The sequence below is a fragment of the Capra hircus genome, chromosome 28, assembly GCF_001704415.2.
Source record: "Capra hircus breed San Clemente chromosome 28, ASM170441v1, whole genome shotgun sequence".
Taxonomy (NCBI): domain Eukaryota; kingdom Metazoa; phylum Chordata; class Mammalia; order Artiodactyla; family Bovidae; genus Capra; species Capra hircus.
Window position 1 is genome coordinate 4333065 of NC_030835.1, and position 119222 is coordinate 4452286.

The 119222-nt window shown below is 51.1% G+C and overlaps 2 protein-coding genes across 12 annotated transcripts; both read right to left on the reverse strand.

The window, feature by feature from the left end:
- Positions 3645-64067, reverse strand: LDB3 (LIM domain binding 3). Of its 9 annotated transcripts, none has more exons than XM_018042187.1 (16): positions 63971-64067; positions 63748-63863; positions 53687-53838; positions 53134-53209; positions 46490-46512; positions 45247-45450; positions 43115-43129; positions 40387-40556; positions 39720-39756; positions 27113-27295; positions 23848-23990; positions 18455-18896; positions 16842-17022; positions 16129-16249; positions 11103-11218; positions 3645-6448 (listed from the first exon to the last, which is right to left on the reverse strand). In XM_018042187.1, exons 2-16 carry the CDS (start codon positions 63838-63840, stop codon positions 6359-6361), a joined length of 2046 nt encoding a protein of 681 aa, XP_017897676.1. In that variant the 5' UTR covers positions 63841-63863; positions 63971-64067; the 3' UTR covers positions 3645-6358. The 9 variants fall into 9 exon arrangements, with proteins under 9 accessions (XP_017897676.1, XP_017897678.1, XP_017897680.1 ...); XM_018042189.1 differs by having other exon boundaries at positions 63960-64061; XM_018042191.1 differs by lacking the exon at positions 27113-27295 and having other exon boundaries at positions 63971-64066.
- Positions 66165-76934, reverse strand: OPN4 (opsin 4). 3 transcript variants are annotated; one of them, XM_018042646.1, is made up of 10 exons: positions 76546-76934; positions 75165-75295; positions 74006-74139; positions 73479-73682; positions 72641-72812; positions 72052-72216; positions 71066-71173; positions 70046-70226; positions 68791-68934; positions 66165-66873 (listed from the first exon to the last, which is right to left on the reverse strand). In XM_018042646.1, the coding sequence occupies exons 2-10, from the start codon at positions 75200-75202 to the stop codon at positions 66835-66837; spliced, it is 1185 nt and encodes a 394-aa protein (XP_017898135.1). In that variant the 5' UTR covers positions 75203-75295; positions 76546-76934; the 3' UTR covers positions 66165-66834. The 3 variants fall into 3 exon arrangements, with proteins under 3 accessions (XP_017898135.1, XP_017898136.1, XP_017898137.1); XM_018042647.1 differs by lacking the exons at positions 75165-75295; positions 76546-76934 and adding an exon at positions 74400-74593; XM_018042648.1 differs by lacking the exons at positions 71066-71173; positions 75165-75295; positions 76546-76934 and adding an exon at positions 74400-74593.

The following is a 119222-nucleotide window of genomic DNA, read 5'->3' on the forward strand; positions in this document are numbered from 1 at the left end:
ACTATTTGAAATTGTACTGATTATATTCTACTTGTTTACTGTTGGTCTCTTCCCTTTAGTGGGTAAGTTTTATGAAAGCAGGAATCTTGCCTGTACTGTCATCTTCCATCCCTACAATAGAGCCTAGCAGTTCAGTGAGTGTTCGTGGAATTAAAAGTAATAATTCTGAAATATTATTCAATGTTAAAAAGCAATGAGATATCAAGCCATGGAAAAATATGGAGGAAAATGAAATGTATATTGCTAAGTCAAAGAAGCCAGTCTGAAAAGGCTACATACTATGTGATTCCTACCATATGACATTTTGGAAAGGGAAAAACTATAGAGACAATAAAAAGACGGGTGGTTGTCAAGAGTTAAGGGGGATGGAGGGATGAGTGAGTGGAGCACAGTGAATTCTTAGGCAACTATATATGATAGTATAATGGTGGATACATGTCATAATATTTGTTCAAACCATATGATGTGCAATACCAAGCGTGAACCCTAATTAAACTACTGACTCTGGGTGATATGGAGGTGTCCATGTAGCTTCACTGATTATGACAAATGTAGCTTCTGGTAGGGGATGCTGAAAATGGGGGAGGGCTTCCCTGGTAAAGCACCTGCCTACAACGTGGGAGACCTGGGTTCGATCCCTGGATTGGGAAGAACCCTTGGAGAAGGAAATGGCAACCCACTCCAGTATTCATGCCTGGAAAATCCTATGGACCAAGGAGCCTGGTGGGCTACAGTCCATGGGGTCTCAAAGAGTCGAACACAACTGAACGACTTCACTACACTTCACTACTATGCCTGGGTGGGGGCAGGGAGCATTTGGGAAATCTGTATACCTTCTGCTCAATTTTGCTATGAACCTAAAACTGCTCAGGGGCTTCCCTGATAGCTCAGCTGGTAAAGAATCCACCTGCAATGCAGGAGACTCTGCTTTGGTTCCTGGATTGGGAAGATCCACTGGAGAAGGGATAGGCTACCCACTCCAGTATTCTTGGGCTTCCCTTGCGGCTTAGCTGGTAAAGAATTGCCTGCAATGTGTAAGACTTGGGTTAGGAAGATCCCCTGGAGAAGGGAAAGGCTTCCAATTCTGGTATTCCGGCCTAGAGAATTCCATGGACTATATAGCTCATGGGTTGCAAAGAGTCAGACACGACTGAGCAACTTTCACTTTCACTTAAAACTGCTCTAAAAATAAAGACTATTTAAAAAGATATACTGTCCCAAGTTGTCGATAGTTTTAAGTGTGTAAGTGATCACTGAGTCACGTTGCTGTACATCAGAAACTAACACAACATTGTAAATCAACTATGCTGCTGCTGCTGCTGCTGCTAAGTTGCTTCAGTTGTGTCCGATTCTGTGCGACCCCATAGACGGCAGCCCACCAGGCTCCCCCATCCCTGGGATTCTGCAGGCAAGAACACTGGAGTGGGTTGCCATTTCCTTCTCCAATGCATGAAAGTGGAAAGTGAAAGTGAAGCCACTCAGTCGTGTCCGACTCTTCGCAACCCCAATGACTGCAGCCTAGCAGTCTCCTCCGTCCTTGGGATTTTCCAGGCAAGAGTACTGGAGTGGGGTGCCATAAGCTTCAGTAATGAAAACAAAAAACAATGCTGCTCTGAATGTAGGAGTGCATGTATCTTTCAAATTAGGGTTTCTGTGTTCTTTGGATACATACTCAGGATAGCTGGCTCATATGGTGGTTTTATTTTTAATTTTTGGAGGAATACTGTTCTCCACAGTGGCTGTATCAATTTATAGTCCCACCAGCAGTGTATATTTGTTTCCTTTTCTCCACATCCTCACCAGCATTTATTATTTCTTGTCTTTTCCATAATAGCCCTTCTCACAGGTATGAGATGATATCTCACTGTGGCTTTGAGGTGTATTTTCCTAATAATTAGTGATGAATATCTTTTCATGTGTCTGTTGGCCATCTATATGTCTTCTTTGGAAAAATAGTTATTCAGATCCTCTGCCCATTCTTTAATCAGGTTGTCTGGCTTCCTGTTGTTGAGTCGTATGAGTTCTGTATGCATTCTGGATATTAATCCCTTATGAGACATACAATTTAACAGATATGGCCTTTATTATGCTGAGGAATGTTCCCTGTATAACCGCCTTGTTGAGAATTTTTCTTACAAATGGGTGCTGAATTTTGGAAAATGCTTTCTCTGCAGCTGTTCAGATGATCATATGATTTTTAGCCGTTGTTTTATCAAGGATGTATCATGCTGATTGATCTGTGGATGTTGAACCATCTCTGTATCCCTTGAATAAATCCCACCTGATTGCGGCATATGATCCTTTTATGTTACTGGATTTGGTTTGCTGACTTTTTTTAAGGATTTTTGCATCGGTGTTCATCAAAAATATTGGCCTACAATTTTGCTTTTCTGTGGTGTCCTTGTCTAGTTTTGGTATCAGGGTAATGCTGGTTTTGTGAAGTGTTGAACAAGCAATTTTTATTTGGTCCACAATTCCTCAGTGAAGAGGGAAGAGATTTTGGTATCAGGTAATACTACCAAATTCTACTTCACATGGTTCATACTTCTGGGACATTTGTGTAATATTTATTCTTGCTGCTGGCTTTCCCAACGTATTTTTTCTGGATGAACAAGTTGAAGGAGTTTAAAAAATGGCACAGAAGTGAGGAGTTCTGACCCCACTCTACTGCTGATAATAACAACTAACATTGGCATTGAAATTTTCTCCCAAAGTTACTGTATTTGGCTCTCAAAATGAAATGCAGGTGTTATATTAATAGCTTCATTTTCAGGTAGATAGGCAGACTTAGAGAGAGTCTTCTGTTACCACACTGGTGGTATTAGATCAGCCTTGATCTAAACACTGGTCTTACAATGTCAAAGTCCATGTTTATTTCATGGCACCTGGCTGCCTCCCTAGCTGGTTGTGTATATGCTGGGAAGCCACTTCCCCTTTCCGAGACTCAGTTCTTACATCTAGAAAATACCCAGGTGATCTCTTGGATTCTTTCCAACTTTAAATTCTGTGCCTATGAATCTTTTTTTCTCCATCATGTATTTGAAAAATTGCTAAAGCTTTAAAAAGTACTAAAATAAGATTTTATTTCTACTTGTAACTGTATGGCTATTTGAAAATCTGATTCAGGCATTAAAAGTCAAATAAGTTATAAAAAATATATTTTTCTTTTAAAGTAATGCCTAGAAACAGAACATCTCAAAAAAGAATGAATTGGTCATGCTGAAGGCCCCTCAGAGGGGCCTTCATTATTCTTAAAAAGATGCCATGAGGGGATTTTACTCTGAGCTTATTTTAAGACAAAAGGCATGGAAGAAAATATACTTTTCTAGAAATTAAGTTATTTAGAACAGACTAAAAAGAAATAAATATGAAATAGCTAAATAAATAAATCTTTCCAAAAGGAAAAGGCCAAACCTGGTCTTTAGGTTATTCTTTACTGGTAAATTCACTTTGTATGCATAACATCTGTATTATTCATGTATCCTTCTTTGTTTAAACTGCTGTTGGACCACACAATCAAAAGAGCAAGTGAGTTATTTGTTTTTTCTCCTTAGGGCATTTTGTTTTCTCTCAAACTTATATTTGCAGGCATAGAGAAGTAACCTACTTTTGGTTATCACATGAAAAAACTTTACACAGAAAAATCTGTATTTGCACATCCGTTTGGGGTTTTATTTTGCTAAAAAGAATTCACACAGGCCAAAAACAAAAAACCATGCAAAACATTTTTGTGCACACTTTTACCACACTATATTCCATTTCTGAAATGTTAAAATTAAAAATCCCAAAGCAAGAGTACTTAGGTTGAAAAGTTAACATTATAAAAGCTAGATTCCTAACACAAACACTGCAGACATAAGTCACTCAGTTGCAAAAAGTTAATGTTTATAAATGTTAAATAAATGTCAACAATGAAGAGACAAGAACTGTAGATCCAAAGTGTACTCCTCACCGTGAACTATTAAAACTTGTGTTTGGTATTGTAGGACATCCACGATGTTAACTTGAAGTAGCTACAACCTTAACCCAACACTATGCCAAACTTAAGAACACTGAGGGAACCGTATTAAAAATCACCTCCTCTTCCTGCTACCTTTAAAATGTTTTTGTTGTTGATTTTGGGTTTTGGTAACTAACAGTTCCCCAGAATACACACTAGCTGTGAAACGTAGAAAAACGGCTTCAATAAATGACTATTATGAAGCTCACCTTTGAGATTTCACTTTTCTTGTTAATGATCACATGCTTTTTAATGGCCACACTTGTGTCTGTGTAAAATCTTTTAAGTGATATTTTTGGGGAAAAAACTCTAGGGAACTTTATTCCCTTTCCTTGAGACCAGTCCTTGATAATTAATAGTTTGTTGTTGTTGTTGTTGTTTTTTAAGAAAATCTGCCTAGAGCCTTTCTGTACAGTCAGCAACCTCCTTGTCCCTGTGTATTTGAACTTTCCAAAAATAACAGAATGCTTGCTTGCAACTCCTGAAAAATCTCCAGGCACTCCCTGCAGATGTTACTCTGCCTGGTGCATTATATTCACTTTCTCCCTGCACCAAAGCTAAAGAAGGGCCCTGTGGTAGGAGCACATTCATGTCCCTCCTGGTGTTCCCTGGGGGACATTAGTGGCTTCACTCTTGGAAAAAAAAAAAAACAAAAAACACGGGCCTTCTGTTAGAGACAAATCTAGCTGCTTCTTTCTCCCTCAGGTAGAAAGGCAGTCCCCTGGAAGCCTCAGTTCTCAGAAGAAAAAGTAGTCTAATGCATTCTCATAAAACATTTCAAACGTGCAAAGAGAAAATCCAAAACAGGAGTGAGGAGAGGGTAGCGGTGATTGGAAGATGGCCTAAATATTGTGCTCAAGTGAGAAACATCCACTCAAACCGCCTCCTTTGATGCCAGGTTCAGTGAGCATAACAGCGCTTCCTAAAAGGGAAAGAGACGATAACCATTTCCAACCTCAAAAACTAAGCTTCTCTCTTTATCACCAAACAGCTTTAAAACGCTTACTGAACTCAAACTATCACTAATACTTTAAAGAAGTTTGAAGATCCAAGTCTATTTCAATAAATGCTCAAACAATTGCTAGCTCAACTCAGCTCATACTTTTTTCAAAATACTAGCCAAGATGGCAGACGCGTCTATATCAGGCCATCTTTCCCTTCCAGCAGGCAACACAATTGTTTACAATCAGTGTGTTGCATTTAAAGGGAGATACGAGAAGGATGGAGCAGCTCTGAGGTGGGAGGTCCTGCCAGCTTGTGTGTTCTTACTGAGGCTGGCAGAAAGGAAGGTTTCTCTTTCCCACCGGGAGTTTGGGCATGTCCTCAGCCTATTCTGCCATCCTGTTTCAAACACTGTCTCTCTCTTCTTTTCCGCAGGTCATTAAGCCTGTTGAGGAAAGGGATGTTGAAGAGGACCTCAGCCGTGAGCACTCATAGGACTGGGAGTGAAACGCATGCACAAGGCTACACATTCATGCCAACGAACCTCATAAAGCCAAACGGGGGCCAAACACAGCCCAGAGTTATTGCGCAATCTCCTCTCACACACAGCAAAGCAAAACTGGAAAAAAACCCAATTCCACTTGCCCACCACAAGTCAAAAAGCAGCTAAGCTTTCTGGGGACATTGGCTGTTTCAGGCTAAAAGAGGGTGGCAGAAGAGCCCTTCTTTCCCTCAGCTGTCTGCAGCATGAGCCCGATCCTTTCCCGAAGCCCTGTCGATTGCCCAGAGGCTCCCAGAAGACATCCCTCCAATGTCTGGGCTCCCATGAGAATGTTCAAGCCCGTGCAAGGTCTGAAGTCTGATGCGCCGAGGTAGCTCCGTGACGCGAGGAATGGAATAACGCTTCCTTTTTTGGTGAGGAAGGCCCAATTGGTCTTAGCTAACAAGCTCTCAGCTATGGCTCTAAAAATACCCTGCAGTGAGAACTGTTTGGCACTTCGTTTTGTTTGTTAGAGGAGCTCTAAAGAACTCCACAGAAAACTTCAGATTCTCCACAACCGCTCTGAGCTCTGTCCCTGCTCTGGTGACCTCAGGGAAGTGTATCGCTTTGGGAAAGTGACTTTTTCTTTTTCACTTTTGAGTTCTTGGAATTCTGTCCTCAACGTTTGAAGTACAATTCCAGTCTTGGATTAATTACTAGCTTGGTTCAGGAATCTTCATTTGGCTTCTAGTCTGAACTATGCAAATACACGATCTGTGTGCAGAAGAAACGACTAAAATTATACTTCAAAAGGGCTCAGGCGCTTCCTGTCTTCTCCCTTTCCCCCCAAAAGAGAAACATCAGTCTCCTTCAATCCTTTGTTGCCAGCAGCAGGAGCAGCTCCCTGCCCATCCGTATCAGATGCCCTGGGCTCCCTACACATTGACGGCGTGTGCATGCTTCTTGCACAGGGGTTTGTCCTTCTTGGAGTAGAATGGCTGCCCCTCCAGGTTCACGTGGCAGATCTGAGACAGAAAACAGACAGGCATGAAACAGTCCAGGAGAGAGGGGGGCATAAGCAGAAAGATTTCAGCCATCCCTTTAAGACAAAGCACTGTCACAGAGAGACGGGAGAAAAGGCGACAGCCAGCTTCTCCTCGCGACAAATGCTTTACGACCAAAGCAGTATATGCGCAGCATTTACACTCCGTCGTGTCCGACTCTTCGTGACCCCATTGACTATACAGTCCATGGAATTCTCCAGGCCGGAATACTGGAGTGGGTAGCCTTCCCCTTCTCCAGGTGATCTTCCCAACCCCGGGATGGAACCCAGGTCTCCTGCATTGCAGGCGGATTGTTTATCAGCTGAGCCACAAGGGAAGCCCAAGAACAGTGGAGTGGGTAGCCTATCCCTTCTCCAGCGAATCTTCCCAACCCAGGAATTGAACCGGGGTCTCCTGCTATGCAGGCAGATTCTTTACCAACTGAGATATCAGGGAACCCCAAAGCAGTATAGATGGGTTGGACTATTATTAAAGTAAAGAATTCCAAAGAGGAACACGGAATAAACTCAAGTTAAATTAAATTAAATTAATGGAATACAGAATGCATACACAATAAAGGTGATCAATGTTGTGTGTGTTTGCTTAGTCACTCAGTTGTGTCCCACTCTCTGTGACCCCATGGACTGCAGCCCACCAGACTCCTCTGTCCATGGGATTCTCCAGGCAAGAATACTGGAGTGGGTAGCCATTCCCTTCTCCAGGGGATCTTTCCAACCCAGGGATTGAACCCAGGTCTCCTGCACTGCAGGGAGATTCTTTACCATCTGAAGCGACCAAAGGAGATCAAACCAGTCGATCCTAAAGGAAATCAATCCTGAATATCCACTGGAAGGACTGATACTGAAGCTGAAGCTCCAATACTTTGACCATCTGATGCGAAGTGCTGACTCACTGGAAAAGACCCTGATGCTGGGGAAGATTCAGGGCAGCAGAAGAAGGCAGAGGATGAGATGGTTGGATGGCATCACCAGCTCAATGGACTTGAGTCTGAGCAAACTCTGGGAGATAGTGAAGGACAGGGAAGCCTGGCGTGCTGCAGTCCATGGGCTTGCAAAGAGTTGGACACAACTTAGCGACTGGACAACAACAATTAAGATGATCAATTGATGATATCCACAGAGGTGATTAATATTTAAAGAAATATAACATGTCAGGAAAATGATCCTCACTAATAATTAAAGGAAAAATAAATTAAAACCTCTATGAGATACCTGTTAACTTGGCAAAAATAAACAAAACAAAAAGCCTCAAAAGCTCGTCACCTTTAGCCCATGTGACTAAAGCCAGAAAGAGAAAAAAGTGATCAGTCGAAAGTCAGCAATATCAAAAGAGATCAGGCCTACTTGTCACTGTTTAGGGAACGTGAATCAGCCCAGCCTTTGGCAAGGGATGTGGTGCCTGCTCTGCACCCCAGTAACACCACTCTGGATAATTCCATCCTGCAGCAACTATAGCACAGAACAAGAGAGCAACATGTGCTCAACTACAAACCAGGTAGCCATTAACATTTCTCTCAAGGGGATGATGATTAGGTTAATTTGTATGGTGCATTTTCCCAATGAAATGCCACCGTGAAATGTAAATCAAATATGGCAAAGTATATGCAGGAAAATATTACATGAAAAAAAGAGGCAAAATTATATACTCCCTTGACGACAACATGTGAGTGGAGCTTAAAGATGGAAACAAAGCAGAAAGGGAGGAGATCAGTAGTATTTGTCAACGTGGACAAATATGATACCAGACACTCTGTATACACAATCTCATTTAATTTTCACAAAACTTAATGGGATAGGTATGACTCTTCTCTATTTCACAATTGGAAGTTAAGGCTCAGAAAGGCCAAGTATCTTGCTCAAGTCACAGACCTAGTCAAGTTGTAGAACCTAGGAATCCATAGTCAGGTCTGCAAGACTCCACTCATTTTCCCCATACCTCACAGCAGAGAGGGACTATGTTTACTTGGAATTGTTCTGGGCTTACAGACTTGTATCAGGGTAGCTCACTAAGCCCATGTCAGCTAGGAGAGCTAGTCCTGATCTTCCTTTCTTACTAATTCTTTTTCAAGTTACGGGAAAATATAAGCTCATTAAAAGTGATTTGGAAATATAAAGTGATGGAAAGAGGACCAAAAAATCCCTGAAAGTTTTCCAATCAAAATATTGCTTTCCAAAAATTAAAACCATGTTCCACTTAGATACAGACAGCTTCATGGGGCACTGAGTGCTACCCTGGGCTAGTTTGGGGGAAGGCATAATGGTTCTCTGTGATAATTCTCCAGAGGACGGGAGTTGCCTGGTTTCTTTGAGTAGATCCGGTGGGCAGTGCTGTGGGTCTTTCATACCAGAACTTATTTGTAATCTCAGACTGAGCAACCCCAAGCTTTACTGCTTCTACTGGTCTCTCTCTGGGATTTGCACCATATCATGATTCTCAGACAAACACAGAAGGCTCGAGGGAGCAGACCCACGCTCACCTTTGTGTGATTTCCTCTGCACGTGACACAGACTGCTCATCAGCCTGCCCTTAGAGAACAAGCCTTCTGTGCCACTGTCTTCCCTGAACCTCCTCCAAGTCTCTCAGATCTTTCTAGAAGTTGGGTAACCAGATTTACAGGCAGCATCTTAGGATTAGACAAGCTATGGCTTGAAGGTAAGGTAAGAGAGCCCTGTACTGTGCTTGCAGAGCTGTGGCTCTGCAGGGGACAACCCCAAAGCCAGTATATTTATATGGCTTTGTCCCTTTTTGGAGGGGAGGTCCTGATGTAATTAGAAGACCCTAAAAGGTGATGAGAGGTGTTCACATGGTTGGAAAATCAGAGTGCTATGGACTGAATTGTCCCCCCACCACTAAGTTCACATGTTCAAGTCCCAATCCTGAGTACCTCCAGCCTACCCAGAACAGGGAAAGCAGTGACTTTATAGGGAAATAGGGTCTGCAGATTTAATTAAGATGGAGGTTAAGATGATGTCATATGGAGTAAGTTGGGCCCTTGATCCGATATGGCCAGTTCCTTATAGGAAGAGCAGATGAGGACATAGAGACAGACACCTGTACTGAGGGGAATGTCACGGAAAGACAGACACAGAGGGAAGGCGACCATGTGGCGGTGGAGGTCAGGACTGGAGCAACACAACCACAGCTCAAGAAACGCCAAGCACTGCTGGTAACCACCAGGAGCGTGAGAAAGCAGGGCCCTGCTGACACCTTGGATTTGGGCTTCCAGCCCTCAGAACTGGGAGAGGATAAGAGTTTCTGTTGGTTAAGCTGTTCATATTGTGTAGCCTTCAGCTCAGTTCAGTTCAGTTCAGTCGCTCAGTCGTGTCCGACTCTTTGCGACCCCATGAATCGCAGCACGCCAGGCCTCCCTGTCCATCACCATCTCCCGGAGTTCACTCAGACTCACGTCCATCGAGTCCATGATGCCATCCAGCCATCTCATCCTCGGTCGTCCCCTTCTCCTCCTGCCCCCAATCCCTCCCAGCATCAGAGTCTTTTCCAATGAGTCAACTCTTCACATGAGGTGGCCAAAGTACTGGAGCTTCAGCTTTAGCATCATTCCTTCCAAAGAAATCCCAGGGTTGATCTCCTTCAGAATGGACTGGTTGGACCTCCTTAGCAAACTAATATACAGAGTGAATACTATGCACCCCACAAATGGGAAGGGATATAGACATGCAGTGTAAAAGCTGAAGTGAATTGCAGTGAACTTTATGACTAGGGTTGCTCTATGTCATAAGTCTATAAAAAGTATTCAAGTTTAAGCTATATAGATCTTTCACATATTCCTAAAATTTATCTTGAGCAGCTCTGGTTAAAAAAAAAAAATAGCCCTAGTAGCACATTAACTTTCCCAAATAAAGTTTAGTCAATTACAAACTCATATTATGGAGTTTTATCAGGGACAACTATTTTCTAACTCTAATGTGGAGTCTAAGTGTTGGCATGCTTATTGTCATATCCCTTCCCTAAACCAAAGCCCTTGTAAAGAAAATGTCAGTCTCACGGTAAAAATGACCTGGCTGTTCAGCAGAAATAAACTGCACGTGGTTAATACTTAATCTAGGACTTATCTCCTGGCAACTGCATATCAAGAGCAGGACCATGTAGGAAAATGAAATTATATTTAGTCCTGCCTTCTAAAGGTTCAATCAAAAGAAATCTTACCTCAGCTTTTCATAGGATTAATCAATAAGCTCTGATCTAATGTTCATGGTGAACATTTGGGGGAAAACCCTTGAATCACGTCGTCATATCTTAAACAACTTATAACCATGAGAAGTCATCCGCCTCTATTAAACCCAAACATCATTCGATCCTCGCACTTATTGAGAGCACTGCCAGTGAGGCAAGCTACTGGCTTGCCACATGCCGAGACACTCCTCCGTCCTTAATGAAGTGGAGAGTAACAAAGCCATGTTGGTTTACAAATCATTATTAGTAATAAAGCTTGGCTCAACTGTGACCTATCAAGGCATCATGGTATTTTCCAGCTTTTAAAGAAGATAGAATATTAGAATAACAGTTGAAAAGTATGTGGAGAGTTTCTCATCTGGTCCCACTTGGTCGCTCCAATCCCTTCTCAGAAAGTCAGAACACCAGGCTAAAAACATACTGCGCAAATGAAGCAGGTGTCATGCCAGGTATGCCCCAGGGCTTCGATAAACTTGTCACCAGCCTCCACGGGGAAATCACAGCCGTGACACTTGGTGCTGAACAGATTGACGTAGTCTGAAACAAAAGGCAGAGGAAGGACCAGGTTGGGAGGGATGCCCCTCCCAGCCACACCAACCCAATGCCAGAACAACCCCCCAGATCACTGAGCTTGAGGCAGTGATGAAACCTAACTGGTTACTGGTCGTCTGGCACACAAAATTCTCAGTTACATGATTGGTTTTTTCCTTTTCCAATAATTTGCACTGGGGTTGTGCAGATTCAGGCTAGTCACCACCGTGTGCTGGTTTGATTTGCAAACACTTTCTGGAACTGTCATTAATTTTCTGCAGGGTGATTTTCTCTGCCTTTGTCACCTCTTTTGGCCCAAAGAGACCAATCCCCCAAAAGAAAAAGCAATCCTATTTCCCAGCAACTATGCTTATTTTGGAGAAATGAGAGCCTTTAACATTTTTTTAGAGTGATGGAATGTTCTTTGCTTGGTTATTTTTCTGTCGTGAGGTATCTGTGTTGATAATATATTTTCACTACAAGAAACAGTATTTGAGTTACTGTGTCCGAAGTAATTCCCCTCCCCCAGCCAAGAGGATAATAATACCAAATATTATTTATGTAATGCTTTACAGTTTACCAGGAATCCTCATATAGATGGTCTTATTTGCTAGTATCTCAATGTCAAGGTCTATGTATTAGTTTTCTTTGTACTCCCAGCACAGTGCCTGGCACACAAGTTGGTACTCAACACGTGTATGTCAAATGACTGAGGGAATGGATGACTCAATAAATCAATGATTTGGAGGAAAAAAAAGATAAATCAATGAATGAACTTAATCTTTGCAAGATTAATTTTTTTTTTGGGGGGGGGTGAGGAAACTGAGGCTCCAAGAGGTAAAGGCTGTAGCCAGAGTGAGACAGCAGGCCAGGTCCCGAGCTTCTCAGCCACAAACTGTCCTGGCTGGGTCACAAGCAGCACTCCCAATGCACTCACAGCAGAACTCTTCCAGATCCTTCTAGAAAATCTTGATGCCTTTTACAAAGCCTTTATCCCCCTGTAAGTGGACTTGTCCTTCCAGCTCTGCCACAGCTGGCTTTTTCTTATAGCGATTTTCTGCTCTGATCCCCTTGTGGAAAGTGTGCCTGATCACTGTCTTAGGCCTCTGCCGAGAGTCAGCATGTACTGGGGGCCATGAACTTGGATTCTGAAGAAAGAAAGACCTGGGCTCAAACCCCACCTGTATACAGGAATTGTTCAAATCTGGGGCAAGTCACCTAACTTCTCAGTGCCTCCACTTTTTCATCTAGATAATGTGAATAACTACAGATTAAATATAATAAAGTATATGAAGTACTGGGCACCAAAAATGTTGGCTTTCATTTGGAATGCCTTTAAGATGATGAAAGGAGGGAAGGGAACATGATTTGAGTACCTACTATGTGCTAGTACGAGTGCTTTTTTATGTTTCCTGTTTAATCTTCACAGTAGCTCTGCAATGAACTATTATTTTCATTTTAAAGACGATGAACCTGGCTGTAGCAGTTCCATCACGCAAGTGGTCAGGAGCCCACTGGACTCCAAAGGTCATCCCATCTCCGTGACTTCACGCTATTTCCAGTTATCTATTTGCCATGAAGCTTTGATAAGTTGTATCTCTTGCATATTTTTTCCAATGTATGGTTTCCTTTTGGGGGTTTAATTATACTTTGTCATGCAAATACTGTTACATACGTCGCAAGCCATCGATCTTGTTTCTGATAGAATACTTAGTTTCTTTAGTAGGCAAAAATCGATTGCCTCACCAGGTAGGAAAACATCATTCTGCTTCCTTAAGAGAGTTATAGCAAGTTTATGGTTCACTCTGTGCTCTGCAGGAACATACTAGTGTGTGATGAGAAGCAGGACTATAGGCCAACCTACTTCCACTTGAGAGAAAGCCCTGCACCCCACTTGTGAGTTCTCTTTCATTCTGCCCAGCTGGTCTCCAGATGCCCTGGATTCTTTCCTCCATCTTTGTGCCTCTTTATGAACCGGGTCCTGCACTCAGAAATCCCTCCCCACTTTGTCTACCTGAATCTCTGCAATCCTTCGGGCAGCCTTCCTTCTAGGAAGACCTCATTCCTCTCCCACTCAAGGGAGATGAGACAGCCTTTCTGAGGGCTTCTCCTGGACTTCTCTCCCTCCCCATTCATTCATCACCCACCCGCCTATTCATTGTCTCTTCACTGTCCGTTTGCGTGCCAGCATATCAGACGTTGATGGGTCTGCTTGAGGTTTTTCAGGGCAGCGACCCTCTTCTCTACGCTTAGCGCCCTTCACAGTGACTGGCACACATTTGATGGTGAAATGATGGATGGACAAAGATATGTTTCAAACAGCCTTGTTAAATTTGATTCCTTTTGCTGTTGTGCAGCCTGTCCCCCCCCCCCCCCACACACACAGATTAAGCTCTTGCTTCCCTGGTTGCTCAGATGGTAAAGAATCTGCCTGCAATACAGGAGACCCGGGTTTGATCCCTGGTTGGATCTGATTTCCAACCTGGGTTGGAAAATCCCCTGGAGAAGGAAATGGCAACCCACTCCAGTATTCTCGCCTGGAGAATCCCCATGGACAGAGGAGCCTGTTGGGCTACAGTCGATGGGGCTACAAAGAGGTGGACATGACTGAACGACTAAGCACAGCATCGCACAAGCTCTTGCAAGGGCTTGAATTTATTTCTGGGATGTCTAGTCCTGTCTACTGATTAATTTTGCTTTGTTTTGTTTTAAACTTGTCTTTGTACCATCTGGAGAACTGCCACTTTGTTTTGGAATTTGATATCACAGGTCTGACTCTAATACATGGTTAATGAATTATTTATTTATTGGCCTCACAGCCAATGTGGCATGTGGGATCTTAGTTCCCCAACTAGGGATGGAACCTGTGCCCTCTGCATAAGAAGTGCAGAGTCTTACCCACTGGACGCCAGGGAAGGTCCCTCATATTTCCCTATAATAGTAAAAAAAAATGACAAGGTCAGAACCAAACACAATATCCCGTGGTATTATATTGGGGACCTTCCTCAAGGCTGACTCTGATATTTTATCTCAAGGGTAGGTTAACCAATCAGGCTAGATTTTACTGCACCATTGGGTCATCTAGCTCTCCTTTCTTTACTTGTTCATAAGAGTGTCACTCTTTATCACATTCAACAAGCATACTAAATTTCTAATGCTCTTGCTAGAATAAAAATCAGATTATGTTACTTCTTTACTTTAAAACATCTCAGTGACTCCCACTTCTTAAGGGCCTGGTTTCAAACTGTGCTCCTTGCAGAGCTGTGGGTCTCCCGAAACCATTAGACGGACGATGCCTATTGCCCATTCACCATGAGCACGTGCTCTGTCAAGAACTCTGTGCCCACTGTCTCAGCTAATCCTCACAACAGCCTCTGAGAGTTAGGTGAGGAAGGAAGAGACTCAGAAAGGGTAAGCGTCTGATCCATCATCACACTGCCTGGAAGTGACCCCTTAGGGACTTTAGTCAGGGTCTCTCAGGGTGGCCTGGGGTTGAAACTAAATCTGCTTCCTTGCAGCCTTTTCTTAACACCTTAAGACCCTTTTTACTCAAAATATCATCTTTGAAAACCTTTTCTTTGGGGGGGGATTGCTAGGGAGAAGAGCAGTGGGAAGAGTATAGATCTGTTATTCTTTCACAAGCCTCAGACATAAATTGTGGCTTATCAAGTTTTAGTTGACTAATAATAGCAATTTGTACTGGTACCACAGCATTTTTTTTGGACAACCCCACGGCACGTGGGACCTTAGTTCCCAGACCAGGGACTGAACCCGTGCCCCCTGCAATGGAAGCACCAAGTCTTAACCACTGGGCCACCAGGGAAGTTCTGGTGTCACAGCACTTTTACTAATTACCAACCATTTCCATGTAAGAAGGGAAAAGACAGGTGCTACCTTCCTCCTTTCACTGATACGGAAACTGAGGCCAGAATGACCGAGTGACGTTTAAGGTCATCCCGTGAAGCCTAGAGCTGGAAAGGGAATTCACCAGGGCCTTGGACACCAAGAAGTTTCTTTTATGATTTATTGTCAAGGGGAGGAAAAATGTTTTGTTTTGTTTTGCTTTTCCCCTTGAGGAACTGAAATGTTTTCTCGTTTCTGGTTTTAAAGTAAACTAACTCACTGTGTTTCTTTTATTGCCCTCAAATTTGCCGCCCAGTCACTGCAGCTCTGTTATTCGTCATAATCAGCATGTTTCTTTTTCCCTCGTCGACTTGGTGCTGATCTGCTAAAGTTCTATTGTCTTAACTTTCATGTTTATGTTACCTTTGTTGGAACCTGCCTCAAATCCGTACCTGAGACAGACAGGCTATGAATAAATGAGCGTGTAAGTGTCAGTGAGTGAGTAAATAGCTAGTTAACCAGGATGCCCAACTCTAACAGAATGCTTTGTCTTTAGAATTTACCATAACTGACTCCAAGTTTTAAGATAAGATATAGTATTTGGGGGGATTAGAGAAACTCCAAATTCAGACAGCACATGGCAGGACCCCGAAGGAACATCCAAGTGTAAACATCACAGGAGCTGGGAGGCGACTTGCGCATACTTGGCGCTTAACACATTTCATACTTTCTCTGAGTTTAATCCTCCCCACAACTCTATGACACAGGTGTTGATCTTCCCCTTCTGCAGATGGGGAAAGTGAGGCTCAGAGAATTTTAGTAACTCATTCAGGGTTACAAAACCAGCCTGAGGTGGAACCTGGAACAAAGGCCAGAGCCAAAGCCTTTTCAGACGAGGCCTCGTGGTCTCCAGATCAAAATCACCTGAAAGGCTCCCGAAATGGTCACAAGATGCCGACTTGGGTCCACATATTTGGTGCAGGGAAGGTAGCAGAGACTGAATGTCTGTGAAAGGGAACCCCTAACCCCCTTCTTCCAGACTGTGGGGCCTCCCCATAGCACAGAGGTCCTACCTTTCTCACAGTAGGGTTCCCCATCTTCCATGTGGAAGAGGCTGTTCCCGAAGGGCTTCTTGCAGGCTGCACAGACGAAGCAGGTGGTATGCCACGTCTGCCTCAAGGCGTGCATCACTTCCTGGGGAAAAGAGCCTCAGTTCAGGACAGAAAGGTCAGCGGGGAGAAGGAGGCAGGCTTGACGTCCACACCAGGCCTCGGTCAGTGCAAGAATGCCCCATCAGGGAGTGGGACAGGCAGCCCAGGAAGGGGGCCTCAGAGACATCGAGGAAGGTCAGAGGTGGCCGACAAGGAGCTCCCACTCGCGCAGTGCATGCTGGGTGCCAGGTTCTGTGTGTGCTCATAAAAGCTGCAATGCTTCCCCTCCCATTAAACCTGGGAGGGAGGCTGCTTGTTACTGTCATTTTACCAAAGGGGCATTGAGTGTCAAAGCCACAGAGAGGTACATGGTGAGGTGACTTGCTTTTCAAAAGCTCCACAAGCCACTTCAAGCTATGTGGCCCAGGGATACAGTGATCTCTCATTTCAAGTTTATTTGTTCCCTAGTTCACTGGTGCCAAACCAATGCCCTTCTAGGACAGAAATGGAGTTGTTCTTGCTCTGTTAGCACAGCAACTGCTTGGCTTCCAAATGGGACCCCACAACACTGGGGAGGAGGAGAGACTGGTTGGAAAACAGACAAGGGTCCGAGGAGAAGAACGCTGCCCACTTACCCCCATGATTTTGGTGTTACACTTGGCACAGACTGGGGCAAAGAACTGCTCATAACACCGCTCACAGTAAACGTTGTTCTGCTCCTCCACAAAGCACACATCTGCCAGGGAGGTCTTGCAGTAGGCACAGTTGAACTCTTCTGGATGCCAGGAACGGCCCATGGCTACCAGAAAGGGGCCCCTGGGAAAGCAGAGGACAGTATCTCCTAAGCAGCCCCAAATGCTTAAGACCAGGTATTTCAAAAACTCCCAACAGTATTCACACTTTGACCCTGATAACCCTGACTTTTGTGACCGTTCTAATGAAATAACAGGAAATTCAGATAAAGCTCCATGAAAAAAGATGAGGTTGCATCACTTAAAAAAAGAGTAACGGGGAGGCGACTCAAACATCCACTGCTAGGGGACCCAGTAAGTGTATTATGGGATATCCATTCAGGTGAATACTTGTAGTAAGAAGAGCCAGGATATGACGGGGCCAATGGCTAACGTTTGTTAGGTGCTTACTCTCTGCCAGGCACCGTTCAAGAGGAAATTTGCATTGATTAGTGTGTTTAACTCTCACAACGACTCTGTGAAGCAGGTACTATCATGATACCCATTTTTAGATAAGAAAATTGAGGTACAGATGTTAAGGAAGTTGTTCAAGGCTATAGGGCTATTAAGCTAGACCCAGGACACAAACCTGGATCTAGACCAGTAATCAGAACAGTGAGACTAAAGAAATGCTTTATATTTTCATTTTCATTTTTCTGAATTTTCTAATTATTCTCTAATGAGTATATTCTTTCTGTTGTTGTTTGGTCAACTAAGTTGTGTCCAACTCTTTTGTGAGCCCATGGAATGCTGCCTGCCAGGCTCCTCTGTCCATGGGATTTCCCAAGCAAGAATACTGCAGTGGGTTGCCATTTCCTTCTCCAGGGGATCTTCCTGATCCAGGGATTGAACCCACATCTCCTGCATTGGCAGGAGAGTTCTTTACCCTGTGCATTAGCAAATGGGTTCTTTACCACTGAGCCACCTGGGAAGCCCCATATTTTTTCTAAGATACTTTATCTTTAAATAAAAGTATATTTTTCACATACATAAGTTCATCCCCCCCACACACATGCACATACTATAAACATGTTATATTCAAAAAGTATCACCCATGATCCTTGGCTTCAAAGTATGAAATGACTTGTTTTCCTTTCAGTGTGGCAGATGGCCACCAAAACCCTGAGCAGCATAGGCCTGACTGAATAGACCCAGAAGCAGCCCCAAAGGAAAGCTGGGTCAAAACCAGCACTGTCAGCCAGCTTGCAACAGGCCTAATAAACCTACCAACCAGACTTGCAATTCTCAGAACCCAGCCTTAGCCCAAGGGGGCGGTGCTGGCACAGCACCATCCTGGAGCTTCACCCACTTACCTCATGGAATCCTCACAACTCCCTGGGGAAGTGGGTGTCACACAGGCATAGAAGCTAAAGCTCAGAGAGGGTTAGCCCAGAGACAGCTAGCAAGAGGGGCCTGAGGCTGCCCTGCATGCGGCCTTCTCCCTGCACCTCCCTCCCCCCCATCCCCCTTGCCCTGCCAGCACCCCAGCACAGGGGCTCAGTGGGGTCTGACCTTACCGGATGATGCTGTTGCAGTGGCCGCAGAGCGGAGTCCGGCTGCTGGCTGGGAAGCGCTCGGCCCTCTGCACCGTACCCCTGGCAAGGGGGGACACCTGGGGAGCCGGTGGTGGCGGGGTGTAGGCAGGGGCGCCTCGGGGCAGACTCTGCTTGCTGACAGTGGTGGTGCTCTTGCCAGGAGCAAACTTCTGAGAGAAGCTGTCATCTGTCACCCATGGGGGACGGCTGGCAGACTCTGCAGGGCCCCCACTATAGGGCGTAGGATTATAGCTTGGGGCTGGCGAGGGGGTATAGGCTGGTGCTGGGGAGGGGGAATAAGTGGGAGCAGGGGAAGGGGTGTACGCAGGGGTAGGGGATGGGGTGTAGGCAGGGGCAGGGGAGGGCGTGTAGGGGGTTGGACTGTAATTGGCCCCTGGGGATGGGCTATAGGTAGATGCAGGCACTGCAAGCCAAAAATATCCAAAGAAAAATGTGTCAGGAATTCATCTCTCCCAGCTTCCCCCACCCCCAGCCAGAGAACTATAAAAGACAACTTTCATATTAGAGCGGCATAATTCCAGTTTTTACACAGAGATGCGTCCCGAGCTTCTTCATGGCCTTGATTTGAATTTGTAGCAAGGAGCCAAGGGAGATAAACAGCCATGGAGCAGAGCCCTAGGGAGCTCGGACAGGGCTGGGAAGGGATAGAACTATAAATATCTGCAGCTGTGCGGGGTGGGGCTCCGCCAGGCCTTGGCTGCCAGGAGCCTGCTGGAGACAGTGAGTGGGGGCGGGGGGTGCGGGCAAGGCTTGTATCTGGATCCCCTGGGCTGGAGAGGGTGAGAGTGGGTCATTCTGGCCTTGACTGGAAGATGCTTTTGTTTGCACTCTGACCAGTGATTTGACATCTGAAATGCCTCAATCGTATACATTTACTGAATCTGGACCTAGTCCAGCCTTTGAGACAAAGCAGATGACTGGACAGTTAGGTTTTCAAGTTTAGATTTTAGGTTTAGTTGCAATCGTGTCTTGTTTGTTTTTTCTAACAGCTTGGCTTGATGTGTAATGGGGGAAAGTCCATTTTGGTTCGAATTGGGGTGGTGAGTCTTGAAGACATCATTCAGAGGAAGGCTAGACAGAGATGCTGAACACCTGGACACGGCCCAGGTCTAGCTGCTTCCTCAGCCTGTGGTTGCCTCTGGGGGACCCAAGCTCCCCCGCCTCGCTTTGATGGAAACTGAGAGTGTGTCCGAGTGTCTGTTAGAGGTTACCTTCCAGTGCAAAAGGAAAATTCCCTGCCCTGCTTCTGGACCCCCCTCCTCCAGCTCACTGAGGGCTGAACACCCTTTTAGGGCAGCAACACAAAGGAGCAGAGCAGCTGCTCACCCAAAGCCCTCTGAGGTCTGGGCCTCAAAACCCAGGTTTCCAAGTTCTGCTGCCTCTTGTGAAACTAGCAGGGCCAGACCCAGCTGCGCCCGGCACACCTGGTTTAGCCAGCCTTTGCTCCTAGGGAGGGAGGTTCCGGATGCCTCACCTCAGCTCACAGTTTGCTCCTCTGCAGAGAGGCTTTATCCCTTCTACCCCAGGAAGTGTGTCAGGGCAGCCTCCCTCCCCATCCCTGTGTCTGGCCTGGTGAATGGACTATGCTGATAGGTGCGAAGGCAGCCCTCAGCAGGCTCCAGCCTGGAGAGGAAGGTCATTCTCAGGGCTGAAGTTCCTGGCCTGGCATCTGGTCTCTCCCCACCTGGTTCCCCTGGATTAACCTGCTGCTCCAAGCCTGTACCTCCTGGGAGTGAGGCTGGCTTCCAAAGGTAAAAGTTTCTCCATAAGGAATCCTCTTCCCACTTACTAAGAGGATAGGCTAGGCACATAACAAGTCAACTGGGTGGTCCTCTTTACAGTTGAGGTCACTGAGGCTCAGACAGAGCTAGTAAGTGGTAGAGTGAGTCTCCAAAACCATTCTTTCTATCACCCCAAGCTGCCTCTGTGAAAAAACACGAGCCTGATTTCCAGAAGATTTGAGTGTACCATGGTGACAGGAATACCTGTCAACTTGGAGGAGACCCCATGGTCTGGCAATGTAGCACAGTCACCAAGAGCCCTGGGTTCAGGTCCTCACTCTACTACGTCCTGGCTCTGTGTCCTTGGGCAAGTTCCTTAACATCTCTAGGCCTGAATTTCCTCGTCTAAAAATGGCAATAATAATTCTTAGTACCTAATTAGGAGGATAAAGGGAAATAAGAACTATAAAGGCTTAGCCTAGTACCTGGCACTGTGTATGTCACTAAATGCTAGTGAGAACGGTGAGGTGAGTGACCCCTGGGTCTCGTGGCCCAGATGAGCTCACAGCTTGATCGTGGCGTCACCCGAAGGACCCCAGCCCAGGGAGACTGTGGGATTTACAGGATGGGAGATGTGACCTAATCCTAATACTGTGTTATCTAGTACATAGTCCTAATGTGGCCATTAAGCACTTGATATGCAGCTAGTCCAAACTGAGACAGACTATAAATATAAAATACACACCAATTTTTAAAGACTTAGTACAAGAAGGTAGAATATCTCACTAATAATTTAGTATTGATTGATTATATTGATTAAAGTGATACTTTGAATATACGGAGTTAAAGAAAATATATTAAAATTAATTTCACCTGCTTCCATATACTTTCTGTAAATTTATTTTTAATTGAATATATACTTTTTAAAAAATGTAGCTACTGGAAAATGTATTGTTACCAGATAGCGCCATCCTAATCGGGACAACAGTTACCAAGTACTGCCTGCTTTCACACGCCAGGGCCTTATGTGCATTATTTCACGCAATACTTGCGGCAATCCAACGAGGCAGGTAATAGTCTCTAGTCCGTTTTACAGAAGAGGAATTGAGGCTTGGAGAGCTTATGCAACACCGAGCTGAAACTGGCGCTCGGGATACAGGACTCAACCCCAGATCCCTGCTTAACCACTCCCCAGGCAGAAAAACAGGCTTTAGCACGCCCCTTCCAAATCTGGCCCTAGCCCACTTTTCCAGCGTCTCTCTAGCAACACTAACCCTATTGCCTCTGCCAGGCAGTCTTTCTCTTCCCTCATCTGGAAGGCCTTCCAGTCTCCATGATTCACTCCCTTTTTCTAAACCCCCAAGACACGAAGGTCTCAGCAGGTCAGAGGCACGCTGGCATCTGGGCACGGTGGGCTGATTCCTTGCCCAAGAATCCCCCGGCAACCCCCACCCCACTACGAGCTAAGGCCCTTCCCTTCTTCCCGGCGCAGGCCAGCAGCTTCCCTCCACCATCAGGTACCCGGTGAGGCCCGGGGCGCAGGGAGCAGCTGCTTCGCAGTTCTCTTCCCTCAGCGCCCTCCAGCCTGGCTGCCCCCGCCATCCCCGACGTGCCAGGAGAGAGACTTGATATCCCATCTCCGAGCCCGAGGCTGTTGCTATTTCTGCTTGATGGAATGAAGCCCATCCAAATTAGAAGGTGATATTTCATCTCTAATTGGCAAGTTCAAAAGGCCCCTATCGCACTCGGCGGCTCGGGAATGTGTAATTAACCAAGGTGATTTCTGACTCACTCCAGGTCGGGCCCGGCTCCCGCGAGCGCCTGGCCCCCACCCGGCCCGCGGGCCGACGTGGCTTCCCTCGGCCCGTGTGGGGGCCCCTCCGCCCATGGTCCCCTCCCGGGCCCCAGGTGCTCCAGGGAGCGGCCGCCCGGTGTCGGCGCCAGCGGTAGGACCCGGCTTGCGAACGCCACGGTCGGCCCGGAGAAGCCTTCGTGAGGAGCTGCGGCTTGGGCTGCACACAGGCTCCCCGCCCTCCCCGGGGCCGGGCTCGGCGGAGGCGAGATGGGGAGAGGCCCCGGGCCCGTGTTCCCCGTACCTCGCCGGGCCGCCTGCCAGCCTCCCGGGGACTCCGCCCTCAGGAGAGGGGGCGGAGGCAGGCCGGCTCCGGCGCGAGCCCGCCTGGCTGCTTCCTCCCCCCGGGCAGGAATGAGTTAACGTCTGCCGGCCTGGGAACGCGGCAGAGGCCCGCAGCTCCGGGGCTCCGGCACGTCTCGGCCGCCCGGGCTCCGGGCCCGGAAGGAGGAGGGGGCGCGCCCGCGGGCCAGGCGGCGCGCGCCACTGGTGCCGTGCCGCCCCCTGGCGGGCCCGCAGAAGAGAGCCGGCGGCCCGGGCGGGGGCGCCGAAGCCAGGGCCGCCCGGAAGATGCGCTAAGGGCCCACCTGGGAGGGGAGCCCGGGCCAGGGCGGAAATGGCCACCTTGCGCCGCGATAGAGCCTCACCTCCTTTCGCAGCTGCTCCCCCAAACTCCTTATCACCCTCCCTCCTGTGCTCCCCATCGCTGCAGAGCAACTGCTTCCTCCAGCTCCATCCTCGCAGCCGGCTGTAAATTGCTCCCTAATACTATGGACTTTTAATCTCAAAACTCTTGTGTTCTCGCTTCTGAAGAGACAGAGCAGGGCACCTCTCGTGTACCAAGAACTGTCCTGGGTGCTTCATTCTCATCTCCAGAGCATCAGGTGTAGACAACATGCCTGTTTTTTAAAGGAGGAAATACAGGCCGGGGAGATGGGGTAATTTACTGTGGATAGCAGAGCAGGGCCTGGCGATGGAGCCTGACGCTAAAGCCACTTCCACCCACACTCGACCCTGCTGTCAGAGTGTGTTTTATGAAACAGATGGCTGATCATGGCTCCTCTGCCCTACACATCAAGTCAACACCCCAAACAAGGCTCCTCTCATCTCAATCCCTGTCTCATCTTCCCTTACGTTCACTGAGCGGGGGCATGCCAGGGGAGATACCTAAGCCAGCCTGAGAACTGCCCTGGAGCTCTGGGGAAGGCCCAACTTTGCCTAGGAAAAGGGAGGACACAGGCTGAGCCCTTGGCTCTGCAGTAATGAGAAAGTCTAGAACAGAGCCAGGGAAGCCAGCCACCGGCCGACCCTGTGTGGGTCCCTCTCCCGCCTGTCACATGTGCTTTCCATGCCTCTAGTTAGCCTGTCCCAGCTGAAGAAACCAAAGACGGGACAGGTGAGCAGCTTGCCCAGCATTACATTATACCGTAGGTCTGTCCAAAGCCCATGGCACTTTTGTTATAGCTCCGCATCCACAGGCTTGAATCAGACCCAGATTCCTGGAGGAACAAGACCCTACCCCCTAAACACTCTCTTGCTCATTTGGAGCCTGCAACTCCCCAGGCAGGAAATGTCTTGAGATCTAGGAGGCTCTGTTACTGCCTGGCACTGCCCATCTGTCTCTGCAGTGCCAGAGACAGCTTCCATAGGATTCTGGTCCATAATTGGAAGAAGGGAGGATGAACGTCATTAACCCCCATCCTTCTGGGGGATGTGGCTTTAGAGCTGACCCCTGGAGCCCATGCCCAGGCTAGACAGCCTCCCCCCACCCTGCCTCTCACCTGGCTGGTAGACAGAAGGCCGGATGCTGGCAGTGGTGACAACCCGGGGCTTGGGTGCAGGGGCAGCTGGGGCCTCGCTGTGTGTTTGGGCAGCAGGTGCTGGAGAGGTGGCCACAGCGGGACTGTAGGCGGAGGCCCGGGGCCTGGAACCAAGTGAGGAAGAGTTAGCAGCCAGAAGGACACCCTAGCCAGGCCGTAGAGCCTGAAGCCACGGCAGGCTGGCTCCCAGATCTTTAAAGAGGCTCTGTAAGGAGGAAACCTGACAAAGATGTGCCTAGGGAGCTGCCAGAGGCTGCAAAGAAAAGACCAGGAGGTCTTAGGGAGACGAAGCTGCTCTTTGGGTGCTAAGTCTTGGCGAGTCTGGTGAAAGCAGCAGAGACTCTGTGAACACTACAGCCCGTTGCTACCACCTTAGCAGAGGGAGGAAGGGACCAGTCAGACCAGAGGGTGATGGGAAACCCTCCACCCCTTGTGGAGACACGGAGGGATGGGGATGGGAAGCTGGGGCGGGCAAGGAGGTCGAGGCAGGAAAGAGGAAAGATGGAAACAGGCAAACCTACTTCCCAACCTTTGGGGCCCCCTCACAGCCTCAGACCACCTGGCTTCCTCCCCCTCCCCCTTTCTATTGTTGTGGAAGGAGCAGCAAAGTCTCAGGCTCCAGGGAGGGGCTGTCAGGAGAGCACCACCACCACCACCCCCCCCCCCGCCCCCAACATACACAGAGGCTCTTCTTCTGTATAGAATTTCTGTTGCCCTCCTCCCACTGCATTAGCTGCCAAGAGGCCCAAAGCAGGCCTTTTCCCACTTATGACCCAGGGACCCTGGGACCAAAGAGATGGAAAAAAGTAATGTACCAGTTCATTGCCCTCAGGAGATGCTGTGCTTGGCCTCTGCTCTTAGAGAACTAAAGACTCCAAGAGCTCCTGCAGCTAAGCAGCCTGTTCAATGTCTGATTCAGTGTTTCCCAATTTCATTTACCTGTGAAATCCCTCATCTTTTCTTCATTTTAAAACTAACAGATACCTTACAGAACATGTCCCTGGTTGCCCTCTGCATCTTTTATGCACTAATGGGGATGACATGACCCACACCCAGGGAAAATGGGACACTGACCGGGGAGTGGAGAAATGAGCCCCTGGAATTATACTACCTCTTGCTTCCTGTCCTGCTTCCCTCTCACGGGCCCAGGGCCGGCCCATCTCTGCTGGGCAGAGTCATAGGATAAGGGAGTACCATCCTCTCTGGGGCTCTGGGAGAGGCTTGCCCTGAGCTTAGAATCCACCACCAAGCTCCTAAATGGGTCCAGAAGGGGCCGGGTGCTGCCCCAGACAATTAGTTAGAACGCGTCTGCCAAGTGGTCGTGTTTCTGGTTGAGTGAGACCACTGTCTCCCCTCTCTGGGCCTGCCCTTCTCTGATATATCCCTGTTAAGACCCATGGAGTAGGAGCCTCAGTGGAAGAGGAAAGGCCATGTCCAAACGGTGCCTAGCTTCCACTGTGGTAGAAGAAGACAAAGGGCCAGCTGGTCCCACCAGTGGAGGATGCTTTCCCAGCGCTCCAGGAGCCACAGGTAATCTGTCAGAGATTGGTGCTGGGGGAGCAAGCAGAGGCGTAGGATATCCAGCAGGAATTCTGAGGCCATGTAGGGGTGTCCATTTGTCTCCCACTGGCTCCCTCTGGCACCACTCCAGCCCATGCAACAAGGAGGGCAGAGAGCTGGGCCCGGAGTGAGGTCCCTTGGCCCCCTCTGCTCCAGCCTGACACTGGCAGCCCTCCATGGCTTTCTCCACTCTCCACCCAGGCTTCACATCTCTTTGTAAGGCAAAGTGGAGGGAGGGTTTGCTCTGTTGAGGGGGTCCCGAGGCCCCCCAGACAAGGAGGCCTGGAACGTGGTGCTGGAGCCTGCCTTTCAGCAGGGCTGAGGCTAGACTGTCCATGGGACCCAGGCATCTAAAGCCTTCCCCTCAAACTGGGGTGGCATCTTCTCACTAGACAGTAGGGACATGTCTTATCCCCCTCAAAGTTTCTTCTTTGTGTGGGGAGCAAGGCCTTACTTAAAGAGACTCTGGTGTGCAGAAGGGAAGCAGCTTGCTAAGTGCCCCCAGGAAGCTGGGAAATGAGGACCCTGGAAGCCTGGTCCAGGCTCACCCTTGATACTTGAGTTGGGCTGGGGAAGGGCTGGGCTCAGCATTACCTGGGTCACTGTGAAGCCAGGGGGTAGAAGCAGGGCACATAGGCCACTCTGCCCACCCTTCATCCTGGCTTCAGGCTGCAGCAGGGAACCATGCACCCTGACCTGCTGAAAGGGTGTCCTTTTCAGCAAAACTCTGGGAGGGGAGTGCGGAGACTGGGAAAGCTGGCTCTGACTCCAAACACCAACTTGGCAGCTCTACACAGCCCAGAAAGAGCTGGGCCTGCCCGGCCTGTTACACTGCCTGGCCGCTCCAGAATGACCTGTCCAGCCTCCCCCTCTGCCTCCCCACACCTCCCCTCATCCTTTTCAACACCTCCCCTCCGCTGCCTTTGCTGAGTAGCCATGAGGGCAGACAGGAATGAGGTAGCTTGCAATACTTGAGGGCATTTTGGGTGCTGGGTGTTTTATGCACGCTTTTTCTATCCTGACCCTACAAAATTATTGGCATCATGCACTAATGCATGTGCATTAATGCCTTAGGAGATGACGAAGCTGAGGTTCTGCAGAGTTGAGTCACTTTCAGAAGTTACAGACAGTAAGTGGTAGAGCAGAGATGTGAGTCCCACTGCACCAGGTGTCTCTGGAGCTAGCGTGCTTCTCCGTCAAGAGAACAGGGTAAGGGACAAGGGCGAGGTAGTTTGTAAATAGTCTGACCCACCTTCAGTGCTCAGGTCAACGCTCCCTCCTCCACGGAGGCATCCTTGATTTCCTTTCTTTCTCTGTAATCCCAGTTCCAGGAACGTGGATTTTCCACACAGCCTCTCTCTGTTATTTAACCTTACGTGTGTGTGTGTGTGTGTGTGTGAGAGAGAGAGTGAGACTTTTACCTCTTTCCCTAGAGCATGTGCCCCTGGGGCAGGGGGACACGTCCAGGCTCTGTCCTCAGCCACACACACAGTGAATCTCCCTGAAATGCACCTCCAGTATCCCCTTCAGCCCAGGGTCCAAGGGTCCTAACCACTTTGGACGGGCCTTTCCGAGGGCCCAACACAGCTGCCGACAGACGGACCCGGGGGAGGCCTTTCCTGCCTCTCTTCCCCACGGGCAGAGCCGGCACCTGTGGGCCAGTTACCTTGGACTGTCCGCAGGGCTTGAGGCAGGGGCTGTGGCAGAGGCGGTGGCAGCGTGGGCAGCGGCTGCAGCCGGGGGTGGCGAGGCTGTGCTGGGAGGGGCAGCAGCAGGCGACGGGGCAGAAGCGGGCAGCAGCGGGGTGGCGGCCTGGCTGGTGCACACTGGAGCATGCTCAATAGGGGTGCTGATGAGGCGACCAAGAAAGACAACAGGTCAAGGGCGCCACCCTGCAGGGGGGAGCGGTGGCCGCAGCAGAGGCAGGCTGGGCAGAAGTTACCAGCCTTACTGTGACCAGAGCTGGATCTTCCAAGAGGCCTGTTCCCAGGCTGAAGGAAAGAGCACCCCCACAACCCAGGGCTCCCAGAAGGAAGGGCTCAGACCACAGGGCGGATCACAGGAACATCAAAAATATTCTCAAGCCAACTGAGATTCCCCTACATGATTCCCCTTTCTCAACATGCATTATAAAACCAGTGCGGTCCAAAAGGAATCTAAATCATCAACCAAGTTTTCTCCCCCATCCCGTTTCCCTCTTTCTTTCACTGTTCCCTGTTTAGTCAGAGATAAGCATTGCCTTTGAGAAGGGATTATACAAGGAAGAAAACAGAGGCAAGAAATTTTGTTGTCAAGGGCTTAAGTTCTGAAGTTGTGAGAACTCGGGCTTTAGGCTGTGAAGGACTCGGAGCACTGATGGTACATTTGGAAGATGGGTAAAAGCTACCATGCCAGGCAGACCAAGGTCATCTGAACAAGAAGGGGCAACGTGGAGTGAGGGACTCAATAACAGAGGGAGCTGTGCCTGTTTTCTGGGCAAATTCTGCGGAAGCAGCAGGACCACAGGTTCCCCTGTGCTCAGGCCCCTGGTGAAGGGGCGGGCAGGCCTGAGGCAGCCCAAAGATCTGCGGGCCATCTACACCCCTGAGAGCGATGTGGACGTGACGCTGAGTGCCTGCACATGTGGAAGGCCCTGTTATCAGGACCATGAGAGCTGACCGCTCTGCCAGTACAGACCACTGTGACCAGATGGGAGGGGGATGTCCCAGCAGATGCCAGCATGGCTAGATCATGATCAAGGACCAGGTGCCCAGGCTCCCCACCCCACCAGCCTTGGCATTCTGCAAGCGCCTCTTCCCCAAAACCACCCCAGACGAAAGAGGAGCATCAGAGCCTGGGTCAATGAGATTAGATTTCTGCCCCCTGTGAAATGAGGCAGAGAATAAAAATTGAATTTAGGAAAGCAAAGAAATGTACATTCTTTGCTCACTTGGGTTATTGGACTAAGAGCTGTACTTTCTATGATGGCAACTTGTGGTCAAGTCGTGTCGGACTCTTCATGACCCCATGGACTGCAGCACGCCAGGCTTCCTTGTCCCTCACCATCTCCTTGAGTTTGTCCAAGTTCATGTCCATTGAATCAGTGACGCCATTGAACCATTTCATCCTCTGTCACCCAGGATACTGCAAATCCTATAGGTGGGAATGATTTTCCTGATGCGGTGACATTCAATTATTGACCTCCCACTATGTGCCAGGCCTGTCTTAAATCCTCACAAAAGCCCTCTGATGTGGGTGTTACAGATTCTTTTTAATAGGAGAAGAAATGGAGGCAGAGAATTCCATTGCTGGAGCTCCTAGAACTTGGTAGGTGATAGATTGGAAGCCTTACCCAGTACTTCAAGTGGCCCCTCAACCACGAAGAAAGAACCTTCTTCCTGCAGTCAAGTAGAATCTTTCCCAAGCAAAAGGCACTATTCTTGTTTGAAATAATTAGAATAATCCTCTTGCCTCTATAAGTGCTTATCATATGCCAGGCCTTGCACTAAACAGCTATATAAGCAGTACCCCTTACTCCCCTTGATCCTTTCAACCTGGCTGGGCAATTGGTAGCAAGATCCTCATTTCACAGATGGGGAACTTGAGGTCCAGAAAGACTGACTCTCCACTAAAACATCACTTGGTCACCAAGTGCCAGAGACAGATGTGATCCCTAACTACTATATCATTTCTCAGGCTTGAATATGTGGGCAAATTGGCCTGGAAATCTTGTTAAAAACGCGGCTTCTGGCTCAGAAAGTGGGTGGCGGGGCTGAGAGTCCAATTTCTAACAAGCTCCCGGGTGATGCTGATGCTGCTGGTCTGTGGACCACACTGCGACTAACAAGGTGCTACACAGGTCCGTCCCAGACAGCAGTGCCAGGGGCCCACGAGCTGCTGCCCAAGGCATCACAACTTGCTCTCCTCCATCCAGGGAGGCGTATGGTAGAGAAGGGCATGAAACAGCAGAAGAGGGTCAGGAAGAAGCGGCTGGAGAAGAGGCAAGGCTGCGAGTTGGCTGTCACGCGGGCAGGAGCACTGTTTTTCTCCGTCACCACCCAGGAAGCATCTGGAGTGGACAAGGGCCCTGGCCATGCCCTGCCCCGCCCTTTCCCAGCTTAGTAGTTCAGAGAGGCAGCCATGGGCACCCCAGCTCCCAGGCTCATGGTGGTGCCCAGTCCTGGCCCACCGTGAGGCCACTCAACGCCCCCCTCAAGAAAGAACTTGGCTTCTGAAAGCCATGCCTATGAAGTGGCTGCCTCAGAGAAGCAGCTGTAGGCCCTGACATCCCCATTGAGCTGGCTGCCCAGACCCCCATGGTGTGGACACGTTTGGGAAGGCTGTCTGACAAAGGATGCCCCATTTCCTTTAGCTGTTTCTCCCTAACCCTGCCACATGGTTCCAGGGGACTTCTGGGAACTGCAGACAGCAGTAATAAAAATACCCTTCTCTGCAGGACAAATAGGAAACTGGCTTTACCTGTCTCCTGTATTCCAATCCCCTGTCAGACCAGCTTACCTGTTACTCTCCCCAGGCATAGCTCCACATGAATCCTGGCTTCTTGGGGGGTGAAGTTGGAGTGGATATGGCCCTGGGAAATCTCATCTACCACAGGGCAGGACAAAGGGCACACTATGAGCCTGCTGCTCAGGGTTGTGACTGGGTAGCCGCCTATCTTGGGTTACTGGCTACAGATGCCAAGCAGCCGGGCCTAGGGAAGGTAGGAGCACCACTGACGAGCATCCAGAAGGATCCTGGGTTCTTGTCCAGGTCAGTTCATGCCTGAAAGTTCCTGAGGAGGGGGTCTCAGAAATCATGCACTGCAAAGAGCTTACTAGACCCTGGCTTCAGTCCTTAAGACAGTGCCTGTTGGATCACCCCAGCCTGGTCAAGGACTCTGGCCTGGTTCATAATTCACCTTAAACATCTAAGCAAAAACCAAGCCAACCCAACTATATCAACTGGCCGGGGGCTGCCTGGGAAGGGTGCCGCCAGAGGAGAAACACACCCTGGCTGCAGTCCCCCTTTCAGTCCTCCTCTTCCTTCCACCCACCTGGCATCAGGGTGCAGGATGCCAACCCTGTGCCCTGCTCTGTTGAAGTGGCCTTTGGTTGTTGCTCCTATTGGTGACAGTGGCGGTGCTGGGCCAGGAGGGCTCTGTGGTCACCGGGCTCAGGCTGGAACTATTGGCACTGCATGCTGTGGGCATGCCGTGACTGATGGTGCTGAGCGGTGTTTACCTTTACTGGGGTGATGATGCTATTTGTATTAGCTAAAAGAATGGAATATGAACATCTCTGTTGCTTCAGTGATGATAACATGCCAGTCACGTGGTTGGTCTTGAAGCTATTCATGCTGCCACCCGCCCAGTCAGCATTCCACCTTGCAGCCTGATGGCAGTTGCTCAGGGCGGCCCTGATCACGTCACTCTGCAGCAGTGTTGCCACACTGAATGACTCCAGGAGCCCTGTGACCTGTGGTCCATGCAGTGACAGCCCTCCAGAGCTGCTCAGCACACAGCAACCCCCACAGGCTGTGGTGTGAATGATGCCCTGCAACCTTCCCTAGTTCCACACTGCTTTTGGAACAAAATCCAAAATCAAAAATCCAGAGCCTGGCATTCCAGCTCCGGACCACTGCTAACCATAACATCCTCTGCCTGTCTTCCATTCCAGTCAAAATAATTAACTCAGGGTTCTGGGACATTCCTTCTCATCAGCATCTCTGTTTTCTCTGCTTAGAAAAACATATGCAGCTTTCCGTGACTGTGCATGCCCCACTTCTATCTGTTCCCGAAGATCAAACACACAGACCCCTTCTTCCAGGAAGCCTTCCTGGATACTCCAAATGGAAAAGCAATCCCTGTCTCTGGACCTCACACAATCAGCCTTTCATCACGGTGAGTCACAACCACATCAGCCATTTCTGATTCCTTGGGCACCCACAGTGGCCAGGAACCCAGTGCCTTGACTGATGCCCATGGACATGGAATGCTGAGTAAGGACACGCTCCTGTTTGCCTCAGAGTGCTTCACACAGACCCCTGGCCTGGGGCCACGCAAAGTGCTGCCTGCAGTGGCCTGGGGTCACTGGGGAGACACCAGATGGGCTAGAAAGCAAATAGCCTTTCAGGACTTCAATTAGGTGGATCCAAGAGGGTTCCATCTGATAGGCTGAGGTGATAGGGATAGGGGACTGGGAGGCCACCAGCTCTGATGGATTAGCTCAGATCCTCTGCTGGTCTTAGGACACCCACTACCATGGCCTCACTCTGCCTGGCAGCCCTCAACCCTCAGCCTACCCCTGGTCTTGGAAGTCCTCAATAAAAGGTCAGCTGCATATAAGCATGCCCGAGGATGCCTAAATGCAGGCAAAAGTGCACCTCTCCCCATTTCCCCTGTTGATCCCCTGGCCAGCCTGCCTTGCCTGGTCCCTGCCTTGACCCTGGGGTCAGACTGCTAGAGGCAGGATGAGATGGGAGGTCAAGTTGGAACAAGAGGGTGTGTGTGTGTGGGGAGGACACTTTGGGGAACATCTCAGGGTGGTAGGCAGGATAGAACATGCTCCCTGACCAGCCCTTCTAGATGGGACTGCCAGGGTCCCTGGAGGCAGAAAGCAAGCCTGTGCCCGGGCAGTGGGAGTGGGAGCAAGGCTCCGGCCCAGTCTAGTCCCGGGGGTGGCGGGGAGTCCTGAAGGATGGGCCTCAACACCTGTCATTATTTGTCAAGTGTTGATGACCTCATGTTCTCAGCTTGGGGTTCCCTCGGTCAGGGATGAGGCTAATGAGTAGGCAGGTGAGTAGGGAGGACATGGGCCTGCCAGACTGGCCCTTCCTACACGCTCAGGACTAGGACAGGCCATAGGTGTGTGGAAGCCAGGAATGAGAACCTTCCTTGCCCTCTTGCCACGTGAGCAAGCCTCCACCAGGCACACCTTCCAGATCCTCCCTCCTGAGCCATGGCCTGCTTATGAGGGAGCCCTGCAGTCTCCCTGTGAGCCACTCCTTAGTCCAGCTGTGTCCGCCTCAGCCACTTCTCTCCCTCCTGGCCAGGGCTGAGCATGCGCAGCGCCTTCCTGGAACCAGGGTTTGTAGTGCGCTTTCCAATGGGGAAGGAGGGCTGGCTCGGCCTGCCGGCTGTGGCTGGTGTGGGAGGGGAGGCAGGGAGCATTCACACACACTACCCGAAGGAGGCGAAGGCTGCCCTCTAGCCCACAGAACAGCTTCTCACCCACTGTCCTCTCTGCCTGCTCTCTGGAGCCCTGGGCAGGGCCATAGGGACAGGGAAACAGTGGTTTGCATTGGAAGGACTGATGCTGAAGCAACTCCAATACTTTGGCCACCTGATGTGAAGAGCTGACTCATTAGAAAAGACCCTGATGCTGGGAAAGATTGAAGGCAGGAGGAGAAGGGGACGACAGAGGACGAGATGGTTGTATGGCATCACTGACTCAATGGACGTGAGTTTGAGCTAACTCTGGGAGATGGTGAAGGACAGGGAACCCTGGTATGCTGCAATCCACGGGGTTGCAAAGAGTCGGACACCACGGAGTGACTGAACAACAAATCCCAGCCCTAGTGGGCACTGCCCCTGCCCCTCTCCTACAGGCACCTGTCCGCTCCCCATCTCAGACCTGCCCCCTGGGGTGATACGCACACAGGCACAGCAGGACTGGGGCAGGTTTGGTTCATTTCAAATCCTCTTTATTTCGGAATAAGCATGCTTGTATGTACAGGAGAGAGAACTAGGGAGCCAGCGCACACAGCACAGAGAGGGGAACACGCGCTCCAGTCTCGCCACGGCCAGGAGGGGCCTCTCCCTCGTCTACCCTGGGGCCTCCTCTTCCTCTGCAGGGAGCCCTGTCCTGGGCTGCCTGGCTGCAGAGGGCACGAGGGAGTAAGTGGGGCCGGGGAGCTGGCTTCTTCTCAGGACCCTGATCTATGGGCTGCTCGTTTCAGGATGGCACTAGGCCGGGCTGCTTCTCCTGGGAGCTGGGGCTGGTGGGGGAATGGACCAGTGGCAGTCTGTTTCCCTTGATTTGGGGATGTCCTATCAGCAAACCCCATCGCGTCCTCTCTGATCTACAGGAAGGCCCTGCGCAGGGGAGCAGAGGCTTGGGCTCTTTGGGGGGTGGTGAGGGTTGCAGTGAAGGGCAGGGGTAGAGTGGGTGCAGGGCTGCGTGGGGCTGGGCCTGGGCCGTCAGCGCTGGGCTGGGCAGAGAGCACAGCTGCTGCGGGTGATTAGCGAAGGTGCCCCCCAGCACAGCTATACATTCTCAAGCATCACCATGGGGCTCACATGCCAGATCTGTGTGGGGGGGAAGGAGGGAGGAGTCAGGCCTGCAGGGAATGGGGGGTTCCAGACAGCCTCTTAGCTTTTAACATTAAGAATTTGGGCCGAAAGGCCATGGTGCCAGTTGCGTAATTTGGCAAAACGTGGGCTGTTACGTTCCGTTTCAAACCTTTCCCTGTGGCACAGAGAGAAACAGAGAGACAGAGACAGAGAGAGAGAAAGCAAGAAAGAAGGGGTTAGGGGACGTATCCGCCATCACCCTGGCTGACAGCTGGGGCAGAGGGCATGGGAGGGAGGGTTCAGCGTGGAGAGGCTTTGCCACCCATGGGGTAATTTCCAGGTGGTTAGGCCTGGTTTGTGGCAAGACCAGAGTTATGAGGACCAGGATGGATGGACTACTGTCCCTGACTTGAGTGAGCCATGGAGAAGGGGCCTGGCTAGCGGACCTGAGGGCGGGCGGGGCGCCGGGGTGGGTGGGGGTCTCCAGGCTCTCCCTGGCCCGTGTGGTTAGGGCTGGGCAGGGCTGCTTTGGCTGTGGGCTCTCGGGACTGAGCACCATAGGCAGGCAAGCGTTGCATGGCCTCTGTCCCCTAGCTGGGCATCAAGAAGGAGGAACGCCTGTCCCCACGACGAGGCTGGGTGAGCAGACCTGCCAACTCCCTGTGCTGCCCCAGTCTCTGCCAACCGTTCTCTGTCCCCAGAGAGAAGCCTCCAAACACCACTGACTATCCCACCCACCTAGGCCTGAGCACAGCCAGGCACACGCGTGCACATGTATACTCACAAGGCTGCTGGCACACATATACTGGGGGCCGAGACTTCCCGCCACTTCCTGCCAGCAAGGCCTCTGCTCAGCCCACAGCCCTCTTAGCTGAGGACATAGGACAAAGCAGGCAAGGAAGAGCCAGAAACATAGATACGGAGGGGAGATTGTGCCTGGGAAAGGCCAAAATCCTAGACTTCCAGACCAGAGGGACCACTAACATCTTCCAGAATAGAGGTGCAAGTTGGTGGCCCAGGGGCCTCATCTAGCCACAAACACAGCGTGTTCAACCTGGACAGTGTTGAAAATTCATTTAAAAAATGAACTGCTATATCCAGATCATAGAATGCTACTCGGCAATAAAAAGATATGAATGAACCACTGGTATACTCCACAACTTGGATGAGTTCCCAGAGAACTAGAAGGACTGAAAAAGCCCATTCCATAAGGCCTCGAGCTGTATGATTCCATTTACATAACGTCCTTGAAATGACAAAATTATACAAACAGAGAAAAGAACAGATTAGTCGTTGCCACAGGTTAAGGACAGGGCGTGCGCAACAGGGAGGTTGAGAGTGGTCTGAAAAAACAAGACGGGGCATCTGAGGACGAGGGAAGTATTCTGCGTTGGAGGGTATAGGTGTCAACACCCTGGGGGGGTACTAGATTGGCAAGATGCTGCCACTGTGGGTAAAGGCTACGTAGGCTCTCTCGGTATCATTTCTTATAACCACATGCCAATCTGCAATTGTATCAAAATAAATAGTTTAACAAATGAATTGTCAGCATATAAAAATCAGAAAGATTGGCTTTAAGTCTTTAAAAGTCAAAGGATGGGGTGATGCTGGACTTACATTTCTGCATGATAACAATCCTGTGTCCCCATATGTACACCTGGCCACCTCCCCACACCTGTATTACCTGGCAGACACCCCCTCGACACCTTAAGGCCTGCAAGTGGGTCCCTGTGTAAAGGTCCTGTTTGACAAGAGGGGTCCCCTGCTCACATATTTGAAAACCCTTGGTCCAGACTTTCCTAATACCACAAAGGAGCCAAGGCACAGACACATCACACGAATAGCCTATAGTCACACGGAAACTCAGAGGCAGGACCATGACCTAAGTGCCAGGCATCCCTTGCTATTGCCTCTCCGAGGGCGGGGAGAAGGGGGTGAAGATGGTACAAGCCCAGGCCCTGTGATGGGGCCCGCACAGCCCTGCCTGCTGACAGCACCATGGGCGGCAACTATCGACCAGCACTCAGAGCCCTCCCCGGGACCCAGCTGCAGCCAGTTTGTCCAGCCAGGCCCGAGCCGTTATCATCAGCGTTCAGTGACACGGTCAGGGACGGTCCTAGAGAGTTGGCAAGGCTTGTGAGTCTGCTCTGCTTGGAGCTGTTGGGAAATTCACAGCCAGCCAAGAGAGGAGCAAGAAGATGGAGGAGGAGAAGAAAGGGGAAGAGACTGCAGAGTGGGTGAGGGCAAAAGGGAAAGCGGTCCCGGGAAACCCATGAGGGCTGCTCAGGTGACACCCAGGGGAACTGTTCACTAAAATCAACTTTCTCCTTAACACAGGAAGACCATGAAGAGATGCAGAGTGCTCTACTGAGGTGAGCATTAGGTGAACAGAGACTGAACTTGTAGACAGCTGCATAGACCCAGGGGCTGGCTCAGGGGGTGGGGTCTGAGCTCTAACTGCGGCACTGCAGGATGGTGGTGTCCATGCGGTGGGATCCAGATGCCTGGCAGATTCAAGCCCTGCCTAGGATGAAACCACGCTTGCCTGCACTCCCACCCCCATCAACCTGCTGAGCCATCTAGGCGCTGGAATGCGTTCCTGAGGTCAGATGGAAGGCGTGGTGACCTTTCTGGGATTATAGGCTCTGCTACTTCAGATGAAGCCTGGGGGCCACAATACTACCTGTACCCACGTGGAAACTGGCAGGAGGCTGCTATTTAAGCCCACTTGACACTTTGCTAAGGCGATGGGTCTTTCCTGGGAGAGGAACCATGTCCACAGGTGACACTCAGACTGCTCTGTGGCTCGCCCTACTTCCCCTGTAAAGACAGAGTCCCTGGAGATTAGGCCCTGGAGCCTCGGAGGAAAGCTCAAGTTCAAGTTCAAAGTGTTAGTCGTGTCTGACTTTTTGCGATCCCATAGACTGTAGTCCACCAGGCTCCTCTCTCCATGGCATTCGCCAGGCAAGGGAAGACCTGGGTTTGATTCCCTGGGTCAGGAAGATCCCCTGGGGAAGGGAATGGCTACCCACTCCAGTTTCTTGCCTGGAGAATTCCATGGACAGAGGAACCTGGCGGGCTACAGTCCATGCGGTCGCAAAGAGTCAGACATGACTGAGTGTGGGTTTCCATTTCTTCCTCCAGGGGATATTCCCAACCCAGAGACTGAGTCCAAGTCTCCCACATTACAGGCAGATTCTCTACTGTCTGAGCCACCAGGGAAGCCCCACTTGCTACAAGATACCAAAGACATTGCCTCAGTGCCAGGAGCCAGGGCCGAAGAGGAAAGGAGGGGAGGCCGGGGTAGGGTGGGGCTCTGAACTGCCCTGGGACTTGGTGGGGGCTGTCCCAAAGGTGGAGAAGGGACAGGTGAGGGGCAAGTGTGCAGGTCCTCTGAGATGCAGATTATACCTGTCCAGGAGGCCACCCAGTGCCCTGCCTGGTCCAGAACAACTGGCGTCCCTGCCAGCTTTCCCAGCACACAGCAACAGAAAGGAAAAAGCATCCCAGCAGACATACAAGCCTAAATAGGCTGCCGCGGTGCCCAGGTTGCTGGGCCCCAGATTTAGCAAACTCAGGCCATGCTGGAATGAGCTCCCTGGAAGCAAGGTGCAATGAAGCCTACCTGGGGAGTGCAGCCTTGGTGAGAGACTCCCAGATCCCCCACTGTGAGTCAGGCTCAACTGGGAGGGGAAGGACAGAGGCTGTGTCTACCCTCAGCCAACACGATGTATCAGCAAGGTCTGGGGGTACAGATTCCAACTTGGGAGGAGGGACGGATGGAAGTGGGGTTCAGTCCCCCAAGGGAGCAAGATCCCTGACCAGCTTGGACTCAGGGTAGGGGTAAGTGTGTTCCCTACTGCTCAGAGGGCCTCTCGGTTGAGCTTGGGGCCCCAGCTGGGACCAGTGGCCAAAGTCACTATTTTGGGCGTTAATCACAAACAGAATTGAACCACAGCACCTGTTGTACCCCCATCTCTCACTCCCCAGGCCAGAAGCTGCTTGGCATTCAGCAAAATAAAAAAAGCCTACTTTCCTCCTTTGGCCATGGGGAGAAGGGGCATTTGGTGGGGTGGCTATAAGGACAACCTTCCAGAAATTAAAGTCAGAAAAAGGGAGGACAGGAGGCTTAGGGTCCTCCAGTCCCCAACAGAGGCTTCCTGGGGGCCTCAGAGCCTGCACTGCAGGGTCCAAGACTCAGAGGGAGGGGCTGACAGCAGTGCAGAGCTGTGTGTGTGTGGGGGGGTGTGCTGCTTTCTTAGGGTGGGTCAAGGTCCGTGACTGAGGGAGGAAGCAGGAATCTCTCTTCCAGATTTCTCTACAAGGCTGAGGGAGAGACTCCAAGACCTGCAGCAGAGTTCCTAAGACACCCTGCCTTCTCAAGGGATCTGAATGGAGTTTGTGGGCAGTTAGACCCCAGGGTGGGGAAAGGGCCTTGTGGGGAAAGACAACCAGGCCGAACAGGCCCCAAGAGATGCTTCTGAAAGGAGGGGAGGGGAAGGCCCACACCGGACCACCGTGAATACTGCCTTTTGTGTTCTCACTCAATGACTTCGCAGAGCCCACAAGTATTCCAGGGAGAACACGTGAGACAAAGGTTCTCTACCCATACTAAATGTGCAGAACTCCACCTTCTAAATGGAGTCTGTTACTGAGATGCAAGCTGAGAGTGACTGGCCCAGAAACATACAGTAACCAGAAGCACTGAGGAGGGGTGACGGGGGCTGAAAAGGCAGGGCGGGCCCCTCCTGGCTTCTTGATGGAAGGGACCTGGAGATTTTTGAGCAATTTGCGGTGAGTGCTGTAAAGCCCCTCCATCAGTCTTCAGTAAAGACCACGCTGCTCATTGGAGTAGCTCTGAGTGGCACTCAGAAGAGGAGGTGGGATAAACACAGGAATGACGCAGGAGCAGAGGAGCACCGGGCGGAGAGAGCTGACAGCTTAGTTACGCCTCGAATAGCTCGATGCTACCTTTTGTGCTAAGTCAAACACCATCTCGTTTCAGGCTCTTTACAGACACACTGCAGGCACCGACAGGTTAAGAACCATCACTGGAACCGCATGCCATTGTTAGCAGGCCGGGGAGGACCACACTTTAGGCTCAGACACCCCAGCCAAAGAGTGGGAGCAACTTCAATTGGCAGAAACAGAGGTTCAAAAAGAAAATCCACATCAACTCGAGCTGACCCCAGAGTCCCACTCTCCACGTGGTCCCGTGGCCACTACACGCTGGTTAGCAAAGATAGAAAGCTTGGCCCAGGGTGGAAAGGCACCTCTGAGCCCCAGCCCCTCACATGGAGGCCACCACGGGACGTGCCGGCCCAAGGCAGACTCTCCCAGGAAGGACATGCAGACAACACATTTGCTTCTGGAAGTGTAAGCACAGTCACACTGGGCCCCATGCCTGCCCATGGAAGGCCCGAGTGGGTTCCAGTGGGTTCCAGGGCAGTGTGCCCACCTCATGCCCAGGGCTTTGCTTCCTTGCAGCAGCTGTGGTGCTGTGAGCAGTCTGTGGGACTGATACCTCAATGTGGGTCTGGACAAGTGAGTCCAAAGGCCAGGTGCCCCAGCCCAGCATAGCCCTCCGCGTGCCAGCTAGCTTCCCAGTGCCTACCCTTCAGACTCACAGGGGACAGGCCCTGAGATGAGTGGGCAGGCCAGGCAGCCAGCCCGGTGCCTCATAGAAAGAGATGCCCTCATTCTCAACAGCCCAGCAAAGGCCAAAGCAGCCCTGCCCCTTGCCTAGGGAGAGAGCCGGGAGAGCCCAGCACCCTTGCTCGTGCAGCCTGGGCCAGGGGGCCAGAGACTCAGCTCCAGGCACCCGCTTCACTGACCTGGGACACACACACCCCAAGCCAGCATCTGTCGGAGCCCCTCAGGGGCTGGGAGTTTTCAGATGCATTAACTTGAGGTGTTCCTTCTGTGAGTTGGGTGACCTGGGGGCTGCCCTGGGAGGGATGGGGTTAGGGGGACAAGGCCACAGAGCCTGAGTCCAGGCACTTACCTTGACCTTCGCAAAGCTTCTTCATCAGGGTCTTGCACTGTGGGTAGGAAGTTGCAGGTCAGGAGGAATCACATGGAACATCAGGAAAAAAAGCTACTGGAGCTTGTGGGCAGAGAACCCACCCACGACGGGACAGTTATCGCCTCCTACCTGTGACCTCTGGGAGGAAAAGGCTGCGTGCTGGGCAGAGGGCAAGGGGGAGAAAAGGGGCCTTCGAAGAAGTGGTGCAGCTGGGAGGGAGTGGCCAGAGGTGTGGCCTGTAAGGTCCTCTTTTTTAAAAAATATTTATTTTTTAATGTATTTGGCCGCGGCAGGTCTTTGTTACAGCACGCGAGATCTAGTGTCCTGACCAGGGATCAAACTTGGGTCCCCTGCATTGGCATAGTAGAGTCCCAGCCGCTGGACCACCAGGGAAGTTCCACTAGGCCCTCTTAAACCAATTCAGGCACTGCTGGAGTCAGGGAGCCGAGCAGAAGGCTGATGTCAACGTGCCTGCCCCAGGGGCCCAGAAAGGGCACAAGAGGCCACTATCTATCAAGGCCAGCTCATCTTCCAAGACAGGGGCCTTGACTCCCTGGCTTCTGTGGGACAATGGCGTAGGGCCCAGGACCCTCGTGGCCCTTCAAAGTCACCCCTTCCTGCCCCACCCCCGACCGCCCTCCCTTACTGTATTCTGTTCCGGTCATCTGGGCCAGGATGCGGAAGGAGCGAGACTGTAGGTTGGAGGAGCGGCGAGCCCACTCGTCAGCCTCATCTTCCGGCTTGTTCTGGTTCTTAATCACAGCCTGATACACAGGAGAGGCACTGTCCACGGTGAGGTCTTTGATAGGAAGGCTCCTGCAATGCAGAGAGAGGCCGTGGGCGAGGGCAGGGCTGGAGCCTGCTCCTGGCCCCTGCACCTTCCCCACGTCACATTCCCCTGGCACCCCCCCACACCACCCCCCAAGCCTGTTGGCAGCCCCCCCTACTTGTCTGAGCCCACCGTTGCCTTTCCCCACTGCCATCTGAGAGCCTGCAACAAGGGCTTGGCCTGGATCCTCAGTGCTCAGGGAGGTCACAGTGAGTCAGCGAATTCCACTCATGGAGGGCCAGGAGGCTCAGACCCTCCTGTCAACACCCACCCCACCCCCCAGTCTATCTCCAGATACAGGTCTGAAGATACCCGCCCCCCTCAGGAGCTGGATCTCCTTGAACGAAAGCAGAGGCAGAAGAGGGCTTCTGGAAGTAATTTTGACCTCGCTAAGCAGTTCCTGAGTTTGGGGCTGGTGAGGACAGGCTAGCTGGGGACTCGGAGGCTTCCTCAAGGTCAGTCCCTTGGCCTCCTCAAAGCTTGGGATCCAAACTGGGAGCCACCACTGTCGTGACTTCTCTGGAAGAGGATTGTGGGCTCCTGCTCAGCAGAAATAAGCAAGCTCGGCGAGGATGTGGTTGGAAAAACAAGACAACTGGGCCCCAGAGGCCAGCATCACCCAGGGATAGTGGGGTTTCTCGTCCAAGGGAGCTGGGAGTGGAGCTGTGGGGAGGGTCACCAGTCCTTTGCCCCAGGGGAGCACAGCCTTTTGAGGGGGACCTGGTGACCTTCTCTGAGACCCCTACGGTCTGGCATATGGTAGGTGCTCAAAACTTAGTTGAATGAACAAATCCTTGATCAGAACCAGAAGGAACTCTAGAGCCCCTTGAGTACAAGGTCTATCAGCCCAGATCAGACTGCAGGGCAAGATACATTAAAAGCTTTGCAGATGACCACTCACCCAACCAGAGAGGGCTGGGGTCCAGGCTGCCCAGTCCACTCTCTCAGGAGTCAGGGTGGGTTCAGGAGAAGCTCGGAATAACAACAGCCTGTTTCCCCAGCCTGTGGACCTGTAGCCTAGCTCTCTCCTCTTACTGATGCTGAAACTAGGTCCAGAGAGGCCTGCTGACTAGTTCCAGGTTATGTCACGTAGGGACCCCCGTGAAGTTAAAACCAAGGCTTCCCAGCCCCCAGCTCAGCCTTCTTTCCATCAGACTCTCTGCAGCAAGAGGCTCAGGAAGGCCACTTCTGCCCGCTGGAGATCTGCACACCCCAGGTGCTCACCACCTGGAGACATGGCCCAGCCCAGACACTCCCCCTGTCTAGGCGCACACTGCCTGCTGCTATGGCTGCCTTGCCCCCAACCCCCGAGTGCTGGCTAGCTGCAAAGACGACTCCCCCAGTGCTTCCGTCGTCTACCCTCTCTGCAAGGAGCTGGACAGAAGAAATGCCCTAGTCTCCCCGGATTGGTCCCCTGTGTCAGCTCAGAGTGGGCTACATGAGCAGAGGAGGAGAAAGATGACAGAAGGTAACTGACCAAGGCGGGGCGGAGCTACCCTACTTTCCTGAAGGCTTTGCCCTGGCCCAGAGAGCTACAGGTCCTGGCAGCCTGTGTTTGGGATCAGATAGGGAAACCAGCAGATCCCTAGGGGGTTCCAGGCAGGGAGGAGACTGGGAGCAGAGGAGAGGCTGGGATCTCACTGGGGAGGTCATCTCTAGCACAGGGAGGAGTCTCAAGGGGACCTGAATCAGCTGGAAGGCTTTTGCTGCTATTTCCCTGGAATGTTCCCTTGAGGGAACATATTTCCCTGTTCCTTCCATAGCTCCAAGGGCTCAAGCATGAGAGCCCCAGAAGTGAGTCCCTTAGGAGGCCCGCTGTCGGCTTCCCTTCCAAGACTTGTGGCGCTGCCGCAACAGACACTGGGAACCAGACGAAGGAACTGCTGTGCCTTTTGAGAGTCTGGGGCCCAGACATAATATATGCAGAGAGGGGACAGAACAGGCCCTGCAGTTCTAGGACCCTGGGTCGGAGGCCACTCTCTGGAGCCACTCCCAGCATGAATTTCTTAGCACCCAAAACCCTCCACAGTCACTACATCAAGGTCACCTGTGGGCCTTCACTCCACTGTACACTGCCCCTGAGTCTGACTCAGGTTTCACCTCCTATGGCTGGTCCTGGCAGGGGCTGGCTCCTTCAGATCCATCTTTCATGAGGATTCTGGGGAGTGGCCTCCAAGAGGCCCCCTCATCACCCTCTCCCTGAGTAACGGCCTGATGTGGATTCTGACGTTCAGGTCTATACCGTCCCAGTGCAGACCAGAAAGCCTGGGGGGAGCCCCCACAAAGCACAGCAAGAAGAACATGAGCCCCAGCCAAGGTGGTGTCATTGCTCTGATTTCTGTGTCTGTAGTGATGTAACTTGGGGAAAACCCCCAAAGACAAGTACTTGCCTGCAGAGGCCACAGGGCATGTCATTTACCTGTGAGGTGGGTGTGAGGAAGAATGTGGACAGAGCCACGGTCCTCAGGCACATCCCACCAAACCCATACACCATCCCGCAACCAGACAGACGGACGACGGAACAAATACTGTGGGGTCTACTTACGCCAGTGGCGATGCCCTGCCAAGCAGAGGAAAGCCCAGCAGTGAGTGCGTGTCCATCATGGGAGGGCGGGGGCGGCGCATACACAAGGGGCAGGGTTAGGGTCAGAAATGAGTTATGGGAGCGGGTGGATAGAGGAGGAAGAGAGAGAGACAAAAAGAAAACTGTCAGTGAGGAAGGAATCATGGAAATTAACAGCAGAAACGGAACACCTTATGGCAGACAGGGGCACCACGGCAGCATCAGCCCAGCAGGGCTGAGTTAGAAGGAAAAGGGAGCGTGTCGCTTCCCAGGTTCGCAAGGGAAAGGAAAAGGATGGGAGGGAAGGTGGTAGGAAGGAGAAGCCTAGATTAGATCAATGGTGCATCATGTTAAAAAAAAAATTACATCACGGCCATCCTAGAGGTAAAACCAAATGAGAGCAGTCTTTTCCCAAGGTGCAGAAAACATAAAACCAGTGAGCAGCAGTTCTTTGCTCATTTTCCACTGTGCTTCCCTTTGGCGAATATCACCATATTACGATCACACTGAGGACGCACACGGCAAGCAAATATTAACAGGAAATCCCTGTTCACTCTTTGGCTTAATCAGTCAGACTTGTTTTCCGGGGCACCCATGAGCTAATGGTTGCATTTTTAAACTTCCATGATCATATTTTCTGCTTTGAAAGATGGGGTTAGATAAGTCAGCACTACCCAGAGAGTTCCACAAAGAACTAAAGCCCTGAGCCCGTGGAGTTTGAGATTCACTGCTCCAGGGAAGGCAATGGCAACCCACTCCAGTACTCGTGCCTGGAAAATCCCATGGACGGAGGAGCCTGGTGGGCTGCCGTCTATGGAGTCGCACAGAGTCGGACACGACTGAAGCGACTTAGCAGCAGCAGCAGCAGCAGCTCCAGGGAAAGCAACCTCCGCCCCCTGGTGGCCCAAAGGAAGTACTGCGTGCCTGAGAGAGCCAGGCTCCCTCGCATCAGGAGAGCCAGGAAGACCACACCATTTTCCATCCATTGGCTTCTGGAGGCTGCACCTTAAACCTGCATACACGTCATGGCCACGAGGACTGGGCTCTGCACAGGCCAAACACTACCGGAGTTATCCGGGACTTCATAATGCCTCTATCCCTCTTACAACATCTGGTTTTCCTAGCTTTGGAAAAAAGTGCAATCATTTTAAGATTTCTTGCCTTGAGCTGCTGCAGATCTTGACTCAGGGATAACATGTTACCCAAAGAGATAATCAGTTTTGAAAGCCAACACTAATGGTGTTCCCAAGTAGGATACAGTATGGGTTCTGCGTGTGTATGTGTAAGGAAGAAGGAAATAACAGAGGCAGAAAAATAGTGAGATAGAGACAGAGGCAGAGAGAGGCAGAGAGAGGCAAACACAGAAAGAAATGCAGAGAAGAAAGAGACTGAGATAAAAGAGACAGATTCAGGAAAACGGAGTGAGGTCCCCACTAAACTTTGCACTATTACCAGTTTCATCCACAAATGATTTTTAGCCAACTCTTTCCCTACTCAGCCCTCAAGTTCCTCAACCACTGCTAACAAGCAAATTCAGGAACCAAGGATGTCCTAAGTCCCACCAACCTGAGCCTGGGCTTCCCTGGGGCAAACAGGAGGAGGCAGGTGCTGGGTGCTCCCCAGGCTCTGTGGCAGGGCTGACTGCCAGCAGCAGGGTGGGTGACTGGTCTGGAGGCCCCTTCCCAAACAAGAAACCCAGTCATTATTTGAGAAGAAAGCGGCGACTTCCCCTCAAAGAACGGCTTAGCTGTGCGAACCAGGGGTATCCAGAATGTGACCCCCGGTTAACAAGATTCCAGAAGTCTCCTTCTAAACCAGCCCCCTCCGGGAGCCTGGGGAAATGCAGAGGCTGTGTGAAGCACTTGGAGGAACCCCCGCGTGCTGTGTTTCTCTACCCTTCTCCTAAAGTTGACCGTGAAACTGACTCTGAAGAGAGAACACCGCGTTCTGTCCGAAAGGCCCGGTCAAGGCTGGCTTTCTTCCAAGGGCTGTGCCCTGGGAAGCTCAAGGCGGCAGAGGAAGGCTGGTCCCGATGGCGCCCAGCGGCCGGGGGCCCTCCGCGGTGATGGAGCGGTGGAGTCGGCGAGCGCCCGAGGAGGAGGGGAGGCGCTTACCCGCTGAAGTCACTGCCCTGGGCCTGCGCCTGCCCGGCGATGGCGTCCATGATGGCGTCCTGGGAATACATGCTGATGGGCGTGTTGTACTGCGCGTGGATGATGGTGGCCTTGCCGCCCAGCCCCTTCACCTCGATGGGCTTGTGGGTCGACAGGGCCGAGTCCTTCAGGGCGCTGGGGTTGAAGCGTTCCTGGTAGTCGGCGCTGGGGGAGTACAGAGCGGGGGAGCGAGGGAGAGAGGTGCAAGGAGAGAAGGGCGACAGGTGGTGTTACCCCGGTGGAGGTGAAGGCTGGTGGTGGAGGATGTGGGGAGAGACCTCCCTAAGCCTGAGCCCAGGAAGGCTAGCCAAGTTCCTCAGATCCACTCGCACTGGCTGGGTCTGGTCAGGAAGATCCTCACCCTCCCCAGAGCCCTTTGCAGAAGGTGTTCCTTGCCCGTCTGCACTTTCCCAGATCACTGGAGGCCCCCACTAAGCCTGAGCTGGGGGGCATGGAAAGATCTCTCACCACACCCCCAGGGAAACAGACTGCAGAGGGTAGCGGGTGGGGATTGGGATTAGGGGACAAGAGCTGGGTCACGAGTCAAAGGCAGCGGCAGCCGAAGCAGAGTCCGGAACACCCCAAAGGCAAAAACCAGCCCCACTGGGCACACGGGGGATTCTGAGCTTGGATCCTCCACGAAGGGGCTCGTCCTGGGTCCCCTGGGCTCTGCTCCTTCAGACTCTTCGGGGCGTGTGCTTCTTCCTCGGAGCAGGGCTTGAGTGCTCAGGGCCCCCAGGGCCAGCTTGCTGGGCAGCCCACCAGCTTCTACCCATCAAGACTTTTCCCTTCAAAACGTTAAGCACGCTCCGCAGACAAGGACAAGGTCAAGCACAGCCCTTCTGAGGGATCCGGCCAGGCTGGAAATGTCTTCAGGCTCACCTGGAACCAGCATCAGCACACACTCCACCCAGCAGCCCACCAGAGCCAACCTGCCTTCTTAAGCAGCTGCAGCAACTAATTGGGAACACAATGGCCCCAGGCATCCGGCGGAGCCCCAGCACCCCTCCCCAACGCCTCCACTTCATCCTCGCAGCTTCGCACACATGCAGCCTCGCTCAGGGACACGAATGCACCCTCACTCACGCATGCACATACATGTACACATGCTGACACAGGCACACGCTGTTGAGACCCCCAGACACGCGGGCGCATGCTGGGATATGCAGGCAAGCGCACACACGTGCTTTCCTTTGATACTAACTTGGCTGGAGAGTTGGCTACCACCTGGGGAGGAGAGAAAGAGCAAAGAAGACAGGACTATCAGAGTGAGGCTCCTGCCAGAGGGTTTGAGCATAAGGACGTAGGGATGGGCCTCAAACTGGCCATTGTGGAGGCGGAGTCAGCTCAGACAGGCACTAGGTGAAGAGAGCGCAGAGAGAGGAGTGGGCAAAGCTCAGAGTCTGGATCATAGCCTTTCAGTTTGGGTCAGAGATGCCAACTGCAGCGTACGTCCACAGTGCCTAAAGCTATGCCTAGGAGAAGGGTTTCTTTGGTCCATCTTCACGGGTGCTCATTTACCATGTGCATGAATCTCCCACATACAACCTGGCTCTAGACCCTGGGGAGGAAGCCAAAGATGGAGACAGGACCAGCTCTGGCTGCTACAGGAATGGCCAGGGTCCCAGGTGGCTCCTGGCCAGCCCCGCACAGCTGCTCTAGACTGGTCCTTGTTGAATGAGGGGTGGCTCTGGGAGTGCTGCCCCCTGAACAAGAGCTGCTGTGGTGCTGGGGTGTGTACAGTGGGGTTTCTCGCAGCCCTGGGAACATGTTCTCCTTCCCAGAGGAGGGGCAGGCAGCTCTGGACCCACCTCCTGGCCACAGTAGTAAGGGATCTGTGCGGTTTCCAGTAACCACCCATGAAAGCCTGTGGATGGGCAATGGTGCAGGATGGAGGAGCAGGGTAGCCTGGGCCCTGGCGTTTTGCAGGAAGGCCCTCATCCAAGACAGCCCAGCTTGGACACTACAAGCAGGACCCCACCCTCACTCTTATCTAAGGGCCAGCCTCCTGGAGCTTCTCTCCTTGAAGGAGGCTTTGCCTGCCTTCTGTTTCTTTAGATGCAAATTCCTTGCAGTGAGAGACGCTGGTCAGAAATCCGAGGGGAGAAGAATACATAAAGTGGTGTCCCTGCCCCCACACTCTGCCACCACTCTGGACTCTGGCTGGGAGAGCCTGGGCTTCCGTTGGCCTGGCCTGGCCTGGCCTGGTCCTCTCTTGGCCAGGATCCTGGGGATCCAGACCAAAGTCAGGGAGATCCCCCAGTCCCAGGCTCAACCCTGTCTCAGAGCTGATAAAATTCCCTCTGAGATCTCCCAGGCTCAAAATAGCTGCCAGTGGAGCTATATTAGGAAAGGGCCAGCACAGATCTCCCGTTCCTTCTCCATTTTTGGCCAGTGCTGACAGCTGCAGGGTCAGCTCTTGCCCTGACCAGCCCAGTGTCCCCTGTAGAGGGCAGTGTTGGCCTCAGGGGAGGCTTCTGCCCTTCCTGGCCCATGTAGCCAGTTCCTTATTTAGCCCTCCTGCTTAACTTTCACCTGAGAACCTGAAGGCTGGGATCCCCGCAGCAGACATAGCTCAGAGAGGAGTACCCAGGTCTTGGGAGAATGAGCCAAAGCTATAAGGCCGCCCTGGGGAAGGGGGCCCTTGCATCTACTGGCCTGAGGGACACTGTTCTTCATTTCCAGCCCCAGAGATGAGGAGGCGGAGGGGCTGCAGGCCCCGCTGTCCTTGCACCCACTCTCTTCCTCTCCATTCCTCCTAAGGGGATACAAGTTGCCAAGGAATCACCTTGCAAGTTGCCCAGAGAGTAAGAGAAGGAGCTTCCTTGTGGAGCCAGACAGGATAGAATTCAGATCCTGACCTTTCCTCTTCCCGGTGCTGTGACTCTGAGCAAGGAACTTACCTATCTTAGCCTCCGTCTCCTTATTCATAAGACTGAGAGGGTGGTGCCCACCGCAGAATGAACAGAATCCTGAATGTAAAACCCTCAGCATGGGTTAAGAATGCAGTGAAAAGACATAGGGCTTAGCATTTGCCAACCCTGTCTCCCTTGAGCAGTTAGACACAGCAACGAGTGTTGGCCTCGGCCCTTGGCTACCCCTGGTCAGAGGCTCCAACCTTCCTGTTGGGGCCATAGCATCAGCTTTGCTTTGACTGAGGCATGCGCCGCACTCCCTCTCTGTTGGGGCCATAGCATCAGCTGTGCTGTGACTGAGGCATGCGCCGCACTCCCTCTCTGTTGGGGCCCTAGCGTCAGCTGTGCTGTGACTGAGGCATGCGCCGCACTCCCTCTCTGTTGGGGCCATAGCATCAGCTTTGCTGTGACTGAGGCGTGCGCCGCACTCCCTCTCTGTTGGGGCCCTAGCGTCAGCTGTGCTGTGACTGAGGCATGCGCCGCACTCCCTCTCTGTTGGGGCCATAGCATCAGCTGTGCTGTGACTGAGGCATGCGCCGCACTCCCTCTCTGTTGGGGCCATAGCATCAGCTGTGCTGTGCCTGAGGCATGGCCGCACTCCCTCTCTGTTGGGGCCATAGCATCAGCTGTGCTGTGACTGAGGCATGGCCGCACTCCCTCTCTGTTGGGGCCATAGCATCAGCTGTGCTGTGCCTGAGGCATGGCCGCACTCCCTCTCTGTTGGGGCCATAGCATCAGCTGTGCTGTGACTGAGGCATGGCCGCACTCCCTCTCTGGCCCATCTTTTCTTCAAAGAAGCTCTTGTGCCCTGCTGCTGTGAGTGTCAAGCAGTGATCCGACGGTTGTCAGGTTCTAAGAAGCCTTTGCACCAATGTGAGGGCACCTTGGGGGTCACGAGGAGCAGGAGTGGGGCGGGCAGGCAGGTTCTGTCTCCACGCGGGGAGAAGTCAGACCGACCTGAGTGCCCGTCCTGTCCGCCACTCAATAGCCGTGTGACCTTGGGCAGATGACTTGCCGTCTCTGGGCTTCTACTTCCCATTATCAAATGAGGGAATGATGCCCACCTCTGAAGTCACTGAGAGAGCTGTGTTAGACAAAGCATGTGGACTGTTAACCAGCCCCTAACCTCCATGGATGCTTCAGTGAGCGGAGACCTTACCATCACTGCAGGTGGGCAGTGCAGGCTTAGATCCACCGGAGCCTGACCTCCCTGCTGGGGGCTAGTTCCAAAGAGGGCCAGGAAGACCCACCAGCCTTCTCAAGGCAGGAGAAGGGCACCACTTCTACTCGTCTTTCCCTCAGCTTCCTAGCAGAAGCCCCTTACTAGAAAAGGCCTGGGGTTCGAAGGCTTTGCCACCTTGGTCCAGGGAAGCCAGGATCCAAGTGCTCAGACTATTGATCACCCAGCTTCACTCGGAAGCCCAGAAAGAGCTCGGGGCTCTGGGGAAGCTGGAGATCCCCAGGGAAGGAGCAAGCGGGTGGAGTACAGGTACCGTCTACAGCAAGGTCACAGGAAGGGTGTGGGCTTGGATCAAACTGACCCAGATTGCCATGCTGACTCATCAGTCACCTGCTGCGTGACTCCAGGCATGATGCCAGGTAGCATGTAGAGAGCGTGCACCACACACGTATTGTCTCCTCCAGTCCTCCCCACAGTCTAGGTGTATGAACAGTCCCATGGATGAGCCCTGAACCCCTAACCACTGGGCCATATGCCTCGACTCGGCCTGCTCTGCCTCCAGCCCAGAGATGATGACACCAGTTGCATGGGGCCATGGGAGAAATTATGAGATAACAAATATGCCGGGCTTGGCAGCTAATGCATGCTCTGCTTGGCAGCTCCCTTCCCTCGACCTCTCCACAGTGCCCACTCAGCTCTAGGGTTTTTTAATTCCTGTGCTCCAAGAGTCCCATCAACTAGACCTTGGGGGCCGGGGGGTGACATGCTGCTCTCCTGCATGGCTCCTTTCTCCTCAGAGTCCTGCTCCCTTGCTTCCCCACCCTTGTCAGAGTTGTTCCTGCCAACCACTCCCCTCACCCCACTGCCCAATCTCTCTGTACCCAGCTCAGGTGCTCCTCCTCCAGGCAGCCTTCCCAGACCACTACCAGACCTAGAAAACGTGCCCTCCTAAACCCCAGGGCTCCCAGAAGGGTGGGATCAGTGCATCCCCTGGCCGCAGAGTTCTTGGAGGTATTAGGACAGGATCTGTCCTGTCGTGGTGGGTGACCTGATGTCAAAGTTTGGGGAGTCCGAGGCTCTTGCATTCAGGCCTAGCTCAGCTGCTTAGCAGTTGGACAGCTGGACCCTAACCTTCTCTGAGCCTCAGTTTCCCTCTCTGCAAAATCTGACACACACGCTGGCTTGTGTCAAGTAATGAGGGCACGTGTCGATAGGCTGATTACTTTCAGGTGCTGCCCCTGGGGCTTGGAGCTGGCCACCATGGGACCAGTCCCCCACTCCAACCTGATCAGGCCTCTATGAGCACTGAGGACCCAGGTGGCCCCTGACCACCAGTGGAGAGCTGTGCGCCCGTTACCTACCCTCCTAGGAGTCCAGCACCTGAGGCCTTCCCTCGGCGGCTCATCTGATACATCTGAGCCATCTCCCTCAGGGTCTCTGCCGAGTACAGGCCAATGGGGTTGTTATACTGCCTTGGCTGGCTCGAGCCCAGCGGGGCTTTCGGGCTGAGTGAGTCCAGGGCCCCCTCCAGGCTGATCTTGGCCCCGGGGCTGCCCCGGGGTGGGCCAGGGTCAGAGGCCTCCATGTGTGAGGAGAAGACGGAGGTCTGAGAGAAGGAAGAGCTAAAGGTCTGCCCGAGCTCCAGGGTGCCTGGGGTGCCCGGGCCGGCCCTCGCCTCGGGGTGGGGGCTGGGTGCTGCCAGGCTGCTGTTCGTGTCCAGAGCAGGGTCCTGGCCCAGGGCAGCGCCATGCAGGGGAGAGAGAAAAGAGCAGTTAGAGGCCATGGCCGCCCCAGCACTTCCGCGTGGACCTGCAATAGAGGGGTTAGTGCCAGCGCCCAGCCCACCACCTGAGCCTGCAGCCCTGCACTGAGTTCGGGGTGGGGAGAAGGCCCGGACACCTGGAAAAGAAGAGTTTTCTCAAGAAAAAAAAAGCGGGGTGAGGCATCTGGCTCCTGGCCCTGATGCTATCGTCAAACTAGACTAAATGCAAAGCCCACACAGAAAGCTAGGCCAAGCCAGCCAGCCTGTGGGACTTGAAGTAAGGGGGGGTGTGGTCTCAGGGAACTGGGGGGAGACCCCTCTATCCTACCTCTGTTCCCCTTCCCCTGTAGGAGGACACTGGTGAGCGCAGCCCTGCCTCCTGCTCTGCTGCAATGCTGCACGTGGCCAGCGGGACAAGCCTCCTGGGCTGGGGGTGAACAGGCAGGGCAGACGTGCAGGGGGAAACTGTGGGAGGAGCGGGGCTGACATCTGGGTCCCTCGGTCTGCCTCTGCAGCTTCTCCCGAGAAGTGCTCTGCCCACTTCCTCAATCTGTCGCCCACCCCAGACCCCCGTTATCCTCTTCTTTTGCCTCTTCTCCCCACCCTGCCCATCACCCACTCTGCCCTGGTGGACTGACAGGGTCAGTATGAGGTCATTCAGGGGGGTGGGTGGAGAGTGGTGGGAGTGTGTGGTCCCATAGGCCTGGTGGGCTGGGCCTCCTGTGCTCTCAGTCCCTCAGGACTGAGCTGCTTAGAGGGAGCCAGGAAGGGGCCTGGGGCGGGCGGGTGACGGGTGCCTGCTGCTGTGCCTGCCTCTGGGCCTCACCAGCACTTCTGAGTGCAGTACGTGTGTGTGTGCCAAGTAGCTTCCGTCATGTCCGACTTTGTGACCCTATGGAATGTAGCCCAGCAGGCTCCTCTGTCCGTGGGATTCTCCAGGCAAGAATACTGAAGTGGGCTGCCAACTCCTTCTCCAGGGGATCTTCCCAACCCAGGGATCAAACCCACATCTCTTGTCTCCTGTGGGAGACAAGGCAGGCAGGCTCTTCGCCTCTGGCACCATCCGGGAAGCCCTTGAGTGCAGTGCACGCTTAGCCGCTCAGCCATGTCCAGCTCTTTGCGACCCTGTGGCCTGCAGCCTGCCAGGCACCCCTGAGTGCAAAAGTAGCTCACAGTGAAAGTGGTTCCGCTGTCTCTGACTCTTTGCGACTCCATGGACTTTACAGTCCGTAGAATTCTCCAGGCCAGAATACTAGAGTGGGTAGCCTTTCCCTTCTCCAGGGGATCTTTCCAATCCAGGGATCAAACCCAGATCTCCCGCGGGGCAGGCGGATTCTTTACCGGCTGAGCCACAAGGAAAGCCCAAGAAACCTGGAGTGGGTAACCTGTCCCTTCTGGGGATCTTCCTGACCCAGGAATCAAACTGGGGTCTCCTGCACTGCAGGCAGATTCTTTACCAACTGAGCTATGAGGGAAGCCAAGGGGCAGGCAACTGGGAGGAGAAAGGAAGACTGGAGGGAGAGTGCTTGTAGCTGAGGAGAAACCCTGAGGGGTGGTAGACCACCCACGGCTGAGAGCTTTCACCCCCACTGGAGTGACTGACTCAAACTGGGCCTTGGCGTTCATGCCAGAGTCAGCCCCCTGCTAGTGCCCTCAGGAGCATGAGGGTCAGAGCCTTCTGGACACTTGTCCCGACTTGACTTGTCTCTTCCCTGAAAACACTGTGGACTAAGTCGATTTCCCATCAGCCCAACCGTGAGGCCCAGATATTGGCTAAGCACCCAGGTGGAGACCCCTACATGTCACGAACTTAGCATTTTGTCCAAGCCCAAACGCATCTCTCCAGGGGCCTGCCCTAGGTCTGCCCCTGGCATCGCTGACTCCACCACTCTGCCTGAGTGGGACCAGCAGAAGTTCAGGTAGGCAGGCCAGGGCTGCACTCCAGGAACCATAGCTGAAAGTGGAGCCTGCCACCCACAGCCAGCACCTACCTTCTGGTGGGGGATCACTGGCAGAGGGGACTGGATCGGGGGTGCTGCCGTGGAGATGGGAATGGGACGCTTCGACCTGGAAAAGCCAGAAATAGGAGCAGGTGAAGACAGTTGTTCTTGGGGCCCAGACACCCACCTGGGCAGGGTTGGTGAGGGGAGAACCTCTGAAACCCAGGGAAACGGGGCATCCCCTGGGCCTGACCAGCAGGGAGAAGTCACGTCTCTTGGGTACTTAGCAGCCATGGGCCTCTGCTAGGTCCCAGGGAGGCTGCCTGTGCACAGAGAAAGCAGGAAGACCCTGGCCTCCAGGCCCAGCTGCCCACACCCTGGCAGCGCCGTGCCCTACCCTGTCTGAGCTCCTCTGCAAAGTGAGGCACAGACGTGGAGGTGCTTGATGCCTTGGGCCTGTCCTCACTCTGGCCCAGGGGCTGTCCTCACTTCACGGTGCAGTCTGGTAGCACAAGCTTTGGCCCATGCTGGACAGCTCCTCTCCCTGGGATGCCTGGAGCCCACACCCAGCCTCTGCCCCCGCCTCTGGAAAGCGCCCACCTACTTCTGCAGGGTGAGACTCAGGTTGTAGCTGGCAGACTTGATCTTGTTCTGGGCCTCCAGGTGGGTCATGGTGTCTGTGTTGACGCCGTCAATGGCCACCACAAGGTCACCCTGGCTGAGCTGGGACTGCGCGGCCTTGCTGCCCGGTGTGATCTGAGAGGATAGCAAATGGAGGGTAAGTGAAGGGTGGCCTGAGGATGGGACAGTCCTCAGAGAAGAACCACCAGGGAATCATCCAGGAGAGGCTGGCCATTTTGTCTTTCATTCACTGTAGCCACCAAGCCTGCTTCCTCTTCTTGCTGCAAAACTGACATATTTCTTGGTGCTTTGTATCTGAGCGTGGTCATGAGACTAGCTCTGGCTGGTGGAATGTAGTTTAAAGCAATGCACATCGCTTCCAGGCCTGCCCCTAGCAGTCGTCTTGCCATCCTCCATTCTCCCTGCTTGTCAGCTGACTGGATATACAGGACCCGGAGGAGACCAGTCAAGCTGCTGACTGAAAGGGACCTGGATCCTGGAGTCACTGCTTGGAGGAAAGATGACTAAGGAGCACCGAATTGGATGTTGCATGAATGAGAAATAAACTTTTGCAAGAGATCTGGGTTTTTTTTGTTACACCAATTAGCCTACTATAGCATCTGCACCCTGAAAACCCATGGCATACTTCCGGGCTGCAGAACTCAGATGCTGCCAGGCCAGCAGGCAGGCCAAAGGCAGCCTCACAGTAGCACCCTAGTGTGAGTGCCTAGTGCTCTGCCATGACAGGTGTGCAGAGAGGGCTGGCAGAGTGTCAGCCTGCCTGGGGGAGCAAGGTCAGCTGGGACATGGAGCTCGGTGCTCTGCGGTTGGCTTCATATTTCCCAGGGGTACAGATGTGGAGGCCAGTTCCCAAATCTTGCACTCTAGTGACATCACAGAATATTGGAGTCTGGGGGCCCTGCTCCAGGGTGATCACGCAGAATGCCATGGGTACACCGTCCCATGAACATCACATGTAATGTCAGGAAGGTTGCACTCCCAGAGACATGACTTGTGATACTGAAATGGCTGAGACTTTACTCCCAATGATACACATCATGCCAAATTCTGCATGTCCAGCCCCCCAGTAATACCACCCTGAATGTCACAGTGGCCTCCCCTATAGTAACATCACATGAAATGTGAAATTCTGGAGGGCCTGGTGACATCACCTAAAATAGTTTTGTGGCCAGCCCCTAGTGACATTATATACAGTGTCATGAAGCTTCACTTCCAAAAGTGTCTCATGGGATGTCATGGAGACTCTAACTCCACCCCCTGCTGACATCACATAGATTGACTTTGTAACCTGACCTCCATGACATCATCAGGAAGCCCCCTGTGACATCACATGGGATGCCAGGCAGGCCTTGCCTCCAGTGACATCATAGGAAAGAGGAGACCCTGGGAGTCACTCCCCACCCCCCCACAATGAGCTGTGCCTGGAGGGTGTCCCTTGGCTCTTCTTCCCCGACATGCCCACCAGCCAGGCCTCCTGGCTTCTCTGGGCACATTCCAGTCACCTTTCTGGCTATACCCCAAGGACAAAGCTGGCTTCTAACATTGGCAGAAGCCATTATCTGGCCAAGGCTTGGGGACCATCCTAGAAGGAGCTCTAAGAGGACCTGGGGACTGTCCCTGGATACCAGGCCTCATGGAACTCTGGCCAGATTCTGGACTTCAGACATGGATGGAAACCTCCTGCTAAGCCCCTATGAGGGGCCCTCAGCCCATTCCTAGATGGGCTAGGGTAGGCCAGGAACCATGTGTGCTAACCCAGGGATTATAGCAATTCTAGGCGAGTTCTTGCTAATTGCCGTTGTCTTGCCATTTCAGACACAAGAACTGTGGTACCTTCTTAAACACTGGCCACCTGTGCCCAGAGCAACCTCCCCACCACTCCCAGAATCTGCTGAGATGAGGCAAGGACAACAGAAAAACAAATGCCTTAATTGTCAGGAAGCCACGTTATCCAGTTTGCCAAGTCCCACCTGCTCTCCAGGCTCCCATAGGGGGGGTCTTGAACCACTTGGACTGTCTCAAAACACATGTTGCCTTTAGTCCCAAATTAATGACCATGCAGAGCCTCTCCTAGTGACAGGAGTTTATTATTTCCTTTGATTGAAATGGCTGCTGCTGCTAAGTCACTTCAGTCGTGTCCAACCCTGTGCGACCCCATAGACAGCAGCCCACCAGGCTCCCCTGTCCCTGGGATTCTCCAGGCAAGAACACTGGAGTGGGTTGCCATTTCCTTTTCCAATGCATGAAAGTGAAAAGTGAAAGTGAAGTCCCTCAGTTGTGCCCAACTCTTAGCGACCCCATGGACTGCAGCCTACCAGGCTCCTCCATCCATGGGATTTTCCAAGCAAGAGTACTGGAGTGGGGTGCCATTGCCTTCTCTGTTAAATGATTGAACAAAGGGTAAAGAGAAAGATAACAAAGAAAAGCAAAACACTTTCTAGACTGAGAGGCGACTCCTGAGGGCAGGCTGAGTTGCCCAGCCAGGCCTGTCTTGCAAGAAAGTTACCTTCCCCTATACCTTCCAGCTTCGCGTTCAGACCTCTGCTCTTCCTGGCATTTTATTATAGACACCTTTGAACACAGAAGGGCTTCCCTGGTGGCTCAGACGGTAAAGCGTCTGCCTGCAATGCGGGAGACCTGGGTTCGATCCCTGGGTCAGGAAGATCCTCTGGAGAAGGAAATGGCAACCCACTCCAATACTCTTGCCTGGAAAATCCGATGGATGGAGGAGCCTGGTAGGCTACTGTCCATGGTGTCTCAGAGTCGGACACGACTGAGCAACTTCACTTTCTTCACTTTGAAGACAGAAAGGCGGAACTAATTCTACAGTGAAAAGTCAAATGCCCACCGCTGCGGTTCTACTGTAGCATTTCACTCAACCTGCTGGTCATGTGTCCGTCCCTCTCACCGTCCATCAATCCATGTCATATTTGACGCGCTTCAGAGACAGTAGCAGCTGCCAGCACGCTCCTGTTCGGGGCAGACTGCAGTGCCTCTGCTGTCTCAGTGGACTGTCCACAGAGCTCCCCCACAGCAGGGCACCCCTGTGCTGAGGCTTCCCAAGCTGGGACTCCCCCAGATGCTTCTGTGAATCTACAGAGAAGGGGGCCATCGTCCTGCAACAGGGAGCTCCCAGGCAGGGTAGGCACAGACCCCAGAGGAGAGGGCCTCATGCCTACAGAAGTGATGCCTGCCAGGCAGGACCAGATCTGTGTCCAGGAGATCATGGATAAGTGTGAACAAGGACACCAGAATGACATCCAAGAGATGCTGGGGCCAGATCAGCTGGAACAAACCACAGCCATTTGGAATGCCCTCCCTTCTAAGATGCCTTGAGGACATCTTTCTCCCTCAAGCCTGGGTCACTAACACAATACCTTCCCAAAGGGCTCCCACCTTCCCCTTGCCTGGCTCCCCCCCATCCTCAGGAAATGGACTGAAGTGATTCCCGGGGAAGAGCCCAGCCTCCCCTGGACCTGGTCAAGAGCCAAACTCCCTGCGGAGAGCCGCCTAGCTGGCTCCAGCCGGCCCCTGGCGCCTCTCTCTCTGCACCTGTGTCTGCTCATCAGGGCTCAGTTGGCCTGACCTTCGGCTGCCCTGAGCACCGTTCAAGACCCCCTTGGGCTGGCGGGTGGAGCATACTGTAATCCTCTTTTAGGAAGGTGCTCTGCTAGTTCTGCCCAGGTCTCCTTAGAGAAGAAGGCAGTATGGAGACAGGGACCCTGAGGAAGTTGTCCCTCAGCTCTGCCCAGGGAGCATCCTGCCCAGCAGAAGGGCAGGGCCACCCTTGAACCATCGCACAGAACCTAAGGCGTATGGAGAGTACAGGCCAGGCACGAGGTAACCCCCTCCCTCTACTTTCCTTGTCCCAGAAAAGACCCAAAGCTGCTAAATCCTTGAAGGATATATTTTTTTTCTTTAAAGTTTTTCTAGCCCCTTTGGAGAATTTGAAAAGTTCTTTGTAATGATTATTTCATCCTCATTTTACTTTTCAACTTCTCCAGTCACCAGCCAGCTCTCAGTGGGGAACCCAGCCACAGGCAGAGCTCCAGGACGAGGGTTCTGTCTCAGAAGCCTCTAGGATAGGCGCTAGGTGTTTAGAGGCCAAGATTGCCACCTAGCCCACAGGAGTGTTTCCTCCTTGCTGGGCCATAGTTTAGGGCATCCCAGACTGAGCACAGGGACAGCTGGTGCCAGGGAGCAACTGCGGTGCCCGTGACCTTCGGGTGCCTGGGGGAAGCAGCAGAGCAAAGAGCACGGGCTTTGGTCTGAGCCAGACCTGAGGGTGCAGCGCCCACCTCCATGCTCTCTGTGTAAAGACAGCAACGATTCTGTTCTCCCAGAATTCTGGTGAGGATTTCATCACTAAATGGGATATTATACAAGGACAGTGCAGGGCTGAGGAAGTTTCAGGGAAGCTCCTAAAGGAGGAGATGCGGGTGCTGCCCCCGACCCCTTGCCCTGGGGTGTGCAGGAGTTGGAGTCTGGGAGGTTGCAGCCTCCGGCTCCACAGGAAACAAGATCTGGAGCTGGCAGAAAGTGGTGCGTGAGGGCCCAGCCCTGATCAGTTCTGAGCCAGCCTTCTATCCTCAGAAGGGCCTGAGCATGGAGCTGAGGAGCTGGAGGAGAGAGAAGTCCTCTCCAGGGCCCCAGGGAAGCAAGATGCCGGCTGAGGCTCTGACCTACCCCTGAGCCCGGCTCCTATTTCCCCAGCTTCCTGGTATCAGAGGAAGCCCCTGGGCTCCACAGAGGTTCCTGACCATCACTCCCAGTGTTAAAAGCCAGATAGGCAGCGCCTTCTTTTCCATCTAGACCTACCAGTGTAGGTGTGGCAAGGAACGGGGGGCCAGGGCAGGCAGTGGGTGCTGTGGGCTGCGCAACTTCCAGCATCTCCTCCTGACACCCCCACTAAGGCTGACGCCCAGGGGATTTCCATGGAGCCCTAAGTGCATTCTTCGTTGCGTGATTAAATTACTGCCATGCCGCGCTCTGCTCCCTCTCCATCTGGCTTCCCCCGGGGCCTTGCTCCATCCCTCACTCTCTCACTTCTGTCTTCCCATGGTCCTGCTCTCCAACTCCACCCTGGCTGATCGAAAAAAAAAAACGAGCACCAGAGTCTTATCTATGCTCCAAAAGCCTCTCCTTACACAGAGGATTTCTAGGGAAGTAAACATATTCTCTAAGAGACTATAATGCTGGATACATGTCAGAATACATTGGTCCAAAACCACAAAATGTACACAGCAAGCGTGAGCTCTAAGGCAAACTATTTGTTCTCTGTAAAAATGACAGGTCACTGCAGCTCCATTGGTTATAATATGTGTACAGTCTGGTGGGGGATGTTGGTAATGAGAGAGGCTGTGCATGTATGTGTGGGGGGCAGGGCGTGGGATAGGGAAAATCCCCATATCTTCCTCTCAATGTTGCTACGAACTTGAAGCTGCTCTAAAACACTCAAGACTTAAAAAAACCAGCCTCTCCCTGTTCATGCCTCAGCTGCCTCAGTCGGTCCCTGCCGTGTGCGCCTCCCTTTCTTCACTGGCAGGCTTCTCCAAAGAGCGACCCGCAGGCCTCTGCTATCTCCCATCCCTCTCACGGCAGCCATCTGACTTTGGCCCCCGCCACTCCACGCATCCCAGTGACCTCCCTGTGCCAAAGTCAGGGGTCACTGGTCCCTTTTCCAGCTGGCCACACACTTTACTGGCCTTCTGAGTCTCTCCTCTTATCCCACAGTTCTATGTCAAGAATGTTACGCAGTGGGTCCCCAAGAGCCCTCGGACATGGTGAAGTCCGCTTCATGCCACTCAGGATGGTTCCTGGGAAGAGGTGGATCCGGGCTTCAAAGGCGCAGAGACGCTGTATTTGGGAACAAGAGGGCCCTGGGTGGGGGCCTTGGCAATCATGGCTAGCCCCTGGATGAGAGGAAGGTTCAGGGAGCTGGGGAGACGTCTCCCAGGCAGGAGGCAAGCCCAGCAAACCCAGCAGACCTCACCCAGGAAGCCCTACTCTTCACTCTCGCTCCTCTCCCACGCCTTCAGCCCAAGGAGCCCTGGGGGCTGCCAGTGAAGCTGCCCTTGTCCTTTGTCCTAGCCCAGGACCTAGCCATCCGCATACCCACTTTCTTCGGGGCCCTCCCGGGGTCAGGAACAGCTCTGAGCCTCAGGGAGAGGAAGCATGCTGGGAGAGGGTCTGGCCTGGCGACCTCTAAGCATGCATTTCCCTGCAGTGGGCCTCTGTCCGTTTATCGCCCCCAGTCCCATTCGTTGCTTTGGGAAGCCCCTGCCAGCCCTGCAGCAGCCCTCCGGAGGCTTGCCTGACCTTCAGCGCAGCTATAAACAGCACGGCTGTCAGCACAGCTAGGTGCTGCCCAAGAAGCAGCACCACGACCTTAAAATTCCAGGAATCGTCGGCGTGGCTGCCCCAGAATAGCTTCAGCCTGTCCTCCTTCCCGTCCCCGGGGACCCTCTGTCCACCCCACCACAGCCAAGAGAGGCTGGCGAATATCAGAGCTCAGCTAGGGGCAGAGGCCACTGGGCTGGTGCCCCAGGTGAGACTGCTGAGTGGGTGGGCGAGGCTGTAAGGAGTGGCGGCCTCGGAGCAGAGATAGGACCTCCCCGGGCCCAGGCTCAGCTCCCCCATCCTCATAAGCAGCCCATGAGGAAAAACAGGTGTATTTTCATACGTGTATATTAGACAGCATGCTCACATGTGTGCTTTCCCTGATTCATTATCCCCATGTTACAGATGAGAAGACTGAGGCTGAGCAGATGAACTGACTTTTCTAAGGTAACCCAGCTGTGAGTAGCAGAGCAAAACAAAATCTTAACGTCTCTGCCATAAAGTCAAGGACTGCAACACGCACCAAGAGGCAAGTCCCAGACCGTGGCCTAGCTGCTCAGGTATTGGGGCTGGGTCTTTGGAATTTCTCCCTCTCTGCTCCCACCCCTCCCCCACTTCCTGGAGAACTGGCTGGGGTGGGGGGAGGGTGGGGGTGAGAGGGCAGCTCATGTTGCAGGCCCAGCCGCACCTGTCCAGGATAAATAAAGGCATTTCCCCTCCACCCTCTGAGCCTCTCTCCTGAGCCCGTTTCTCTGTGGGTCCTCAGGCTGAGACTCTCTCACTGAAGGGAGGACTTGAGGGGCCGTTACTGCTCCAAGGTTGATTCTGTGGGGCTGGTGGGCAAAATGGGGTGGGTACGGGAGCTGCTACTCAGGCTGCAGGTGGCCAGCCTTCTTACAGGAGGAGATGCCACCCCACTCAGGGCTCTGTTACTAGTCCCTAGCCAGAGGATGAGGCTGCAGCCGTGGGAGTTAGGGGTTACCAAGGATACAGGAGCGGGTGGGCAAGTTTGAACCTGTTAGTCTGGCTCTGAAGTGAGATGCCCATCCTAGCCCTGTCTGGGGGCCCACAGGCCTCAGGGGTATGGTGTGTGTGCCCCTGCTGAGAATGAGCTGGCCCTGCCTTTGCCTGTATCCCCCCACTGCCATACTCCACTAATGCCTTGTTTTCTGCAGACTCAGGCCAGGACATCCATTGCCCCTCTATGGGAAGAGGATTCTTCCAGAGAGTTCTGGCCTTGTTCCCTCAGGGAAGAAGTTTCTGCTGCAGAAGGACCTTAAGTGCCCCAGCAGGAAATACCACAGCCCTGTTGGGAAGGTGTGTGTGTGTGTGTGGGTGTGTGTGTGTGGGGTGTGTGTGTGTGTGTGTGTGTGTGTGTGTGTGTGTGTGGAGTCCCTCAGCCGTGTCCGACTCTTTGCGACCCTGTGGACTGTAGCCCGCCAGGCTCCTCTCTCCATGGGATTCTCCAGGCAAGAATACTGGAGTGGATTGCCATTTCCTTCTCCAGGAACTTTGTGTTCCAAGGCCTGCACTGAGACCGGGACGCCCAAGCCCAGGGTATCAGCGGCTCACCAGAGGGTTTATCAAAAGGCTCCAAGCCCTGGGAAGGCCCCAGCACCCAGCCCTGCATGTTTCATGACCTTGGTGATTTGAGGCATGCCCCTGAAGGGAGCTGAGAGGCCCATCCTCCGATGGCCTGCCTGAGCTGCGGGTTCTATTTTTAAAAGTACCCCCTAATCATTGGCCCTAGTACATCCCAATACATCCCCTGCCTACAGTGAGGACATTCTTCCTGCTGTCTAGCTTAAGGCCTCTGTGCTGCAATTTAAGCCCTGGGCTGGCTGGGGCCAGGTGGCTCATAGACCCCGGGTGAAGTCATTGGCTATCCTGGGTGCCACTGAGCTAGCTGGGAGGGCTAACATCCACTCGCATGGATGGGGTTGGGACCCACACTCGGAGGCCTTGGGCATGGTAGCACTGAGAGAGAGCTGGGCTGTCTCAGGTGTGGGAAGCTGGCAGACCCATGAGAGGGGATGGTCCTGCCTTATACAGGGAGGAGACGTGCAACCAGGGGGTGGGGAGCTGTGCAGGCTTCTGGGGGAGAAGGGGGGCGTGTCCACTGGGGCTCAACTGCCATGTGTCACCATATCATCAGACAGAGTGTGTGCGTCACTGGGTGCTCCTTAGTACATGGGGCCGTGCCATCTCCAGGGCAGGGGGCCTGGAGACTCAGGTGAGAATAAGCCAGACCTCCAGCGGAAGGATGGAGACAGTGCCTTTTCCCTGCAATAGAGCCAGGCCAGCACCCCAGAGAAGTATGGCCTCTTTTGCTCCCATGAGTCTCCCGTAGCACCCCCGAGTGGGGTTTCCATTGCAGGGTCCCTCCAAGTGTCCACAACAGGTTCTACAGCCAGGATTGTGCCTGCAGTGGGGACACTGGCTCCCTGCCCCTCTGCCAAGCTCCTTTCAGTCCTCTCTTGGCTACCCACTTCAGTGCTTCCCCCCTAACCTCCCCACCCCATCCCCAGGCCCCAGGCAAGTTTCCTCTGCCCTGGAGAAGTCTCCCTGTCTCCAGGTGGGCAGTGACCCAGACACCCCTGCCCATCCATCACCCTCCAGTGACAGCCTGGGGCCTCAGCCTGCCCCCTTGTGCCCACACCAGCACTGCTGGGGCTCGGCCTTGGCCCTACCCCACCAGGCAGGGGTTATCTTTGCCCTGGCACATTTCACAGTTCACTGCGAGCTTAGCTCTGCTTCAGCCCCGCTCCGTTGGACTTCCCTTTACTTGACAAGTGTTGTCTGAGCACCTAGGTACTGGTCTAGGTACCAGGGACACAGCAGTGGTTAAAACAAAGTCCCGTCGTGCAGACAGCTTTGTCTCAAGCAGATCTAGCTTCTTGCTTCTCTGGACTTCAGTGTCTCCAGCTGGGCAATAAGATTTCTCAGACAGTCTCCAAAGATCTCTGACTTCCCCATCAGGCAGTGCTGTACCCTGGTCACAGGACACACAGTCCATTTCCCCAGATGAGCATGGGGAACCAGACGTGAGACAAGCAGGCAGAGCAGCTGTAAGTGAATGGCTAGTTGCTCCAGTGGGTGAGCAAGGCCCTGCTCCATGAAGCCAACCAGTGCCTGTTCCCCCAGCAGGCCCAGGGAGGCAGGGGAAGAGGGCTGTTATCTCAGGTCTGGGATGGAGTGGGTGTGGGAGCCCAGTTATCAGCCCAGCCCAGCTCTGACCGCAGGACAGCCAAGGTCAGCAGTCTGTCACCTGCCCTCTCCACGCTAGGAGCGCTCTCTCCCAAAGCAGCGGCCTCCTTCCGGGCAGATGCTCCAGGCTTGGGTGTACCCCAGCCCACCTGGAGAAGGCTTAGGAAGGCCCTGTACTTTCTGTTTACCTGCCTGCTCGCAAACTTAGCATTTCCTGCTCTACTGAAAACATCAGCTGCTTGCCTATGTTTCATTCTCTCAATAGGCTAGCAAGCCCAGGTGGGTCACAGCTGTGGCAGAGACCAGGGACCTGGGGTGGGCAGGATCAGGCTAGGTCCAGTCCCAGCCCCCAGACCAGGAAAGTCTGCTCTGCTTTCCAAGAGCCTCAGGGAGGACAGACAGATGGACGGATGGACGCACTTCTAACACGCCCTGCCCCCACAGGCGGGCGGTAGGCTGCGGGCTGTGCACACTCACCCGGGAGATGGTGAGCGGCATGTTGAAGTCCTTGCCCCCCTGCAGGCGGAAGCCCCAGGGCCCAGGCCCCGTCAGGGTCACGCTGTAAGACATGCTGGTGCTGACACCGGCGGCCCCTGCGGACGAAGGGAGAAGAGCGGAGTGAGAGGACCCTCGTGCCCCCTGCCTCCCCAGTCCAGACCTCAGCCCCAGCCCCCGACCCCCGGCCTTGCCTGCTCCGTGCCTTGCTGCCCAGCCGGGCTGTGTGGAGCTCCTGAGAGGCTCCTAAGAATAGCTGGGAACGAATGCCATCGACACTGATATCTGCCCTCCGCTGCGCCCATAAATGGACTGTAACCCTATACTGTGCCCGCCCGCCCTCAGCCTCCCGGCAGGTCCACCGTGACTCACGCGGCTAATATAGCCCCTGGGGAGGGTTGTCCAGCTCCCAGTACCCCCCAGGGGGCAGGAGAGGGGCCTGGGGGGTTAGTGATAATGCTCTGCCTCCCTGCTCTCTTCTCCTTGCTCCCACTGCCCTCTGGAGAGCCTGGTCTGCCCAGCCACACTCCCTACCTGCTGTACCCACTCTCTTGCCCAGAAGACCATGGCTAAGCTCCCTGGGCCCAGGGCTTTGTGACTTGGGTGTTTGCAGCCCTGTGATCCCTGGAGAAAACCCTGAAGTTGTCCACTTATCCTCTTATCCCCAAGAGAAATGACAACTTCAGGGCCCAGAATTGTCCAACCGCATCAAAACAGTAATAGTAATAGCAGCAGCTCTGAGCACAGCCAAGCTCAGCTCTGGGCCCTCCACACCGTTATCCCCTCAGATCCTGAGAGGCTGCCGCTTCTCCTGCAAGAACCAAGGCTGAGAGAGAGGTTAACTAACTTCCCCAAGGTCACACAGGTAGACCCAGGCCATACTGGAGCCTGAGCTCATCCCTATGGGGATTTGTGCCAGATAACAGGTTCTGCCCAGTAGTGACAGTACCTCTTGAGATGCTCAAGCCTAGAATTGGGGAGGCCCTGCTTGCTGAAAGGTACGCTTAGCATGGGGTCTGGGAGCAGGTCTGGGACAGGCCCCGCACCCTCCAGGCCCTCTGGGGGCCCAACAGTTATTCTTGGCTCTCCTGTCTCATTTGTGCCCTGGAAAAGTTGACAGCAGCGTGGAAAGCTCCAGCTGCCAGTGTCGCACGCCAGGCCCCCGTGCCCTTTGAGCCGGAGTGGCAGGGGCCAGGGAGGAGAGGAGGAGAGGCCATGTGCTCAGCTGCTGGGACAAGGGGCCAGAAGGGGCAGGAAGGGGAAAATGCGTGTGATGTGGTCAGCCCGTAACCCAGAGACAGCGTGTTCTAGGTGGGGGCCTAGACCCCTCAGGACTCCTGGCAGTGTGGTCTTTGAGCCAAGATACCTCTAGAAGCCCTTCCTCAGAAGAGACCTCAACCTCGACATAGTCTGGAGGTAGATCAAGGCCCCCGCTAGTCCCCTGCTCTGGAAAGCAACGCTCAGGGAAGGCAGCTGGGCTGGCTGTTCTCTGCCCTCCTGGAGAGCTCTAGCCCTGAGGACTCAGAGGAGGGCTGGGTGTGGGTAATTTCCCAGCTGCCCGCAGCCAGCCTCACACTCTCGGCCTAGCACATATGACATGAATGGCAAGAAGGAGTCCCCGCTTCACAGGGGCATTTGGTAACTTGCCCAAGGTCACAGAAATATCAAGTGGAAGAAGCCAGTGAGGGACCTGTGTTCTTTCCCCCATTTCACCACCCCTTCTGCTCCGTGTCATGCTGCCCAGCTGTCCTCCCTGCCCAGGCCTGGCCCGGAGTCCAGCAGCTCACGGCCAGCGCGCCCCTCCCCTGCCCCTCCCCCAGGTCCCAGCCCATCCATCCCTGATTCCAGCTTTATCTCGCTTCCTGAGTGGGGGGAGGTGCGTCTGTGTGGTCAGGCCAGAGAGGCCCCAGCAGCAGGGCATGACCAGTGTGGGGAGAGGAAGGAGCCGAACCGGCACAGGGAGAGGGAGCCCCGAGCGAGGCTGTACCTGGAGTTGCAGGCTCTTCCTCTGGACTCAGGCACCCGCCATGCCGCCTCTGGGGAAAGGGAAGTGTAAGGGAAAGGATGCTCTTAAAGGCGAAGGCCAGCCTCCCTCCATCTGCCTCCCCTGGGAGATCTGAAGCAGCCGGAGAGCAGCTGGTACTCACAAGCTGGGCGTGAGCTGCTTTCCAATAACAGCAGCTCACTGGGGAGTAGAGATGGGGGCAAGCCTGGTCTTTCCCCTCCTCCTCGCTCCTCCCTGCAGTTTGGGATGGGGTTGTAGGCGTGAATATCACAAGGTGGAGGACAGGAGAACAGGAAGAGAGAGGCTGCTGCGGGCTTCAGGGGCCAGGGGCCTGGGTCTCTCTCTCCCCTGGCGGCACCAGTAGGTAGAGACTGTGCTTATCAGAGACCTTCTCTGGTTTTTATTTTTCTACATCCCTCCAGGCGCACACAGCCCTGGGATGAACTTGGACTACTGATTGAAAACAAACTGTAGGCGCAATGTGTGTACGTGTGTGCTTGGTGTACATGCAAATATGTCCACGCAGGTAGTGTGTGCTGGAAAATGAGCATGTGCACAGAGGGTGGGTCATGGTGGAAACAGCACTCTGCGGGGAGAGCCAGAGGTGAGTAACAGTTTCCGGCGAGCCAAGGTCTGTGTGCGGCTTGGACTGCCGGCCGCGGGAGACTCAGCACTGTCCTTTCTGTGCCAGTGAAATGCCCAGCCCAGGTGCAGAGGCAGCTCATAAATAGCTGGGGTGTCTGACAGAGCCATCGCTATTGTCATCGCCTGGACAATCACAGCACACAGCATCCGAGGAGAGGCGGACAACTCCAGGCAGCGGGAGGGCCTGGGCGTCCGCTCTTCCGTCTGAGCCTGAGGTGCAGGCTGTTGGGTTGAGAAGTGGGTGCAGACCGCGTTGCAGAGCAGGAGCTGCGTGGTATGGGGCCGTGAGTCTAGACCAGCAGGGGTGGAGGGCCGCTTCCAGAGCCTGCAGGCCCACGGGTGATGCTGGGTCTGTGTGTGTGAGGGAGACGTGAAGGAGCTGGACGTGTCCCAGAAGGAAGGCAGGAATGATGGTCACCCTACATCCTGGCGTTCAGGTTGGGGAGCAGCCCCTTGGCCTGAAAGCAAGCAGCAGACATCAGTTTAGCCCAGAGTGTCCCACTGGAAGTGGTGGCTCAGGGACCCTCTCTGTTTAGGGGCACCTCATGATGAAGGGAGGTTGCTTGCGGGCCGGGGCAGGGGGGAAGGTTTTGTCCCGGCCGGGGGTTGGGCCTTCTCCAGGCCATGTGGCTAGAAAATGGAGCTGGTAATGGCTGAGGTTGCCTCCAGGCGGTCCCCCAGGCTGGCCTGTCCTAGGGTCTGGACTCCTGGGGTCCAGACTGAGCTCTCCTCACCCCCACCATCCAATTCTCCACTTTCCCAGGCTTGGGTGTCTCCTCTCTCCCTGTCGTCTTAAAAGCCTCATTTCTTGCCTATCTACCGACTTCCTCCCATCTTCTCTCTGCTGGATCACTCCACGCAACCTGTCCTTCCGCAGCTACTGTGGAGAGGCCCAGTCTACTCTGCCAAGCTGACCAAGCCCACCTCAGTGCCCCAATAAGTCCTCCAAGGGCTTCCTGTCCTCCAGGGTCCTGACTGGAGACCCCTCACGCCAGCATCTGGTTGGGCCTCCCCATGGCTCCTACCACCTCCTGCCCCTTCTCCATCCTCACCTCCAGCTCCTAGAGTCCCTTGGCGGCTCCTAGGGTCACAGAGAGACAGTCTGTGTCTGTCTGTTCAGGACACCCTGTGCCCCACTGCGTTTGTACCGGCTGTTTCCTCAGCCTGGACCCCCCGATCCCTGCTCCTCGGCCCCATCCCACCTGGCAGTCCCGGTTTGCCTTCACCGTTCCCAGGATCCCTCGGCCTCTGCTTTCAGCGCCCTCTGTGCTGATACCTCGATGGCGGTGCTTATCACATGTGTTAGGTGACTGCTGATGTGCTGTCCCTCTCTGCCCCGTGCCCCACCCCAGGCCAGGTTTCCCTCCAGGAGAGGTGCAGGGCCTTTCATCCTTGCCTGGCCAGCCTGGGGGATGCTGCCGGCCTTTGCCCCAGCCTCTGTGGTCGTGCACAATGCCCGGCCTCAGGGCTGGGGAGAGAGTCCTCTCTGAGGCTGGAGCCGCTGGGGAGTGGTGTTCCCTGGTGTGGCAACGCTGGAAGAGACAGAAGCCCCCCAGCTGTAGGAGCTGCCCCCGGCTCCCCTTCTCTGGGACAGGCAGGGGAGCAGCCTTGAGGAAGGAAGGCAGGAAAGTGCCTCTGGTCTTAGTCTTGCTGCCCTAGCGAGCCCAGGGACTGGCGGTGTTGTGTGGGTGTGAGTGGAGGGGCAGGGTGGGAGCTGTCAGCTGAGGGGGAAGAGCAGCCGCGGGGCCTGTGCACACGGCATTTCCAGCGTTCCAGAATTCGGCCTTCTCTAATCGCCATCGACATTCCGTTCCATAGGCACTTGGGCTGACAGCTGGCCTTCTTTTAATAGCCACAAGTATTCTGGGCAACATCCTAATCTCAGGGCATTCATAGCCAGCACATACACAGCTTGCAGCCCCGCCCCCACTCAGGTACATCCCGTTTCCAGTCGCAGAGAGGTACATGCCACTCACACTTGGTCACATTCTCAGCTTAGAGCAGACACATTAGGGCAGCACTCAAACCCAAGCCCTGTGGCGTCAGAAGGACAGAAAGCACGTGCCGGGCACACGGTCACACACGGTCACACACGTGCGATATACATTCATCGCAATATAGACACTGCCACCTGCTGTGCACAAGCAGACAAGGTCACGCAACACGCATGCGCTCGGGTGCAGTCACACTCAGGCTTGCTCAGAACATCTTGGAGTCACAGAGATTCCCCCCAAGACCCCCAGGTGGGCAAGGGAAAGCTGGGAGGTGCAGGGAGGGGTGATTCCCAGAGGTCATTGGGCCTGCCCCCCCTTTCCTGACAACTCCCTGGGGTACTTGCTCCTGTCCCACCGTTTTACAGGTTGGGACCCAGTTACCTTCCCGGGAGCCTCTGAGGCCCGTCCCTGGGGCCTGGGAAGGGCCTTGGCTTCCACATCGTCCAGGCCCTGACTGCAGGGGGACCATCCGCTCACTTGCTGGCCAGCCCCCCAAGCAGCTGTTGCTTCTGTGTCCGTCCAGCCCTGGGGAAGGGGAGAGTCGCTGTGAGGTGAGGGGGCATTTGCAGCATCGCTTCCGCCCCCTTCCTGGCCAGGCCTTTCTCCATTCTCCCTACAATCGTTCATTGGGGTGAAGATCATGACACTGTTTGCAGGGCTGCTGGTCACCAAACCCTTGCAAACTGTGAGTGCATGTGCTAGGGTGTGTGTGTGTGTACATGCCTCTGTGATTTCCTAACACATGGGCTGAGTGTGTCTTCATGAGGTTCTAGGCTTCTCTGAACGGATAAGATTCACTCCTTGCTGTGCCCTACAGCAGTTCAGGGATTCTGACAGCTCCTCCCTCAGCCCCTTCAACTGAGACCCCCAGGGATGGGGGCTGTGGGAAGAGGTCAGAGGAAGCTCTTGGTGAGGCAGGCACAATGATGGAGGAGCTGGGACAGGAGCCCACGGCACAGGGAACTCTCTCGGGGACCTCGGGGGGCATCACAGTCCCAGGCCCCGAGTAGGTGCTGGCAGGCTGGTAGCTCCTATGGCTGACCACAACGTGGAGGGTCATTCACGGGCACCCCATCTAGTATGCAGAGATGATGGCTTTCCCTTTTGGAGAGGACACAGAGCCTCAGAGAGGGTGAGTGGCCTGCATAAGCTCACACAGTGAGACTTGAACACAGGTACCCTGGCTCCAGGGACAGTGTTCCTTCCGCTGTATCCTCTGAGCTCCTCAAGGAGGAGCAGCCTTAACAATGAGGATGATGGGCTTGAGCTCGCACCTACCTGTCTCTCTAGAAGCCCATCTAGGGAAGAAATGCTCATCTTTTTGATCTGAGACTCTAAGGCCCTGGGATAGGGCTGGTAGGGAAAAGAGCTGGCCTGGAGTGGGAAGACCCATGTTCAGTCCAGGCCCTGCTGCTGAGTGACCTGGGGCCAACATGTTGCCTCCCTGACTCTAGTGCCCCTGCCTGGCAGGGAGGATTGTATGTGGGAAGGCCATGTGGAGGTGCTGAGGGGCTCTTCCTGCCAGTGTCCCAGGTTCCTGAGGGTTCCTGACTCTCAGAGGCAGGCCTGCCTGGAGGCCTGAGGCTGGACTAATTGAGGAAAGATGGTGCCAGTCAGTGAGGGCCCGCCTCCTTACCACCTCACTCTCAGAGCCCAGGGATGCCTGGCGCCTCCGTCCAGAGATCCAGCTGAGGTCTGAGGCCTGGCTGCTCAGCGTGGAACGGTGGGTGGAGCGGTAACTGGTGTACAGGCCAGTGCGCTGGCCCGACACGCCCAGCAGCACCCCCAGGCAGGGCAGGTGCTGGGCGATGGCCAGTCTGGAAGGACAACATGTCAGGTTAGGGGGATGGACAGACAGATTCGAGGAGATGGGGTAGGTGGACAGACTGACACTGGGCAAATGGAAGTGGGCCAAGAGCCACTGGGGAGTCGGGGACATTCAGACATTGGGGTTATGAAGATGGACAGATAGACACTGGGTCCATGGACATGGAGGCAGAGCCTTAGGGCGGCAGGTTCAGCCAGAGGCTTGGTTTTAGCCCTCAAGTGGCTGGCCCAAGCCACAACTCTGCGAATGGGGTCCAAGAACACCCCTGAGCTGCCTCTGAGCTAATGGACTAAGGCCTGCAGCTGGCCTCTGCAGGGCCTCTGAGTTACTGACACCACCAGGCAAAAGGAAGCACTGAAGGTCCCCTCGTGGAAGAGGCCAGCCCTGCGGGGATTCTATCAGCAGAGAGTGCTCCGGGTCAGAACCAGTCCCAGGCCGCTACCACGGCCCTCAGAGCAGAATAGAGCTCTCCCTGCTGCTATCTCTCCAGGCTGTCACTGTCTGGGGCCTCTCTTTGCGGTTGGCAGCACTGCCGATCAGCCATCCTCGTCGCCTCTTGGCCTCAGTTCTGAAAATCCCAGTTAGTACTGGACACTGCCCAGGGAGCTCTGATGTCCCCCAAGCTGAGCCCCCTAGGAAGCTGAGGCAGCAGAGTGGGTCACACCAGCTCCAGATCCCACCCAAGGTCATGAGCTGTTTGTATTCCCAATGCAGATACAAAGGACAGGAAAGATGGCTAGCCTCCGCCCCCATTTATAGGCCCAGGCTCTCCATGCCCATGAGGGTGGGCCTGGGGATCTGGGCCTGGGTCCTGGTGGAGGGTCCCACCTGTACTTGGGGTGGGTGATGGCGTAAATGATGGGGTTGTAGATGGCAGAGGCCTTGGCAATGACAGCTGGCACCGAGTTCATGTAGGGCGTCAGGATATGTGCATACCTAGGACAGAGAAGCTGAGGTCCCCTTGCCAGCTGACCCTCCCTGGAGACTCCACAACCCACCCGTCCTCTCAGGCACCTTCTTCTTAGGCCAACCAAGCCTTGCCAGGGCACAGCCTGGCCTGGTCCAAAGCGGCACAACTAAGTCATTCCCAGGGGATGCACTGTGATGCCAAGGAGAATTCTGATCTGAAGTGAATGGGAACCTAGGGAGCAGGTGAGGGAGGGGTGCTGAGATGATGTGCCAGAGTGGGAGGCTCTCAGCAGGTCTCACAGCTCCTGGGAGACTGTGCTGCTGCCAGTGACCCCCTCCCCTCACCCTCAGTGACTCGCCCTCTGACCAGCCCTCCCCACACCCCATCAAACCCTGACGCCTGCTGCTCCCTGGCTCTTTGGGAGTTATTGCATCGGACTGCCTGACGGGGACCAGGGCGCTCCTGCACAGAAAAGCTCTCATAGCCAAACACCTGAAAGGGTTCATGGTTCTCACTGTCTCACAGTGCTCACCACGTCTGGCCAGTGTCCATGCCGTGCAGGTGTCAAAGTCTCCAGACACTAGCCACAAGAAACCAGAAGCTCTGGGAGAGCTGCGTGTTCCCCAGGGGTCTGGAAGGACCCGACAGCCCTTGTAGGCCCTCAGGCCAAACCCACTGTGGCCCCGAACTCCTGAGCATGTCTCTTAGCACCTCCAGGAATGAGGCAGGCCCAGCTCGGGTGGGGCGTCTCACAGCAGCAGGGAGAATAAGGCTACGAGGCTGGACCTAAGGTGTGAGGATGGCTGGCTTGGGCTTGGACTAGGGAGGGAGAGGCTGCCCCAGGGTCCCTTTACCCTTCTCCCACCCTTCCAGCCCCCGGCCCAGTCCCTCAGCCTCTGCTCACCCGGCAAAGCCCATCAGGGCGACGGTGGAGTAGGGGGCCCAGGAGAGCACAAAGAGAAGGATGACCAGCAACTCGATCTTGGCCATCTTCCACTCATTCTGCAGCCGCTGCCGCTGCCGGGGGCACTCACTGCCACGCTCGCAGGCCCCGAAAGTCTGGAGAGCTCTAGGAAGCGTGCAGAGTCTGGGTCTGACCCCGCTCAGCTTGCAGTGAGTGCCAGGGCCACAGCTACTATGAGGGAGGCTTCTTGGACCTGGCCGTCCTTTCCGTGCAGGCGGCCCTGACACCTGGAAAGCCCCCCGTGATATCCAGGCTAAGCTGCCTCCCTGTGCTTCTACCTGCGGTGTTTTCTCTTTCCCCCAGACCCCTTGGCCAAGTCTGAAGCCCTCTCTTCAGAAGACCCTATCTCCTGAGACTTTTTGAAGCACCGAGTTTGCACCAGTCTGTAGGAACCCACCCCATGAACACCTGTGCCGAGCTGGTCTTTGCCCATCTAAGCCTGGGAGTGCCCTGGGGGGCTGGATGCAGACTGAGCCACGGGAAGCCCTGTCCTCCTCCCATCGGACCCCTCCTCGTGCCCAGCTCTTACTGGCCCGTCTCTCGGATGGCCTTGAAGATGAAGATGTAGCAGTAAACGATGGCAAGCAAGGGGAGGAAGAAGACGAAGCAGAAGAGCAGCATGGTGTAGGCGCGGACCGACGGCGTGAAGCTCACGTAGTCCCAGGAGCAAGAGGTCAGCAGACCTTCGGGCACGTAGGCACCTGGGAAGCAGGGGCAGGGTGCTCAGCCTTCAGAGCAGTGCTGACCCAGGTTCCTCATCCAGCAGGGGCTGTGGATGTGGGGTCTGAGCTTCTCAAACACTGGCCCCGGCCCCGGCCCTGGCCCCAGCCCTGCTGCGCAGCAGAGCAAAGAAACTGGGCACAGTTGGGAGTTTTCCAAGCTGGTGCTATTAGAAGACAGCTGGTGAAGCCCACTGCTGCCCAATCTTACCAGTTTGGAAGATAGACCTCACCACAGCCCCAGGGTCTTATTCCCTCAGACTTAAGCCAGCTTCCTGGTCCTGCCTTGGAAGGATAGGTGCCTGCTGCTAACCCTTCTAGCTGCTGAAGCCTCACATCCCAACCCTTGCCTGTCTGATGTATCGCAGACTCAGCATCAGATGCACCTGTCACTTCCTGCCAGTCAGGAACCACGTGGTCTTCCCTTCTGTATTTGGGGAACGGAGCCCAGGTTAGCCTCTGATCGCTGATGGTGCAGCCTCAGTTCCCCTTGCTGCTAGTCATGCCCCCTGAATGTCCATTTACCTGAGGCTTCAGCAATCCCCTGGCCCCTCCTGCCAGCTTGGGGACCCAAGTCCACCTACCTGTCCCTTGAACATGCCCCTCCCAAATTATCTTCCTGTCCCCTGATTCCATGAGCCCACTTACTCCAGCCAAAGAAGGGCGGCAGACTCCAAGCTAGGGCGTAGAGCCAGACCCCCAGCAGGACGAGCGCCGCCCGCCTCTTGGACACCATCCCGACGGTGGCCAGTGGGCGCGTGATCACCAGGTAGCGGTCCAGGGCGATGGCCGTCAGGGTAATCATGGAGGTGATGCCAAAGAGAGCCCCACAGAAGGCATAGAATTCACAGCCTGTGGGCAAAACTCCCTGACCTCAGTGCTGGGCGGGGAGCCGATCAGATACCCGAGGGCAAGGAGGGTGTGTGGATGGTGTGTGCTTAGCTCCCGTGCTGGCCTCTCAAGGAAAACAGGCCTGTGTTCCTCTCACCCTGCCTGCTTGCATCTGACAGAGGCTTGTGGAAGCCTCTTGCCAACTTGTGACTCTGAGGGGGGTGCTACCCACCCATGGCCCAGGAAGAGCATATCACCGTCTTATCTGGGCCACCCTCCACTGTGGACATCCCCGGCCCCAACCCTCCTCCTCCCCCCAGCGGAAGGGAATTCCAAGTGTCTACCTGCTTCTCCAAAGAGCCACTGCTTATAGAGGCTGCTGGCAAAGAAGACGGGGGCCTGAGTGAAGGACATGAGGAAGTCGCTGACGGCGAGGTTGATAATGAACATGTTGGCAGGCGTCCGGAGGCCTCTGCTCCTGGGAGGGGTCAGCTGCTGTCAGGAGGAGCTTCTGCTGGGGAGCTTCCCGCGAACACATGTGCACATGCCTGCGCACCCATGCACACACGTGTGCTTGCCCTCAGGCATGAGCTGCTGGGCCACAGACCATCCCGCTGCCCAGCAAGTACCAGCCAAACAGCTCTGGAGCCTGGTATCACGGGCAGAGAAGTGAGACCCCGCGAGGCAGCAGCTCATGCCTCTCTCGTCCTCCCCTCCCAGCATCTTTGCAGTTCTCACCCTCGGGGCTGGCAAAGGGGAGAGGAGCTGACGATGGCGTCCACGGGTCAGGTACTTCCAGGAACCTTGTCTCTTATAATCATCCATCTGTGTGTCTATCCCCCTCCTTCATTTTCCGGTAAGCACACTGAAGTGCCCACCCGTGAAGCAGCTTGTGGTCACAAGACTCAGTAAGTGGCACAGGCAGGGTTCACTCATTTGCTGGGCACCACACATATAAAAACTTACTTAATCATCACATTGACTCCATGAAGTAAGTGACAACTCTATTTTGCAGATAAGAAAAGTTGACTCAGAGGAGATAAGTAATCTGCTTAAAGTCATTTCAGCTAAGGGTTATTCACGCCTCCACATGCCCATCTCGGCCATTCAGCTGGTGAGTGGGGCAGGGAGAGAAGGAAGCCAAGGGTGGTGGGCAGGCCTGGCTGCTGAAGGGCTGGCGGACTCAGGATCCCTATACCAGGGCTGCTCTTTGAGTCCAGGGAAGATGCCCACTGGGGCAGGTGATGGCGGGGGTGAACCGAGTCAGAGTAAACAGGCAGAGGTGTGTGTCCTACAGAGGGGGTAGGGGGTGCACCTGGGGCCCAGTCGGATACGCCACTCAGGTTGCCCTGGACTACTTTGGGGCTCCTTTCCTGGCTTTGAAGGCTAGGCTCAACAGTGCCCTGGCAGAGTTGGCACCAGAATTTCAGTCCCATGTTCTGCCCCATCTCTTCCTGGCTGGCTGCCCTCAGTGCCCAGGCTCCCACCCTGCCAACCGGGCACCTGCAGAAGGTATAGATGACCGTCAGATTTCCCAGCATCCCCGTGAGTCCCACCAGCAGGATCACCGTGCCCAGGGTGTAGTGGGCGTGGTCTGGAACATCAACCGTGGGGAAGGGGACCCAGGCAGTAGCCTGGGCCCTGACTGCCTGTGAAGAGACAGAGAAATAAGGGCATCCCTTGACCTCATCACCTCCAAATAGTCCTGAGAAGAAGAGTTAGGGTTCCCAATGGGGCAGATAAAAACTGCCCCAGTGGGGAAGGCTTAGAGTGGCAAAACCATTTGCTCATACAGCTTGCAGGTAGCTCAGCTGGAATGGAAACATGGGTCTCCCTAAAGTTGAGCCCAAGCTCCTATGGCCCAGAGGCAAAAGTCTTCTCGGAGTAAGCTCAGATTACCTGTTGGAGGCTGGCAGGACAGACACATGTTTGCCAAGCAGGGACATGGCTGGAGGGACTCCATGTTTCCTAGAGAAGGCAGAGCCCTCTCCTAGGTGGGTTCCTCCTCTCTGTATGGGCCCCATCTCAAACGCCTGAGACGGTTAGCAAATGTATTCCAGTCCCCTTGTACTGTGTGGAGGCACAGTCAAATTAATGAATGAATTTAAAAAATAATAATGTTTTTTAAAACAGAGAATTTATGGGGAATTCTCTGACCGTCCAATGGTTAAGGACTTTGTGTTTCCACTGCAGGGGGCACAGGTTCAATTCTTGGTCAAGGAACTAGGATCTTGCATGCTGTGTGGTTAAAAATAAAGTTAAAAAAATAAAAAGAAAATTCAGCCCTCCCAAGTCACTGCAGGGAGGTCATCATCCTAGAAGGCCAGAACAAAGGGCCTTAAAGACAGCTGCTTTCCAGGGATGGGAGTGGCTTCATTTCTGTCCTGCCCTGGCTCCCATAGCTAATGGAGCCTTCCCTTCCTGTCCAGAACCCGGGCCAGCATCCCACAGCCCTGAGGGCAGGCTCATCACTCCCCAGGTGACGGTGGGGCTGTTAGGGGATGGCCCTGGGCCTGGCTAGGATGATGGAGGCAGGAGAAGGCACCAACACCTCGCTCTGGACCGGGACAAATCCTGAGGCCCAGAGTAAGCCTTCCTCTCTGGAAGGCTCTGGGGGCATCCTACCACCTCCAGAAAGAAATGGATGGGCCATTCCAACACTTTGTCCCATAAGGCTGCCTTTCTGTTCCTCGGATGCTCTCCATGGTGAAGTAAAACTTGCCACACTCTCCTCTATTGGTCTTTTTGCGTAGGACAGGTTCGGAGAGGTTCAGTAACATGCCCACCATCCCAGAGCAGAGCTCAGGCCTTCCTATCTCCCTGTCAAAGCCCCTGTTGTCCCTAGGAAGGGCACCAGGGGAGGGGAGGGAGGCTTTACATGCACACATTCGCCCCAGGCTTACCGTGGGGCTGATGGACGGAGGGTGGCCCAGGCTGGAGGCGCTGCTCCGGGAGCTGTCCCACCTGCTGGAGGAGGCTGGGGTGGCCAGGCAGCTGGATTCCTGCACCGGGCCCAGCGGGGCTCTTGGCCCTGAAGGAGGGTTCATCCTGAGGTGGGCTGGTCCTTTCTCAAGCCCACAGAAAAATCAAGGGCACCAGGAGCTCAGGACATTAGCTGTGCCCAGCCTTCCAAATTTCCCCATCCTCAGCACCCCTTCCTGGTCTGCCGGCTGTCTGCTCCTGTGTCCTGCGTGGACCCAGCCTGGAGCTGTTCTTGGGGGTGGTGGCTGCTCTGTGTCCAGTGAAGCACAAAGGAGAGAGTGTCACAGTTATGGCGACTGACCATCACAGGGTCCGTCCCCACCTTTAAGTAGCAGAGCTGGGCGTGCACATGCCCATCCACTCGGCGCCTCGGCTCCCTCAGACACAGGTCCCTGAAGGTGACAGTACGCATGTGTGAATGTGTGCGAGTGTGTGTGTGTGTGTGTGTGTGTGTGCAGGGAGCTTGAGAGTGTGTGTCTGTGTGAGTGTGTGTCTGTGTATATTACAGAGGAGATCGCCAGACTCTGGCTCTCGGACTTCGTCCTTCCCTCCGGGCAAATTTCTTTTTCTCCAAGCTCACCAAGTACAGCTTCTGCCACCCCTAAGACCCCCCAGCTCAGGGTTGTCTGTGGAGCTTATACTCAGCCTTTCCACTGGGCACCCTACTCTCACATCTGCCCACATTACCCATCACCCCTTCACAGCCATCCCGCATAGGACCAAGGCTGGCCACCTGAGGTCACAGACGCAGAAGCTAAGAGGATGTGCCGGAATATAGCGCAACTGGGGGGAGATCAGATCATAAGGCAATTTTTGTTTGTTGCTTTCTGATCATAAACTTTTTTTATTGAAGTGTAAATAGGAAAAAGAAACAAACCCCCCACAAAGCTGGTAGAAACCTGGGAGCTTCCCCAGGCCTGCAGGCCCGGCCTGAAGCGAGTGAGTGTCAGAGGCCGAGGGCCACACTCACCTCTGGAGCACAGTGAGAGCCGTGGAGCTGGAGAGGACGGGGGCTGCGCACTCTGCCTCCAGGGACGTCCTATGCAGTCACTGTGTCCTGGGGCACAGGGCCAAGATTTGAAGAGCCCTGGAGTGGAGAGATATGCCCTGTCCTCTTCCTTGCCCCCAAGTCTTTACGAACAGCTCTCCGAGAGCCCCAGGTTCGGGCAGCCAGGGCGGGCGATGCCTACCAACAGGTGCCAGCTCATGGCTTAGATGCGTGTCCTCCCCCAGGCCCCTCACTACAGGTTCACCATGGTGATGGGGGTGGCTGGAGGAAGAAGCTCAGGGCAGGGTCAAACAGGGTGGGGTTTCTAAGGACCAGTCCCACCAGTTCCCACCCTGGTTAGTGCACACGCCCTCAGAGACGGACCTAACATTCTTCCTCTCCCAGTGCTGAGGCTGAACTCAGGGCTCAGCAACACCCACTGGCTCTTGGTGCTTCTGTGGCCCCGGGGTCCCCAGCTGACAGTAGAACAGACACACACACACAGCTCTCTCTCCAAGGCCTCCCCCTTTCTCCTGCCCGTCTTCTTACAACCCATTCTTCCTGCTGCAATGCTAAAGGTGTTTGGAAACACAGATTCCATCAGGTAATCCTATGCTTAACCCTTCGATGGCTTCCGTTGCTCTAAAGTCATAGATAAAGACTGAATGTGGCAAGGCGGTGAGGAAAATTCTACAAACGCCACCCAGGATATAGGGATAAGACGTGGGTTTTATTGGGGAAACTAAAGCAGCAAGAGTCAGCAAGAAGAGGTGTGCTGTCTGCCACTCAGCGTCTGTGTGCACAGGTCAGGCCGTCCTCACAGGGGACTGTATGCCCAGGCAAAGACCTGCCTCCCCTGCTACCGTCCCTTTTGAATGCAATCTCCACAACAACCTTGCTTCAAGAAAGAGCAGCCAAGCTCAGGCGCCAGGCAGTCTGGGTGTGGCTGCCAGCCGAGCAGGGAAGTGTCTGAGAGTGCCAGCTGCCAGCACCTGGAGACTTTCCTGGAAGTTAGATTCAGGTCTTGGGGGAAGGGGAGTTCCGATCACGGGAGGCGGTCAAGTTCAGGTGCAGATCCTCCTCCTGGTGAGGAGGAGCCAGCTTGGTGGCTGGTGACCTGAGCCTCTGGGCCTACCCAGAGGACAGCAGGGATTCCAGGGGCTGGAGCTGACCCCAGGGTGCCCCAGGGAGAGGGGGCTCACAGCAGGGCGGGGGAGCTGCAGCCTCCGTGGGGACATGGCTGCCGGCAGAGATGCCACGGAGAACACGGTACAAATGCCCACCTCTCCCCTCTCTGATCTCCCGTCCTTCTCAGGTGTCTCACAGCAGCCAAGCCTACCTGGAAGCCAGAAGTAGGGGGGGCCTGAGAGATGAGGTTCTCTCCCACAAAGCAAAGCAGGGAAGGGTTACGGAGTCCATGTGAGTCATCCCTCCGCGCCACCCCCAGTGGCCACAGTAGCCAGTGGACAGTGTATGTCCCCTCCAGCCCCGGCACCGGCCAGGAGATCACCCCTCTCACTTCACCTGTAGATGTTGCTCTTTAACGTCTCCCCCCATCCCAGGGGCTGCTCACGGAGACCCGGCCTGTGCCCTGGGTGGGCTGTGGTGCCAGCCGCCTATTCAGCCTCCACGTTTCCCCTGGCCCAGCCCAAGCCACCCTTCTGTTTAACCTGGCCTAGGAGTTTATGGACGATCACACCCATTCCCCCCACCATCCCACTCGCCCTGCCAGGGAGATCCGAAGGTGTCGTGCGCCCTCGCCCACAGCTCTACACTGATTTGCTCTCTGCTCTTCACACTTGGCTGGTGTGGCTGGAGGTGGGAAAAGCTTTCCAGGCCCCTCACTCATGGGGGAGCATCAGGGACATAGGAAGGGGGAGGCCTGAGAGCTCCTCTGGGATGACAAAGAAGGCTTGGGCATCTGCGCAGCCAGGGGCCAGGGAGGCAGGAGTATGATGTTTGATGTTAGATCACGCAGGAATCAGAAACGTCTCTGACAGTGGGCCCTCAGCAGACATGTACCTGCACTTGTCGAGGGATGGTGGCCAACCAGCAGCGTGGCACTGCCCACAGGGCCCTGATGATGACTTTAGATACAGGTCTCCCGAGTTCCAGAACTCCTGTCCTCTGCAGAGAAGCTGTAAAAGTCCTTGGAGGAAAAGCCTCATGGTCCCGCGTTTCTGTGGTTCTGGCCACAGCACCCAGCACCCAGCACCCAGGGGGGGAGGCAGGCCTTCCTGCCCTCCAGCCTGGCCTAGCAGACAGCACAGTAATGCCACCCCCATCCTGTCCACTCCTGGGGACCAGTTTCCTCACCCCGATGCTGGCCGGGACTGTCTGGTTACCCAGAGACTCTTGGGAAACTCCCTGCAGCTGTTTCCAGGGGAATATTAAGTGTCTCAGTGAACACGATCCTGCAGGCACCTGGCCAACCGCTCACCTGGACCCTCCCTCACCAGGAACCTGCCGGATTCCAGGCAAACCCTGATAGGATAGGGCCCTCCTTCCTTCCCTTAGCCTGAGGGAGAGACCGTAAATGCAGAAGCTCAGAAAATCCTTGCTTGTATGTTGCCTTGCATCATATAGGCGGGGTAGCTCTGCCCTTCTAGCTGCCCTGGGCTTAAGAGTGCCATTCATTCCCCCACAGCCTGGCCTGCACCTGCCCACTGGGAGACAGCCAGTTGACCTGATGGTCCTAATAATGTCTCTGTGGCCGACCTCTGTCTGTGGTGCTCTCTCCACCCTTATTTCCCTTCTGGCCACTCCCACTGAGTTCTCTTCTACGCAGCCTGTGCTAGCCAAGTGGGGCGGGGCAGGGCAGGAGGGGGAGAGCTGCAGGGCAGAGTCTACACAGCGCTGCGGGGCTGTCTTTTGTGGCTGCTTCCTGGGTCTGACGCCTCATGGCCCTGCTGGCCCAGGCGCTCAGGGCTCTCCCCTCTGACTCCACGTTCCATTTCTGCTGATCCGTGCGTGTCATTTCAGTGAGTCCGGCCCAGGAGTCTTCAGCTTCATCCCCATCCTGGGGCCATGCCTTCATCAAACAACTGCAACGGGGCGCCAAGCCCTGAGCCGGCACTACTCACTGCGGCTGCTTCCCCGCTTTAGAAGGGAGGCTTCTGTTGAGGGAGTCCGGGCCAGTTAATAGGTGTGAGGGAGGACTCAGGAAACAAGAAGTCACGGAAAACGTAGCGAATAGTGAAGTCACTCAGTCGTGTCCGACACTTTGCGACCCCATGGACAGTAGCCAACCAGGCTCCTCCGTCCATGGGATTTTCCAGGCAAGAATACTGGAGTGGGTTGTCATTTTCTTCTCCAGGGGATCTTCCCAACCCAGGGATTGAACCTGGTTCTCCCGTATTGTAGGCAGACGCTTTACCGTCTGAGCCACCAGGGAAAGCGTAAGTAAGGCTGAAAGAACAAACCTTTATCTAGAGAACTGATAACATACTCTAGAAGGGCATGTGGGTGTTAAAAAAAAAAAAAAAACCCTTCGAGTGGGTGGTCCTGTATTTCACATAGCTTGGGCACACACAGAAGCCCATCAAAAGCAAGAATTTGCTACTGGACTTAACGAAATTTAGAGTGAGTGAACTGGGTGAACGTAGTCAAAAAATACCAACTTCCAGTTGTAAAATAGCTAAGACCTGCGACGTAGGGTTCAGATGGTTAATAATACTGTATTGTATATTTGAAAGTTGCTAAGAAACTAGATCTTAAAAGTTCTCATCACAGGAAAAAGATTTTTTTGCTGTCTCTCATACAGGGTTATCATTACCATCTTTCTAAGTCTGTGGGAGATGGAGAGGGAGGGATGATTTGGGAGAATGGCATTGAAACATGTATAATATCATATATGAAATGAATCACCAGTCCAGGTTCGATGCATGATACAGGATGCTTGGGGCTGGTGCACTGGGATGACCCAGAGGGATGGTACGGGGAGGGAGGACGGAGGGGGGTTCAGGATGGGGAACACGTGTATACCTGTGGCAGACACATGTTGATGTATGGCAAAACCAATACAATATTGTAAAGTAATTAGCCTCCAATTAAAATAAATAAATTTATACTTTAAAAAAGAACTTAAAAACTAAAAAACAAAAAAAAAATAAAAAGGAATGACATAAAAAAAAAAAGAAAAAGATTTGTAACTATGTGTGGTAATGGATCGGAGAAGGCAATGGCACCTCACTCCGATACTCTTGCCTGGGAAATCCCATGGACGGAGGAGCCTGGTAGGCTGCAGTCCATGGGGTTGCCAAAAGTCGGGCATGACTGAGCGACTTCACTTTCAATTTTCACTTTCATGCATTGGAGAAGGAAATGGCAACCCACTCCGGTGTTCTTGCCTGGAGAATCCCAGGGACGGGGGAGCCTGGTGGGCTGCCGTCTATGGGGTCGCACAGAGTCAGACATGACTGAAGCGACTTAGCAGCAGCAGCAGCAGTGGTAATGGACGGTAACTAGACTGATCGTGATCATTTTGCAATATATCCAAATATTGAATCATTATGTTGTATAATATAACGTTATGTCATGAAAATAATGTTATGTCTGTTGTATCTCAATTAAAAAAAAAACATGAAACTCATTCCTTGGCACCTTTGACATTTTCTAGTTGAGCACTCTAATTGGGCACACAGAAAGGCTCGATCTACCCTAGGAATTACTATACACTTTTTCTGATCTTTTGGTGATACGCTGGAACTGCAGGAAAAACAATTTTCTTCTTCAAAATTTTTAGCTGGGGACTTCCGTGGTGGTCCACTGGTTAGGAATCTGCCTTCCAATGCAGGGGACATGGGTTCGATCCCTGGTTGGGGAATTAAGATCCCACATGCCGCAGGGCAACTAAGCCTGTGAGCCACAACTAAAGAAGCGTGCACACCACAATGAAGAGCTTGCGTGCCACAGCAAACGTCCCGCGTGTCACAACTAACACTCATTGCAGCTGAATAAATATTTAAAAAAATTGTTCTGTATCTGTTTAAGAAAAATCTAAATGGTGCATGTTTACAAAAACGCGTACATATAAAGCTATACACATTAAATGTATTAGAATAGTCTCCTGTGGAGAAGGTGGTCATGAGAGTGGGGAATGGGGATAAAAAAGGAAATAAAAGGGAAAAAAAGACTATTAAAAAAAATTTTTTTTACCTGATCTTAACCACAATCCTTAGCTGTTCCCCGTGGAGTGGAGCATTTTTCTGAGGGCAGGAGGAAGGGAGGAAGGTACGCACTTTGACTTAGGACAGTCCAGAGAGATTTCTGACTGCTCAGAGCGCACAGGTGTAATCTACAATTAGCTAGGGATGTTCTTACTGAAGAGTGATTCTGGATATAAGGTGTGCCTGGGTCTGTTCCCAGTGACCACCCCACAAGCCCTCCTTTATCTGAGCATGGCCTGAGTGGCACCGGAGGACTTCTGAATGAAAATCCTGCATTGACATTGGATTTGTCTTTCAATGTGACTGTGGACATGTCAGCTTTGGGAGCAGAATCCTGAAACTGTAAACACTGAATTTCCTTTCACGTCTGCCCAGCGCTGCTCCTATCCATAAGGGCCTGGGAAGTAACAAACAACATCTCTGAGACTCAGTTTCCTCAGCCCTAGAATGAGGCAATGCTGCTGCTGCTGCTAAGTCGCTTCAGTCGTGTCCGACTCTGTGCGACCCCATAGACGGCAGCCCACCAGGCTCCCCCGTCCCTGGGGTTCTCCAGGCAAGAACACTGGCGTGGGAAGGCACTAAATCTGCTCTATTCATAAGGAAGCGTATAGAGGACACTAACAAGCTGCCCCCAGAGTCAGGGCCCCAGGCTAACAGGGGCTGTCGTGCCTGGAGCTGCAAATTTTGGACAGCACAAACATTTGCATCATCACCGGAGAACAGTGGGATCCTCTAGAGCTGCACCGCCGTGTGGAACTTTGTGACCTCGGGCAGCTCTTCTCCTCTGAGCCTCCTTTCTTACCTATAAAATGGAGACAGCAGTGCCAGCCTCATTGGCTCCAACGATTAAACTGACAAGAGTGACACAGTGAATTACCTGACACAGTGCCTGGAGCTCAGCAGGCCTGGGCAGTGCCAGCCCCCATGTCTTGCACCTGGTTGCTGAGGCTGAGGCTGGTTACCCGGCCTTCCCTTCCTTCTCTGGGGCCCAGGAAGGTCTTGTCACAGGCCATTTGGTGGCAGAGTGAGTCCCTACCCAGACCCTCCGGGAGCGGGCATAGGAGCAACAGGAGGAAAGGCAGGTATGCGGGCCACAGCCCTTTTTCCAGAGTGGGGAAGGGAGCTGGCATGGGAGCTGGCATGGGAGCTTGTAGCCAAGCACGCCAGCCCCATAGCCTCCAGGGCCCCCAGCTCCCCTACCTTTGGGAGCCGCGGGGGTTAGTTCTTTGCAGGCAGTGTGTTGGTGGGGAAGGTGCTCATTCTCTCCTTTTGCAAAACCAGCTAATCTCAGGAGACGCTAGCAGTTTCAGGCAGCCAGAGTTAGGGGCTGGTGTTGGCTGGCGCCCTCCACATTAGGGTCCTCAAACGCAGCAGAAAGTTGCAGGGTCCCCCCGGCCTCTGTCCTGTCTTTCCTTCCCTGCTTGGTCCGGTTCGGGCTCTGGGCTGAGCACACAGATGTGCCTCTGTGAGACTTCAGGGCCTCTCCTCTCTCTCCCCACCCAGTTCTCCGTCTTCTGCCTTCACACCCAGCTCCCAAGGCACACTGGAGTCACTTGGGACTTTAATGAATTAAACACCTAGAGCCCAACCCCAGAGACAGCTTTAGTTGGCCTAGGGTGTGGCCTAGGCATTGGGATTTTTAAAAAACGCTGCTGAACACAAAGTGGTAGGCACTGACCCCCACCTTTATGTCGGTGCCATTCACGCACCCATCTGGACACACTCCTGCCCTCCCACCTGCTCTCTGCTCCTTCTCCTTCATTTGTTGCTACTGCTTTGCAAACTCTCTGTATGGTCAAGCCACTCAAGATGGTGGATCTCTTGCTCTCTGTACATTCCATGCCGGACCAGCGCCTGCTTCACGCAGGTCTTAGGCATGTGATTGGCCTTCCCATGTACTAGCTCCAGGCCCCAGCTGTTGACAGTTCTCATCAAGAGGGCGGTGAGGGGCGTGCCCTCCTATTAGTTTCCCTGGTAACTAATGAGCCCCCCGGATGTCAGTTCTTCTGTAACTGGTAATCTCTCCTTCCACCAACCCCCCAGGAGCAAAGACTGCTGCCATGTTTTATCCATGGGCTGCCACGCACTATGGTGTGTCCCTCCAGGGCCTAGCTTCAGACAGGTAAGATCCGCCTCCCACCCATTAAACCATGGATGTCTCTATTGCTGACTCCTGAGGGGTGTGGCCCAACATGACTTGCTCAGGGCACTGTCTGGATTCAGACTTCAACCAGCCTGTTCGAGCCCCTGAAAAGTGGGGGAGAGGGGTGGTGAAGGAGGTCCAGTACCTGCTGCTGAGGGCCAGAGGGGCACAGGAGAGGAGCCTGGTGGCAAGGAGTGAGAAAAGCAGATACTATGAGGTAGGGGACCAGGCAAGAGACAGGATTCTTTGCCTGGAGTTTGTGGGTAGAGTTTAAGGCACCCATGAACTTGGGTGAGAAAAAAAAGGATACTGTTGTTTGCACTAACCTCTAGCTGAAAGTTAGCATTACATTCATTATAAATGTGGACAAAACCCATGTCTTTTTACCTGTGACTTTGTTACCGGTGGAAATCACTGCCCCTTTTCTATGACAGACAATGGTTTTGCTCATCACTACTTCAGAATTGTGTGTGCACACTAAGTCACTTCAGTCATGTCTGGCTCTGTGCAACCCTATGGACTGTAGCCCACCAGGCTCCTCTGTCCATAGGATTCTCCAGGCAGGCATACTGGAGTGGGTCGCCTTGCTCTCCTCCAGGGGATCTTTCTGACCCTGGAATTAAACCCATGTCTCCTGCATTGCAGGTAGCTTCTTTACCTCTGAGCCACCGGGGAAGCCCATGGGCCTGCTTAAAGCCTCCACTAGGTCTTATTTCTGATTTGTTAAGAAGCGCACATATTACTCCATCGTGAATTTACTATTTAATATTAACTAATATTAACCGATTCACTGTAATCAGTTCCCTTTGTAATTCTGTGCATTTTATTTCATGCGTTGAAAACATTCTGGAAAAGGGCTTCATTTTAGGCTGCACAGCACCCTCAAGGGGTCCCTGGCACAATAGGGGTTAAGAAACATGGAGTAGAAGATGAGGCCAGGAGGTGGCAGCCGTGATTCCAGGGACTAGAGGTCGCCTCCCTTGGGTCCCCCCCAAGGGCCACCTGGAAGTCCTGAGAGCTACCCATTCTGCTGGAAGGCTTGGTCTGTGCCAGGCCCGGTTGTTCAGGTTTGCCTGGGTCCCCTGAGCCTGCCAGAGTCTGGAAGGAGTTTCCTGACCTCTAAGGCCCCACTCTCCACCCCAACCCCTGAGCCCTGACACCTGGCTGCACGTCTTGCCTTGCCCTTTCGTCGGATAAACTACCACCTTGGCAGCCAGCAGAGCTGACCGACACAGGGAGGGCAGAGTCTGGGGGAGGCCTGGGCCACCCAGAGATGAGAGGACCCCAGGGTGTGGCAGTTACCCCAAGACAGAGTCTGAGCATGGGAGGTGCCGTCCCAAGCAGGGGACTCTGAGCGGGTGAGCTGTGCTTGGGACCACGCCTCCCCGGAGATACAGGAGCTGCTGGGCTTTCCGGGGAGGGCTAGACAGAGTCTGGAGGTGGAGACAGGCTAACAGTATGAGACTGACTTCCAGCATGGAGGGGTGGGGAAAGGGGGTACCTGCTCCCCTGCCCTTTGACACAAAGGAGGCCCAGACTCACGCCCCTGTAGCTCAGACCCTCCAGCCAGGCTGCCCCTCTGCTCTTTTCACTCCCAGAGGCTGCCTCAGCCTTTCCCTAATCATCTGAAAGTGTCTCAGAATCCTACTCTGGATTGGAAAAGCCTAAATTAGAACAAATGACCTTAATCTGGGGACTTGAAATAAAAACATTAGTTGATTTTACAGAACCCCAAGCATAAAAGCCTGAAAGTTTTTAAAGCACGCCCACACTCTCCCCACCCCTCCCTAGGGCCTCCTCTAATCCCAGGTCTAATTAAAAAGCACAATCAGAACTTCAGACCCCTCCCCCAAGTAGCCAAGCCCTGAATTAGTTTCCTCGGGTTCAAGTTTCTGACCTTTAGACTTCTTGCACAAAAATGATGTTTCCCCACGAGAAAGAATGCAGGCTTGGGGATCCCTAAGCATTGTTTTCAAACTCACTGAGGAAAGATAAGCTGCATCTCTCTCCATCACGGGTTCTGCTGTGCCTGCCTCTGGTTAGTGTCCCCGGAGGGGCTGCCGTCCAGGAGGTGTGAGGTTTCTGGTACCCCTGAGCCCCCTGACATAAGCAAATCTCCATCCTGGGTCCAGACCTGCTGAGCACACAGACAGGTGTTTGCAGGACGTGGGGGAAGAGTTAACCTTGAGGAGGAAGCTGGCCTCACAATAACAGAGCCTCCCCGTACATCAGACCTCCTGTGCCCCTGAGAAGGGTGGAGGTGCTCGTCTGAGCACGTATGTGCCTCACGGAGAGCCATATCAGCAGGATATCCCACTGAAGAACAGCTCCTTGCCCCACCCTTCTGCCTCCCCCTCCACCCTTCTCTTGGGCCTGGTCTCAGCCCTCCTGTGCTCAGAGATGGCTCCCAACCAGACCATCCAGTTCTTGAGGGCCCACCCAGACAACCCCTTTGCCATTTTTTTTTTCTTGCCACTTTTGATTAGAAATTTCTGGTACTTCAGATCTAAGAACACTGGGTGGAAAGGACTCAACTGGTCCTGGGAGTGAGGTGAGCAGAGTAGAAAAGGGGAAAGACAGTCAAAAGGACCATCTTAGGCAAAGTCCCAGCCTCTACCTGATTCTGTGTAAATCGCCATTGAGAGTCGATCCAACCTCGAGGAAGGGAAGTTTAGCTTTCCTCCACTAGCAGTCCTTGGCTACAGGCTGCTCTGGAGAGGCATAGGCATTTCCAGTTCACTCCAGAGCCCAAGGAACAAGGAAACCCAGATGCCAGCGCTTAGAAGAGGGTGAGTACACAGAACTGGTGAATGGGGGCCACAGGACCTGCGCAGAGTACCCAAAACTCCTGCTACACTGAGCAAATAATTGGAATAAAATTCTCCAAAAGACAACAGGCGCTCAGTGGGGCACAGGATCCCTGAGTGGGAAGGAAGGTCAGAGGTCGTTAGTGGACTCCCAGCTTCTGGTCCGCCCTCTCTGAGGGAGAATCCATTCCTCTCGAAGGTTTAACCTTCCAAATTTGTCATCTTCTCTTGAGTCCACCAGAGCATCCTGTCCTCCAGTCTGCAGAGCTGACTGACCCATAAGCTGCTAGAAGAGTCTTTGGCCAATATTTTCTCGCGTGACTACGATGACCCAAGTACTCACCTCGCCAGCACCCCTGCCCATCCACTCTAGTCGGCTTTCAGGAAGGAGATTATCTGGCATGCAGAATTTGTATAAATCTAGCCACTGTTCCCTTTCTCCTTGTTGACAGGTTTTAGAATTGACCTGCATAGACATGAAAGCTTCTAGAATTTGCTTTTCTGGCTTTCTAGATAATGGGATATTTCTTCCCCACGTCTCCCTTGGTGCCTGTACCCCAAAGGCTCTGGGGGAAGCACTGTACCTGTTGTGTTCAGCGGTGCATCCCCAAAGTCTCTCCTGGTGCCCAGCAAACAGGAGGAGGTGCTAAGTGACTATGTGTTGAGCAAAACTGATGTCACAGGGCGATCTTTGTAAAACAAAGTGTGAAGAATGAGCTTTGGCTCAGCCTCGATTCCCTGGAAAAGTCTGAGGCAAAAGTTTAGATGTTAACACTTTTGGGGGGGAGTGAATCCCAGGGTAGCTGGAGTGAGACAGGCAAAGAAGGAGGGAAGGCAGGAGTGAGCTGGCCATAGCTCTGTGATAAGCACAGCAATTGCTCAGCTGCATAAGACATCTTCAGAGAGGCTGTAGGACCACTGTGATGCCAAGAAGTCTGCCTCAGGGGAGAGGGAGAAAAATAGATCCGCAGGACCCCGCCTCCCAGCTGCCTGTTTTCTGGGTGGCCTTACTGGGCCCTGGCTAGCCCTCACTATGCGTGCTGCCCCTGTGGCCTCAGCAAGCACTGGGAGAGCTGCGTCTCAAGACCATGGTGGTCTACAGCCGTGGTGGTCTACGGCCGCAGCTTGTAGGGTAAGCCAGGCAATAAGCAGAAGCCAGTGGCACTCCCCACCTGCTCTCCTGCAGCCCGCAACTTTGCAGGCTGCCCGGGGCTGGCCAACAAGCAAGCAGAGATGCCAGGCGGGCCTGCAGTTTCTTGTGTCTCCATGGGAACAAGCTTCACAATAGGAGGAAGAGACATGCGGCATGAACTGGGGTGGGGGGCAGGTGTGCCACAGGGCTTCCCAGGTGGCTCAGTGATAAAGAAACCGCCTGCCAATACAGGAGACGCAAGAGACACGGGTTCCACCCCTGCGTCAGAAGGTCCCCTGGAGGGTGAAATGGCAACCCACTCCAGCGTTCTTGCCTGGAGAATTCCATGGACAGAGGAGTCTGGCGGGCTGCAGTCCTTAGGGTCGCAAGGAATTGGGCGTGACTGTGTGACTGAGCATGCTCAGGTGTGCCCCAGCGGCAGGTGGTTGGGCAGGGGTCACTAGGCAGACCTGGCCTGTACCCACAGGCTGTGCCCAGTTCAGCGACTCCCTCCTATGAAGATCCAAATTCTCACTGTGCCTCAAGGATGCGGGGGTGTCAGGCTGCAGCCAACACTGGCCAACAGCTGCTGTTAACATTTTGTTCTCTAGTCTCCGTCTCCTGGAGCTACAAGCTTACTAGGTTCATCGTCTTCTTCCGGTTTATCGTAGGTGACGGTTTTGTCAAATACGCTCGTGTATAACAGCTTCCGCAATCATCTTCCTTGCCCCATAAGTCAATGCCACAAAAGTGAGATTTTAAGATAACCTCCATCTCCCAGTAGCAATTTTTGTACCAATCAAAGTATGCTAGGTTATGACAAAATTTGAACGACATGAAGTAACAAAGATTTATTTCTTGTTTATGCCGTACATATCTACTCCAGCTTGCTGGGTCCTCTTCACTTCACACCTTCTCACTCCAGGATATAGGCTAATGAAGTAGTCATGATCACTGCCATGAACAGTCATGAACACTGCCAAACTCAAAAGCAAAAGTATTGACCTAGAGGGTAACAAATCAGCAATTAGATAGCTGTTCTGGCCCCAAAGTGACAGGCATCGCTCCTAACAGAGTGGCTGGAACTAGTCATGTAGTACCCCATCCAACCACAAGGGGGCCATGAAACAACGAGGAGTCCCGAAGGCAAAGCACAGGAAATATTTGGTCAACAGCACAATTCAACTGCTTATGAGCTATATAACTGAATGTTCTCTGGATCTAGGGATAGAGGCCTAGCTTTACTAGAGTTGCAGCCCCTCATAATCCCATTTCCAAACTTAAGGCGCCACTAACCAGTTTTAACAGCACAAGTATATACTATGCACCATTTTTCTAGTTTTCCACCAAAGAACTTGTGGTGATTTTGCCAGGTAAAGAACCACCTCCCAGACTTTCAGGCACAATTGACCCTGGCTCAATAAAACCTCAAAAAAATAAAATAAACCCTGGAGTCAATAAAACCGCTTCCTTGATAGGTAGAGCACCAGCCTGGTCCTCCAGTCAGGACTTTAAGAGCCTCGGGTGATTTCTGAAACTTCGGCCACTGTCAACAGCAGGCCCTGTGAAGCAGCAATCTACAGTCATTTCCCCAGTTTCTGATTGTGTAGGCTGACCAGGTGACCTGACTGCCACGGAACTGCTCCCTGACTTGAAGAGTAAGTCTATTGCAATAGGAAAAGCCAAGTAGCAGCCACTGGAGCATCCTTTCTGGCCTGCTGCTGCTGCTGCTAAGTCGCTTCAGTCGTGTCCTACTCTGTGCAACCCCATAGACGGCAGCCCACCAGGCTCCCCCGTCCCTGGGATTCTCCAGGCAAGAACACCGGAGTGGGTTGCCATTTCCTTTTCCAATGCATGAAAGTGAAAAGTGAAAGTGAAGTTGCTCAGTCGTGTCCGACTCTTCACGACCCCATGGACTGCAGCCTACCAAGCTCCTCGGTCCATGGGATTTTCCAGGCAGGAGTACGGGAGTGGGGTGCCATCACCTTCACCCCTCTGGCCTAAGAGGAAACAAAAGAGAAGTTAGCTCCTTGCTCCCTGTGGTTGGAGACTGTTGTGTTGCTTTTGTTTTCTCTCCTGTGCCTGAGTGATTGCTGCCAGCTAGCATGAAGGGTGCCTGCAGCTAGGGGAAATGAGTGTGCAAGAACCCGGCAGAGACTAGGGGCATAGCTGGTGGTCCCCAAAGATGGCCAACAACCAGGGACAAAATCCAGAGCATATTCAGAGAGTTCCTTCTGTGGAGGAAGTGCGATGCCTGATCAAGGGCAGTGGAAGGAGAAACATCGCAAAATAAAAAAATAAAGACAAGGGGAGGCAGAGACTTCTTAGGAAATGAGTCTGTCCTTCTATAACTGAAAAATCACCTTATACATTGCAATGCATGATGACTCTTCATCAAAATATCTCAAAATATCTTCATCAAAATATCTATTTTTCCAACTTCTGTTCATCATGAATATGTATATATAACTTTTGAGATATAAAGGGAATAGTTATATCTGTGTCCATCTAGTTTAATAATTTACTCATATTTTAAACCACAGTTTAAAGTGATGTTTCAATCTATAAATGTTTCTTTCTTCCATTACGCATTTTGTGAAACAACTTGGTATCTTTGTTAGTCCTAGGGCCTCCTGTTGAGTCATCCAACAGGTTTCTTGAAAAAGGTCATTTCTTAAGAGCTGAAAACCAAAAAGGCCTTGAGAATTCCAACTCCCCACTTACCATCAAAAAGGTCTCAAGGAAATAAGTTTTCCGATGGTACACTTACTAAAGGTGGAAATGGGGAGCCACTTGACCACCCCGTGGAGGTGTGAGACGGGTGTAAGGCCAGGGGACACCCAAAGCACTGTCTACCGAAGGGTGGGAAAAGCAGTGACCCCGGGACGTGTGACATGGTCACAGCAGGTTAGGTTATGAACAAAGCATCTAAAAAAATTTCTTAGGTTAAAAAGAAAAGGAGGAACTTTAATAGGTTAAAGGAAATATAAGTCATGTCATCAGAATGCAATGTGTAACTCAAACCAACATTTGGAGATAACCAAGGAAATTTTCCCTTGATTAGACATTAGATGTTTCAAAGAAATGATTATTTTTTTAAAGATGAAGTAATGATATGGTGTTTTTGTTAAAGGAATCCTTTTCTTAAAGATACACAATGTCTAGAATTTACTTTAAAGTCATCCAGCAGCAGAGGTTGGGGAGGAGATAGTGGGAATGTGTGTGTGTGTGTGTGTGTGTGTTCAAGGGGAAAATAAAGAGGAAACAAGCTAGCTGCAGCTACTAATTGGTGGATGAGTACGTGGGCAATAATCACACTATTGTCTTTGCTTTCACATATGACGTCCTCCAGGGACTCCACTGTATCTGTGTACCAGTGTCCACAGCAGCACTGTTCACAACAGCCAAAGAGCAGAAACAACCCAAGTATCCGTCGACAGGTAAACTGAGAAATTAAATGTGATATATAAATGCAGTGGAATATTATTCAGCCATTAAAAGGAATGAGATTTTGATATATAGTACAACATGGTACACTTTGAAAGCATTATGCTTAATGAAATAAGCCAGACACAGAAAGTCAAATATTGTATGATTTCATTTATATACGGTACCTGGATTGGCACACAGAGAGGCAGAAAGCAGAGTAGAGGGTACCACGGGCTGGAGGATGACTGGAAGTGGATATTATTATTAAATGGGTATGATTTATGTGGGGAAGGATGAAACATTTTGGGGATAGATAATGGTCATGGAAACAGTATTGTGAATGTTTTCACTCTCGCTGAATTGTACTTACAAATGGTTAAAAGGATGAATATTATGTGCATTTTACCATGATTTTTAAAAGAATTTGTATTAATTTTTGGCTGCACTGCATAGCATGTGGGATCTTCACTCCCCAGGCGGGGATTGAACCTGTGCCCTCGGCAGTGAAAGCACAAAGTCTCAACCACTGAACCACCAGGGAAGTCCCCACAACAATTGTTTTTTAAAGTTAATTAACGGTAATGAGTGGCAACATAATTATTGGATCAGACCACCCCAAAGCAAAACCAAATCAAAACAGTGTGATACTGGGACCAGGTGGTAAATGGATCAGAGCAAACAGTCCAGAAATAGAGCCCTGGGTACCTGTGAGTGAGGGGAGGGGGGTCCCTAGTAGCAGAACCTGACTCTGGGATCCTTGTGTAGCAATTTGCTGAGGGACAGCTCTTAGGAGAACTCTTGGGGGGTGAGGAAAAAGCAGCACCAGATGGGTGAGAAGAGGCAAAGCTGTCGGATCAGGAGAAGCCTAGACTCAGCCTGATCCCTCAGAGACTCGGGAACATGACTGGCACCACAGAGGTTGTCCCAGGCATCAGTAACCTAGTACCCCCTGCATCCATCAGTCAGTGGCATGCATGGGGTGGGGTGTGACCTTCCAAGCATCTCTAGGCAAGGCAGCTCCTATCAGTCGAGGTCAGCCCTCCCAAGAACAATGCAAGGGTGAGCAGTTAGCAGTCGAGGACTCCAGCAGCAAGAAACTGGGGGTACCAGCCTGGTGAAAGGACTCTAGACACCAAGAACCTCATTACAATATGGTAAGTTAATAAATTAAAATGCAGCATTTCAAGTCAGAGTGGGAAGGATAGAATATTCAATAAATGATGTCAAGACCATTGATTATCTATTTGGAAAAAAAAACCAGCTTGAGCTACACCTCATACTATGAATGAAAATAGGTTTCAAATGGACCCAAGATTTATCCATTTTACAAAACAAACAACAAAATGGATTTGTTCTCTAGATTTACATAACAAATTAGTCCCAAATTTAGCAGCTTTAGACAAACATTTGCTATCTCAGCTTCTGTGGGCCAGGAATCTGAGAGTAACTTAGCTGGATGGTTCCGGCTCAGGGTCCCTCATGAGTTTGTAGTCAAGATGTCATCTCAATGTTCAACTGGAGAGGGATCCACTTCCAAAATCACTCAGGTAGTTGTTGGCAGGCCTCAATCCCTTAGTGGTTATTGCCCAGAGACCTTGTTCCTTGCCAGGGGCATCTCCATGGTTTATCTGAATGCCCTAAAAATATGGCAGCTGCCTTGCCCCCCAGTGACTGACCTAAGAGAGAAAGATGGAGGGTGCAGTCATGTATAACCTACTATCAGAAGTGACAGACCATCACTTCTCAGATTCTTTTGGTTACATTGTGTGAACTCCTGCACAATGAAGGAGGGGACGACACCATGGTGTGAGTGCCAGGAGCAGGGATCACAGAGGTCATCTTGGAGGCTGCTTACCACACGAAATCCTTGAAAATATATAGAAAAGTATTTTGATAATTAGTAGCTAAGCATGTTAATAAATCCAGAAGACACAAAATAAATATTATTTTATCTGCTGTAAGGTAAAAGACATGACCAATATCTCATTTCTCTCTTTTTTAAAACATATATGCCTTCCTGGTTTGCTTTTGGAAAATTGCTTCCCCCTGACTGTGTGTAGCTCTGGTGGCTGTGATAGTCTCTATATGCTCAGTTCAGTTCAGTTGCTCAGTCGTGTCTGACTCTTTGTGACCCCACAGACTGCAGCACGCCAGGCCTCCCTGTCCATCACCAACTTCCGGAGCTTACTCAGACTCATGTCCACTGAGTCGGTGATACCATCTAACAATCTCATCATCCTCTGTCATCCCCTTCTCCTCCCACCTTCAATCTTTCCCAGCATCAGGGTCTTTTCAAGTGAGTCAGCTCTTCACATCAGATGGCCAAAGTGTTGGAGTTTCAGCTTCAACGTCAGTCCTTCCAATGAACAGCCAGGACTGATCTCCTTTAGGATGGACTGGTTGGATCTCCTTGCAGTCCAAGGGACTCTCAGGAGTCTTCTCCAACACCACAGTTCAAAACATCAACTCTTCGGTGCTCAGGTTTCTTTATAGTCCAACTCTCACATCCATACATGACTATTGGGAAAATCATAGCTTTGACTAGGTGAACCTTCCTTGGCAAAGTAATGTCTCTGCTTTTTAATATGCTGTCTAGGTTAGGCATAGCTTTTCTTCCAAGGAGCAAGCATCTTTTAATTTCATGGCTGCAGTCACCATCTGCAGTGATTCTGGAGCCCAAGAAAATAAAGTCTGTCACTGTTTCCATTGTTTCCCCATCTATTTGTGATGAAGGGATGGGACCAGATGCCATGATCTTCGTTTTTGAATGTTGAATTTTAAGCAAGCTTTTAAACTCTGCTCTTTCACTTTCATCAAGAGGCTCTTTAGTTCTTCTTCACTTTCTGGCATAAAGGTGGTGTCATCTGTGTATCTGAGGTTATTGATATTTCTCCTGGCAATCTTGATTTCAGCTTGTGCTTCCTCCAGCCCAGCGTTTCTCATGATGTACTCTGCATAGAAGTTAAATAAGCAGGGTGACAATATACAGCCTTGATGTACTCCTTTTCCTGTAGGAACCAGTCTGTGTTCCATGTCCAGTTCTAACTGTTGCTTCCTGACCTGCATACAGATTTCTCAAGAGGCAGGTCAGGTGGTCTGATATTCCCATCTCTTTAAGAATGTTCCACAGTTTGTTGTGATCCACACAGTCAAAGGCTTTGGCATAGGCAATAAAGCAGAAATAGATGTTTTTCTGGAACTCTCTTGCTTTTTCAATGATCCATAGGATGTTGGCAATTTGATCTCTGGTTCCTCTGCCTTTTCCAATCTATCTTGAACATCTGGAAGTTCACGGTTCACATACTGTTGAAGTCTGGCTTGGAGAATTTTGGGCATTACTTTGCTAGAGTGTGAGATGAGTGCAATTGTGCGGTAGTTTGAGCATTCTTTTTCATTGCCTTTCTTTGAGACTGTAATGAAAAATGACCTTTTCCAGTCCTGTGGTCACTGCTGAGTTTTCCAAATTTGCTGGCATAATTAGTGCAGCACTTTCACAGCATCATCTTTTAGGATTTGAAATAGCTCAGCTAGAATTTCATCACCTCCACTAGCTTTGTTCGTAGTGATGCTTCCTAAGGCCCACCAGACTTTGTATTCCGGAAGGTCTGGCTCTAGGTGAGTAATCACACCATTGTGGTTATCTGGGTCATGAAGGTCTTTTTTGTATAATTCTGTGTATTCTTGCCACCTCTTCTAAATATCTTCTGCTTCTGTTAAGTCCATACTGTTTCTGTCCTTTATTATGACCATTTTTGCATGAAATGTTCCCTTGGTTTCTCTAATTTTCTTGAAGACACCTGGATATGCTAGCCATTGTTTAAAAAACAAACAAACAAAAAAAAAACCTCCAAAACTCAGTCTCAACCCAGCAAAGGTCACTTTCTGCTTCATACCAAGTCCAACCCAGAGGTGCCTGGTTCGGTGGCTTTCTCGAAAGCATTTAGGGGGTCAGGCTGTGTGTATCCAGTGACTCCAGAGTCCCCAGGGCTCTTGAATTCTGAATCTGGCCACTGATGTGCAATGCAGGAATGTAGAGAGTTACATTAGAAGTTTGAGGACCAGCCCTGGAAAAGGCACAAGTCACATCTACCCACATTTTCTCGGCCAGAATTAAACATCTTAATGCCAGGAGCTGTGATGCTGTAAAAGTGCTGCACTCAATATATCAGCAAATTTGGAAAACTCAGCAGTGGCAATAGGACTGGAAAAAGTCAGTTTTCATTCCAATCCCAAGGCAATGCCAAAGAATGCTCAAACTACCGCACAATTGCACTCATCTCACACGCTAGTAAAGTAATGCTCAGAGTTCTCCAAGCCAGGCTTCAGCAATGCGTGAACCATGAACTTCCAGATGTTCAAGCTGGTTTTAGAAAAGGGAGAAGAACCAGAGATCAAATTGCTAACATCTTCTGGATCATCAAAAAGGCAAAAGAGTTCCAGAAAAACATCTATTTCTGCTTTATTGCCTATGCCAAAGCCTTTGACTGTGTGGATCACAATAAACTGTGGAACATTCTTAAAGAGATGGGAATATCAGACCACCTGACCTGCCTCTTGAGAAATCTGTATGCAGGTCAGGAAGCAACAGTTAGAACTGGACATGGAACAACAGACTGGTTCCAAATAGGAAAAGGAGAACGTCAAGGCTGTATATTGTCACCCTGCTTATTTAACTTCTATGCAGAGTACATCATGAGAAACGCTGGGCTGGAGGAAGCACAAGCTGGAATCAAGATTGCCAGGAGAAATATCAATAACCTCAGATGTGCAGATGACACCACCCTTATGTCAGAAAGTGAAGAAAAACTAAAGAGCCTCATGCTGAAAGTGAAAGAGGAGAGTGAAAAAGTTGGCTTAAAGGTCAACATTCAGAAAACTAAGATCACGCATCTGGTCCCATCACTTCATGGCAAATAAATAGGGAAACAGTGGAAACAGTGTCAGACTTTATTTTTGGGGGCTCCAAAATCACTGCAGATGGTGACTGCAGCCATGAAATTAAAAGACTCTTGTTCCTTGGAAGAAAAGTTATGACCAACCTAGATAGCATATTAAAAAGCAGAGACATTACTTTGCCACCAAAGGTTCATCTTAGTCAAAGCTGTGGTTTTTCCAGTGGTCATGTATGGATGTGAGAGTTGGACTATAAAGAAAGCTGAGCACTGAAGAACTGATGCTTTTGAACCGTGGTGTTGGAGAAGACTCCTGAGAGCCCCTTGGACTGCAAGGAGATCCAACCAGTCCATCCTAAAGGAGATCAGTCCTGAGTGTTCATTGGAAGGACTGATGCTAAAGTTGAAACTCCAATACTTTGGCCACCTGATATGAAGAGCTGACTCATTTGAAAAGACCCTGATGCTGGGAAAGATTGAAGGTGGGAGGAGAAGGGGACGACAGAGGATGAGATGGTTGGATGGCATCACTGACTCAATGGACATGAGTCTGAGTAAGCTCCGGGAGTTGGTGATGGACAGGGAGGCCTGGCGTGCTGCAGTCCATGGGGTTGCAAAGAGTCGGACACGACTGAGCAACTGAACTGAACTGTGTCCAACAGGACTGGTGTCCTTTTAGGGAGTGGGGCATAGACACACTGAGGGAAGACTGCCCAAAGACACAGGAGAACAGAGTCACCTACAGGCCAAGGGGAAGAAACAGCCCTGCTGATCCTTAGACCTTGGATTGCTAGCCTTCAGCTCCATGAGAAAATTAATTCCTGCTGCTTAAGCCCCCTGGTCACTGGGATGTTGACACGCCAGTTGGTGCTTTACCATCCCTCATTCATTTTCCTGAATCTTCTCCACACCTTTATAAGATTGTCTCTAGAAACTGTTCCGATGAACAAACTTCCTTTTCCTGTCAAGACCAGAATTGGCTTCTCCTTCCCATTAATACCAGGACTAATACCTTTCCAGAGATGCCTCTGGTGACCCCACACCTTCCTGGCTGGACTCTCAACCCCACCCTCCAAGTCTCCCACCCCCAGAGGAAACTCCTCGGCTTGGTTGCTGTTGCCCAGCACTGCCCGCCCCCCATCTCTGTCCCGATTGTTTCTCAGGCCCTGACCGCTTCTCACGCTGTCCCTTCACACTAAGGAGGATCCAGAGCTGACAGAAAAGATCCCTGAGGACACCAGTCTGTACCCCACAGCTCCAGCCGTGTCTGATCCCAGCCACCCTCTCAGCATTTCCACACAGCTGCTGCCCCTCCGTGGGTTTGGGAAGTGGTTGCGGTTCATGAATTTGAAATATCCCCTGTAGCTGACTTTCTTTCCTCCAGCAAACCACTGACAAGGGCAGTGAGGTCCTGTGGGCTCCAGGGTCCCTTGACACTCTCCCACTCTTCTGGTTCCTGATACAGGTACTACTTCAGCCTTTGGTGTCTGTCCTTGAGTAACATTCAGACTTTCTCTCAAATCATGCCCCTTAGAGAAAGAGGTTGGCTTGAGGTGGAGACATCACTGGGAAGATGGACTCTGCTGTAGGTGGCCTGGTGATGCCATAAAGTCTGGGCTCAGGCACCCAGCAAAAACCAGCAGAGGAGGCCAAGGTCCTGGCATACCATGGAGGTAGCATTGGAGCCAAAGGGTGTGCCAGGCTTGCCAGAGCAGCTGTAGGGATCAGTGAGTGTGCAGGTTACATGCCCAACCCAGGGTCTACCTGTAGCAGGAACTCAGAGAATGGTCCCTCCCTGTTCCTCATCTTGAGAAAGACTTATATGAAAAAAGCCCCAGGGCTGGCTAGGTTGACATCAGGTAAGAGGTCTGTGTGCCTATCTGTAGGTGAAAGTATCAGGGGACTTAGGCTTCAACCCACAGACCTGGCAATAGAAATGGCCTAGGGAAATATCCCCTACCTCCCTCCCAGAGCACAGGGCCTCAGGGAAGAGAAAGGGCATCCGGGGAACAGGTTGGTGTCACCCAGACTTCCAGAGTCCTCTTCAGAGGCCCATGAGTTTCGCATGAGGTCACCGGCTTGCTCCCAGTCCGCAGGGAGGAACACGTCCCTAAATTCTTCCTGCCCAGATTTGTTATCACTGGACCACCAGAAAAGCCCTCTTGGCAAAGACTGGTAAGGGCCCCAGGGAGATGGAAGAAAGGAGGGGCCCAGCCATCTGAGCTCCTGTCCGTCACTAATGCCCTGGCTGGAACTGCGCCTTAGGCTGCTTGTCTCGAAAATGATCACGATCACAGTGCTGTTTCCACTCTTGTATGGCCACTTGAAAAGAGATCTCAGAATCTTGCCACTGGACCAACGATTCTCAACCACGGGACACCTGGCTGGGACTGGAGATGGTTCTGGTTGTCAGAACTGAGGGATGGAGGTGCTTTGGGCATCTGGTGGGTAGATGTTGCTAAACATCCTACAGTTTACAGCTCCCGCAAAAGAGAATTATCCAGCCCCAAATGTCAATAATAGGCATCATTTCCTCAGGGCTCAGCCTTCTTTATGATCCAACTCTCACATCCATACATGAGTACTGGAAAAACTGTAGCTTTGACTATACAGACCTTTGTCAGCAAAGTACATTCAAAAAGCTAAGATTGTGGTATCTGGTCCCATCACCTCATGGCAAATGGAGGGGGAAACAATGGAAACAGTGACAGACTTTATCTTCTTGGGTTCCAAAATCACTGCAGATGGTGACTGCAGCCGTGAAATGAAAAGACATTTACTCCTTGGGGAAAAAACCTATGACAAACTAGAGTCAAAGCTATGGTTTTGAAAGCTATGGTTAAAGCTTGTACTGTATAGTCAAAGCTATGGTTTTTCATTAGAGTTGTATCCAAGCGCAGGTCCCCTCCAGCCTCACACCTTTGCTGCATCCCCATAGACAGTTTCAGTTGCCAGAATTGAGACGTGAAGTAAATATCCAAGGTCACTCAGCCCACAGGTGGCAAAGTGTAGATTCAAACCAGGTATAACTACAGAGAAACTGATGGATATATTTGGGTGATAATTCATAACATATAAACAGAGTCATTGCATTAGACATTGGGTAGAAGCCTTATTTTTCTCTTCTCTATTTTCCAACTTTTGGACAATATGTTTATATTGTTTTGGTAACCTTGAAATATATTTTAAAATTTAAATGAAGCGATCAGAAAAGCTACTTTATTTCTATGAACTTTGGTTTCCAAGAGAAAATCAGAATTCCCTGTCTTCTACCTTCTGCAGTGACTGGAAGTTTTCTGGGAGGCGGTTGCATCGTTATTCTTTCTGTAGGTCTTTCTCCTCTTTCTCTCATTTAAACCAATATTCCTGACATCCTCTCTCACACACTTAATTCTACTGAAAGCCGCAGTCTTCTAGGGAGTGGGGCTTGAGATGGTTCCCCAGGGGTGGTGACTCGGGCTGGTTTTTAGTTGTGAGGTCATTTCTCTCTCTCCTTTTACCTTGCCCAAGCTCCTCCATCTTCAGTTTTCCAGCAGATGACCAGCTGCTGCTGCTAAGTCGCTTCAGTCGTGTCCGACTCTGTGCGACCCCATAGACGGCAGCCCACCAGGCTCCCCCGTCCCTGGGATTCTCCAGGCCAGAACACTGGAGTGGGGTGCCATTTCCTTCTCCAATGCATGAAAGTGAAAAGTGAAAGTGAAGCCACTCAGTCGTGCTCGACTCTTAGCGACCCCATGGACTGCAGTCCACCAGGCTCCTCCGTCCATGGGATTTTCCAAGCAAGTGTACTGGAATGGGGTGCCATTGCCTTCTCCAAGATGACCAGCAATTTTCAACATTTGTATTTGATACCAAGCTGAGCCCCCTTTGGATTGATAAATGTAGCCTGTGATGGGAGAAAGGGGAGACAGAACAGAGGACAGGAGGGACAGATTCTCTTGCTTTTGAGCTAGAAAAACGGCTTCATGATGTTCAAATATGGAAGAGTACCAGACCCTGATGCGAAACTATCCCCACCTGATGCCACAGTAAAACTCTCCAGGGTCCCAGCTCCATAACTCTCCCACATGGCTGTGAGTTCTTTTTTTGCTCCTGGAACAAAAAGATGCATTTTAAGCTCTTCTAACAAACATTTCTGCTGCTCCAAATTTCAGGTCAAGGTTTTCAATACCTCCTTCTCTTAAATTTGTCTTGTCACCTTGGTCAAATCACTCTCCCACTGAGTCTAAGACCTCATCAGTAAAATGGGATAATACCAACACCCCAGGAGTATCGTGATGGTGAAAGGAAAGGGTGGGTGGAAAAGAAGCTGGCACTGCAAGTTCGCTAGATAATAGCCACCTCTGGATTATGGATAATTTACTGATGAGCTTTTCAGATGGCTGACCTCAACCACAAATAAATTGCTTTCAATAATTATTTGCTTGATTACAAAAACATGTACCAAATGTGGGAGGGCAGAAAAGAACAAAAAAGCAAAAAAAAAAAAAAATCACCAGTCACTGTGCCCAACCATATTGCAAACTCCCATGCAGTTCCCTCCCATCTCCATTTTAATAGCTGTCCAATGTACCATTTTATGGATTCATTTCTGTCTCCCATGGCTAACTTGTTTGATTACTTCACAGTTGTTGACTGTTGCTAAGAATGTTGTGGTAAATCCCCTTAGAAAGAAATTTCAGTGCACATCTACCAATATTTCTTTAGAAGAGATTCTTAGAATTTTCAAGACAAAACACAAGTATAATTGTAAAGGGTCATGTTATTAGGGGTTAACTGATTCCTCAAAGAGAGTTGGGAGTTTGGCCCCTATGTGGTTTACTGACCTGCACGCATGGCCTGCCTGCTGGCAACAATCTTCGGGAACATGACCAGAACTCTTTAGATTTAGAGCATCCCTTTTCAGGACTTTAACCAAGCTTCTAACCGTACACTTTCTCACTCTAGCATTTATGCATCTCCAAGAACTCTGGTTAAGTTTTGCCTTTGGATGTTTATTTGATTAACATTCTAGATTTATCGAATATGTTTCTAACCTTTGAGGGCTTCCCACCTGTAATATTCTGGCATTTTTCCGAGAGAGCAGGACCTCCCACTGCTATGTGAAGAACCAATCCATTTGCTTGACTTTGTTGCCGGGCCCCAGCTGTCAGGAGCAAAGCTGCACAGTTGTTGGGCAGACACAGGATGCAAGAGCTTGAAAGTCGATTTTGTGTTCCTATTCCCTTCCCCCCACCTCCACTCTCCTCTGGGGTGCCAGGGTAGCCCCATTCCCTTTTTGCACAGATGAGGGGTTTACTTTTCGCCCCTCCATCTGGACTCAGGTTGGAGGGGTCTGCTCCCTGGTATCTCCCTGTGATCCATCCTTCTTGGGGAAGCACAGCCCCTCCCCTCAGACCTGCTCCTCCATTTCTCAAGCCTTAGTTCGTCTCTGGAATACAACCCTTATCTATTTCCCTGGTCAGGGAAGCCTTATCCTGAAACTACAAGTTATGCCAATCTAAGAAAAAGGCTTAAAAAAAAGAAAAAGGCTTGAGGGTAGGGGGAGTTCAGGAAGGGAAAACTGCATCCTCGTCTGAGATCAGGAGTCTTGGGGCCCCTGATCAGAAAGGGCCTGTAACTCACTCATAAGGCAACTGAGGCCCAGGGAGGGGTGTGGTACATCTGAGGACATGCTGTGAAGTGCTGCAGCAGGACCGACGAGGGCCTCCCCTGTGCCCACTGCTCCCCATGACCGAATTCGAAGACTGACTGTCTCCATGCACGTGGCAGGCGCAGCGCCGTTCGAATTCCAGCCATACACCAGCTTTGTGAGGATGCCACGAATCAGACCCAGCCCTTGCCCACCAGTGGTACAACTGACTGAGGAATAATAGTGCCAACTAAGCAGGGCACAACATTTGCACACACTTTTATCTCCATGGACTCATTTATTTCTTACAACCCAGCAGGGCAGGTTGTAAGAAACAAATATTATTATTATTCTCCATCTTGTAAGAAAACAGAGGCCAGTGAAATTAAACTTGCTTGTAGTTTCAACAACAGATAATGGGCAAAACTGGAATATGAGTCTAAGCTGAGTGAGCTAGATAGGAGAAAGTGGTGTCTTACATTTAGGTCTTTAATCCATTTTGAGTTATTCTTTGTGTATGGTGTTAGGAAGTGTTCTAATTTCATTCTTTTACATGTTCAGTTCAGTTCAGTCACTCAGTTGTGTCCAACTCTTTGCGACCCCATGAATTGCAGCACACCAGGCCTCCCTGTCCATCACCATCTCCCGGAGTTCACTCAAACTCACGTCCATTGAGTCAGTGATGCCATCCAGCCATCTCATCCTCTGTGATCCCCTTCTCCTCCTGCCCCCAATCCCTCCCAGCATCAGGGTCTTTTCCAATGAGTCAACTCTTCGCAGGAGGTAGCCTAAGTATTGGAGTTTCAGCTTTAGCATCATTCCTTCCAAAGAAATCCCAGGGCTGATCTCCTCTAGGATGGACTGGTTGGATCTCCTTACAGTCCAAGGGACTCTCAAAAGTCTTCTCCAACACCACACTTCAAAAGCATCAATTCTTCGGCGCTCAGCTTTCTTCACAGTCCAACTCTCACATCCATACATGACCACTGGAGAAACCATAGCCTTGACTAGACAGACCTTTGTTGGCAAAGTAATATCTCTGCTTTTTAATATGCTATCTAGGTTGGTCATAACTTTCCTTCCAAGAAGTAAGCATCTTTTAACTTCATGGCTGCAATCACCATCTTCAGTGATTTTGGAGCGCCCCAAAATAAAGTCTGACACTGTTTCCACTGTTTCCCCATCTATTTCCCATGAAGTGATGGGACCAGATGCCATGATCTTCGTTTTCTGAATGTTGAGCTTTAAGCCAGCTTTTCCACTCTCTTCTTTCACTTTCATCAACAGGCTTTTTAGTTCCTCTTCACTATCTGCCATAAGGGTGGTGTCATCTGCATATCTGAGGTTATTGATATTTCTCCCAGGGATCTTGATTCCAGCCTGTGCTTCTTCCAGCCCAGCGTTTCTCGTGATGGACTCTGCATATAAATTAAATAAGCAGGGTGACAATATACAGCCTTGACGTACTTCTTTTCCTATTTGGCTGTCCAGTTTTCCCAGCACCATTTATTGAAGAGGTTGTCTTTGCCCCATTGTATATTCTTGCCTCCTTTGTCAAAAATAAGGTACCCATAGGTGCATGCGTTTATTTCTGGACGTTCTATCTTGTTCCATTGGTCTATGTTTCTGTTTCTGTGCCAGTACCATACTGTCTTGATGACTGTAGCTTTGTAGTATAATCTGAAGTCGGGAAGGTTGATTCTTCCAGTTCCATTCTTCTTTTTCAAGACTGCTTTGGCTATTCAGGGTCTTTTGTGTTTCCATATGAATTGTCAATTTTTTCTTCTAGTTCTGTGAAGAATGCCATTGGTAATTTGATAGGGATCACATTGAATCTGTAGATTGCATTTGGTAGTATAGTCATTTTCACAATATTGATTCCTCCAACCCAGCAACATGGAATATCTCTCCGTTTATGTCATCTTTGATTTCTTTCACTAGTGTCTTATAATTTTCTGTGTACAGTTCTGTTGTCTCCTTCAGATCAGTTCAGTTCAGTCACTCAGTCGTGTCCAACTCTTTGCGACCCCATGATTTGCAGCACGCCAGGACTCCCTGTCCATCATCAACTTCTGGAGTTCATTCAGACTCACGTCTATCGAGTCAGTGATGCCATCCAGCCATCTCATCCTCGGTCATCCCCTTCTCCTCCTGCCCCCAGTCCCTCCCAGCATCAGAGTCTTTTCCAATGAGTCAACACTTCGCATGAGGTGGCCAAAGTACTGGAGTTTCAGCTTCAGCATCATTCCCTCTAAAGAAATCCCAGGGCTCATCTCCTTCAGAATGGACTGGTTGGATCTCCTTGCAGTTCAAGAGACTCTCAAGAGTCTTCTCCAACACCACACTTCAAAAGCAACAATTCTTTGGCGCTCAGTTTTCTTCACAGTCCAACTCTCACATCCATACATGACCACTGGAAAAACCATAACCTTGACTAGACAGACCTTTGTTGGCAAAGTAATGTCTCTGCTTTTCAATATGCTATCTAGGCTGGTCATAACTTTTCTTCCAAGGAGTAAGCGTCTTTTAATTTCATGGCTGCAATCACCATCTGCAGTGATTTTGGAGCCCAAAAAAATAAAGTTTGACACTGTTTCCCCATCTATTTCCCATGAAGTGATGGGACCGGATGCCATGATCTTCGTTTTCTGAATGTTAAGCTTTAAGCCAACTCTTTCACCCTCCACTTTCACTTTCATCAAGAGGCTTTTTAGTTCCTCTTCACTTTCTGCCATAAGGGTGGTGTCATCTGCATATCTGAGGTTATTGATATTTCTCCCAGCAATCTTGTCTCCTTAGGTAAGTTTCTCCCTAGATATTTAATTCTTTTTGTTGCATGGTGAATGGGATTGATTCCTTAATTTCTCTTTCTGATTTTTCATTGTTTGTGTATAGAAATGCAAGTGATTTCTGTGTATTGATTTTGTATTCTACAACTTTGCCAGATTCACTGATTGGCTCTAGTAATTTTCTGATACTGTCTTTAGGGTTTTCTATGTACAGTATCATGTCATCTGCAAACAGTGAGAGCTTTACTTCTTATTTTCCAATCTGGATTCCTTTTATTTCTTTTCCTTCTCTGATTGCTATAGCTAGGACTTCCAGGACTATGTTGAATAATAGTGGTGAAAGTGGACACCCTTGTTTTATGCCTGATCTTAGGGGGAATGCTTTCAGTTTTTCACCACAGAGAATAATGTTTGCTGTGGGCTTATAATCTGTGGCCTTTACTATGTTGAGGTAGGTTCCTTTATGCCCATTTTTTTTAAAGAGTTTTAATCATAAATGGATGCTGGATTTTGTCAAAGGCTTTTCCGTCATCTCTTGAGGTTATCATGTGGTTTTTATCTTTCAGTTTGTTAATATGGTGTTTCACATTGATTGATTCGCATTTATTGAAGAATCCTTGCATCCCTGGAATAAACCCAACTTGATCTTGGTTTATGAGCTTTTTGATGTGTTGGTAAATTGTTTGCTAAAATTTTGTTGAAAATTTTTGCATCTATGAGAAAAACAGGCAGAACACTCGATGACATAAATCAAAGCAAGATCCTCTGTGACCCACCTCATGGAGTAATGGAAATAAAAACAAAAGTAAACAAGTGGGACCTGATTAGACTTAAAAGCTTTTGCACAGCAAAGAAAACTATAAGCAAGGTGAAAAGACAACTCTCAGAATGGGAGAAAATAATAGTAAATGAAACAACTGACAAAGGATTAATTTCCAAAATATACAAGCAGCTCATATAACTCAATACCAGAAAAACAAGCAATCCATCAAAAAGTGGGAAAAAGACCTAAACAGACATTTCTCCAAAGAAGACATACAGATGGCTAACAAGCAAATTAAAAGATTCTCAACATCACTCATTATTAGAGAAATGCAAATCAAATAAAATACAATGAAATATCACCTCACAGTGGTCAGAATGGCCATCATCAAAAAGTCTACAAACAATAAATGCTGGAGAGGGTGTGGAGAAAAGGGAACGTTCTTGCACTGTTGGTGGGAATGTAAACTGATATAGCCACTATGGAAGATGGTATGGAGATTCCTTAAAAAACTAGGAATAAAACCACCATATGACCCTGCAATCTCACTCCTAGGCATATACCCTGAGGAAACCAAAATTTAAAAAGACACATGTATCCCATTGTTCACTGCAGCGCTATTTACAATAGCTAAAACATGGAAGCAACCTAGATGTCCATTGACAGATGAACGGATAAAGAAGTTGTGTTACATATATATACACAATGGAATATTACTCAGCCATAAAAAGGAATGCATTTGAGTCAGTTCTAATGAGGTGGATGAACCTAGAACCTATTATACAGAGTGAAGTCAGAAAGAGAAAGGTAAATATCACATTCTAAAGCATATATACAGAATCTAGAAAAATAGTACTGAAGAATTCATTTACAGGCAGCAGTGGAGAAACAGACATAGAGAATAGATCTACAGACATGGGGAGAGGGGAGGAGAGGGTGAAATGTATGGAAAGAGTAACATGGAAACTTACATTACCATACGTAAAATAGACAGCCAATGGGAGTTTGCTGTATGGCTCAGGAAACTCAAACAGGGGCTCTGTATCAACCTAGAGGGGTGGATGGGGAAGGAGATGGGAGAGAGGTTCAAAAGGGAGGGAACATATGTATACCTATGGCTGATTCGTGTTGAAGTTTGACAGACAACAACAAAATTCTGTAAAGCAATTACCCTTCAATTAAAAAATAAATTAAAAAAAAAAAAGTGGTGTCTGAGCTGGTCCAGAACGGGAAGGGAGAAAGGACAGTAGGAAGGGAGGCCAACCTGAGTCTCAGGCAGATACAGCGACCTAGAGCCAAGTCTCTGTGCCCAAGGATTCCAAAGGCATTGAGCCTGCTTCTCTGACATTCCCGCACCGTTTTAACCTTGGCTGGAAAGTGCAAGAGGGCCCCCTCCAAGAAGGTGACCTTCACCTCCCGCAGTAACTGGTCTCCACCCGTAGGGGTCAGAGCGGACGAGCCCTCGGCGAGTAGCCTTAGGACATACAGCCAGCCCGCCACTGGGTGGCGCTGAGGCTCCTCAAGAAAGGGAACTGGCCACAATACGGAGTGCGAGTGCTGCTGGGGTTACAAGAGGGACGATAAATAGCTCCCGCCTTCCGAGAGTCCCTGGTGAGACAGACAGACACGTGGATAACTAATTAATTGTTCTGACAAATGGTTCCAACTGAAGGGCCCAAGGGAGGAGGAGGAATTTGAGCTTTGACATCGGATTCTGGGACAGGCTATTCTGGGATAAGACGGCTGCGGTGGTGCTGGCCCCCGCGGCACAGACACGGGATGGAGGGAGAGGATTTGGCAGAATCCCTAGGAGCGCAGGAGGCAGGGGGCTGAGGCCTCGGTCAGCAGTCTGCCCTGGGGGCGGAAGGAAGGGTGGGCCTCTGTGCACTGGAGCTTCAGTGCCACTCCCTACGTCCTCTCCCATCTTGGGATGCTGTTTATCTCCATGAAGCACTTCACTCAGGGACATGCAGACGCCTCTGGTCTTAGGACAACTGGAAAATGCTGGAAACCCCTGGCAAGGATGAAAGAACAGCTTCCTGTCCTCTTGCTTCCTGGCCTTCGTGGAGTTCGACCTTCAGTCCCAGCTGTGGTGTCACCTTGCTACAGGACCTGGGCCTAGACCCTGCAGCCCTTGGGGCTCAATGACTGCATCTGTAAAAGGGGTCTTGTGCAAAAATGTGTTGAAAATGAAAAAAGTCAGAAGCCACAGAGTGGGGAGAAATCAGTCAAATAGCAACCCATGTGGTTTCCTGCTGATCTAAAGTGGTGCCCTGGTCTTCTGTTGGGCGGTGCGGCAGCTGCAGGAGGCAGACTCCCTCACTTCAGGCCTGGCCAGGGCCCGTTGGGAAACCAGAGTATGTCTTTGTCCTTGAAGAACGTTTATCTCCACAGAGTCTGTAAAATTTGATAGGCTGAGCTTTGCAGCAGGAAAATAAATGGATTAATATCTGTTAGATATATTTTCATTAACTTTTAAAAGATAGAACAAAGACTTTCTGTTTTCAAATTTTCTGTTCAGAAACTAACCCATCATGATGTTGAAAGCCACGTTCAAATGGCTGAACTAAAATCAACTGCCTAAAGTGAAACTCAAGATGGACTGGCCCAGCACATCGCAGGTGGTCGGCATCGGGGTCAGGGGGCTCTTATCCCACACACCCATCACTTGAAGGGGCTGCCTGTTTCTTTCCCCCAATCCTACCACAGGCAGGGGCAGGACAGCCTGGGGGTGGGGCTGCAGGGCAGGACCCAGTGTATCTTTTAGAGCGGATATTCTGCCCCTTCATTAGTCATTTACAAGTGACTGGTGAGAGATGATAAGGGGGCTTGGAGACGCCCAGAGTTTGCCAAGGAGAAGGCTCCTCCTCACACTCCCCTGCACCAGTTTCCAACCCCAGAGCCAGACTTGCCCACCTGAGCTGGGGAACCCAGGTCGCCTTTCAGAGACCCCAGAAGAGGCCACAAGAGGCTTTGCTGTAAGCAACACATGCAGAGTGCTGCTCATCTTTTCATTTAAACAGTGTATTACAGATTCATTCAAACTGCAGTTTTCCAAAGTTGCTTTTAACTATATATTTCACTGTAAAACAACAGAAAATTTCTGTAACTATCTGAGCAATGATGAGGGGAAAGGAGGAAGATGGCCTGAGGAGAGCTGATGGGGATTAAGGGAGATAAAGCCCTCTGGTCCTGACTTCTCCTCTGCCTTTGCCCTTTTGCTCCTAAGCAATTACTTTTTAAAGTTACAGATTAGGCAGTCATGCAGCAAAAAGGCTAAGGAATACATTTGGCCTGGGCTTTGGGGTACCACACCCTGTAGTGAGATTATATGTAATTTCTCGTCCCGAAATTGATAAGGAGCTTTCAGCTCAGACCAGACTAGATGCAAAAATGCTTCAGCACTGAAGCTGGTCTTGGAGGAAGGGTAATTGAGTTTTCTGGGGCATGATGTAACTCCCAGGCACAGATTTATTTTCTGCAACTGTGTGTTCTAGGAAATGATTTGGGGAAAACTGGGAATTTATCTACCCCTCATCTGTTCTGCAGAATGCTTCTAATCTCTTTATGTTGGATCCTGACACCACTGAGTTCCTTTTGTAACTTGTGAAAGTCTCTCAGTCAAGTCCAACGCTTTGCGATCCCATGGGAATTCTCCAGGCCAGAATACTGGAGTGAATAGTCTTTCCCTTCTCCAGGGGATCTTCCCAACCCAGGGATTGAACCCAGGTCTCCTGCATTGCAGGCAGATTCTTTACCAACTGAGTCACAAGGGAAGCCCTTGTAACTTTTAGATATGTAAATTTATGCAAGTGATGCTATGTCTGGTCATTCCATCAGAAAGAGCTTACTCTTGACTTTGTCAACAATATCTTGGTGATGTATTGTCCTTGGAACATAAAGAACTCATATAGATTAAATAAAAAATGACTACCGCAATTGAAACATGGGCAAAAGACACGAAAAATACACTTCACCGAAGGTTAAAACGCCCAGTGTTAGCTGAAACCGGACTTCACCTTCTATGATTAGGCATATCATTTTATACAATCTATCAGTTGAGAAAAGTTTCAAAATCATTGAATGTGAATACTCTTTGATTAAGCGATTCCACTTCTAGAAATTTATGCTGTAGAAACTTCTGCCCAACTAAGCAGAGACAGATGCACAAGGATTTTCCCTGTAGTTCTATTTACTATATAGGCAAATTGGAAAAATCATTTTACATCAAGAGTAGAATGGTTCAAAAAAAGGAGTAGATTGGTTAAACGATGTTATAAACACACAGTGGAACACCATATAACTATTAAAAAGCATACGGGAGATCTGTATTTCTTAGTGTATGCCAATATATCAATATAGCCTCAATATATTATCAAGTTAAAGCAGATTAAAAATTAGTATGTTTCCTGTGAGTTCGTCTATGTAAAAATAGAAATCTATGTATACATAGGAAATCTGGAAAGTTATACAACACATTAAACTTTACAAGTGGCTAGCTTTGGGAAGGGTTTCAAATTTCCTATTTCTACTCTTCTGGATTAAAAAAAAAACCTTCATAATATTTCTCAGTATTTTATAATATTTCTTAGACATATACTTAGTATTTCATAGCATCAGTAAAAACAATAGAGTTTCTGTCTGGGGAAAAAAGCAAATATTCCAATATTTTAATCCCTCTATCTTTGGATGTTTCATGAGTTATCTGCCTGCTGTGTATTGGTTTGATATGCTTTCAAAGCCACTTGTTAGACAAGTGGCTTGAGTTTCAAAGTGCATATTTATGGCAAAGATTTTTTTTAAAATTGCTTTTAGAGGTAGAGTTGTTTTGATATAGATACGAAGTAAGTCATGTGCAGAGGTCATCATCTGGTTCCTTGTCACTGGTGAGCGCTCAGTGGCTCGGCTGCTGAGGGGCCTCACTGGAGGCTCACTGATAAGAAATGTGCCGAACAGGCATACCTCAGAGATATTGCCAGCTGGGTTCCAGGCCACCACAATAAAGCAGGTGATACTTTTTTGTTGTTTGTTTCCCAGGTCCTGTGAAAGTTATGTTTACACTATACTGTAGTCTATTGAGTGCAATGGGCTTCCCTTGTGACTCAGCTGGTAAAGAATCTGCCTGCAGTGTGGGAGACCTGAGTTCGATCCATGGGTTGGGAGGATCCCCTGGGGAAGGGAAAGGCTACCCACTCCAGTATTCTGGCCTGGAGAATTCCATGGACTGTATAGTCCATAGAGTCGCAAAGAGTCGGATGTGACTGAGCGACTTTCACTCTAAAAAACGTACATATTTTAAAAATACTCTATTGCTAAAAAATGCTAATCATCATCTGACAACAAAAGGTTGCCACTAACCTTCAATTTATTTTTTAAAAATGCAAATATTTGCCAAGTACAATAAAGTGAAATGCAATAAAACAAGGCATGCCCGTAAATACTGTGTCTGGGCAGGCAGCCCTTTGCTGATCTTAATAGTCTGGGAGACTATTAGACATCAGCTTCTGCAAGGTAAGGGCTAGTCTTTTACTGGCAGTGGGGAAGCCTGTCTGCTGCTCCTCCAAGGAGACCATCCCACCCATCAACAGCAGTGCCTTCGTTCCCTAGCAATGTGCTCTAACGACAAGGAGCTTTGACTTGTGTGCTGGCGGTTGGATGATAGCTAGCAGTTGGCTAAGGCATCTGTCCCCTCCCAGCTTTTATAAAGGTACATCACAAGCTAAGTTTGGACTTTATTCCTTTCTTCTCCCCTTGCCTGGAACAACTGTGATTAATCTATCAGTGGTTTGGAATACGTTATTTCTTTTTTTGGCTTATTAAAGAGACATTACCCTGTATACTCAGCTTTGAGCTTCCCAAAGTGAAACTGTGTCAAATAAATTGGTGAGCATTAATTTTGCCAGAGTAAAGTAATATAAAGCACTGCCCCTCTCCAGGTCGGAGAGGAGGCTGATAGATTCACCTCAGTTTTACAGATGGGCACCTTGAACCCCCAGGACTGTAGGGAACTTGACCGGCATCACACAGTCAGAAGTGTGTGCTCCTTTCTCTTCAACTAGATGTTTCACGAAGCACTTTTTGTTTTTCTTTTTTTATGGGAGCCAGCCCCTATGCCCTGAAGATCTTTTAGTCACCTTGGTATTCTGTATTTTCCTGTAGCAGATGCTATTGATACCTTACCTTATACACTCTTAACTTTATCATTTCATTATTTGCTGGCCTGACTTCAGAATGCTAGCACTTGTATCTAATTGCCTTCAAAAACAGTCCAGAAATGACAGAGAGTTCATCTTTCATAGTCACAGCCCTCTACTTACATGCAGGAATGGGTGTATAAATACCCCAGTCCCCTCACTCCCCAGCTGGCGGCACACTGACCCAGCTGTTCTACACTGGCTTCCAGAGTTCCTTAGTGGACTGATCTCTAGTAACTTGCTTGATAACATATGACTGCTTCCCTGTCTTACTTTCCCAAACCCTTAATGGGATTTTCAGGGAGCCCTGAAATAAATTATGTTCATTTAAATCATTATGTCAGAACCTGCTTCTGGGGCTACTCAAACTAAAATGCCATGTTTTGTTAGCAAGTAGGAAATGGGAGTCAGCCAGGACGGAGGAGCCAAGAGGTTTGAGGGCAATCAGTTCAGTTCAGTCACTCACAGTCATGTCTGACTCTTCGTGACCCCATGGACTACAGTGTGCCAGGCCTCCCCGTCCATCACCACTTCCCGGAGTTTACCTAAACTCATGTCCATTGAGTCAGTGATGCCATCCAACCATCTCATCCTCTGTCGTCCCCTTCTCCTCCCACCTTTAATCTTTCCCACCATCAGGGTCTTTTCAAATGAGTCAGCTCTTTGCATCAGGTGGCCAAAGTATTGGAGTTTCAGCTTCAACATCTGTCCTTCCAATGAACATTCAGGACTGATTTCCTTTAGGATGGACTGGCTGGATCTCCTTGCAGTCCAAGGGACTCTCAAAAGTCTTCTCCAACACCACAGTTCAAAAGCATCAATTCTTTGGCATTCAGCTTTCTTTACAGTCCAACTCTCACATCCATACATGACCACTGGAAAAACCATAGCCTTGATTAGATGGACCTTTGTTGGCAAAGTAATGTCTCTGCTTTTTAATATGCTGTCTAGGTTGGTCATAACTTTCCTTCCAAGGAGTAAATGTCTTTTAATTTCATGGCTGCAATCACCATCTGCAGTGATTTTGGAGCCCTAAAAAATAACATCTGCCACTGTTTCCACTGTTTCCCCATCTATTTGCCATGAAGTGTTGGGACCAGATGCCATGATCTTCGTTTTCTGAATGTGGAGCTTTAAGCCAACCTTTCACTCTCCTCTTTCACTTCATCAAGAAGCGCTTTAGCTCCTCTTCACTTTCTGCCATAAGGGTGTTGTCATCTGTATATCTGAGATTATTGATATTTCTCCTGGCAATCTTGATTCCAGCTTGTGCTTCTTCCAGCCCAGCATTTCTCATGATGTACTCTGCATATAAGTTAAATAAGCAGGGTGACGATATACAGCCTGATGTAATCCTTTTCCTATTTGGAACCAGTCCGTTGTTCCATGTCCAGTTCTAACTGTTGCTTGAGGGCAATAATCACATCTTAATGTCAAATTAGGAATAACCTAAAAAAAAGGAGAATACCAAAATTCCCCCACAATTCCGGTGTGCTAGGTAGGACAGGGTTTGGCAAGCTTCTTCTGCAAAGTAGGTTAAGTATTTTTGTCTTTTTGGACCGTATGGTCTCTGTTGCGGTTGCCTAGCACTGTCGCTGTGACATGCAAGGAGCCATAGATAGTGTGGCGAGGAACGGGGGTGGCTGTGTTCCAGCAACACTCTATTTGTAAAAAGGTAGCAGGCCAGCTTTGACCACAGGCTGGGCTTCCTGACCCTTGCTCGGGGACAACAAAGAGAGGCTAGGCAGTTAGCTAGCCAGAATGGGGTGCAGGGTGGGAGGTGAGGCCCGTTGCTGCCGTAGACTCTATGCATCCAGCAGCAGGGCTGTCTGCCTGAGACTCCTATGGCTGTGCTGCCAAGTCAGGAAAGCCTCTGATAGCTCTGCCAACAGTGGGGCACTCGGTATCTTAGCTTTCAAGCTCAAGACAAGTTTTCTACTTCAGTTTTATACTAATAGGTCACTTTTCCTAATGGGAAGAGGTCTGCCCACTAGTGAAAAAAAAAGTCTAGCCCCTGGAAGGAAAAGCACCTTAATATTTTAAAAGGCATATAAAATGGTATATTCAACTGATGTTTCAAATAAGACAGGTAATACCAAACTTGATTAGAAATAATTTTTGGAGCAAGAAATGGAGTTTTTTGTTGTAAACTGAAGATGTAATATTGATAAATGACTGCAAGAGAGACTTTGTTTATGGTAGTGAAAAGTACAGAACCAAGTTCATCAAAAGGAAGCTGATCCAAAGATGAGTAACGCATTAATAAGAAAATGGTTCTAAATATTGTAATACATGTTTCCTGACCTGGTGACTTGCATTCTGGAAAACTTACAAATAAACTCACACAACTAGTTTGTTACTCTTTCCAGTTTCCAAAGAAGATTTCTCTGTAGTGAACTTCATGCTGACCCAAGGTCATGTTGCAGACCACGTTTTTGGAGAGGCTGGTTTGTGAACTGACCCAAAAAGGCAGTGAATCCCAGAATGAAGGAGAGATTGTGACAGGCTAACTTTATTTGCTCTTTTGATGGTGGTTACTCTGCTGGTGTGTCAGAAAGTGCAGAAGACAGAGGTTGTGGTAGAAATATATTTTAAAATATTAATTTTTGTGCTTTTCCCTTTTTACGTCCTAGTACCTTGTGGCCCTTCCCCAATCCTGGGGAATCATCATCCAGGCCTGTGGCCAATCCTGGGGAATCACCATCCAATTCTGTGGCCAATCATCCAGGCCCATCTCCCAATCCTGGGTCAAGACAGATCAATTACTTCAAACTGGTATAGATATCAAAGAACTCTTTGAATTCTAAAATAGGCTTTTAAAATTTGTGACAAAGATTCCACTTTGATAGAAAGGGTTTTAGGATTCCCAAAGCTTTCTGTTGCCTTGGATGTCAAAAATAAAGCCCAAAAGAACTCAGGATATCTAACTTATGTCATAAAATAACTGTTTGGGGGAATTATGTGTAAAATACCAAATTAATCCCACCTCACACATTTGAGATAAAGTTCCAGTTCCCTGGGGACAAGCAGGTCAAATATTACCTGGCAAAGAGATTAGAAGGGTTCAAGTCAAGATTACATGGACCTGAATTGCATGGAAACCAAGATTAGAATCAGCATGAAGAAATGGCCTAGAACGCCCTCCTAAACTTGGAGTGGGGACGTCTCTTTTAATGTTAAAGTTCCTTGAAATCCAGAAGTCACAGACTACATATTCAATCAGTTTGATTACATAAAATCTAGAAAAAAGTTAAGAACAAAACAAAATCTCTAGAAGCAAATTGTCAAAGCAAATGAGAGACGTCCACTTCAAGCTGTCATGGAATAAAAAGGACCAGATTTGGCATCCCACCAAAAGACAGATGAGCAAAACACTAGACAGAAACTGTGAGGCTGATCTCAGACCTCAAATCACAGGCAACACGCCATTGCGACACCTGAGAGAAAGGGGACAAATGAGTTGAGCCCTGTGATCACCACAGCTCTCTGCCTGGAGGTGCATTTCAAGCTATGGAGCAAGGGAGAGGGATGCGAATATAGCCCAGCAATCTTGTTTAGATGAAGAATCAGAGTTCAGGATATCTGAGGTGGCTAGAAACTGCAGGGCAGAATTCAGAGAGGAGTGGATTTTGCAAGAAAAGAATTCCAGAAATCTCCAGGTACCTCTGTGAATCTCTGCCAAGTACTAGCATGTGAATATATGGGATAAAACTTAAAGAGGATGAATAAAGACCAGCCAGAAATCTATGAGCTGAATGCTTCCCCAAACTCACAAAAACACCAGAACACACTTGAGTTCTGATCAGCCAGAACAGAGAGGTCTCATCAATCCCTTGGTGTCCTAAGTGGGCCATGCCTTGGTAAAGACACTAAACTTTCCCTAAAATATAGGCCTCTCTAAATCTACCGTGTTGTTCAGTTGTGTCTGACTCTTTGCGACCCCATGGACTGCAGCACACCAGGCTTCCCTGTCCATCAACAACTCCTGGAGCTTGCTCAAACTCATGTCTATTGAGTCAGTGATGTCATCCAACCATCTCATCCTCTGTCGTCCCCTTCTCCTCCTGCCTTCAGTCTTTCCCAGCATCAGCATCTTTTCCATTGAGTCAGCTCTTTGCATCAGGTGGCCAAAAGTATTGGAGCTTCCGCATCAGTCCTTCCAATGAATTTTCAGGATTAATTTCCTTTAGAATTGACTGGACGTCCTTGCAGTCCAAGGGACTCTCAAGAGTCTTCTCCAACACCACAGTTCAAAAGCATCAATTCTTCAGCACTCAATCTTCTTTATGGTCCAACTCTCACATCCATACATGACTACTGGGAAAATCATAGCTTTGACTATATGGACCTTCATTGGCAAAATAACATCTCTGCTTTTTAATACTCTGTCTAGGTGTGTCATAGCTTTTCTTCTAAGGAGCAAGTGTCTTTTAATTTTATGGCTGCAGTTACCATCTGCAGTGATTTTCAAGCCCAAGAAAATAAAGTCTGTCACTGTTTCCATTGTTTCCCTGTATATTCACGATGAAGAAATGGGACTGGATGCCATGATCTTCATTTTTTGACAGTTGAGTTTTAAGCCAGCTTTTTCACTCTCCTCTTTCACTTTCATCAAGAAGCTCTTTAGTTCCTCTTCACTTTTTGCCGTAAGGGAATGTCATCTGCATATCTGAGGTTATCGATATTTCTCCTGGCAATCTTCATTCCAGCTTGTGCTTCATCCAGCCTGGCATTTCACATTTAAGTTAAACAAGCAGAGTGACAGTATGCAGCCTTGACATACTCCTTTCCCGATTTGGAACTAATCTGTTGTTCCATGTCTGGTTCTAACTGTTGCTACTTGACCTGCATACAGATTTCTCAGGAGGCAGGTCAGGTGGTCAGGTATTCCCATCTCTTTCAGAATTCTGCGCAGTTTGTTGTGATCCAAACAGTCAAAGGCTTTAGTGTAGTCAATGAAGCAGAAGTAGATGTTTTTCTGGAATTCTCTTGCTTTTTCTATGATCCTATGGATATTAAAATTTGATCTCATGGGTTCCTCTGCCTTTTCTAAATCCAACTTGAACATTTGGAAGCTCTCGGTTCACATACTGTTGAAGCCTAGCTGGGAGAATTTGGATCATTACTCTGTTAATTTATGAAATGAGTGCAATTGTGCGGTAGTTTGAGCATTCTTTGGCATTGCCTTTCTTTGAGATTGGAATGAAAACTGACCTTTCCCAGTCCTGTGGTCACTGCTATTTTCCAAATTTGCTGGCATATTGAGTGCAGCACTTTCACAGCATCAGCTTTTAGGATTTGAAAGAGTTCAACTGGAATTCCATCACCTCCACTAGCTTTGTTCCTAGTGGTGCTTCCTAAGGTCCACCTGACTTTGCATTCCAGTTAGTCTGGCTCTAGGTGAGTGATCACACCATGGTGCTTATCTGGGTCATGAAGATCTTTTTTGTATAGTTCTGTGTATTCTTTCCACCTCTTCTTAATATCTTCTGCTTCTGTTAGGTCCATACCATTTCTGTCCTTAATTGTGCCCATCTTTGCAAGAAATGTTCCCTTGGAATACCTAATTTTCTTGAAGAGATCTCTAGTCTTTCCCATTCTATTATTTTCCTCTATTTATTTGCATTGATTACTTAGGAAGGCTTTCTTATCTCTTCTTGCTATTCTTTGGAACTCTGCATTCAGATATAAGTGTATCAGATCAACACGTTGCACAATGTTATATGTCAATTATATCATAATACAGCTGGGGCAAAGAAAAGAAAATAGGAAAAGAAGAGCAGACTAATCCCAGGGCAAGCAGAAGGGAAGATATAATATAGATCAAAGCAGAAACTAATGAGATAGAGAATTTTTATAGGGACAACAAAACCAAAACTTTTTCCTTTGAAAATATTATCAAAATTGACAAATCTTTAGGTAGAATGAACAAGAAATTGAGAGGACTTAAATTAATAAGATCAGGAATGAAGGAAGAGACATCAAAACTAACCTTACAAAAATAAAAAGTATTTTAAGGGAATACTATAAACACTAGTGAAGTCGCTCAGTCGTGCCCGACTCTTTGCGACCCCATGGACAGTAGCCTGCCCCAAGCTCTTCTGTCCATGGGATTTTCCAGGCAAGAGTACTAGAGTAGATTGCCATTTCCTTCTCCAGGGAATCTTCCCGACCCATGGATAGTACCCAGGTCTCCCGCATTGTAGACAGATGCTTTACCGTCTGAGCCACCAGGGAAGTCTCAAACAGTAGCGCACTTTTTTTTTTGACTGCACCATGCAGCTTACAGGATCTTGGTTCCGCCAACCAGGGATTGAACCCAGTCTCTCAAAAGTAGAAAGCTCAGAGTCCTAAGCACAGGACAGCCAGGGATTGAACCCAGTCTCTCAAAAGCGAAAGCTCAGAGTCCTAGCCACAGGACAGCCAGGGAATTCCCTAATACATCATATTTAATAGAATAAAGAACAAAAATACATGCTCACCTGAATAGATGTGGGAAAGCAGTTGAGAAGATTGAACAACCCTTCACGACAAAAGCACTCAACAAACTGGAATGGGAGGGAATTTCCTCGGGCTATAAACGGCTCTTTTGAAAACCCCAGAGGTAACAAACATACTTAATGGTGAAAGACTGTTTTCCCT

Bases quoted from the DNA above. Each gene is read 5' to 3' on its own strand.
- LDB3 (XM_018042187.1), bottom strand. From the start codon at position 63,840: ATGTCTTACAGCGTGACCCTGACGGGGCCTGGGCCCTGGGGCTTCCGC. The intron at 53,839-63,747 runs GTGAGTGTGCAC...CTATCCTCTCAG, and splicing joins TGCCGCTCACCATCTCCCGG to ATCACACCGGGCAGCAAGGC. The intron at 11,219-16,128 runs GTAGGACCTCTG...CTTTTGTTTCAG, and splicing joins GGAACCCTACTGTGAGAAAG to ACTACGTCAATCTGTTCAGC.
- OPN4 (XM_018042646.1), bottom strand. From the start codon at position 75,202: ATGCTGGGAAATCTGACGGTCATCTATACCTTCTGCAG. The intron at 68,935-70,045 runs GTAAGGAGGCGG...CCCCTTCCCCAG, and splicing joins TGGGCTCTGAGAGTGAGGTG to GGCTGGACGGACACAGAAGC. The intron at 66,874-68,790 runs GTAACTGGGTCC...GCTTGCTTTCAG, and splicing joins CCTCAGAGGCTCCCGGGAAG to GCCAAGGGGCTGCTCCCCAA.